Source organism: Mustela lutreola, chromosome 10 (assembly GCF_030435805.1).
Source record: "Mustela lutreola isolate mMusLut2 chromosome 10, mMusLut2.pri, whole genome shotgun sequence".
NCBI classification, from domain to species: Eukaryota; Metazoa; Chordata; class Mammalia; order Carnivora; family Mustelidae; genus Mustela; species Mustela lutreola.
This window is the reverse complement of record NC_081299.1, coordinates 79,338,231-79,444,051: the sequence shown is the minus strand read 5'-3', so window position 1 is coordinate 79,444,051 and position 105,821 is coordinate 79,338,231. Positions and strand designations below refer to the sequence as shown.

Genomic DNA, 105,821 nt, shown 5'->3' with positions numbered 1-105,821 from the left:
AGTATAACAGCAGCTTATTATTTTATGTCAGATGCTACTACCCCCAAGTCTTATTTTTGCATCATTAAGGGATACAAAATTCTGTCAAAGCAATTATCTTACACCTTTTTGCTATTTGACCTATTTTGGTAATCTATTATCACAGAGTTTCTGTTTCTGTTACAGTTTTTATAAGGTAATCAACACTAAGAAGGAATGGAGGAAATAATACTATTTTAGCTTTCTCCACATAGTTTTGGTTTTTTTTAAGATTTTATTTATTTATTTGACAGACAGAGATCACAAGTAGGCAGAGAGGCAGGCAGAGAGAGAGGAGGAAGCAGGCTCCCTGCTGAACAGAGCCAGGGCTCAATCCCAGGACCCTGGGATCATGACCTTAGCCGAAGGCAGAGGCTTTAACCCACTGAGCCGCCCAAGCGCCCCTCTCCACATAGTTTTACAATGCAGCCACTCTACTGAGTAAATTTGAAAGAGCTCAAATTACACAGACTCATTAGCAATTTTAAAAATAATTACACTGTATTATTACTTTTTATTAATTATGGAAAATAATTTTTATTGAAATTTCTCTTCAGGCATATATTTGAACTCTGCTCTATGATAAGCCATTGAAGTGTTACATTTTCTTTTGCGTATTTTTATCTTGTATTAATTCAAATGTAATTTCCCTTTATAGTTTCTTGATTATAAACATTTAGCTGATGCTCTTTCTAGTTTCAAATTTTCCCTGCATGAATTCCCTTATTAAGTCAGATTGTAAAAGACAATTCTTCACTGCTGCATTCTGGAATATAGAATAATTTACTAGCCCAAATACATCAACCTTCAATCATAAACCAGTCTCTTGTCTTAAACCTAAATTTTTGCAAAAGTTTTTTCCATATATAAAGTTAGTAATGTGAAGTGTTTTCAAAGAAAAAGGTAAAACTCTATATCAACACCTTGAATATGGAAAGCTATTCTCAACATACATGTATCAATGTCCCACTAATATATGGCTACCAATCATATAGAATTTCTGCTGTTGAAAGGAAATCTCTAGTATAAACAATAGCAACTCCTTTCTTTCCATTTAAGTGTCTTAAGATTATGTCTTAAAATTATAGAAAGTGTCCACAAATAGAATCATTATCAACATAGGTAGGCCAGAACAATCAAGCTAAAACTATTTTAGGAAGAATATCAAGACGATGTACTTGGTAGCTCCATTTTAATGCTTTGAATGGAGAACCACAGTAGAAGCAAGATCATGCCAGAATGCAGATCCAGGCCAGCCAAATGAAGAATGGCACTGACCAAGTTAATAGTCAGCACTGCCTTCTGTATTGCCAATTTTCCTAACCAAAATTTTGGCAGAAATTCAAAACTTCGAGAGGATAGTTCAAAAGTGGCTCACTGAAGAAAAAGAAAGAAAACCACCTACTGTTTTGTCTTTGGAGATTCTGCTGTCCATTACTGAATCTAGTTGAAGCATTTTATCTACTTGCTCTTATGAAACCTGGCAAAAAGAAAAAAGTAAAAAAACAAAAAATGGAAAATTGTATGTAAATCAAATGGAATAGATTTGTTTAAAGAGGTAACTCATTTCCAATTTTCTATGATGATTGATTCTTTCCCACCAGTTATTATAGAACATGTGACTTGAAAAGCATTTAGGTGTTTATTTAGAGCAAATTCTCTTTAGAGTCAGGAGACCTTGTAGAACAAAAGTTACATACAGGTTTCTTCAGGTGATTGGTGCACCTTCCCAAATCCATTCAAAATTTCCATTAATTAAACTCTTAAAGAATTCATTTGTTTTGTTTTTATTTTTTTGTGGGGGTTTTTGCCTGTGTTGACAAATTTAAAAACACTTCAATTAACAAAAAGAACACCTCGTTCTCTATTTTCTTTTTATGAAATTCAATCAAATATATCATATATACTTGTAGAAATAAAAACAGCTTTTACAGGCTCACAAGAGCCAACTGTTAAGTTTTCAGGAGTTTTGCAAACACATTGTTAAAAACGTTGGGGGTGCCTGGGTGGCTCAGTGGGTTAAGCCGCTGCCTTCAGGTCAGGTCATGATCCTGGGGTCATGGGATCGAGTCCTGCATCGTGCTGCTTGCTCGGCAGGGAACCTCCTTCTCTCCCTGCCTCTCTGCCTGCTTGTGTGCACTCGATTGCTCTCGCTCTCTCTCTCTGGAAAATAAATAAAATCTTAAAAAAAAAAAAAAAGTTAACTCAATATCAATCATAGTGAAAGTACTTCCACCATGGAATTGGCAAATGCTAAAAATCAGGGCTGTCTTTTCCCTTGAAGAAGGGATTGTTAAACATCAGCACACCACTGTTGAAAGTCTATACAGGTTAACATTAAGGGAAATGAAAATTTACCTTTAGCTACTAAGGAGAACAATTCTGGAATGGAATGATGAATTTTAATTTTATTGACTCCATTCAGATGTATCTGGGATACTAGGTTCTAACATAACTTTTCCTTCATTTCCTGTGTAACAGAATCATACCCATCATGGTAATCATTGTTTCTGCTGTTTTCCTATTTGGATTCCAATGTTTGTAAATCTTCGTCATTTGATATTTACTATAGCATGTTATTTATTTACTAAAAAGTCATAAGTAACAAATTGTTTCCTCTATACCAGGATATTATGCTACCTATGACTCAATGCTTAATATTATTTTTGTTGGTAATAAAGATGATTAAATAATCAGTAATGAAAACTTACCTCTAGACTGATTCTCTTCATCCTTGTCAAACCCAATTGGCTAAAATTTTAGTGCTGATTTTAAGGACCAAAATACCCCAGATTTTAGATACCTTAAGTTCTTTAAAAGTTACATAATCTACTATATGTAAACTAATGTAAGTTTTTATTTTAATGACCATTGCATTGTAACAATACAGTTTTTACCCCTTAAATAAAACAGCCAAGTTAAAGCCACTTATTTTGAAATAAGCCAACAGATAACCAATTTCTTGTTAAACTATTAGAATTTGACTTTATCCTGAAGGGCCTGGTCATATAGCTATAATCTAGGTCATCTCTAATACAGCGCATTCTAGAGAGAATTAGTTGGAGTAGCTTCCTATAAATCAAAATTTCCCGTAGAATTGCTAGATTTAGCAAATAAAAATACAGGACTCCCAGTTACATGTGAATTTCAGTTAAATGTGAATTTCTAAATATTAAATAGGACATACTTATACTAAAAAATTATTTATTTGTTGCTATCCGAAACTTGAAATTTGAGTTCAACTGAAACTCCTGTATTTTATCTGGCAACACTAAGTATTCAGGATAATCTTAGATTAAACACCAGAAATAAGGAACTCTTAAACTTGAATTTTGGCCATGAGACTGAGGGAGCTGGTGAACACTTAAAATTGGATATAAAAGATTTTTAGGATCGCCTGGATGGCTCAGTAGGTTAAGCATCTGCCTTTGGCTGGAGTCAGGATCCCAGGGTCTTGGGATCCGGTCCAGCATTGGGCTCCTTGCTCAATGGGAGCCTGCTTCTGCCTTCTGCTCCTCCTGCTTATGTTCTCTCTCTCACAAATAAAAAAATATTAAAAAAAATATTTTTAATAGATATATCTGGAGCATTTCTTGAGAACAGAAACATAGCTTTTATCTGTAGCTTTTTAAAAAAAAGATTTATTTATTTATTTATTTATTTATTTATTTGACAGAGATCACAAGTAGACAGAGAGGCAGGCAGGGTTTTGGGGGGCAGGGAGCAGGCTCCCCACCAAGCGGAGAGCCTGATGTGGGGCTCGATCCCAGGAACTTGGGAATCATGACCTGAGCCAAAGGAGGCTTTAACCCACTGAGCCATCCAGATGCCCCTATCTGTGGCTTTTCATGAAGAATTTGTGCCTGAGAAAGTTCAGAACAATGGGTAGAAGATGCTATCACTTTTGTTTAATAGAGATAGGAACTTTCTGCTGTGTGTTTATATGCACAGAATAACTCTGAAAGGACACACAAGAAGTTAGAAGGAAGGGTTACCTCTGCAGGGGAGAAAAAGGGAGACTGGAGTGAGAAGTCTCACTTTTCACTGCTCTTCTTTTATACCATTTCCACTTAATTTTATTATATTGCCAATGTATTACCTATTTAAAAGGAGTTAGAATTAAAAATAACAGTGGCTAGGCCTTACTCAAAGCCTGAAGTCAGAATTTCTAAGTTTCCAGTGGTTGGGCCATGATATTTGTATGTAGTTGTGTCTCATATTTTTAATATGAGATATATTTTGATTATTTTTTTAAAAGATTTTATTCATTTATTTGAAATAGAGAGAGCCCAAGCTGGGGAGAGGCAGAGGGAGACGGAGGAGCAGGCTCCCCATCAAACAGGAAGCCCAATGCAGCGCTTGATGCCAGGACCCTGGGTCCATGACCTGAGTCAAAGGCCCACTCCTAACCAACTGTGCCACCCAGGCACCCTTGATTATTCATCAAAATCACACACATACTGTTCTATGGCATTTGCCAAAAAAACAACGAACACAAACATACACACTCCACACTGACACAAATACCATCCTTTATATCTCGGAGGAAAGACCCAGAAAATGAATGACTCACTTCAAGCTACACTGGAGAGATTCTGTTTAGAACTGATAGGGAGTGAGTCAAACCAGTCCACACTCAGGGATAGGGAGACAGGAAACTGCTCAGTGTTTAAGTTGAAGGCTCAGGAATATGGACTCCTAATTAATGTTTTTGGCCCCTAGAGTATGCAATGGGGGTAACTGAGCAGTTGCTTGTACCTCTATTAAGTAACCTGCCTTTTCTGCACTTCTAGTGGGTGAGGCCAGGAGTAGCAAGGACCTGCCACTCTCGGAAATTCTTGCTGGCATGGTAGGAGTTTGCCCACGTGCAAAGAGACAGCCCCACCTGTTCACAGTTTACCTCATCCTACCCACTACCCAGCAAACATCTTTCAGTATTCATGGACAGACTACAGTTCTTCAGGATTTAATCCATTGCCCCTAGCTAAGTGTGCAGCGCACTGCCTGAGTTGTTTGCCTCAGGTCAATCTCAAGAAACCGTGTCTCTTCTCCTCTCACGCTTCTCTCCATTTCTGCAAACGTGGCAGCGAAGAATTTTTTCATAGGTAAATATATAATTTGGCGGGGGGAGTTTACTTCCCGTTTTTAGTGTTCTATTTCTGGTCCATTGTGTGCAGAGGAAAGGAATGCCACAAATGACTAGACTGCATCACAATTTATGCAAAGCATTTGATTTCATTCACAAAAACAGCTCTAGCCATTATTATGAACCCATATGGTAGAAAAGGGTGCCTGGTGTTCTTTCATTGAGAGTAGTCCTGGAGCTTCTTGGAAATTCATCTTCAGCCTCCAAACTGGGTAATTTCTGAGATCATTATGACTATTTCACTTATTCTTTGGAAGAGGGAGATTCAATTTTTTCCTCAGTAATACTAAGTATTTTGTTTGTTACAAGGATCCAGATGGGGGCGCCTGGGTGGCTCAGTGGGTTAAGCTGCTGCCTTTGGCTCAGGTCATGATCTCAGGGTCCTGGGATGGAGCCCTGCATCAAGCCCTGCATCGAGCCCTGCATCGGGCTCTCTGCTTGGCAGGGAGCCTGCTTCTCCCCCTCTCTCTCTGCCTGCCTCTCCGTCTACTTGTGATTTCTGTCAAATAAATAAATAAAATCTTTAAAAAAAAAAAAAAAAAACAAGAAACCAGATGATTATCCTAAAATCCTTTTTTAATAAAAAGACATTTTTAATAAAATGAAATATTAAGGATCTGTGAATTTTTTCAACCTTCATGATATGGCCTCAAACTGTCTCGCCCTGTCTCCTACCATTCTGCCATTACTCCCAAACTCCATCATATCCAAATGCACTTAGTTCCATTACTGCCTAGGTACCCCATCATGCCTTGGTACATGTGTTCCTCTCTGTCTGGTTAACTCACATTCTTGAAGACTGACTTCACATGTGATGAGTCCGAGAAGCCTTTTGTGAATCTTCCTTTCCTTCTTCTTTCCTCTCCTGAGATTGTACTTGGTGTTCCTTGATATGTTCTTATTGTTCTCAGTACCTACATCTAAACAGATAATTCAAGTAAGTCTTTTTACTTGTCTGTTTCCTCTGAGCTCAGGACTATTCCTGGCTCAGAATAGGTATCCAATTAATATTTAATAAATGAAAATGAAAGGTTCTCAAATAATAAAACAAAATTCACCTTCTACAGAGCTTTAGGGTTGACAATAGATGTAAGGAAATCATATTTCTAGGACTGATTTTCAGATTCTTTTATATCAAATGCTTATATCCTGTTCTTATTTGCTTCCAAATTGCCAATAAACTAGAATTAAAATGTGATTTAAAAGAAATCTTAAAATGAAAACTATTTATAAAATGATGTTCTTAATTGTACTGTTTTGTACAGAAAAAGAATTGGTAGGAGCTAATTATTTTAGATTTGTAAAGTGCACAGAAACTTTTGTACATTTTTAAAAATGAATAAATTCTCCCAAACTTGAAAGCTATTTTAAAATTGCATGTAAAAATGGTATCAGTTAGTTACCATTTTAAAACTTGTTCAGAAATACAGGTCAAAGAAACTCTTTAAAAATTAGTAAAAAGATTTCAGAAAAACCAAAGCAACCATGACAGCCACTTTCCTGGCAAAAGATCAGCAGAGGTGAGTTAAGTGTTTTGTTTTTTAAGATTTTATTTATTTATTTATCAGAGAGCACACGCGCGTGCACAAGCAGAAGAGCGGCAGAGGAAGAGGGAGAAGCAGGCTTCCTGATGAGCAGGAAACCAGAAGCAGGGCTCCAACCCAGGGCCCTGGGATCACAACCTGAACCAAAGGTAGACACTTACCCAACTGAGCCACCCAGGCACCCCTAAGTGTTTATTAAAGAGTGAATAATCCACAAAAAGGAAGTGAGCTTAAGGCTTTTTTTGACCTATGGAGAAAGTCAATTAAATTATGACTCCCAAACTTCTAATCTAAACATTTTATCTTTAGCTATTTGTTGTTTTCCTGAAGAACTATACTTGCAGATATATAACATAATTAATCAATACAACATATTTTAATATATTTAAGTACAAGAGATAATTTGGCAAAACTTAAATAGAAACATAGCCAGATAAGGCCATCTGTGAAAATACATAATCACAAACTCAAGAAGTAGTAAACAAGTTAATCTACATTCAAGTATAAAAGTTATAAAGTACAGAAATAATTTTAGAATATAACACCTCTTGTTTAAAACCACACGATTAGATTTTTTAAATTACAAATCTTTTGAATGTCTGGGAACAGTATTCATGGTTGGTTTGAGGTGTTTTTCATCTTTAAAATATATATATATATATATATTATTGATTTATTTAACAGAGAGACAGAGAGATCACTAGTAGACAGAGAGGCAGGCAGAGATGGGGGGAAGCAGGCTTCCTGTGGAGCAGACAGCGCGATGTGGGGCTCAATCCCAGGACCCTGAGATCATGACCTGAGCTGAAGGCAGAGGTTTAACCCACTGAATCACCCAGGTGCCCCAAGGTGTTTTTCATCTTTTTCCAAGGCTACTATGAAGAGGTAAAAGACAAAATACTTGATTTTATATTGTTGCGTTTGTTTTCAAACCATTGAATGTGTTCATGTTTTTCCAACTTGATGGTAACACCTTCTCAGGTTTGGATCAGATCAGTCACAAGGCAGATTAATACTGGCTTTGAGATTGATTGGCTTTAAAGTGTCACCAGGATCATCTCTAAGCTATATAATCTGCTTAGCTTCAAGCAAATTGTTTATCTTTTAGTTTAAATTCCCTTAAGAAAGGAGAGTTTTAAACTCTCAGAAAATGCAATACCTTTGGAATAATGATGAAATTATCCCCCGTTATAATCAAATGTGTTTAGGTTTTGTCAAAACCATGCAACTGTTTATATATTAAAGGATTTTACTTTTATTTTTAAAAGATTTTATTTAATTATTTGACAGACAGAGATCACAAGTAGGCAGAGAAGCAGGCAGAGAGAGGAGGAAGCAGAGCAGAGCTGAGCAGAGAGCTCAATGCCGGGCTTGATCCCAGGACCGTGGGATCATGACCTGAGCTGAAGGCAGAGGCTTTAACCCATTGAGCCACCCAGGCACCCCTATTAAAGGATTTTAATGGGATTTTTAAAATGACACTTTTTCCAGAAAAACTCTACCAAAGGATGAACTTTGCTAAATATGGTTATGTTCTACTTTAAACAAACCTGATAGAACTTTTAAAAATCTGAACATAAAACACCCATGTTGGGGGCGCCTGGGTGGCTCAGTGGGTTGGGCCGCTGCCTTCGGCTCAGGTCATGATCTCACGTCCTGGGATCGAGTCCCACATGGGGCTCTCTGCTCAGCAGGGAGCCTGCTTCCTCCTCTCTCTCTCTGCCTGCCTCTCCAACTACTTGTGATTTCTCTCTGTCAAATAGGTAAATAAAATCTTAAAAAAAAAAAAAAAAAAAACACCCATGTTGGCACTGAAGAGTAGGAAAGCTATAGCCTCTATCAAATGGTGCTCAATCAACTGGATACCCATATGGAAAAAATAAATCTTGACCTCTACCTCTTATAATTCATAAAATTCAATCCCAGGTAGATTTTAGTTCTAACTATGAAAATTAATATAGTGAAGCTTCTAGAACATATCATGAGAGATTATCTTCATGATGTGATGTAGGCAGAAATGAGTTAAATGGGATACAAAAAAGCACTAACCATAAAGGAAAAAATTGGCAAATCAGTGTTCATTAGTATTTCTCAAAAAGTGCTTTTGAGAGAATGAAAGGAAAAGCCCAGAACAGGAGAATATATTAGAAATACATATATCCAACATAGGACTCACATTGAGAATATGAAAACTACAAAACAATAAGATAAACCACATGACAGAAAATTGGCAAAATACATGGATCAGCACTTCACATAAGAAAATATTCAGGGGCTCCTGACTGGCTCAGTTGGTAGAACATCTGACTCTTGACCTTGGGGTCATGAGTTTGAACACCATGTTGGATGTACAGATTACTGAAGAAAAAAAAAATTCAAATAGTCAGAAGTCAGGATAATGTTTATCTCTGGGGAGAAGGAAAAGGGTGATGATTAGGAGGACGCACGAGAGGGTCTTTTGAGATGCTGGTAATGTTCTCTCATTTTAGATGGAGGATGTTTAAACAGGTGTTTTCACGTTGTGATGATCTTCAAACTGGAGATACTTAGATTTATGCATTTTGTATATATGTTACTCATCAATTTTTAGAAAGTTAATTTTTAAAAGAATTTTTAATAGAAAAAAGCTAATCTCTTGAAGGGGATACTTATGTACCTTGAAAAATAATTCTGCTTTCCAGAAGGAATGCTGGATCATTTACAATGTCTGACAATTTTCACTGAACTTTTCAGAAACTTAGCCATTGAATAACGTTAACTCAAACACATGCAAAATCCTTATTAAACATAAGGTAGGGGAGTTTAATCATTGCATTGGTTTTGACTGCCATCTAATGGCGAGAATGCTGCCTTGTATAGAAGCAAAAAGAACTGTCCCACCAGTGAGCAAAAGAACACTGACTTTGGCTACAGTTTGCAGGACTGTTTTTCTGAACAATTTATTACTTGCAGATATTAGGCAAATCTTTGGACATGATGCAAATATTTAGGTGTACTATTAGGACGTGCCAATATTAGAACATGATGTAAATATCATTACATTCATTTAAGATGGTTAAATCTGAAATAACACCAAATTTTCCATTTCTTTGCGTAAGAACTTCATGACTTTATTACAGTTTTTACTCTGTCTCTTGACCAGACTGTATAGTCTTTATAGATCATAGCCCACTTAGTACAGCAAGTATCAGGCAACAACACAACATGTATTTCTGTTACCATGAAAATATAAAAGGAGAAATAGACTAAATATGAGTAATTCAATTCTTTGAATATAAGCAGTGCTCAGTACAAAACATTGGATTCATGTACCACTTTAAGAATCCTCCTTGTGCGCTAGCTTTTCAGTTGGATTTTCAAAGCAGAGGCCTACGTGGCCTGTTGCTATTCATCTGACATGCACTATGTTAAAATCTATGACTAAAAGAAAAAGGTAGAAAATGCTTAGGTGAGAATTCTAGGTGAGAATAAGCCCTTTCGAACCTCAAGTGTTAACTAGTTATTTTTGAAAGCAAAGAATTTCCCTAGGCAGAGTCTTCTGAAAGAAGCTTTAATATGACTATCACCCTTTTAACAACTTCCATGGAAAACTGAAAAATAGAGAGAAATTGAAAAAGAGGAAGTTTTGGTTATATTTCTCTGGCACCCTGTTCCTGATCAAATCTCGTTTGATTACGAAGAAACCAAGATGAACACAGTTTCACCTCTAGCAAAATGCCCCAACCCCTTGTACTATGTTTAATCCAAGCAGAAGTAAAAAAGTGGTTTTTTGTTTGCTTATATTAAGAGATTTATTGAGGTATAATGGAATATTATAAACTGCACATTTAAAAATATTTATTAATCAAATACATTATATATTATTATGATAATATCATAATATGTGTATAATTAATATATTAATTAAATATATAATTAAATCTGTATCTATCACAGCAATTAAGTTAATAAATATATCATCACCTCCAAAAGTTCCCTCATGACCCTCTGTAACCCAAACCCTCCTCCCTCTATTCTGCTCTGTTCTTAGGCATCCATTCATTTGCTTCTCATCATTATAAATAAATGTGTGCTATCTAGAGTTTTCCATAAATGGAATCATGATGTATGTACTCTTTACTGTTGTACTCCTTTCATATTGCAATTATTTTGAATTCATCTCTTTGATGCTATATAAATTGCTAGTTCCTTTTTATTATTGAATAGTGTTCCATTGTATGGGTATACTACAATTTACTTATCCATTCATGTTGATTGACAGGTGTTTTGGTTTACAAATAAACTACTTGTAAATATTACTAATAAAGCTACTATGAACATTTGTGTAAAAGTTTGTGTGCTTTCATTTTTTTCTTTGCAGTGATTACTTAGAAGGGTTCGGCAGGCTGAGTAATGACTATAGCCAAAGAGGTATGTCCTAATCCCCAGAACCTGTAAATATCTTACCTTATACAGGAAAAGTTACTTTGAAGGTGTGATTATGTTAAGGAATTTAAAATGAGGAGATCATCCTGATTATCCAAGTAAGCCCAATGTGATCTCAAACATCTTTACCAAAGGGAGGCAGTAGAGTTAGTCAGACAGAAGATGAAGTGATGGTGGAACAGAGGACAGAGAGAGAAATTGGAAAAAGAATTTATGCTGTTGGCTTTGAGGATGGAGGATGGGATCATGAGCCAAGGAAGAACCTAGAAGGCAAAGAAATGAATTCTCTGGAGCCTCCAGAAGGAACCAGACCAGCCAACACCTTGAGAATTACTTTGGACTTCTGACCTCAAAGAGTGTAAGATAATAAATGTATATAATTTTAAGTCACTGAGTTTGCGATAAACTGTTACAGCAGCAATCGAAATAATGTAGTAGAATGTATTTGCTAGGTCATATAGTAGGTCTGTGATTAACTTTCTTTTTTTTTTTTTTTTAAAGATTTTATTTATTTATTTGACAGAGAGAAATCACAAGTAGATGGAGAGGCAGGCAGAGAGAGAGAGAGGGAAGCAGGCTCCCTGCCGAGCAGAGAGCCCGATGCGGGACTCGATCCCAGGACCCTGAGATCATGACCTGAGCCGAAGGCAGTGGCTTAACCCACTGAGCCACCCAGGCGCCCCGACTTTCTTTTTTTTTTTTAATGGATTTTTTAAAATTTATTTTATTTTTTTAAAATTTATTTATTTGTCAGAGAGAGAGGGAGAGAGAGCGAGCACAGGCAGACAGAATGGCAGGCAGAGGCAGAGGGAGAAGCAGGTTCCCCGCCAAGCAAGGAGCCCGATGTGGGACTCCATCCGAGGACGCTGGGACCATGACCTGAGCCGAAGGCAGCTGCTTAACCAGCTGAGCCACCCAGGCGTCCCTGTGATAAACTTTTAAGAAATTCCCAACTGTCTTCAAGAGATTGTACCATTTTCAGTTCCCAGTGGCAGTGTATGACAGTTCCAGGTGCTTCACATATTCACTGATACTTAATATTATCAGTCTTCTTAATTTTAACATTCTAGTGGGTATATGGTGGTATCTCATTGGATTTTAAGTTTGCATTTCCCTGATGAACAATGATGTTGAGCATTATGTCATGTACTTATTTGCCAACCATATAGTTTCTTTGGTGAGGCAACTATTTACATTTCCCTTGCCTATTTAAAAAAAATTGATTTATCTTCTCATTGATTTGTATGGGTTCTTTATATATCTTAGATAACAATTTTTTATTGGATATATGTTTCGCAATTTTTTTCCCCAGTCCATAAGAGTGGCTTTTGAAGAGCAAAATTTCTTAATTTTTATAAAATCCAATTTGTTCTTCGTGGTAGTCAGTTTCTGAAATGGCTTCTAATGATCTCCACTTTCTGGCATTTTTGCCCTTGTGTCCTCACCTTTTGAGTGTGAGCTGGACCTAATGATTTATTTCTAATGAAAAGCTTGAGGGGAAAGTGATGGAACTTCATTTTTAAGATTTTGTTATGAAAGTCCATGACCACCTTCTTGTGTGTAGCTTCTTTCTGGCTTCCTCTCATTCTTTGATGAAACAGGCTGCTCTGTTGTGGGCTTTCCTATTGAGAAGCCCACGTGGCCTGATGTTGGCCTCTAGCCAATAATCAGCAAGAAACTTAGACTTTTTCAACAACCCTCGAGAAACTGAATCCTGCCAACAACCATGTCAGTGAGCTTGAAAGTGACTTGTTACCCAGATGAGTGTTCAGATGAAACCACAGCCACATGGACAGCTTTGATTGCAGTCTTATGAGAGACTCTGAAGCAGAAGACTCAGCTAAGTCATGCCTGGCTTCCTGACCCACAAAAGTCATACTGTATATTGTTTTAAAATCACTAAGACTGGAGGTAACTCTTACATAATAGCAAATAATTAATACGGTAGGGTTTTTTCTTTTATGCTTTTGGTGCTCTTTTAAAGAAATCTTTGCTAAACCCAAAGTTATGAAGATGTTCTCCCATGTTTGCCTTTAGAAATTTTAAAGTGATAACTATTTATTTATTTATTTATGAGAGAGAGAGAGAGAAAAAGAGATAGCAAGCAGGGGTGGGGGAGAAGGACAAAGGGAGGGGGAGAGAAGGTCCCAAGCAGATTCCAAGCTGAGCAGAGCCTGACGTGGGGCTTGATCTAATGACCTTGATCATGACCCGAGCTGAAACCAAGAGTCAGTGCTTAACTGACTGCGCCATCCAGGCACTCCTAAAGTATTAGCTCTTATGCTTAAGTCTACAATTCATTTTGAATTAATTTTGTATATAATGTGTGTACAGTGTAAAGTAACAGTGTAAGGCATGTGTGTAGTGTGAGGCTCATTACATCACATATGGCTATCCAATTGTTTTGGCATCATTTATTTGAAAGCTTACCCTTTCCCCAGTGAATTGCATTAATCCTTTGTGAAAGTCAATTGACTATATTATGTTTGGCTCTAATTACAAACTCTCTATCCTCTTCTATTGTCTATTTTTATACCAATACCATAGCAACTTGATTACTCTAGCTTTATAAGGCTGGAAATTAAATAGTGTAAATCCTCCCCAACTTTATTCTTTTTCAAAGTTGTTTTGACTGTTTTAGATTTTTATTTTCATATACATTTCAGCTTGTCAGTTTCTACAAAAATTCTGTTGGCCTTTTTTATTGGTATTGTATTGAATCTATAAGAGGGAATTGGCATCTTAACAATATTGAGTTATTGATCCATGAGTAGGCTATATTTCCCCATTTATCTTCCTTAAATTTTTTTAGCCGTTTTTATCCTTATCAGCTTTCAACATCTTTCATCATTTTATTTCTAAAAACTTCATATTTTTAATGCCATTAAGACTGGTAGAGATTTTTAAATTCTGAATCCTTACTATGGCTAGTATTTTTATATTTTTTCTATATTGACCTTGTATACTTTAATGACAATAACTCACTTCCTAGGTATAGTAGCTTTTTAAAAATAGTTCCTTAGGGCACCTGAGTGGCTCAGTCAGTTAAATGTCTGCCTTTGGGTCAGGTCATGATCCCAGGGTCCTGGGATCAAGTATCACATCTGGCTCCCTGTTAAATGGAGAGCCTGTGTTCTCCTTCTGCCTGCTGCTCCCCCTGCTTGTGTTTTCTCTCTTTCCCTGTCTCTGTTAAATAAATAAATAAATAAATAAATAAATAAATAAATAAAATCTTTTAAATAGTTCCTTAGGATTTTCTTTTCTTTTAAAATTTTATTATTATTTTTTAAAAGTGAGGCTTGAACTTACAATCCCAAGATCAAGAGTCACATGCTCCAGGATCTGAGGCATCCAGGAACTCCATCTCCTTAGGATTTTTTCAAAGATGACAATGTTGTATACAAATATAGTTTATGTTCTTCTTCTACAATTTACATGGTTTTTGTTTCTTTTTATGGCCTTAATATAAATGCTGAATTTAAAAAATGAGCATGGACATTTTTTGCCATGTTTGGAACCTTAGAGGGAAGGTATTCAGTCTTTTATGATTTTCCATGAGGCTAACTGTCATTTTCTTTGTTTTTAATGGACTTTGTCAGGTTGATAATTTCCTACTTTTTTTTGGAATGAATATAAGATCTGTCAAATGATTTCTATCTATTGTGATGAATGTGTGGGTGTGGGTGTGATTTTCAAATGTTATACCAGTCTTACTTTCCCAGGATAAACCACTTTAGTCATAATATATTATCCTTTATATCCATCACTGGATTTAATTTGCCAAATTTGTCTAAAGGCACTTTGTATTTATGTTTATGAGAAATATTAGAAGGTACTTTTTTTCCCCTATTGTTTTTGTCTGGTACCAGGTTAGTGCTGGTCTCATACAATTAATTAAGAAGTATTCCCTCCTCTTCAATTATCTGAAGAAATTTTTCTACAATTTTAATTATTTCACTTTTTTTTAATTTTTAAATTTTTTATAAGCATATAATGTACTTTTATCCCCAGGGGTACAGGTCTGTGAATCGCCAGGTTTACATATTTCACAGCACTCATCATAGCACACACCCTCCCCAATGTCCATATCCCCACCACCCTCTTATGTTCCCCCTCCCCCCAGCAACCCTCAGTCTGTTTTTAGAGATTGAGTCTTTTATAGTTTGTCTCCCTCCCGTTCCCATCTTCTTCCATTTTTTCTTTTCCTACCCCCCAAACCCCCCACCTTGCATCTCCACTTCCTCCTATCAGGGAGATTGACTTATTTTGCTAAGCATAATACCCTCTAGTTCCATCCACATCATTGCAAATTGCAAGATTTCATTTCTTTTGATGGCTGCAATATATATATATATATATATATATATATATATATATATATATATATTGCACCCGAATGTTTATAGCAGCAATGTCCACAATAGCCAAACTATGGAAAGGACCTAGATGTCCATCAACAAATGATTAGATAAAGAAGAACTTCTTCTTTATCTAATCATTTGTTGATGGACATCTAGGTCCTTTCCATAGTTTGGCTATTGTGGACATTGCTGCTATAAACATTCGGGTGCACGTGCCCCTTCGGAGCACCATGTTTGTATCTTTAGAATATATACCCAGTAGTGCAATTTGCAATTGCTGGGTCATATGGTAGCTCTGTTTTTAGTTTTTTGAGGAGCCTCCACACTGTTTTCCAGAGTGGCTGCACCAGCTTGCATTCCCACCAACAGTGTGGGAGGGTTCCCCTCTCTCTGCATCCTCGCCAGCATCTGTCATTTCTTGACTTGTTAATTTTAGCCATTCTGACTGGTGTGAGGTGGTATCTCATTCTGGTTTTGATTTGTATTTCCCTGATACCAAGTGATGTGGAGCATTTTTTCATGTATCTGTTGGCCATCTTTGCAGAAATGTCTGTTCATGTCCTCTGCCCATTTCTTGATTGTATTATTTGTTCTTTGGGTGTTGAGTTTGCTAAGTTCTTTATAGATTTTGGACACTAGGCCCTTTATCTGATATGTCACTTGCAAATATATTCTCCCATTCTGTCAGTTGTCTTTTGGTTTTGTTAACTGTTTCCTTTGCTGTGCAAAAGCTTTTGATCTTGATGAAATCCCAATAGTTCATTTTTGCCCTTGCTTCCCTTGCCTTTGGCGATGTTCCTAGGAAGACGTTGCTGCGGCTGAGGTCGAAGAGGTTGCTGCCTGTGTTCTCCTCAAGGATTTTGATGGATTCCTTTCTCACATTGAGGTCCTTTATCCATTTTGAGTCTATTTTCGTGTGTGGTGTAAGGAAATAGCCCAATTTCATTTTTCTGCATGTGGCTGTCCAATTTTCCCAGCACCATTTGTTGAAGAGGCTGTCTTTTTTCCACTGGACATTCTTCCTGCTTTGTCGAAGGTTAGTTGACCATAGAGTTGAGGGTCTATTTCTCGGCTCTCTATTCTGTTTCATTGATCTATGTGTCTGTTTTTGTGCCAGTACCATGCTGTCTTGATGATGATAGCTTTGTAATAGAGCTTGAAGTCTGGAATTGTAATGCCACCAACTTTGGCTTTCTTTTTCAATATTCCTTTGGCTATTCAAGGTCTTTTCTGGTTCCATATAAATTTTAGGATTATTTGTTCTATTTCTTTGAAGAAAATGGATGGGATTTTGATAGGGATTGCATTAAATGTGTAGATTGCTTTAGGTAGAATAGACATTTTCACAATATTTGTTCTTCCAATCCATGAACATGGAACATTTTTCCATTTCTTTGTGTCGTCCTCAATTTCTTTCATGAATACTTTATAGTTTTCTGAGTATAGATTCTTTGCCTTTTTGGGTAGGTTTATTCCTAGGTATCTTATGGTTTGGGGTGAATTGTAAATGGGATTGACTCCTTAATTTCTCTTTCTTCTGTCTTGTTGTTAGTGTAAAGAAATGCAACTGATTTCAGTGCATTGACTTTATATCCTGACACTTTACTGAATTCCTGTACAAGTTCTAGCAGTTTTGGAGTGGAGTCTTTTGGGTTTTCCACATATAGTATCATATCATCTGCGAAGAGTGAGAGTTTGACTTCTTCTTTGCTGATTTGGATGCCTTTAATTTCTTTTTGTTGTCTGATTGCTGAGGCTAGGACTTCTAGTACTACGTTGAATAGCAGTGGTGATAATGGACATCCCTGCTGTGTTCCTGACCTTAGTGCAAAAGCTTTCAGTTTTTCTCCATTGAAAATGGTATTTGTGGTGGGTTTTTCATAGATGGCTTTGATAATATTGAGGTATGTGCCCTCTATCCTTACACTTTGAAGAGTTTTAATCAGGAGGGGATGCTGCACTTTGTCAAATGCGTTTTTAGCATCTATTGAGAGTATCATATGGTTCTTGTTCTTTCTTTTATTAATGTATTGTATCACATTGATTGATTTGTGGATATTGAACCAACCTTGCAGCCCTGGAATAAATCCCACTTGGTCGTGGTGAATAATCCTTTTAATGTACTATTGGATCCTATTGGCCAATATTTTGGTGAGAATTTTTGCATCTGTGTTCATCAAGGATATTGGTCTGTATTTCTCTTTTTTGGTGGGATTGTCTGGTTTTGGGATCAAGGTGATGCTGGCCTCATAAAATGAGTTTAGAAGTTTTCCTTCCATTTCTATTTTTTGGAACAGTTTCAGGAGAATAGAAATTAATTCTTCTTTAAATGTTTGGTAGAATTCCCCTGGGAGGCCGTCTGGCCCTGGACTTTTGTTTGTTTGGAGATTGTTGATGACTGTTTCAATCTTCTTACTGGCTATGGGTCTGTTCAGGTTTTCTATTTCTTCCTGGTTCAGTTGTGGTAGTTTATATGTCTAGGAATGTATCCATTTCTTCCCGATTGTTGAATTTGTTGGCATAGAGTTGCTCATAGTATGTTCTTATAATTGTTTGTATTTCTTTGGTGTTAGTTGTTATCTCTCCTCTTTCTTTCATGATTTTATTTATTTGGGTCCTTTCTCTTTTCTTTGTGATAAGTCTGGCCAGGGGGTTGTCAATCTTATTAATTCTTTCAAAGAACCAGCTCCTAGTTTCGTTGATTTGTTCTATTGTTTTTTTGGTTTCTATTTCATTGATTTCTGCTCTGATCTTTATGATTTCTCTTCTCCTGTTGGGTTTAGGCTTTCTTTCTTGTTCTTTCTCCAGCTCCTTTAGGTGTAGGGTTAGGTTGTGTACTTGAGACCTTTCTTATTTCTTGAGAAAGGCTTGTACCGCTATATATTTTCCTCTCAGGACTGCCTTTGTTGTGTCCCGCAGATTTTGAACTGTTGTGTTTTCATTATCATTTGTTTCCATGAATTTTTTCAATTTTTCTTTAATTTCCTGGTTGACCCATTCATTCTTTAGAAGGATGCTGTTTAGTCTCCATGTATTTGGGTTCTTTCCAACTTTCCTCTTGTGATTGAGTTCTAGCTTCAGAGCATTGTGGTCTGAACATATGTGAGGAATGATCCCAATCTTTTGATACCAGTTGAGACCTGATTTATGACCCAGGATGTGATCTATTCTGGAGAATGTTCCATGTGCACTAGAGAAGAATGTGTATTCTGTTATTTGGGGATGGAATGTTCTGAATATATCTGTGATGTCCATCTGGTCCAGTGTGTCATTTAAGGCCTTTATTTCCTTGTTGACTTTTTGCTTAGATGATCTGTCCTTTTCAGTGAGGGGAGTGTTAAAGTCCCCTACTATTATTGTATTATTATAGATGTATTTCTTTGATTTTGTTATTAATTGGTTTATATAGTTGGCTGATCCCATGTTAGGGGCATAGATATTTAAAATTGTTAGGTCTTCTTGTTGGACAGACCCTTTGAGTATAATATAGTGTCCTTCCTCATCTCTTATTATAGTCTTTTGCTTAAAATCTAATTGATCTGATATAAGGATTGCCACCCCAGCTTTCTTCTGATGTCCATTAGCATGGTACATTGTTTTCCACCCCCTCACTTTAAATCTGGAGGTGTCTTCGGATCTAAAATGAGTTTCTTGTAGACAGCGTATTGATGGGTTTTGTTTTTTTATCCATTCTGATACCCTGTGTATTTTGATTGGGGGCATTTAGCCCATTTACATTCAAGGTAGCTATTGGGAGATATGAATTTAGTGCCATTGTATTGCCTGTAAGGTGACTGTTACTGTATATTGTCTCTGCTCCTTTCTGATCTACTACTTTTAGGGTCGCTTTTTGCTTAGAGGACCCCTTTCAATATTTCCTGTAGAGCTGGTTTGGTGTTTGCAAATTCTTTCAGTTTTTGTTTGTCCTGGAAGCTTTTAATCTCTCCTTCTATTTTCAATGATAGCCTAGCTGGATATAGTATTCTTGGCTACATGTTTTTCTCATTTAGTGCTCTGAATATATCATGCCAGCTCTTTCTGGCCTGCCAGTTCTCTGTGGATAAGTCTGCTGCCAATCTAATATTTTTATCATTGTATGTTACAAACTTCTTTTCCCGGGCTGCTTTCAGGATTTTCCCTTTGTCGCTAAGACTTGTAAATTTTACTATCAGTTGACGGGTGTGGACCTATTTTTATTTATTTTGAGGGACGTTCTTTGCATCTCCTGGATTTTGATGTTTGTTCCCTTTGCCATATTAGGGAAATTCTCTACAATAATTCTGTCCAATATACCTTCTGCTAGCCTCTCTCTTTCTTCTTCTTCTGGAATCCCAATTATTCCAATGTTGTGTCGTCTTATGGTGTCACTTATCTCTCGAATTCTCTCCTCATGGTCCAGTTTTTGTCCCTTTTTTGCTCAGCTTCTTTATTCTCTGTCATTTGATCTTCTATGTCACAAATTCTTTCTTCTGTCTCATTTATCCTAGCAGTAAGAGCTTCCATTTTTTATTGCACTTCACTAATAGCTTTTTTTATTTCAACTTGGTTAGATTTTAGTTCTTTTATTTCTCCAGAAAGGGCTTTTATCTCTCCTGAGAGGGTTTCTCTAATATCTTCTATGCCTTTTTCAAGCCCGGCTAGAACCTTGAGAATCGTCATTCTGAACTCTAGATCTGTCACATTACAAATGTCCGTATTGATTAGGTCCCCAGCCTTTGGTACTGCCTCTTGTTATTTTTTTTTGTGGTGAGTTTTTCTGCCTTGTCATTTTGTCCAGATAAGATTTGCTTTCTCCTCCTCTGGAATTCTGCTGTTCTCCTTGGTGATTAAAGTTGGTCTTGGCTGGGTTTCTTGTTGATCTTCTGGGGAAGGGGCCTGTTGTAGTGATTCTCAAGTGTCTTTGCCGGAGGCGGAATTGCACTGCCCTTACCAGGGGCCAGGCTAAGTAATCCACTCGGGTTTGCTTTCGGGAGCTTTTGTTCCCTGAGTGCTTTCTGTAGAGTTCCGGAGGACAGAAATGAAAATGGCGGCCTCCTAATCTCCCCCGGAGGAGCTGAGAGCTCTGGGTCATGCTCCTCAGTGCACCCTCAGAGAAAAGCACCCAACCGTCCCCGTCTCCCTGGCCTCTGACTGCCCTTGGAGAAAAGCGCTCAATCACTCGCGCTTGGAGAAAAGCGCTCGGTTGTTTCCATCTCCCTGGCCTCCAGCCGCGCTTGGAGAAAAGTGCTCAGTCACTCCATCTCCCTGGCCTCTGGCCATGCTCCGAGCTCACCCAGCCTGTGTCTGGTTCAAGGTTGAGAACTCACTCCTCAGCTTTGTCTCTGTAGCCGGCTTCCCTGCTCTAATACCTGCGAGCTCTGCGACACTCAGACACCTCCGGCCCTTCTGTGACCCCGCGGGACCTGGGGTTACACTGACCCTGCGTGGGTTTCCCCCCTGGTTTAGCCCCTGGAGCAATGTCCCTCAGTGGAGCAGACTTTTAAAAGTCCAGATTTTGTGCTTCGTTGCTCCGCAGCTTGCGGGATCTGGTCCCTCCCCCCGCAGTCTATCTTCCTGTCACTTTGGATTCACATCTCTGCATGTCCTACCTTTCAGAAAGTGATCAATTTCTTGTTTCTAGAATTGTTGCTCTTCTTCTCTTCGATTTCCCATTGGATTTGTAGGTGTTTGCAATGGTTAAATAAGCTATCTAGCTGATCTCCTGCTACCTGATGTTGTCTCAGCCTGCTACTTCTCCGCCATCTTGACTGCTCCCCACTTTTATGTTTTGATAAGACTTCAACCATTAAGAGACCTGGGCATAGAATTTTCTCTATGGGAAAGTTTTTTAAAAAAGATTTTATTTATTTATTTGACAGGCAGAGACAGAGTGAGCACAAGAAGGGGGAACTGAGGGGAGAGGTTGAGGGAGAAGCAGGCTCCCGATGCAGGGCTTACTCCCAGGACCCTGAGATCATGACCTGAACCAAAGGCAGATGCTTAACTGACTGAACCACCCAGGTGCCCCTCTGGGAAAGTTTTTAACTAAAAATTTGATTTATTAGCTATGAAATTTTAGTATTATCTTTTTGAGTAAGCTTTGGTAGACTGTAAACTGCTAAGTTGTTAAATTATTTTTATAAGGTTATTCCTAATACTTCTTTATTATATTTTCAACATTTATAGACTCTATAATGACTCTCCTTTTTTTTTCCTCTCCTTTTTTAAAAATAAAGACTTCACTTATTTGAGGGGGAGCAAGAACAAGAGAGAGAGCACAAGCACAGGGGAAGGGCAGAGGGAAAAGTAGAGGGAGACAAAGACTGCCCACTGAGTAGGGAGCCCAATGTGGAACTCAATCCCAGGACCCTGGGATTATGACCTGAGCTGAAGGCAAATGCTTAACTGACCTACTCACCCAGGCACCCTGTTCCTCTTCTTTTTTTTTTTTTTAAGATTTTATTTATTTATTTGACAGAGATCACAAGTAGTCAGAGAGGCAGGCAGAGAGAGGGGGAAGCAGGCTCCTCACTGAGCAAGGAGCTTGATGTGGGGCTCGACCCAGGACCCCAAGACCATGACCCAAGACCTGGGCCGAAGGCAGAGACCCGACCCACTGAGCCACCCAGGTGCCCCTGTTCCTCTCCCTCTTAATATTGATGGCTGTGTCTTCTTTATTTACCTTTACCATGTACTATTAAAATACACATATGATGAACAGACTGAACTGTAATGTATAAAGCAAATATGTAGTCAAGACATTCTTATTCCTAAATCTTTGAAGTAGCTATTTCTGTGGGATTTCTAGGGATTTCTAGGGTATTACTCTAAAGAAAACAAACAAGGAGAATAAGTAAAACATTTATATTGGTTCTTGAGTTGAGGATTGTCTTCTGGACCCACACTTTAAGCAATCTTCTCTCATCCTATATAGAACAGGTCACAGTCAATATGTGAAAATATTCCCTTGGCTTGGAGTTACTTTATGGAAGATATTTTTTAAAGGTACAGCTTTTTATTTTCTTTTTAAAAAGATTTTATTTATTTGTCTCTCAGAGAGAGAGCACAAAAGAGCACAACAGGGAGAGCAGAAGACTCCCCACTGAGCAAGGAGCCCAGTGTGAGACTCAATCCCAGGACCCTGGGATTATGACCTGAGCAGAAGGCAGGTGTTTAACTGAGTGAGTCACCCAGGCATCCCTGGAAGATTTTTTTTCTCCTCAATTTGTTTTTATTGTGGTAAAATACACATAACACAAAATTTACCATCTTAACCATTTTTATGTGTACATTTCAGTGGTATTAAATACATTTACTAATGTTGTGCAACCATTACCATTATCCATTTCTAGAACTCTTCATTCTGTGAAAGAGACACTGTACCTGTCACCGGGGACTCACTAACAAGCTCCAAGCACTCCACAATAACCCAGTTTTGTAGCCCTGTTTACAGGTGCTGCTTACCACCCAAATGTCAGGGGCTGCAAGCTACCAACAAGTCCCCATGATCCAGTTTCCAACTGATTTGACCCAGGTTAGATATTGTGCTAAAACTCCAGATAACCTTGGGATCATTACTCTCTAATTTAATAATAAGAAAACACACCTATAGCCTCATAATAGATCTGACTCATGTGTTTAAGGAAAGAAAAGAGGTGGCACTATGATTCAGAGAAGTCTGTTCACCAAAAAAATCCCAATGTTGGGGCACCTGCGTGGCTCAGTCATTAAGTGTTTGCCTTCAGCTCATGTCATGATCCCAGAGTCCTGGAATCGAGCCCTGCATTGGGCTTCCTGTGCAGTGGGACGCCTGCTTCTTCCTCTCCCACTCTCCCTGCTTGTGTTTCCTCTCTCTCTGACAAATAAGTAAGATCTAAAAAAAAAAAAAAAAAGAATCCCAAGGTCAATTTGCTTGCCCACCCCTTAGTTATCCTAACCCCTTAAAACACTGACCATGAGATGTAATCGGGGAGAAGGCACCTTTAGAACATGAGTTCCTACAGTTTGGTTATTTGGTGAACTATATTGAATAGGAAAAAACCCTGCCACTTTGGTAATATACCCATTAAACAACTCCTCTCGGGCTCCCCTGGGAACCACGTTCTGCTTTTTGTCTTTATGATTTTGATTACTCCAAGTACCTCATGTAAGTGGAATCTTATAGTGTTTGTCTTTTTGTGACTGGCTTATTTCACTTAGCATAATGTCCTTAAGGTTCACCCATGTTATAGCATATGTCAGAATTTCCTTCCTTTTTAAGGCTGAATAGTATTCCATTTTGTGTATATAACATATTTTACTTTTCCATTTATCTGTAGATGTGCACCTAGGTTGTGTCCACATCTTTTTAAAAAGATTTTATTTATTTATTTGTCAGAGAGAGGGAGAGAGAGTGAGCACAGGCAGACAGAATGGCAGGCAGAGGCAGAGGGAGAAGCAGGCTCCCTGCCGAGCAAGGAGCCCGATGTGGGACTCGATCCCAGGACGCTGGGATCATGACCTGAGCTGAAGGCAGCCGCTTAACCAACTGAGCCAGCCAGGTATCCCGATTGTGTCCACATTTTAACTATTGTGAATAATGCTGCTATGAATGTGGGTATACAAATAGCTGATCAAGTCTCTGCTTTCAATTCTTTTGAGTATATAGACAGAAGTGAAATCGCTGCATCATGTGGTAATTCCATGCAGTATAGTGATAGGAGAATCACTATACTGCTTTCCATAGCAGTCATACCATTCCTATCAACAGTGCACAAGGGTTTCAATTTCTCTTCATTCTCTCCAACACTTGTTATTTTCTGATTTTTTTGGTGACAGACATCCTAATGGGTGTAAATTTGTTTCCTATTATACTTACTTGATTAGCATTTTCTTAATGATTAGTGTTGTTTGAACATCTTTTCATGTGCTTATTGGCCTTTTATCTTTGGAGAAATGTCTATTCAAGTTTTTTGCCCATTTTCTAATAAATGTTTGGTTTTTTATTGTTGAGTTTCAGGAGTTCTCTGTATATTCTGGATGTTAATCCTTATTGTATATTTATTTTGCAAATACTTTCTCCTATTCTGTGGGTTGCTTTTTCATTCTGTTTATAGTGTCTTTTGATTTGCAAAATGTCTTAATTTTCATGAAATGTAATCTGTCTGTTTTTTCTTTTGTTGCCTCTGACTTTGGTATCATAACCAAGAAATCAGTGCCAAATCCAGTGTTGTGAAGTTTTTACCCTATATTTTCTCCTAAGAGTTTTACAGTTTCAGGTCTTATATTTAAGTCTTTCCTCCATTTTTTCAAAAGGATTTATCTATTTATCTGAGAGAGAGAGTGCAAGACGTGGGAGGGGCAGAGTGAGAGGGAGAGATAGAATCCCAGGCAGACTCCATGCTGAGCGCAGAGCCTGGATCTCTCAATCCTGAGATCATAACCTGAGCTGAAACCAGGAGTCAGACATTTAAAAGACTGACCCACCCAGATACCTCTGTCTTTCCTCCATTTTGACTTAATTTTTGTATATGATGTTAGGTAAGAGCCCCCTTTCATTCTTTTGTGTATGCATATCCAGTATTCTCAGCACCACTTTTGAAAAGACCGTTCTTCCACCATTGAACAGTCTTGGCACCCTTGTCAAAAATCATTTGCCCATATGTACTGGGGCTTATTTCTTGACTCTCTATTCTATTCCATTAGTCTAGATGTCATTTTTATACCATCACCACACTGTTTTGATTACTGTAGCTTTGTAGTAAGTTTTTTTAAAAAGATTTTATTTATTTATTTGACACAGAGAGAGAGAGATCACAAGTAGGCAGAGCAGCAGGCAGAGAGAGAGGGAGAAGCAGGCTTCCCCCTGAGCAGAGAGCCCGACATGGGGCTCAATCCCAGGACCCTGAGATCATGACCTGAGCTGAAGACAGAGGCTTAACCCACTGAGCCCCCCAGGTGCCCCCGTAGTAAGTTTTGAAACTAGGAAGTGTAAGTCATCCAGCATTATTCTTTTTCAGGATTGCTTTTGCTATTTAGAATCTATTGAGATTCCATATGGATTTAAGATAGGTTTTTCTATTTCCTTTTTTTCTTAACTTTTTTTTTTTTTTTTTTTTTTTTTAAGATTTAAGAGAGAGAGAATGAATAGGGGAGGGACAGAGGGAGATGGAGAAGCAGAGTCCTTGCTCAATGGAGAGCTCTACAGGGGGCTGGATCCCAGGACCCCAGGATCATGACCTGAGCTGAAATCACCCGCTTAACTGACTGAGCCACTCAGGTGCCCCAGGTTTTTCTAATTCTACAAAAAAAAAAAAAAAAAAAAGTTATTGAAATTTTGGTAGGGATTGCACTAAATCTGTAAATCACTTTGGGTAGTATTGATGACTTAACAATATTAAGTCTTCCAATCCATCAACACAGGTATCTTTGGCTTATTTATGTTTTCTTAAAATTCTTTCAGCAATGATTTGCAATTTTCATTATACAAATCTTTCACCTCCTTGGTTAAGTGAATTCCTAAGTATTTTTTATGTCATTGTAGATGGAATTGCTTTCTTAATCTCCATTTCAGATTGTTGTTACCATATAGAAATGCAACAGATTTTTATGTGTTGACTCTGTATCCTGCTACTTTGCTGAATTTGTTTATTATTTCTCATAGTTTTTTGGGGGAATCTTTAGGGGTTTCCACATATAAAATCATATCATCTTTATACAGAGATAAATTTATTTCTTCCCTTTTAATTTGGATGCCTGCTATTTCTTTTTCTTGGATAAAACCTCCGGTACTATTTTGAGTGGAAGTGTTGGATGGGGCATCCTTATCTTGTTCCTAATCTTAGAAGAAAACTTTCAGTCCTTCACTATTGAGTATATTTGCTGTGAGTTTTTCATATTTGGCCTTCATTATGTTGAGATAATTTTCTCCTATGCCTAGTTTTATTGTGAAACGGTGCTGATGGATGTTTTTTCTACATCAGTAGCATATTACATTGATCATTTTTCATTTTTTTGAAGGATCCTTACATTCCGGGAATATATCCCTCTTGATAATGTCATGTACTCCTATTAATATGCTGCTGAATGAGAAGGTACTTACATTTAAAATTTTTATTTAACAAACACAAGTCATATTTTATGTAATCACTCTTCTAGATATTTTACAAATATTAAGTATTTTAGTCTGCATAACAACAATATTTTACAAATATTAAGTATTTTAATCTGCATAACAAGAAGTAGTTCTTATTTTTATCACCATTTTATAGATGAGGAAAGTGAGTCACATGGAAGTCAAGCAAGTTTCAAAAAGTCACTTGGCCAAAAAAGGACAGGCTGAGATTTAGATACAGGTAGGCTTCGTTTCAGAATCCAAGTTCTTTACTATTGCTTTGTGCTGTCTCCTAGCAAGCCTTTCCATCAAATGCTATTTTGACCTAGATTTTCCTCCTGAATCAGAGGTTTTAGGTTTATAATAGTTATTTCCACTTAAGTGTCCATTTGCGGGCTGCCATTCTGTTAAATAATAGATAAACCCATAATCGCTTTCCTACACATCCTGGAGTGAGAGCCAGGCTGTTATTTCTATCATATATGACACATTCCCCCCTTTTTCTCTAGTTGACTACAGATCTTTATCCTATTCTGGAGAAAATTTGATCAGATAATTTTCACTTATAAATTCATAAATTACATGTAGTACCAAGACATTTATTATCAGTGTCTGAGTTGTCAGATAGATTCTGAGACCATATGTGTGAAAGCAATTTGTAAGCTGGGAAGTACTATGTGTCAGTTAATAATAAGGTATTATTATATTGCTCCAGCTTTTTCATTAAGTTCAGCTTTCGTTTTAGGATAAAAAATTTCAATTTCCTAATATCTTATAAAAATGAAAACTTTCTCAAGTTTTGAGGAAGCTTATTTTCACATGCCTGGAGATTTAAAGACACCATAGAGATCATCTTATCAAATCTCTCCTTTTATAATAAGGAAAGTGGGATCTAGGAAAGATAAGTGATTTTCTCTAGGTCTTATTGCTAAATAGGGACAGGTGCAGGATTAGAAAATCCTGCACTCCTTACCCCAAACCTAGGTTTCTTTCCATTTTAGTACCAGCTCAACAAACATAGACTGGGCATTTACTGTATTCCAGACATGTAATGTTTAGCTTATTTTTAATGTAAAAATGTAAAAAAAGTAAAAACATATTTTTATTCATAATTTTCACAAAAAATAAACATGCCTCTAATGCATAACTTTGTCATGTCCAATTTGACAGTCTAATACATGAGAAAATGGAAAGGAATCTCATTTGTTCAATAACATAGTAGAATTATAAATTTCTATAATTTTTCTAGGTAACAACTTATTCATTTTAAGTGCAAAATAAGCTTCATATTGCCATTTTAAGTATTATTTAAATTTTTCTCATATATTTCAATAATTATTTTGTTATATTTTCTTTTTTCTCTTTTTTCCATTTTTTAAAAAGATTTGAGTGTAGTTGACATTCAATGTTATATTATTTCCAGCTGTACAGCATAGTGATTCAACAAGTTTATACATTATGATGTTTACCACAAGTGTAGCTACCCTCTGTCCTAATATGTCACTATATACTATTAGTATATTCCTTACATTATGATTTTTATTCCTGTGACTTATTCATTCCATAAGGGGAAGCCTATATCGCTCTCTCCCTTTTTCCATTTTCCCTACTTCCTTTTTCTCCCCCACTCTGGGAACCATCAGCTTGTTCTCTGTATTTATAATATCTAGCTATTTCAGTAAGTATAGTTGAACTATCTACCATTGAAATGGCATACAGTGGCAATAAATGCCACCTGCATAAACTGTGGTTTGTTTTACCCTGCAGAAATCTATTACATAGGTCTATACTGCCTCCAATCTGAAAGTTAAAACCATAGGTATTTATCATTTTTATTAAAACCTTATTAGGAAAAACTCCCCATATACAGAAAAATGAAAACAACAATAACAACAACAATTCAACACCATATACCTTCCATTAACATCTACCTAGAATAGACTTAACATTTGCCAACATTTTGTCATACTTTCTTTGCTTGGGCATAGCTTACTTTTTTCTGAACCATTTAAAATTAGGTTGCAGGGGCACCTGGGTGGCTCAGTGGGTTAAGTGTCTGCCTTTGACTCTGGTCATGATCTCAGGGTCCTGGGATCCATCTCCCAGTCTGTCTCCCTGCTCAGCAGAGAGCCTGCTTCCCCTTCTCCCTCTGCTGTTCCCCTCTCTTATGCCCTCTCTCTCAGTCCATCAAATAAATAAATAAATAAAATCTTTAAAAATGAATAAATAAATGGAAATAGGTTGCAAGAATCATGATACTTTACTCCTAAATTGTTCAGCAAGCATGTTCTAAGAGTAAGGATGTTCTCTTTGTTGTTGTTTAAGTTGATTTGTTTATCTGTTTTTACATAATCTCTACACCCAATATGGGGCTTGAACTCATAACCCCGAGATTAAGAGTCTCATGCTCCAGCAACTGAGCAGGCCAGGTGCCCCTTTGATTGCTTGTCTTACCACACTTCTTTGCAACAAAAATAAGCACGTAAATTTTCATTACCAAAAGCATTTCTTTCCTCTGATTATAAGGCTCTAAATTTTGAAAAAAATTCTTTTGTATTTATTTATCATTCCAGTGATCGTAAGTATAAAACTTATGAAGACAATGAAAATATATTGCATATTTTTATAAGTAATTATTAAACATATAAATCCAATTTTATTGGAAATGCATTTCTTAATAAGTTGAACGGGCCATTTTAATTTTTTATATGGATGAATATAACATTACTATAATGAGAGAGGATTTGGCATCAGTTTTTTGTTTATTTGTTTGTTTAAGATTTTTATTTTACTTACTTATTTGAGAGAGAGAGCACAAGTAGGGGGAGCAGCAGGCAGAGGGAGAAGGAGAAGCAGCCTCCCCCCTGAGCAGAGAGCCCAATGTGGGACTCCATCCCAGGACCCTGGGGTCATGACCTGAGCCAAAGACAGATGCTTAACTGAGTGAGCCATGTAGGAGCCCCTCAGCATCAGTTTTATTCCTAGTTTTCTGTTTTAATACATGTAAGCACTGAGAAACCAGTTTACATAAATAAGTAGCTGGGAATGGAAGGAGTTTTTTCAGAGTAATGCCACTCAATTCTTTGAACTTGAATTACAGGCAAAAAAAAAAATCATATAATAATATATCATCAAAAATAATTTTTAGAGGTGCTTGGGTGGCTTAGTCAGTTAAGATTCCAACTCTTGATTTCACCTCAGGTCATAATCTCAGGGTCGCTATGTTCATGCCCATGCTGGGCATGGAACCTACATGGGATTCTCTCTCTTTTTTCACTCCTCTCCAGCCCCACCCCCACTAAAAGAGAAAAATATTCTAAAAAAGAATAATTTTTACATGGGGTGCCTGGCTGATGCCAGGTTAAGTATCTGAGTTTTGATTTCAGCTCAGATTACAATCTCAGGGTTATGAGATCCAACCCCTGTTCAGCTTCATGCTGGGTGCAGGGTCTTCTTGAGATTCCCTCTCTCCCTCTGCTTCTGCCTCTCATCTCCCCTCACACACACACACACTCTCCCTCAAAATAAATAAATAAAATCTTTACTACTACTATTACTACTAATTTTTGCTGGCTTTTCCACTGACAACTCAATTAAGTTCTCCTTTAAATTTCTGGAAAGAAAAAAAAAATTGAAACAACCTGGGGTGCCTGGGTGGCTCAGTCGATTGAAGCCTCTGCCTTTGGCTCGGGTCATGATCCCAGGGTGCTGGGATCAAGCCCTGCGTCGGGCTCTCTGCTCTGCGGGGAGTCTGCTTCCCCCTCTCTCTCTGCCTGTCTCTCTGCCTACTTGTGATCTCTTTCTGTCAAATAAATAAATAAAATCTTTAAAAAAAAATTGAAACAACCTGACTTTTGAAGGATTTGCTTCCCCGTCATTCACTTTCTTCATATCAACAACCATATTCAAGTTTTCACTTTCTATGGCCTGTAAGTTTTTTGTTTGTTTTTAAGATTTATTTATTTATTTTAGAGCAAGAACTTGAAGAGAAAGGACAGAAGGGGAGGGAGAAACAGTCTTAAGCATACTCTGGGCTGAGCGGGGAGCCTGAAGAAGGGTTTTATCTCACAACCTTGAGATTACAACCCTGAGATCACAACCTGACCTGAAATCAGGAGTAAGATGCTTAACCTACTATGCCACTCAGGCGCCCCTATGGTATGGAAGTTTTTAATACCTTGGGAAGTACATCTAGAAGAATTTGAGATGTGAGGAAGATTTATTGTTATGAAATAAGAAAAAAAATTGTAAAAGAAGAATCTACACTTCCATCACAAGCTCATATTCAAGCCAATTTTTTCTTTTATTTTTTCTTAACATATAATGTATTATTAGCCCCAAGGGTACAGGTCTGTGAATCATCAGACTTACACACTTCAAGGCACTCACCATAGCACATTCCTTCCCCAATGTTCATAACCGCCACCACTCTCTCCCTACCCTCTCTTCCCCCAGGAACCCTCAGTTTGTTTCATGAGATTAAGAGTCTCTTACGGTTTGTCTCCCTCCCGATCTCATCTTGTTTCATCTTTTTCCTTGCCTACCCCCAAACCCTCCACTCTGCCTCTCAACTTCTTCATATCAGGGAGATCATATGATAATTGTCTTTTTCTGATTGGCTTATTTCGCTCAGCATAATACCCTCTAGTTCCATCCACATCATTGCAAATGGCAAGGTTTCATTTCTTTTGATGGCTGCATAGTATTCCATTGTATATATATACCACATCTTCTTTATCCATTCATCTGTTGATGGACATCTAGGTTCTTTCCATAGTTTGGCTTTTGTGGACATTGCTGCTATAAACATTTGCCTGCACGTGCCCCTTCAGATCACTACATTTGTATCTTTAGGGTAAATGCCCAGTAGCACAATTGCTGGATTGTAGGGTAGCTCTATTTTCAAGTTTTTGAGGAACCTCCATGCTGTCTTCCAGAGTGGCTGCACCAGCTTGCATTCCCACCAACAGTGTAGGAGGGTTCTCCTTTCTCCACATCCTTGCCAGCATCTGTCATTTTCTGACTTGTTAATTTTAGCCATTCTGACTGGTATGAGGTGTTATCTCATTGTGGTTTTGATTTGTATTTCCTTGATCAGGCAGATCAGTCTTTAAAAAGAGTCTATATATTAGTTGAGGATGTAGAAATTGACTCCTTAAAATTTATCCTCCTGTGAACCTTGGGAAAGTCTTAGGTATCTCGCAGGCTAAGCATCATATCTTTGGGAACACTGAGAGGTAGGCTACATGTCTATTTGAGCAGCTCTGCTCCATCCTGTAACAACAGGTAACATGAGTGATAAATAAATCTTTATAACAGCAAAATCTAGATCACAGATAGAAGCGACAAATTTCAAGTGAGGTGCTATCACAAGAACCTAAAATATTTGAGAGACAGATGACAGGTAGCAAGAAAACAATTTTCAGAGGATGGAAAGATAGCAATCCATGGTATGAGGTGATAAAGCATTTCATAAAACTGTTTCCTACAGTTCATTTGACAGAGCATATAATAAATTTGTAGCTTAAGGAGCAGATTGGGAAAAAAAGGAATTTTTAAAAAGATTTTATTTATTTATTTGACAGAGAGAGATCACCAGTAGGCAGAAAGGCAGGCAGAGGGGGCAGGGGAAGCAGACTCCTCACTGAGCAGAGAGCCTGATGCAGGGCTCAATTCCAGGACCCTGAGATCATGACCTGAGCCGAAGGCAAAGGCTTAACCCGCTGAACCACTGAGGAACCCCCCCAACAGGAATGTTTTATGTTCATTCTTGTTGGCTTGCATTTGACAAGATATTACAAAAAAGAAATGAGGTGAAAAAAGAATTGACTGGTTTGCAAGCAAGAATGAAGAGAATAAAGAATCACCAATTTGAGGACTCATGAGGTTGAAATAGACAACTACATCTCAACCTCAAATAGTTAAAGATAAAACTGAGTTATGCTTGCAGTGACAAAGAATAACTAGAACTCAGCCTGAAGGCAATGCATCAAATTAAGAGAATGGCTGTTTCATCAACTTCTTAAAACTCTGAATGGTTTAATAGGTCCCAGATCAAAAGCCCAACCAACCAAGGTTATACAGATACAATGGCTCAGAGAAAAGAGGCTAAGAGGGGAAGTGACTCTCACATCAAGTCTGATAAAGTTATGTAGTCACTATGAGAGACAAAGGGAGAGGAATGGAGGGAGGGAGGGAGAGGGAGAAAGAGAGAGAGAGAAAGAGAGAATATGAATATGGATAGGGATTAGAAAAACAAAGAATTTTACCAAATGAGAGTTATACCTTGGAAGAAAGTATGGAGGTGACTATTAACTTGAGAAGCTGATGAAAATGACTAGTTTTGGTTTCTTTCCCTTTTCATTAAGTTCCAAGAGAGTTGCAGTTTCAAAATAATTACTACACTGGACTAAATAAAAGAGATCATAACCATTCACCCTTAGGGCTCCAATATCTCTGGGAAGAAAGGAGGAGGGCATATCCCTCCAACACCCCCTCCAGATGTGGCCAAGGATAATGATGGAAAAAGTCATCCACAGAAAGAATCAGGAGCAACAGAGAGCAGTGAACTATGGGGTCACTGCCAGGAGGCAGAGTCAGGGCTTCAAGAAGAAATATTCCTCATTCCCCAGAGTGATATAAGATCCTCAAAAGAGCTGCCAAACAGAATTTCAGAACTGACACAGATCGGTGCCTGCCTCAGCTACACGTGTCCTTCTTGAAAGGAATCTTTATAGTGGTTATCTTTTCCATGGGACAGATAACTTGACTTTTCAGGCATAGGTTTTTATGTCAAAAGGAACCACATCTGTACCTATTGTAGAGGGGACTGCACATCACTCAGAGATTCTGGGTTTTGATCTGGATGCCCTGAGTAGATAGAGCTTCAAGGATGTCTGCCTTGGGAAGAGGGGGAGTGTATTTTGCATGCACGAGGGAGTATTAAATGAATATTTGTTGATCACAAGAAAATATTGCTACTCCCCAACATTTCTGATTTTTTTCTTTTAGGCACATGGTAGGACTACACTTCCTTGCCCCTTTGAAGCTACAAGTGGCCACGTGATTTCTTTTGGCCAATAAAACTGAATAGAAGTTAAGAGCATCAGTTCCAAGAGGAAGACTTGAAGAGATGTTACACCATTTGCCCTCCTCCCTCCCCTTGCCATGGTTCCCAGTGATGTTTCAGAGAGTGAAGCCTCTGTGATTTTGCATCTTTTAGTGAGAACAACATGGAGCAGAGCCCCTGCCAATCTAAGATGACACTGAGCATGAGTAAGAAATATACTCTTGCCATTTTAAGTCGCTGAAATTTTGAGGATGTTACTGAAGCAAAATCTTGCCTAACACAGAAACAAACACAAAAAGATAAACAGAAAACAGCTTGCCTTAACTAAAAAAAAAAAAGAAGGAAAAGCATATTATCTTAAAATAATAAAATCTAAAAATAGTCTTTAAAATAAATTTCTTTTCAAAATTTGGCTGCAAACACCATCAGTGTCTAGCATAAAATAAGGAAACCTTCTGTTCATTTTAGCCCTTAGAATTTGCAATGAATGTTTAAAAGAAACTTCATAATCATAATACAGCCTGGCTAAAATTGTACTGTACTACAAAACACATTAAAAGTAATTATGATCCGGGGGCACCTGGGTGGCTCAGTTGGTTAAGTGTCTGCCTTTGCCTCAGGTCATGATCCTAGGATCCTGGAATCGAGTCCTGCTTTGGGCTCCTTGTTTAGTGGGGAGGCTGCTTCTCCCTCTCCTTCTGCCACTCCCCCTGCTTGTGCTCTCTCTCTCTCCCTCTCAAATACGTAAATAGTCTTTTTTAAAAAACCGGGACACCTGGGTGGCTCAGTCAGTTAAGTGGCTAACTTTGGCTCAGGTCATGGTCCCAGTGTACTGGGATCCAGTCCCACATTGGGCTCCCTGCATGGCGGGGAGCCTGCTTCTTCCTTTGCTTCTGTCTGCTATTCTGCCGGCCTGTGTGCTCTCTGACAAATAAATAAAAATAAAATCTTAAAAAAAAAATCTGTAATCCCCAGTTTGCAAAGAGCCAAGGTGGAGCGGGATTGTTGCCAACAGATGAATGACTCTTTAAAATGGTAGCTGAGGTGATAATAACATTGAGGTTTCCACATCCTCTATGTGTTCACTACAGAATCTAACAGTGCTTGACATGTAAGAGGCACATGGTAAGTATTTGAAGTATTGGCTACAGCTAAACCCAGTTGCTCACTTAAAAATCTAGTCTCAATTGGTTAAATGCCCAACTCTTGATTTTGGATCAGATCATGACCTCTGGATTATGAGATTGAGCCCCATGTCAGGCTCTATGCTCAGCATGGAGTCTGCTTGAGATTCATTCTCTCCCTCTCCCCCTAACCCTCTCCTGTTCTCTCTCTAAAAAAAAAAAATAAATATTTTTAAAGAAAAAATAAATATTTTTTAAAAATAAATATTTTTAAAAATTTAATTGAGAAAAGCAGGGGGCATCTGGGTGGCTCTGTTGGTTAAGTGGCCAACTCTTGAGTTCAGCTCAGGTTAGGATCTTGGGGTTGTGGGGTTGGGCTCGGCATTCAGAGCCCTCTCCTTCTGCCCCTCCCCTTGTTTGCACTCTTTCTCTTTTCTCGCTAAAATAAATAATAAATATTAAAATAGGCACACTTGGTGGCTCCATCAGTTAAGTGTCTGCCTTCAGCTCAGATCATAGTCCCTGGGTCCTGCAGTTGAGTCCCACATCGAGCTCCTTGCTTAACGGAGAGCCTGCTTCTCCCTCTGCCTTCCACTCCCCCTGCTTGCTCTCTCTCTCTCTCTCTCTCTCTCTGACAAATAAATAAAACCTTTATAAATACATAAATAAACAAATAAATCTTCAAAAAGAAAGAAAATTTACTCCCCAAAATCAGTCTGTGGAGCTGGGCTATCCCTGATGAGTGTTGCCAGTGAGGGTAGTGTAGAGGTACTGGGGGAAGTAATTCTGGTATCATGGTAAAAGGCAAGCTAGGTTGTTAATCCCCAGATCTTTGTTCCAAGAATAACAAATAAAAAATCCTGGTCCCCTCTATTCATATTGCTAATGATTCCTCTGCCATTTAGTTTCATGAGTCAATAGATTCTTCTTTTTGTCTAAGGTAGTCATGTCAGAGTTTTGTCACCTACAAAAAAATGCCATCTACTATAATCCCTTCTCAAGGGATTGACGTAACAGATATGAACAAATAATTAAAAACAGTACCAAGTGGTATTGTGGAGCATGTAAAAAGTCTAACAAAGTCGTTCGGCATAGTGGGTAGACAGATGTAGGCAAGCAAACTTTGAGGCTCAGTGACTTGTTGACCCAGGGAAGCATGTTTGAATATTCTTTCATCAGATCTATGAACATTAGTGAAAGAAGTCCAGAAGGACAAGAAGAGTCTAAATCCAAGAGTGTCGAGGAAGGCGAGGAGAGCTAAAGGCTTCCGCTTTGGGGCTGGTATTGGGTTTCCTTTTTTGTGTCAGCAAGCAGTTTTGTGTTTGCAGCTGAGAAAACGGAGCGACTCACAGATGCTAGATAACCCAGTTACGGAAGGTGGGGGACTCCTGACACACCAGCCATAGTGAGGCCACAGCAGCCCTAGGCTGCTTGGACCACCTGTAAAATGTGTTTGGCCTGATTCACTGACTAATTGGTTCAATCCCAAAAGAGCAATTAAAAGGTAGCTCCCAGATCCCAGCCAGCTTGTACTATTGTGGAAACATTTTAGGGGTGCCTGGGTGGCTCAGTTGGTTAAGTGTCTGCCCTTGGGTTGTGATCCCAAGGTCCTGGGATCGATGTGGGCATCGGGCTCCCTGCTCAGAGGGGAGTCGGCTTCTCCCTCTGCCTGCCACTCTCCCTGCTTGTGCTCTCATTCCCTCGCTCTGGGAAAAAAAGTATTTTTTAGAGCATACCTATGACTAGAAAGAATAGCTTAAGGTAAACAATTTAAAACTAAAAACATTATTGGGGCGCCTGGGTGGCTCAGTCAGTTAAGCAGCTACCTTCAGCTTAGGTCATGATCCTGGAGCCCTAGGACTGAGCCCGGCTTTAGGCTTCCTCCTCAGAGGAGAATCTGCTTCTCCCTCTCCCTCTGCACCCCCCATTCCCTGCTTGTGCTCCCTTTCTCATTCTCAAATAAATAAAATCTTTAAAACTAAAAACATTATTTTTGACAGATGTTCTCTAAATGAAATGATTTATATCCAGTTCCTGCAGGCAGCCCAACAGACATATTTTCATCACTTAAATGTACATTAAAAATACTTTTATTGCAAAATATTCTCATATACGGTAGAGAGTAGAAAGTAGAGAGGTTAGCATAATTAACTTCCACATACCCATGACTGATTCAATGATCACATTTTGCCATATTTGTTTTATCTCTCTTTTATGTTTTTAAATTAGTTTTATTTTTAAAAGACTTTATTTTTAAAGAATCTCTACACCCAGCATGGGGCTCGAACTCACAATCCAGAGATCAAGAGTCGCATGCTCCCTGATTGAGCCAGTCAGGTGCTCCTCATCTGTCCCTTTTATTTTCTTCTTATTAAAGTATTTTAAGGGGGCACCTGGGTGGCACAGTCAGGTAAGTATCTGACTTCAGCTCAGGTTATGATCTCTTTGCATCCTGGCATGGAGTCCCGCTGAGCAAGGAGTAGCCTAGACCCTCTCCTTCTGGCCCTCCCCACTCGTGCACGCTCTCTGAAATAAATAAATGAAATCTTAAAAAAGAAGATTTGAAGTAGTTTAAGGCAAATTCAGACATCACTTCACCCTCACATATTTCAGTACTCATTTTTAATGAAATGGCATGTTTTTACACTACCACCATGCTATTATCACACTGTAGCAAGTGGTGTTGGTGCTTTTTCCCACACCATGTTGGCCCTTACCATTTCAGTGGATGTTCTTGGCTTGCGGGCTTTCTCTGGCCACTGAAGAGTCCACTCTGCCTCGCTCCCAAGGGCGCAGCTGAACCAATGCCTGATGGGAGCTGGTATAAAAGTAACCCGGGTCTCTTGACCTGGAGGTGGGGATTGGCTCCGAAGTAGTCCACACTACTTCCCCAAGTACATCAGTGAGATCAAGTTCCACCTGCCCACAGTGGTTAAGTTGCTTAAGAGTGCAGCTTTTATTGGCTTCTAGTCCTTCCTCATCTCACTTCCTCTTCCTCTTCCCAGTGTTTTCTGGGATCTTTCCTCAAATATACTACTTGTATTTGAATCTTTATCTCTAGGTCTGAGAGAACCCAAACTATGAAACTCACCTAACCAGACTTACAATAATTCTTTAGTATCATCTAATAACCAGATCTTATTTGAGATTTTCCTAATTATATCAAAATTACCTTTTTATAATTGGTTTCTTAAAATCAGATTTTTAAACTAATTGCATTTGGTTGTTTCTTAAGCCTCTTTAATCTAGAGCAGTCTCTTATTCCTAACCTCTTTTTGATGACATTGACTTGATTGCAGGGACCAGATCAGTTGTCCTATTCAATTTACCATGTTTTGGATTTGTTTATTTGCTTCCTTGTTGTTCCTTTATCTTCTCTATTTCCTATAATGAAAGTTAGCTTTTAGAAACTTGCAGATTCAGGGGGACCTGAGTGGCTCATTCAGTTGAGTGTCTGACTCTTGGTTTCGCCTGTCATGACCTCAGGGTCCACGCTGAGTGGGGAGTCTGCTTGAGATCCTCTCTCTATCTCTCTGCCCCTTCCCCCATGCTCTCTTTCTCTCAAATGAATAAATAAATCTTAAAAAAGAAAGAAAGAAAGAAAGAAACTTGCAGGTTTAACTTTTTTAGGGAGCAAGAATACTTCACAGGTAGTGTTAGCATGATATCAATCCTTTTAGGAGATTGGGTGCCTGGGTGGCTCAGTGGCTTAAGCCACTGCTTTTGGCTCAGATCATGATCTCAGGGTCCTGGGATCGAGCCCCACATCGAGCTCTCTGCTCAGCGGGGAGCCTGCTTCCCTCTCTCTCTCTCTGCCTGCCTCTCTGTCTACTTGTGATCTCTCTCTGTAAAATAAATAAATAAAATCTTAAAAAAAAATCCTTTTAGGAGACACAAACAGCCTGGTTGTCCCGCTTGAAGTAACACTAAAATTGATAAGTTGGTTCAATTCGTTTATCTCAGAGGGTTTAACAGGAAGCTGTGCTGCTTAAAAACCCTGTTCCATGTGACATTACTAACACTGTTCTATGACTTCAGAGGACAGCTGCTAAGTTCACAGTGAACTTTTTGTAGGGTAAAATAATTTTAAACAGGCTTTAAACTATTAACTGCTTCATGTCTTGGAACATACTGCAAGCTATTTTCTAAGGAAAATTCTAGTCTCACTTACAGCTTGAATCATAACTCAATACATCGTTAAAATGGAAACTAGACCCACCCCGCGTGAAGTCTCATTAACACACTGACTCAACAAGTACTGAATATTGCAATGTGCCAGACAATGGAATAGGAAAGAAGGATACATAAGTAAACTAATCAGTCTTTGTGCTCAAAGAACTTACAGTCTTGTAGGGATCTTACTAGCAATACACAGTGGTAAGCACATAGTAGTACTACTTAATCTGGAGGGAGGATGTCATTAGGGAACTCTTCTTGGGGGAAGCGATATCTAAATTGAAACCTACATGGCTATTTCTTTTTTTTTTTTTTTTTTTTAATTTTTGTTTATTTGACAGAGATCACAAGTAGACAGAGAGGCAGGCAGAGAGAGAGGGGGGAAGCAGGCCCTCCGCTGAGCAGAGAGCCCGATGCGGGACTCGATCCCAGGACCCTGAGATCATGACCCCAGCTGAAGGCAGCGGCTTAACCCACTGAGCCACCCAGGCGCCCCACCTACATGGCTATTTCTTAAAGAATAAACACCAGGAAAAGCAAAAAGCTTTCCATTACTTGAAACTAATATATTTTTTTCTTAAGGAAAACATGAATTGTATAATTGTTAACTCTTTTTGCTTTGAACCCTAATAATTTCAATTTTGCAACTTAACTCTAATTATGTAGGACCTGATAGATTGCATATCTCTCCTGGTTTTGCTTTTCTTTCTGTCCTTTTCCTGATTTTTAAAGATTATTTTTCTGTTCCAAATTATACATGTTTCTGAAGCTAACTCAGATACCAGTCTCTTTTGCTTATATTTGAAAACAGGAACAAAAAAAGAGTCCCATATTGAGCTGGATCAGGGATGGCTCTAACTTCATTAAAAATGGTCTTAAGGAGCTTTTCCACTTTACACATGGAGGGGTCCATATGGCATTGGTCTGTATTCCCATCACAGCTTAAAGGGAAACTTTCACAATGTCCAGAGCCCTTGATGTCCTGCAAATGAAGGAGTAGAATGTCCTCAAATTCCCTGCAGCAGGGACTCACTTGGGTGGCACCAACCTTGACTTCCAAATGGAACGGTACAGCTACAAAAGGGAAAGTGATGGCATCTACATCATACGTCTGAAGAGAACCTGGGAGAAGCTTCTGCCGGCAGCTTGTGGCCATTGAAGACCCAGCTGATGTCAGTGTCCTGTCCTCCAGGAATACTGGCCAGCGAGCTGTGCTGAATTTTGCTGCTGCTACAGGAACCGCTCCCATTGCTGGAGCCTTCACTCCTGGAAGCTTCACTAACCGGATCCAGGCAGTCTTTGGAGAGCCGAGACTGCTGGTGGCTACTGATCCCAGGGCTGACCACCAGCCCCATACAGAGGCCTTATGTTAACCTGCCTATCGTCACTCTGTGTAACACAGACTCTCCACTTCACTACGTGGACATCGCCATCTCTTGCTACACAAGGGAGCTCACTCAGTGAGTCTAATGTGTATGCTGGCCTGGGAAGTTCGGTGCATGTGTAGCACCATTTCTCATGAGCACCCCTGGGAGGTCATGTCTGATCTCTACTTCTAAGAGATCCTGAAGAGATTGAAAAAGAAGGGCAGGTTGCTGCTGAGAACTCTGTGACCAAGGAGGGATTTCAGGGTGGATGGACTGTTCTAGCCCCTGAGCTCACTGCTACTCAACCCGAGGTTGCAGACTGGTTTGAAGGTACCCTTGGTGCCTAGTCAGCAGTTCCCTGCTGAAGACAGGAGCGCCCACCCTGCCTCGGAAGACTGGTCTGCAGCTCCCACTGCTCAGGCCACGGAATGGGTAGGAACGACCACTGAGTGGTCTTCCTCTCCCACAAAGGCAAACAAAATGGAAAGAAGGTTGATGGAAAATAAAGTTTCTAAAAAAAAAAAAAAAAAGGTCTTAAGAGGGTCTAACTTTCATCTCTGCTACCACCCATTAGTCCCTGAGGGAGAGTGATGTAGGGGAAGGTGAAGTGGTGTCAGAGATATGCTTAAATCCCAGATCTGACAACATTGGTATCAATCTTAGTTTGAAATCCTATGGAAAGAATTTCCAGGGACTCCAGGATCTTTTCCTGAATTATAACCAATACCTTTTTTTCATATGTTTAGCTTGAACATAAAAATAATCATTATATTAATTAAGATATATTTGGCTGCACACCAACAGAGATTTGACTCACAGTTTGTATTATTTCCCAAGGCTGCCGTAATAAAGTGCCACAAACTAGATGTCTTAAAACAAGAGAAATTAATTTTCTCACAGTTCTGGAGGTCAAAAACCCAAAATCAAAGTGTCAGCATGGTCATTCTTCCTCCAGAAAGCTACTTCCAGAAGCTTTTGAAGAGAACCCTTCCTTACCTCTTCCAGCTTCCAGTGGCTCCAGGCATTCCTCGGATTGTCACTGCATAATTCCAATCTCTGCCTCCAGGTTCACATTGCCTTCTCCAGTGCTTCTATTTTTCTCCTCTGTGCATCTCTCCTCTGTGTGTGCGTGTTTTTTTTTTTTTTAAAGCTTTATTTATTTACTGGGGTCCCTGGGTGGCTCAGTTGGTCAAGTGTCTGATTTTGGCTCAGGTCATAATTTGGGAGTACTGTGATAGAGCCTCACATCATTGGGATCCATGCTCAGCGGGGAGTCTGCTTATTCCTTTGCATTTTCCTGTGCCCCTCCCCCAACTCATGCATGTGCACACATGCTCTCTTTCTCTCAAATGAATAAAATCTTTAAAAAAAATTATTTACTTTAGAAAAAGAGTGAACATGTGAGCAGGGGGAGGGGCAGAGGGAGAGGGAGAGAAGCAGACACCCCTAAGCATGGAGCTTGATCCCACAAACCTGAGATCATGACCTGAGATCATGACCTAAGCGGAAACCAAAAGTCAGACGCTTAACCCACTGAGTCACCCAGACACCCCACTTTGGTGTGTCCTTTATGAGGACACTTGTCACTGGATTAAGGGCTCACCTGGATAATCCAGGTTAATCTTATCCTAAGATCCTTAATTTGATTCTATCTGCAAAGATCTTTCTCCAGATAAGGTCACATTCATAGGTTCTGGGGGTTAAGATATAGGCATATCTTTTTGGGGTCACTATTCAACCACACAGTAGATTAAACAATGAAGATATTTCAACTCTCTTTCATAAGAGGAAGTCTGTATGTGACAGGTAATTTAGAATTGGTAAGTCTCAATGATCTCATCAAAGACGCAGACTCTCTGTCTTTCCCCCTCCATAATTCTCAGCATGTTATTTTTTGTTCTCAGACCTTTGGCTTTATGATTACAGGGGACAGCTGCCCCAATTCCTGGCTTCACATCCCTTACAGATGTAAGTAAATATAGCTGGAAGCAAGAAAAGACGAGAAAGTAGGAAGACCTCTCCCCGAAGCCTCTGCAGCTTCCCTCTATGCCCCCTCACGCTCAACTGAAATGTATTATTGTCAAAGGGGAATGGGGATGCCATGACTGCCTTAGACCTATCAAGATACATGCCTTGGGGTACACTGCCGCATTGAAACTTGAGTTTTGATAATGAAAAAGGGGAGGCATTTGTTGCATAAGCAACTAACATTTGCTACAATTTCTAAATGTTTCCTGAATATTACTAATAAAAAAAGTCACCAATCCTTTTATCTACCAATTTACGTAAATTCTTTCAACCTTATAACATCTACTATATGTTGGGTACTGTGATAGAAGCAGGAGTCTCGAGATCATCAAGGAGCCCTTGGTTGAGCTGAACAAGAGATATGAACACCAATCATTCCAGGACAGCATGACAAATTCTATGTTCGAGATATGTGCATGATACAGTGGGGGAACAGAATAGGTTGTAGCATCAGGAAAGACAACCCTTGAGTTTTTGAGAAGCAGTTAAACCGATAAAAGATGGAGGTGAGTAATGATACTCTAGAGAGAGAAAAGAGCATGTCTGAAAGACAAAGATGATTGGAGAACCCTGCTATACCTTTGTGGAACTACAAAAGTTTTACTATGGCTGGAGTGGAGAACTGTGTAGGTAGCAGGAAGGCAGGTCAAGCCAGTAAGATGGGTGGGAGCTAGATGAAGAGGATGCTAAAATAAGATGACACTTGATACCAAAATCGATGGGGAGTTACTGAAGGGTTTCAATCAAAGGAATAATCAAATTAGACTGTTTTAGGACTACCCTGACAGTAGATGGATGTATCTGACTGCATTACCGGATAGATGGTGATGCCCTTCCTAAAAATGGCAAGTACAAATGGAGGAATAAGAATTGGGAAAAAGATCCTGAGTTGAGGTGTGTGTTTTGAAGTTTGAAATACCTGGCCCAAAGGATCCTTCTCTCTTTCACTCTCTCTCTCTCACTCTCTTTCTCTTGCCTTCTAATTTACATGCAATCTATCATGTCTTGTGGACTTATAGGCCTCATTTTTTGGTCTTATTTTCCTTGTTTTAAAAAATATGCCCTTGGATTAGAAAGGAATACACCAAAATATTACCAGTGGCTGTCCCTGTGGTGAGATTACATGACTTCAAGAAAATACTTTTTGGTGTTTCCCCAAGTGAGCACTTTACACACATTTAAAGACCAAGAAACCTTCGATTTTAATTGCCTGAGACGTATTCATTCCAGAGCCAGTATTTTTTCCCTGAGACATGGCATCTTCTTGAGTAACTTTAAGTAAATGTTAATGCTGAGTTTCTTATTGTCAATTAAATTTTAAAATTTCACCATTTGCTTATTTTTGGTAAACTTCCAAAATCTTAGCAACACACCACAATTTTGCAATCATTTGCTTATCATCAGTCTTTCCCCATGGATTAGGAATACCTCCTAGGGAAAAAAAAAATCTGGCCTTGTTCATCTTGGTAGACCCAAGACCTAAATATTCAGTGAATAGATATTTAATAAATATTTGCTGAATTGGAATGTATAATATGCATCTTTGTGTTCCTAGTGCCAAGCACAGTGCCAATGTCCAATAGACATTAATGAAACTATATTTCAACTTTTGGGCAATATTCCACCAAAGTCATACTGTCACAGGTTGGCAAAAATAAAATTCCCTTTTCTCAAACAGTATCTTTTTGTCTTTGTATCTTATATGTATATCAATACATTTACATACACATATTTATATGTACACATACATAATTTTCTCATCTAATAAGCTTAAAGATCCTTTGACCTCTGTACCTTTGAAAGACTGCCAAGTCAGGAAATTTTTCCAGTTTGTCATTAAGAAAACAGGCTGAAAGTTACGTAAGATCACTAGTACTCTAGTTTTAGACATTGGTTCAAAAAAAAGCTCTTATATATTGTATCAACTATGTAAAAGCTTAAGATAGAAACTTCTCCATCCTAAAATTCTAGTCTGGGCACAACTATAGCAAGAGCTGTAATTACTATATTCCTTTTGGAAGCTAGGGTTATAAGGCCATGTTCCAGATCCTGTTATGTGACAGCATCATCCACACAATTTTATTGTATTGCATGTTAGAAATTTCCTTGGACTCCCTAGCCGGCAGGAATCCTAGTCAGGATTCAGTCAATAGCAGGCATATGCAAAGAGATTGGAAAACTAAAGGAAGATAGAAACAATCTTCTAGCTCGGGCAGTAGTGATATCAGTCAAATTGCACCCTGTTGTCACTAACAGTCAGCTCCTCTAGCATCTGGATAGCAGCTAAACATGGGTTCCTAGTAGTTTGCATCAGCAGCATGGAGCAGAGGAGCACAATTCCTTTAAGTCATGGGGTCTTGCACATAGATCAATGGAACAGAATAGAGAGCCCAGAAACAGACCCTCAACTCTATGGTCAACTAATCTTCAACAAAGCAGGAAAGAATGTCCAAAGGAAAAAAGACAGTCTCTTCAACAAATGGTGTTGGGAAAATTGGACAGCCACATGCAGAAGAACGAAACTGGACCATTTCCTAACACCACACACAAAAATAGACTCAAAATGGATGAAAGACCTCAATATGACACAGGAATCCATCAAAATCCTTAAGAACACAGGCAGCAACCTCTTCAACCTTAGTGACAGCAACTTCTTCCCAGAAACATCGCCAAAGGCAAGGGAAGCAAGGGCAAAAATGAACTATTGGGACTTTAACAAGATCAAAAGATTTTGCACAGCAAAGGAAACAGTCAAAACGAAAAGACAACTGACAAAATGGGGGAAGATATTTGCAAATGACTATCAGATAAAAGGGCTAATATCCAAAATCTATAAAGAACTTATCAAACTCAACACCCAAAGAACAAATAATACAATCAAGAAATGGGCAGAGAACATGAACAGACATTTCTGCAAAGAAGATATCCAGATGGCCAACAGACACATGAAAAAGTGCTCCACGTCACTCGGCATCAGGGAAATACAAATAAAAACCACAATGAGATACCACCTGACACCAGTCAGAATGGCTAAAATTAAGCCAGGAAATGACAGATGCTGATGAGGATGCAAAGAAAAGGGAACCCTCCTACACTGTTGGTGGGAATGCAAGCTGGTGCAGCCACTCTGGAAAATGGCATGGAGGGTCCTCAAAAACTTGAAAATAGAGCCATCTTACGACCCAGCAATTGCACTACTGGGTATTTACCCTAAAGATACAAATGTAATGATCTGAAAGGGCACGTGCACCTGAATGTTTATAGCAGCAATGTCCACAATAGCCAAACTATGGAAAGAACATAGATGTCCATCAACAGATGAATGGATAAAGAAGAGGTGATATATATACACACACACAATGGAATACTATGCAGCCATGAAAAGAAATGAGATCTTGCCATTTACAATGACGTGGTTGGAACTAGAGGGTATTATGCTGAGCGAAATAAGCCAATCAGAGAAAGACAATTATCATATGATCTCCCTGATATGAGGAAGTTGAGAGGCAGGGTGGAGGGTTTGGGGGGTAGGGAAGGAAAAAATGAAACAAGATGGGATTGGGAGGGAGACAAACCATAAGAGACTCTTAATCTCATGAAACAAATTGAGGGTTCCTGGGGGAAGAGAGGGTAGGGAGAGGGTGGTTGGCTTATGGACATTTGGGGTGTGTGTGATATAGTGTGTGCTATGAAGTGTGTAAACCTGACGATTTGCAGACCTGTACCCCTTGGGCAAGTGGTGCATTATATGTTAATAAAAGTAACTAATAACTTTTCGTGGATGAGTTGAATTCTGCCAACAACTGTGGACTTCAGGGAAAGAAGCAGCTTCTTATAGTTCTTCATCACTGGGCAACATGGACCTCCTTTGGCTCCTCCAGCCTTTCCAACAACTTCATTACCTAATTTCCATATTAAATCTCTCCTGCCTAAAATACCTCAAGTAGCTCCCACTTCTTAAAATTTTTATTTAAATTCAATTTAGTTAACATATAGTGTGTTATTAGTTTCAAAGGTAGAAATAAGTGATTCATCAGTTGCATACAACACCCAGTGCTCACTACATCAAATGCTCTCCTTAATGCCCATCAACCAATTACCCCATACCCCCAGCACCTCTCCTTCAGCAACCCTCAGTTTCTTTCCTATAGTTAAGAGTTTTTCATGGTTTCCTCTCCTCTGTTATTTTATTTTATTTTAAATTATTTTTATTAACATATAATGTATTATTTGCCCCAGGGATACCTGTATGCAAATCATCAAGCTTACACGTTTCACAGCACTCACCACAGCCCATACCCTCCCCAATGTCCATAACCCAACCACCCTATCCCTAAACCCCCACCTCCCAGCAACCCTCAGTTTGTTTCATGAGATTAAGAGTCTCTTATGGTTTGTCTCCCTCATGATCCCATCTTGCTCCCTCTCTGTTTTTATCTTATTTTCTTTCCCTTCCCCTTGTTCACCTGTTTTGTCTCAATTTCCACATATGAGTGAAATAAAATGGTATTTCTCTTTCTCTGACTTAATGTCGCTTAGCATAATACAATCTAGTTTCATCCATGTCGTTGCAAATGGCAAGATTTCATTCTTTTTGATGGCTGAATAATATTCCAGTGTATATAAATACCACATCTTCTTTTCTGGACTCTTTCCATATTTTGGCTATTGTGGACATTGCTACTATAAACATTGGGGTGCATGTGCCCCTTTGAATCACTATGTTCGTATCTTTTGGATAAATAGATAGCAGTATACTTGCTAGATTATGGGATAATCCTATTTTTAACTTTCTGAGGAAACTCCATACTGTTTTCCAGAGTGGCTGCACAGTTTGCATTGCTGTAACAGTGTAAGATGATTCCCCTTTCTACACATCCTTGTCAACATTTGTTGTTTCCTGAGTTAGTCATTTAAGCCATTCTGACCACTGTGAGGTGGTATCTCATTGTGGTTTTGATTTGCATTTCGCAGATGCAGGGTGATGTTGAGCATTTTTTCATGTGTCTGTTGGCCATTTGAATGTCTTCTTTGGAGAAATGTCTGTTCATGTCTTCTGCCCATTTCTTGACTGAATTTTTTGTTTCTTGGTTGCTAAGTCTGATAAGTTCTTTATAGATTTTGGCTACTAGCCCTTTATCTGATACAACATTTGTGAATATCTTCTCCCATTCTGTAGGTTGCCTTTTAGTTTTATTGATTGTTTCCCTTACTGTACAAAAGCTTATCTTGATGAAGTCCCAGTGGTTCATTTTTGCTTTTGTTTCCTTTGCCTCTGGAGACATGTCTAGCAAGAAGTTGCTATGGCCAAAGTCAAAGAGATTGTTGCTTGTGTTCTCTTCTAGGATTTTTTTTTTTTAAGATTTCATTTATTTATTTGACAGACAGAGATCACAAGTAGGCAGAGCAGCAGGCAGAGAGAGAGGGGGGGAAGCAGGCTCCCTGCTAAGCAGAGAGCCTGATGCGGGGCTTGATCCCTGAGATCATGACCCCAGCTGAAGGCAGAGGCTTTACCCACTGAACCACCCAGGCACCCCTCTTCTGGGATTTTGATGGATTAGTTTCCATTTTCTGATTATGTACTATACCATTAAATTTAGTGTTTCTAGAACCAGAGAATGTGCTATGCTAGGAAAATTATTTGTCCAGGAAAGTTTAAAGCTTTCAGGACTAAAACACCGATTTTCTTGAAAATCTTTATTATTAAATGATTCATACATGGTCCTTTCTTCCTAAACAGAATATTTAAAAGGCATTTTTTGTCCTTTTCCATTATTATTACCATTGAATATTCACTGAGTATCTATCTCTCTTTAGGCCCCACACTGAAGCATCAAGAACAGATGGTGTAGGACACCAGATTAAATTAGTACTGACCACAAGCAGATATGTATAAGTTCAATTGCAAAAACCTTCACTGTGACAGTTACTAGAGATATGGAGATGAAGATGACATGATGACATGAATGTCCCCTAGACATTTGCACAGAAAAACATGTAAGCAAACAAATTATAACAAGGAATGACAGACACAAAAATAGAAGTATGTACCACAGGCACAGACCATATGGAAAAAGTGGCTACTGACTGTTCATTGAAGGTATCAGGGAAGGCTCTAGATGTGGGCTGAAATATAAGCTGGGTCTTGTAGTTGAAGGGGAGGAAAAGAAAAAAAAAAAGGCATTTCAGAGCAAAGAAGAAGCATGTGCAAAGACAAGTATGGCAGCTGGTCTCCAAAGACAGCTCCCACCAATTCATCCTTTTCTCATATGCTTATACAGGGCTCCTCTGCTATCTGAGAATAGAGTGTTCCCATGAAAACTTTTGTAAACTGAAATGCATGAGGCAAAGGAGCAATTACTATTAATTTAGGAGAAAAAAATTTTGAGCATTCCCAGACTGAAAAAATAATCTCTCTTAGGCTTTTCTAACACCTTGGGACACATCTTGCCAACAGATGCACAAAATAAATCACAGTAAAGCAGAGATGCTCACAGACTCAGTTCAAAGCTATGGCTGCTTGATGCTGAGAAGCTAAGTGTAGTTTCCTGGGAAGGAGTTAGTGATGCTACTCTCTGCTCAGCGTGCCCACTGCCCGTATAAGGACTCTGCCAAACAAACCTGAATGCTATTTTCCCTTTTCACCTCTTTTTGTAAAAGCAAAAAGCCCCTTCAGATTTCTTTTGGTTATGGAAAACAAGCACTAATATAGGTCTTTTTAAAATTTTATTTATTTGAGAGAGAGAACGAGAGTGATCAGAGAGAGAGAGGGAGAAGCAGTATCGCCGCTGAGCAGAGAGCCCAGTGTGCGGCTCAGTCCCAGGACCCTGAGATCATGACCTGAGCTGAAGGCAGGTGCTTAACTAACTGAGCCACCCAAATGCCTCAGTGTAGGTCTTTCTCTAAAGTGATTGGTGTAACTTGGAACTTTGAAAAGTGAGCGATACCTGTATCTTCTCTCTTTGAATCTGAATTGGCCCTGAAATTGCTCTGACCAATATAATGTGGTAGAAGAAATGTTCTGGGAGTTCTGAGCCCAGGGCTTGAGAGGACTGGCAGTTTCTATTTTCTTCTCTTGGGAACACTCGTGAGACACTCCTTCTTAGAATCCCACCATGCTCTAAGAACTTCAAGCCATATGGAGAATCAAGGAGCTGCAAATGACCCCTCCAGCTGAGATCCCACCCGACAGGGCCAACTACCAGCCATTTAAGTGAGTTAGTTATCTTGGACATTTCATTCCAGTTGAGCCCTCAGATGATTGCAGCCTCAATCAGCATGTGAAGCAGAACCACTCAGCTGAGTCCAGCCAATTCACAGAACTGTGATAAATAATGATTGTTGTTTTAAGCTGCTGAGTTTTAAGTGATTTCTTACACAGTAATAGGGCTCCTGCTTGAGTGAAATTTGGTAGATGAGCAGAGGTTCTGGTGAGTTCTCATAGTTCCTCATCAATGGGCAATATGGTCTGCCTTTCTTTGCTGCTCTTCTAGTCTCCAATAATTTATTACCTAATATCTTGTGTTATATCACTCTTTGCTTAAAATACCTTGAATGTCTTCTGTTTTTCTGGTTAATTTCGTGGTATAACATTTTGTTATCTTGTATTCCTAGGACCAGAGAATGTGCTATACCTGGGGCAGGTATGGGGGGGGGGGTTCCTGATAATTTCAGCACTTTTGGTACTGAAATACCATATTCCTGACAGTTTTTCTTTCTTCTTCTTCTCCTACTTTTTAAAAAAGATTTATTTATTTAGGGGTGCCTGGGTGGTACAGTTGATAAGCATCTGCCTTTGGCTCAGGTCATGATCCCAGGGTCCTGAGATCAAGCCCTGTGTTGGGCTCCCTGCTCAGTGGGAAGTCTGCATCTCCCTCTCCCTCGGCTGCTACCCCTCCTTGTGCTCTCCCTCTTTCTGTCAAATAAAGAAACAAAATCTTAAACAAAACAAAACAAAACAACATATAAAGATTTATTGAGAGAGCACACAAGCAGAGAGGGAGGGGCCAAGGGAGCAGGAGAGAATCTCAAGCCCAACTCAAGTGTCCAACTCACAACCCCAAGATTGTGACCTGAGCTGAAATCAGGAGCCTGACGCTTAACTGACTGAACCACCCAGGCATCCCTTTCAGAGTTTTTCTTAAATAAAAGGACCTTTCTTGTTTTCCATTATTATCACCATCAAATATTTACTGAGTGACCTGTATATTGTATTATAGCTCTAGGAGCAAATGGTTTAGAGCATCAGGAGAAAGGAGGGCTGACCACAAGCAGATATTTATAAGTTCAATTGCAAAAAACTTTACTATATCAGTTTCTAGGGATACTGAAATAATGATGATACGGTCCCTGTTCTCTAGCACCTCCCACTGTAACAAATAATTTGTAGACAAATAAATATAGTATGGTATCATGGGTTTGAAAATAGAAATATGTATCACAGGCACAGATAGGCAGAGAAAGAGTATCTAGGCACTGAGGCGTTAGGGAAGACTTTACATAGGATCCAAACTTTACATATGGATTCCATAACATCCATAAGCTGGATCTTATGGAATGGTTAGACATTTGTCAGGTGAAGAAAAGGTCAATCTAGAGTAGGGAAGAAGCACATGAAAAGGTGGTAAAGCATAAAAGAGATGACATTATTTAGCCCATATTCCAGGGCAACTGAGAAAGTATAGAAAAGGTTGAATCATGTTATGAAACATACCTTATGCAATGCTTAGGAGGTTGAACTTAATACTACAATCACTGAGGAGCAGAGGAGTCTCATACTCATATTTGTATTTTCAGAAATAACACTGTTAGCAATGTGACAGAGAGATCAGAACAAGGAGGGACTGGCAGCGAGGCCAGTTAGGAGGCTACAGCAAGATTCAGCGGAGAACATCAAGAGGATGTGAAGTAGGATTGATAGCGGCTCAATCTCTAAAACAGCGTGACTGGAATACTATGAAATAATTCCTACACTAAAGGTAGAGGCAACACCTTCTCTAAGGCTTATCTGCATACATTAATAGCTGTTGATTAATCAGCAACATTAAGAACACAATCCTTAATTTCAAAATTCTAAATATTGGGCCACTATTACCAGATCTTATCTCCTATTTGTATAATAGTAAGTTTTTTATTGGGCTATAAACAAATAGGGGCCTTGCAATTAAATTTTTTAATTTGGCCTTGATTGAGAGCTTACTCCAAAGAATTCCAAAGTTCTACTACATTTGGATAAGATGAAATTCTAGAAACTTGATTCCAGGCCACATTTTCCTATAATCTTTGAAGTATTTTGATCAGAAGAGAAGTCTTATATAAAACCTATACAATAGCAGAGACTGGCTGGCTCTGTTGGATAACATCCAACCTTGATCTGACCTCAGATCTTAATCTCAAGGTTGTGAGTTGACCCTGCACTGGGCCCCACGCTGGGTGTGCAGCCTACTTAAAAAAAAAAAAAGCATGGGCGCCTGGGTGGCTCAGTTGGTTAAGCAACTGTCTTTGGCTCAGGTCATGATCCCAGGGTCCTGGGATTAAGTCCCACATCAGGCTCCCAGCTCCAAGGAGAGTCTGCTTCTCCCTCTGACCTTCCCTATCATGCTCTCTCTCTCAAATAAATAAATAAAATCTTTAAAATTTAAAAAAAAAAAAGGCAGCAAAAAAGCAAGCATCTGGGTGGCTCAGTAGGTTAAACTTCTGACTCTTGATTTTAGCGCAGGTCAAGATCTCAGGGTCATGAACCTGAGCCCCATGCCCAGAGAGTTAAAATTCTCTCCCTTTCCCTTTGCCCCTCCCGCAGCTCATGCACACACACTCTCTCTTTCTCTCCTAAAAAAAAAAAAAAAAAACCCACAAAAAACAAACAAACAAAAAACCCAAAAACCTATATAGTACATCAACATTCTGAAATACTTTCTCTAACAATATTTTGTATTCTGCATAACATTGAATCATTTGGGCAACAGTACACAGGGAAAGGGAGACAAAAACATTACCAGACATTACCACTGCTTCCATACTATGTGCTCTGTAATTATACTGCAATGGCACACAATTTGCGATCTTCAGGAAGCATTATAATTTTTTTAATGACTTCAAATAAAGATATAAAGATTCATATCCCCAGTATCCCAGAGTACTTCTGGAGGGAAAGCAGAATGATCTAGTAGAAGAAACATAGTCCTTAGAACTCCTTAGATCGGTGTTCAAATTCTGATGCCTCCACTTGGTACATATTATTGTATTACTTAATTTCTTTTAAACTTAGTTCCCTTATTTATGAAATGTTTATACTGAAGACAGACCAAAATTTGGCTACTATTACATGTATGATTCAACTGTATATGCAAACCTTAGGCTTATAAAACAGACCACATTCAGTGTAACACACCAAATAAATGTTTCTGAAATAAGTAACACTGTTGTCTCTTAAGTATACTACTACACCCTACTACATAGATCTTGGAAGTTTATTAATGACGTAAATATGATGTTAATGTGTATAGGCACAATAAAGGAAAAAGCTTACGAAAAGCATCTTGCATCACCAAGCAACTCTGAGCCTGCCACATTTTCCTTCAGTAGTCAGAGGATCTTAAGCTGCCTTAACAGCAAGCACAGCTGCTTCTTCCATCACCAGATACATTCTTCCTAATACTATCACTTCCCCGCCACTCCCAAAATCTCCTTCTAGCTCCACTACTGTATTTCATGTTAGTGACAAATAAATACTATTCATAAGAAGTATACAAAAGTAGGAAACTACTAGATCACATGAAATTGAAAGGAAATAGCCATGGACTATAATATTGTTCTTGACATCTATTATATTATGCTCAAGATATAAAGTTTTGTAAGTAAAGTAAAATTCTATATGTCTCTATAAATATCTGTATGTATCTTTTGATGGTACACCTGTGTTACTAGTCTGCCACCCGGGACTATCAAGACCTAACTCTCAGAGGTGATGAGAAAATGAAATAACATAGGTAAAGATCTAGTACAAAAATGTCCCCTTCATTCATGTCGTACTTATCATATATTATAAACTATCTTTATATGTGCATTTGTACTATACTTCTTGTTTCAATTCTCAAAATACAGATCTATATGCTCAAAAAAATAGGGACCAGATATTTGTACACCTATGTCCCCAGCAGCATTATTCACAACAATAGTCAAAAAGTGGAAGTGCTCCATTCATCAACAGATGAATAAACAGAATGTGGCATATACACACCATGGAATATTATTTAGCTGTAAGAAGGAATGAAGTTCTGATACATGTTATGAACCTTCAAAGCATGAGGCTAAGTGAAATAAGTCAGACACAAAAGGGCAAATATTGTTTGATCCCACTTATATGAGATCCCTAGAATCATTGAATTCATTAGAAATAGAAAGCAAAACAATGGTTACCAATGGCTGCAGGGAGAGAAGAACGGAGAATTATTGTTTAAGTACAGTATTTTAGTGTGCAATAATGAAAATGTACTGGAAATACTGATGGCTGTACAACAATATCCATGTACTTAATGTCACTGAACTGGCCACTTAAAATGATTAAAATGGTACATTTTATATGTATATTTAAGCACAATAAAAGCAATTAAAAATACCTGTTAAAAGATATATACTGTAATGAGACAGTATACTTGGTCTATCTTAAACTGGGTTTGGCTAGGATCTCTGGGTGAAAAGCAAAGAGCAGGTAGATTTTTAAGAACTGGACCGGCTTTCTAGGGGCTAAAGGGATCTGCAGATGTGAAGTCAAGAGCCACCTTTAAGATTTTACTTTCCTCAGAATATATTTTAACCCTGGGCCTATTCTCTCCAAATCACGTTGCTTCTTTTTGTCTTTTTCAAAGTATACCACGTGTTGGTTCCAAACAGAGGTTCAATTTCCCTCTTTCCTCAGTACCCTATCCTAAAAGTAAAACCCTAGATGTTGTAAGGCGGTGGTTCTCAACAAGGGGTGATTTTGCACCACCTTTCAAGACATCTGGAGGCATTTTTGGGTTGTCACAAGCGGTGCTACTAGACCCTAGTACACAGAAGCCAGGGATACTACTAAACTCCTCATAACACACAGGAAAGCCTCTCACAACAAAGAATAACTGACCTCAAATGCCAATAACATGGGGTTGAGAAATCCTAAGGTGTTCTAAGAAATTCTAAGGTTTTACTAAGTTGCTTGATTTCTGGTAGAAATTGATTATAAGTTAAAAGTTGCTTTCTTTGCTTCCCTACTTTCTCTTTTCACTTATATCTTGTATAGGGAAAAACCAAATTTAAGTATATATGTAAGAGTACATCTTTTCTTTTGAGGAAATAGGAGAAGGATCAGTAGTAATGCTGGGGTGGGGGAGTAGGAGAAGGGAAGCTATTTATGCAGCCATTCTCTTCATCCTGGCCAGTCCTACCCATGATATTCTATGCCAGGGGGCAAAGCAAAAAGTAGAAGGGGCCAAGGTGTTGGGAACAGAGGAGAAGAAAAGAAACAAACACAACCCAAGTGAAGCCAGTGGAAGGCAGTATCTATGCTATCTGGATTAGATAGTTCTTGGTGGCCATTTGTGTATGGGGAGATATCTGTATTTCCAAAAAAGATTCTAATAAAAACATTTTAATTCAATTAAAAATGTAAGTCATACATTTCTATAACTAAACATTCAATTTATAAACTCCACATACTATTTATGATTACCTAAAATTTGCATTTCTTCTGAGGAGCAATAATCTGAGTACACAATACTACTGTGTCTGTAATAAGAACAAATGCTTTTGCTTTTATTTTCATCTTGTGTGATATTAAATAACAACAGACCTGCTGTACCAAACATAACTCATTTGGTAACATTTAGGTATTTTGAGAAATTCACTAACAATGTCAGGCCTCTAGACCTTTAGAGTAATTCATTATAATGTTACATATTAAAATAGTGCCCTTTTATAAGCCTTTGGAAAATTGACATACATATTAAAACCAAATATATGTATAACCCATGACCTAGCAATTCCATTCCCAGCTATATATTCAACAGAAGTGCATATATACAGTCACCAAAAGACATGTAAAAGAATGTTCTCTACAGCATTATTCATGATAGCCAGGAACTAGAAATTCATCAAATATCAAATTCATCAATGGTAGAATGGAAAACATTTGGATATAATAAAAAATGGTTGAATTAATGAAATACTATTCAGTAATGAGAATAAAGGACTACAAACAGATACACTCTTGAGTAATTCTCACTCTAGCAAATTGAATAATGGCCTCCAAAGATATCTAGGATCTAACTAAGGGAACCTGTGAATGTTACCTTATACGGCAAAAGAGGCTTTGCTGGTGTGATTAAATTAAGGGTCTTGAAACGAGATTATCCTGGATCATCCAGGTGGGCCCTAAAGAGAGAGGCAGAGGAGGTTTAGACTACAGAAGAAGAGAAGGTGACGAGCAGAGGATTTAACACCAAGTAAGGGCCACAAAAACTACAGGCCACCACTGGAAGCTGAAAAAAGGCAAGGAAACAGATGTTCCCCTCACAACCTTCAGATTCAGATTCAGGAACAAACTCTGCTGATAGCTTGACTTTGGTCTAATAAAAATAGTTTGGGACTTCTGCTCTCCGAGACTATAAGAGAATGAATTTGTGTTAAGTCACTAAGTTTGTGGTAATCTGTTACAGTGGCATCAGAAAACCAGTACACTCACAAATATAACAATGATCAAATAGAAGAGTACACTGCGGGAGGCGGGGGGGTGCCTGGGTGGCTCAATCAGTTAAGCGTCTGCCTTGGGCTCAGGTCATGATCCCAGGGTCGTGGGATCGAGCCCCACATCAGACTCCCTGCTCAGCGGGGTGCCTAGTTCTCCCTCTCCCACTCCCCCTGCTTTTGTTCTCTAATAAATAAAATCTTAAAAAAAAAAAAAAAAAGGACACTGGGGTGCTGAGTGAGGTGGCATGGATTGACGCAGGGCTGCAGTCTGTGATGCTGGGCGGGCAGCTCCAGGGCCCAGGAGCATGAGGCAGAGGGTGAAAGAGCAGGGTCTGCCTGTGGCACCCATCATGGACTTCCTGGCCCAGGGCTGGGACTTCATGTATGACAGAGAGGCACCCAGAATGCTGGCAGCCCTTTCCTTTCCCCCATCTACCTTAATTCCTGAGGAGACTGGGCAGCAGCAAGGTTCATCCTCTGAGTGAATTGGGCTAGATCTGGGTTCAGTGCTGAGATGGGAAAGGGGCAGCAGGAGGGCTGTCTGGAATCTGATGTTCCAGCAGAACTCCAGGTGTTAAAATGACCCTATAACAGGGACGCCTGGGTGGCTCAGTTGGTTAAGCAGCTGCCTTCAGCTCAGGTCATGATCCCAGCGTCCTGGGATCGAGTCCCACATCGGGCTCCTTGCTCCGCAGGGAGCCTGCTTCTCCCTCTGACTCTGCCTTCCACTCTGTCTGCCTATGCTCGCTCTCGCTCGCTCGCTCTCTGACAAATAAATAAAATCTTAAAAAAAAAAATGACCCTATGACAGTTGACTTTGCCTTTTGCAGTTGCAAACCAATTACTGCTTGTTGCTTTGCTGAAACACTTGAGCCATGTGCATGAATCTACTTTGTTCAAGATAGGTGTTTAAATTGCTTTTTCAGACCTTTATCAAAATGGAGCTGCTGGCAATATCCACAATAGCCAAACTACGGAAAGAACCTAGATGTCCAACAACATCCATGAACGGATAAAGAAGATGTGGTATATATACAATGGAATACTATGCAGCCATAAGAAGAAATGAAATCTTGCTATTTGTGACATGGATGGAACTAGAGGGTATTATGCTGAGCGAAGTAAGTCAATCAAAGAAAGAAAATTATCATATGATCTTCCTGATATGAAGAATTTGGGAGGCAACATGGGGGGTTTGGGGGGTAGGGAAGGAAAAAATGAAACAAGATGGGATCGGGAGGGAGACAAACCATAAGAACTCTTAATCTCACAAAACAAACTGAGGGTTGCTGGGGGTAGGGGTTGGGGAGAGGGTTGGTTGGGTTATGGACATTGGGGAGGGTATGTGCTATGGTGAGTGCTGTGAAGTTCGTAAACCTGGTGATTCACAGACCTGTACCGCTGGGGCTAATAATACATTATATGTTAATAAAAAATAAATTTTTTTTTTTTTTTAAATGGAGCTGCTGGGGCGCCTGGGTAGCTCAGTCCATTAAGTGGCTGTCTTCGGCTCAGGTCACGATCCCACGGTTCTGGGATTGAGTCCTGCACTGGGCTCCCTGCTGGGCGGAGACCCTAGTTTTCCCTCTCCCTCTGTCTGCCTCTCTACTTATGCTATTTCTCTGTCAAATAAATAAAATCTAAAAAAAAAAAAATCAAGCTGCTGTTTTCTTTCACTTGTAGTGATGAGTTTAGCTCACAAAAGAACTATTCTTTTTTTTTAAGATTTTAGTTTTTGAGCACCTGCATAGCTCAGTTGAGTATCACTCTTGATTTCCCCACAGGTAGTGTTCTCTGCTCATCAGATGGCGCCCCATGGTGTTGAGGTCTATGCTCAGCAGGGACTCTGCTTCTCTCCCCCTCTCTCTCCCCCTACTCCCACTTGTGTGCTCTCTCTCGTTTTCTAAAATAAATAAATAAATCTTAAAAAAAAATATTTCAAAGTAATCTCTACACCCAACATGAGGCCTAAACTCACAACTCTAAGATCAAGAGTAACATGCTCTACTGACTCAGCCAGCCAGGTGCCCTAAGCTATTGCTCACTTGTGAGGATCCTTGTGAGGATAATTCGCACATCTAGAACATCAGATCAAGGGAAGTAGCTTTGAAGAACAAACTTCACGATACTTAAATGAATCACAACAGCTTGCCACCTTAGAAAAAGGAGGCTATAAAAGAGTATACAAGATCAGGAATAAATTAGATGATATTTTGAAATTTTAAAAATCCTGATTAAGGGTGCAACTAAACAGATTGCATGAAGGTACTACAGTGAGTGAAGGTGTTGGCAGGTCTTTGATATCCTAATATCGTAGGGCTATCATAATGCTTGAATAGAACATGCACGTGTGGCGTGAATGCAAGAATTTCTGTTCAGCTGCCATCTCTGGAATTGAGCTCCAACCAGGATGACAAAAATCAATATACTGTTAAAAATGATTAAAGTAACAGCTCATCCATTATCCTCACCAAATTTACCTTAGAAAAAGAAAAATCCTTAGGAAAACCTGGCATCGAAAATCAGACTGACAGATTGATGAACTATATCAACAATTTAGTCACAAAGATGTCAGTGAATTTGAACCATTCATTTTATTCCAAGAAAATGGCTTGGGTGATTTGTCTTCCAGATTGTTGAACATCGGCTGCCACTTAGGCATGACTGCGACTTAGAAGAGAATTTCACATCCATCGAGGAATCTTCTCAAGAAAACTTAAAACTTAGTTGGGGCAGACATCACCTGATGGTGTGTTGCCTGATGTTGCGCATCCAGATCCAGTTGTGGGACACTCTGTGGGACTGGATAGCTGAGAGAAACTAGCAGGGCCAGGAGTGTGGGGACCAATCTGCATGTCCTTACGTTATGACCAGTGTTGCAATAAAAATCTTTCAAGAATTGGAGGAAGGTATATTTTATATTCATAACATGAGAATAGTACGCAGTTATCCAAAGCCCAGAAATATTTTTCTCATGGCCCTGATCAGCAAATAAAAATAGACTGATTTGGCCTGCAGAGACATCACACAGAACACCAGACTGGATCAACAGACATGGCAAGAGAAAACCCATGCATACTTCCAGAGCAGGTACTAGTCTGTACCCCTTAACCTGAAGTTAGAAGGAACTGAGTGTGACACCATTTCAGATATGTATAGCTTTGGTGTGATCCTATTAGAGCTATTTAAGCCGCTTGGAACAAAAACAGACCAAGTACAAGTTTTAACAGGTTTAAGAACTGGTCAGATACTTGAATCCCTCAGTAAAACAAAAGTCAAGTGTATCCAGCACTTAACCAGAAAGAATGCAACTCAGACTGCTCTGTTCAGCTGATGTAAATTCAGAATTTTGTAAATTCTGGAAATGTTAATCTCACCCTACAAAGATACTAGAACAAGAAAAAGAAATTGAAGAACTGAAGAAACAGCTAAGACTCCTTTCTCAGGACAAAAGGGTTAAAGATGACATGGAAGATGGGAATGAGCCTGTCTAGCCTTAATTAGGCTCTATAAATGTGAAAGTGGTCTTAAACTCTTTAAGCTAGTCAACTGGAATGTAAATTTTCAATTTTTATTAGGGTATACAGAGTATAACACTTTTTTAAAAAAGATTTTATTTATTTATGACAGAGAGAGATAGCAAGAGAGGGAACACAAGCATGGGGAGCTGAAGAGGGAGAAGCCGCTCCCTGCTGAGCAAAGAGCTATGGGGCTTGATCTTAGGATGCCAGGATCATGACCTGAGCCAAAGGCAAAGGCTTAACGACTGAGCCACTCAGGCAACTCAACACTTTTCTTTAGCTAGCCCATACAAGACTTAAAGTGAAGATGTAAAAGTTTTTTTAAAAAAGTATATTATTTATGATTGCATTTACACAAAATAAAAGACAAAACCAATCAATGGTTTTAGAAAACAGAACAGGAGTTACTTCTGGGGAAAAAGAAGGCAGTGTTAAAACAGGAGCAAGAGGGGCTTCTGGGGTGTTCATACCCCAGATCTGATCTGAGGGCCAGTGATAGGATTATGTTTAATTTGTCAAAACACTCACTTATATACTCTTCTGTATGTATGGTATATGCAGTTTTAAGAAAAATTGGTAACTTTTCAACATTTATCAGTCTGACAGTTTACTGAAAAAGACAGATATGTATTCAAGGAAATGGGGAAAATATTTACTAAACAATAACTTTATTTCTCAAGAACCCTAAAGATTTTTCTCTCCACAAGATTTTAAAAATCTCAACGGACAGTATAATGACTTTTAAAATGTTAAAAAATAAGCTAAAAATAAAACGCTGCTTAATTAGCTTTGTTATGCCTAGATCCTAGAACTGTAAATTACAGAAGTACAAGTAAAACCACATTTTCTGAAATAACAATAAACAAAGGAGAAAGTCAGGTACTATATATCAAATGATCAAAATATTTTCTGGGCCTAAGATTCTTGAAACTAGTAAAAATGTTAATAATAGACATCTGCTGCTAATCTGTGTAGACTATTAAATGTAAAAACAATTTATAAAACACATCAGAATTTTATTGCTTGAAGAATACAGCATATGAAATCACAAGAATGTCAAAATGAAAAGTCACTAGGCTTCAAACATATAATACATTATCAGATGCAGTAAAATATTAATTAACCTGAACTCTGCATCAGGGAAAAAAAAGTGTGGAAAAATATCTAAGTTGTTTACTTAAGAAAAGGATAATCTTAAAATACAAAGTATAAGGATGTTACAGTACAAATTAGAAAAGCCAACACTTATTAACTTATTATTTCTTAGACTAGACTACCTTTGGTACTTAAACTTTTAAAAAAACAACCCCTTCTATCTTGTCCAAAGCACTTCATGAATATAGTAGCAACTTCAACTTAAAACATCCAGCAAAATCAACCTTTTCATGGCATGGAGGAAGTGTATTTAATAAATGTATGCTAATATTTCATTTTTTCCAAAATGGCTTTTCCATTCTGTTTCCAAAATACAAATAATATGCCATTTCTTCAACTCACTGGATTCCTATAAAAATCACTACCATACTTTATTTATTGGAACCAAAGTAAAGCTTCTTCCTTTTAATGAGTAGGTTGAAATTACTTGTGTTTCATATAGGGCTGATCAGTTATGACATGCTTTCTTAAACAAAATAAAGCCAATCATTTTTAAAGCTATCACTCAATTATGATGGAGACAATGATGCCATTTCAAAAGGAAGCATTGGACACTCTAGGCCATCTAGTCAAGAAAATGTAAAAGTAACGCTACAAACAATAAGTAAACTATAACTACAAGTTAAATTACAAAAAAAATCCCTCTTTTACAGTAAGCATGCTTATTAACTTTCATTTCTTCCTGCAGCAAAGGTTGGAATATTCATGAATCTCCATTAAGCAATTGTTTTACAAGGTCCAATAAACATGGATGGACTAAGCAAGTAATACTATTAACAATTATTGGAGTGAAATAGTAAGAATCATGAGAATCCTCAAAATTGGGCAGTCTCTGAAATGTAAATAGCATAGCTCAAGATGAATTATGCCATAATAAAACTGTAGTTTTTACCTCTACATAAAACAAAAACAAAATCAAAAACATAACCCACTGAATTTATACAACTATTGAACATACTCCTTCCTAGTTTTTGAATGTTTTGAGATTTTTTTAAACAAGTATATTTATCTGAGCATATATATTTACTGCCTATATATATATATACTCATTTTAAAAGACAAAAAATTCAGATACTACAAAACTGAACTCTTTGTTTTTTCACCAACCTGATCTAACATCTACTGCATCACACAACTCCCTCCCCCCAATAATTTAAAATTCCCAATTTTTAGTTTAGTTAAAAGGGCAGAGGAAATGCAAATGCAGATTTAGAGTTTCTGTATGTATAAATTTCACTGCATTTTATAAACCTGACGTTTTCTGTAACACTGTTTATTGATCAAATGAAGGACTCACTGCTATCTAAAATTTCATAAACACCATTAAAAATTCAAAATTGATATTATACTGAACCTTAAATTTTCAATAGTTCAAAGAGACAGTTTTTACATGAATAGCACACAATAGATGAAACTTAACAACAGACATCCCTAGAATACCAATGGCAAGTCCACCAAAATGCATACAAAATTACAGAGAAGCATTTCTTTCACTGTTTTCTTGTGCAGGGAGAAACATTTATAGAGGAAATAGAAACTCAGCTGGTAAATTTCAGATATCATCATCATCTTCTTCATCCTGAGAAGATCCTGCCTGGTTAGACGCACTGGCTGTGGCAGCAAGCTGTGCTTGTTGAGCAGCTTGCTGCATCTGAAGCCATTCCTGCTGGGCCAATTCTGCTTGCTGCTGTCTAGCCTAAACACCAAAAACATAAAAACAAGTAATATATATTTTTTAAAACTCACAACATACACACTGTGGTTAAATATAAAGTAAGCCAATTACAAACATAATCATCAAATTTGGATTATTTTCCAAACACTCTGTAATTGTTATACATCTGGAAAACATGAACTACATAAGAAAATATAGATGACTGCCTCTCTGTCAAACAAGGACATTTTGCAATACTTGGTTCTTTCATAGACAGTCCCCTTTATGCCACATAATTTTATGACCTTTGGCTCAACTGAAGTGGAAAATGCTGGTAGAAAAACCACAATGTCCTCTCTTTGGTTCCTTTCTCTGCTTCTCATTCATTTTGTTTCACTTGATTCTTCTATCCTCTCAACTTACAAATAACATGTAAACAACTTTTCAATCTAAAAATTATTTCTGTGGCTTAAAAGTGTCTAGTATAGTATCTCTAACTCTTAAGGAGTACTATACATGAATGCAATAGCTAACTTGATGTTTAAGGGGTTTGTTTTCTTTTGTTTTTTTAAGTATTTATTTATTTGAGGCACTCAAGCTGGGGGAAGAGCAGAGGGAGAGGGATAAGTAGACTCTGTCCAGAGCACAGAGCTGACCAGGGTCTCTAACAACCCTGAGATCATGACCTGAGCCAAAATCAAGAGCTGGATACTTAACCGATTGAGCCACTCAGGCAAGCCGATGTTTGAGTTTCTCTCACAGTTCCCTACTCAATACATTATCTTCTGTCCCCATCTCCATAAATATACACACACGTATACCCTTCTCACACACACTAGAGAAAAGGCACTTATCCAGGACTGAATTTATGTGAGAAAGTTAAAATCCATTCATCTGATATATATCCCCCCAACAACCATCACAGAATTTTTAGAAACCAGGGCACCTGGCTGGCTCAATCAGTACAGCATGCAACTCTTTATCTTGGGATCGGGAGTTCAAGCCCCACACTGGGCATGGAGACTACTTTGAATAAATAAATAGATAGATTGAGAGAGAGATAAAAAATAAATAAATAAAGCTTTATATTCTAAAGCTTTATTCTTAGTAATTTTATTTTTAAAGATTTTATTTATTTATTTGAGAGAGAGACACACAGTGAGAGAGGGAACACAAGCAGGGGGAGTGGGAGAGGGAGCAGCAGGCTTCCTGCTGAGCAGGGAACCCGATGTGGGGCTCAATCCTAGAACCCTGGGATCATGACCTGAGCCGAAGGCAGACACTTAACTGACTGAGCCACCCAGGTGCCCCTATTCTTAATAATCTTAGAAACTAAGATACAAACATACACATTACACACACTGTTGGCAACAGCTAAAGCTCTTTCCCAACTTAATTTCATCCACTCACAGAAAAATCCCACAAGAGGAAAAAAATGAATGTGTTCTTGAAAGGATTATATAATTTCCCATTGGTTTCTACCAAAACAATGCTGTTTCTCCTTCTCTGCCTTTTCTCAAAATTGTTCCTTAAGCCTGGCTCATATCTTCCACCTTCCTTTATGCATGGCCAATTCCTAGTTATCATTTCAAATAGAAATTGGTCTTTCTTGATCCATCTAGGTAATATTGTATATTCTATTTCATATGCTATAATTCTCTATGCATTCCTATACCTATCTACTCTATTCTTTAATTATCTGAGCACATTATCCTTTTTCTACACTAGACTTGAGAGTAGACACTATTTTCATACTCTTTGTTGCATTACCAACATATAGGTCTCCACTATTTTTTGAATGAATATTTGGTGGGGAAATGCTAATACTCAGGATAACTCTAACATTAAGATTTTACCGTGTACATTCCTAACTTTTCTTAATAATCTGTCATGAATTTATAATCTAAACATTTCTAAAGGAGAATTCTAATCAGGCCATTATTATACTTTAAAAAAAATCATTTGTTATACCAATTAAGTCCAATTTCTCAACCTAGAGTTCAAGGTCCTCAAAATTACTGCCTGCCCCAACCTATCTTCAAAATCAACTTTTGTAATATATACTTGGTACTCCAAGAAAACTTAGAACATAAAATATTTCCCAGATATACCATACCCTCCCATTTTCACTACCTTAACTCATGCTGATATTCATTCTATTTGAAATTTCATAATTTTCACCTACCAAAATTTCACTCTTCCTTCAACTCAAACTGAAATACTATTTTACCCATTCAGTATTTTCCTGATTCCTAACTGTATCATTCAGAATCTAATCAAGATAGAAGTCACACTAGTTAGGGGAATAGAGAGAAGGAAATATAAAGGACTGTTAAATAAGTATAAAGCTGTTAACTACATCATTGAAAAGGCAAGAAAGGAACACTAAGACATCATGCGACTGGTAACTACCAAAACCAGCCACCATCCCTAACACTGGGGCAACAAAGGAAGAGGCTGGAATTTTTAAAACTCAGAAGCTTAAAGGAACAATCCATGGAACTGAAACTTAGACCTTTGACGAAGGGGAATAGATTGACTGCTAAAAGCATCTCTGAGCTTCGCAGAGTGCCTCAAGGTTTGAGACCCACATCCCTGAAGAAGAGAATGAATGTTTAGGCTGGCTCTGTAACAATTAAAGAACTGGATCCAGTTCCTGCTACAGGGGAAAAAAAAAACCCAAAAAATGATGCAGCCAGAATGAAGAAGCACTAATAAGTTATTCAGTTTGAAGCCAACAGGAAGTAAAAGAAAGGAGTTTAAGTGCTGCCTTCTCCTTCAGCCTGGCAATCTCCCTCCAGAACCCCCTACTGGCAGCAGAGTACGTAATGAAGTCTGCAAGAAAAGCAGAAATTCGGTTTGCAAAGTACTAGGCCTGGTCACAAATCAAATCATAGAAAGGTGGGTTTCAGCCCAAGAAAACTGTTTAGCAACTGGCACATGATGTTTTTTCTTTTTAAAACTTTAAACATAATTATGTTTATAAAAATACACTCATATTGGGTAACAGAATGCAATAAATATAACTTACTCTAATTAATTTGGACCAAAACCTTAGGGTTTTTTTTTTTTTAAGATTTTATTTGAAATCTTAAAAATCTTATTTATCAAATCTTATTTATTTGAGAGAGAGAGAGCACGAGAGAGCATGGGCAGGGGAGAGGGGCAGAGGGGAAGCCGACTCTCCACTAGGCAGGGAGCCTGATGCAAGACTCAATCCCAGGAACCCTGGGATCATGACCAGAGCTGAAGACAAATGCTTATTTGACTGAGGCACCCAGGCACCCCAAAACCTTAGTATTATAGTTTGGGATTCAAGGATTAATAAAAGGATTTGCAATTTGGTTTATTTCTCACCTACTACAAGTGTATATAAAAGATTCTACATCAAATGCTACAACAAAACACTGTAATGTTTCAATGCCAGTTTACGAAGTTCAATCACTAATGGATATTGAAAAGGGTGGGGAGAGCCTATGTACACATGTGAAGATGTAAAAGCTATCCAAATTTTTTAAGATTTTATTTACTTATTTTTCAGAGAGAGAGACTATAAGCAGAGGGAGTGACAGGCAGTGGGAGAAGCAGGCTTTCTGCTGAGCAGGGAGCCCGATGTGGGTTGATCCCAGGACAACCTAAGACAAAGGCAGACACTTAACCAACTGAGCCACCCTGGAGTCCCAAAAGCTATCTAATTTAGTTAATATTGCATGTGGATCACGAATCTACATAAATCAAGATTCAGATAATTTCTTAAATGTGAATTAACACTATTAGCTCAGTTCATCTGCTGAGGTCAACAAGAAAACCACACTAGCTGTTTTTCCGAGTTATGCAAAAAAGAAAATTTTCTTCCCCAGCTTTTCAGTCCAGAACTGTTATTATACTACAGGCAAGGTATTCCTTCCATTGTCAACATTCATAAGGTGACTTGTGATGAAGTCGGCTTGGGTTTAAATTTGTATTAGCATTCACATACAAAATAACTGGCACACTCTTACACCGCCAAAATCTAATGTGAGGTCTCTGTACTTGGGATTTTTTTATACCTTCTTCATGAAACAGTCAGCCTCATATTATAGTTGTTAGTGTACCTATATACCTGTCCTACAAGACAAAAACTTTCTTTGTTTAGAAAATCAGATATTCTCATTACCACTTTCATCCGTTTTTATTTAGTAAGTATGGAAAATAGTTATTCTAACACCCAGGCATATTTATTTTTACAGCAGGAGTACCTGGAGGGTAAAACAGACTAAGAGTGCTTCATGAAAAACATTTTAAGAGTTCATAATGGGGCACCTTGATGGCTTGGCCAGCCAGTTAAGCATTTGCCTTTTTGGCTCAGGTCATGATCCCAGGGTCCTGGGATGGAGTTCCACATTAGGCTCCGTGCTCAGCAGGAAGTCTGCTTCTCCCTCTCCCTCTGCCCCTTCCCCCACTTGCATTCTTTCTTTCTCATGCACACTCTCTCTCAAATAAATCAACAAATAAATAAAACCTTAAAAAAAAAGAGTTCATAAGAAAATTATAGGGTAAACCAAATATTTGAATTTAATAAACTTAGGAATACCTACTCTGTGCCTCAATCAACTATAAATAGGTATAATTTCATAGCACAGGAAAAAAAAAACACAAATAATCTCAGGTCTCTACACAGGTTTAATTGCAAAAGGTGCTGATCTCATAGTTTATTCAGTGATCTGCAAAGACATGTACTGGTTACAATTAAAATTTAACTGACTTTTAAGTACCAAGGCCCCATATTAGCAACCGTAGTTTGCTGTCTGTAAATTAAAACATTTCCATGCCTTTAAAATCTTTGTTGACTGATAAATTTTATTTATATTCATTTTCACAAATTAAAATTTTCAGTGGTACTTTTTCTAATTTTTTTTCCCTCTTGCCTCTTATTCAATGTACCCCAAGTATTTTTTTTTTTTTCTAAAACAGGAGTGTGAAAGAGAGTAGATGTCTACTTCCTAATTCACTTCTTCCTTCGGAGAGTTTCACTATGTTTAAAGAATCTCACTCCCAAATACTAAAATGATTCATTTATACTTTACAGTTAACCTTAATTTCAGTATACTAATGGTTCCCCCTTTCCAAATACTTGTTGCCAGCAGGTGGAAGACAGCTTCAAATGAGGTTGCTATTGTTTTAGTATTTAAAATAAAGTCTAAAAAATGAAATGAAATGAAACTGATGAAAAAGGTACTATATTTACTTAACAGTTCCTTCCATATTTTGGACTGAATTGTTTTGTGCTTTGGGGAAGAAGTACTAGACAGGCGCTATAATTTTCTCTCTCTGATAATCTTCTCACAAGAGCAAAGAAATACTAAGGGATCATGACTCCATAGATGAGGGCAAGAAAGAAGGGAAATAAGGAAGAGGAAAAAACAGAAGTCAAGGATAGAAAAGTAAAGACAGATTTGGCAGATTTCTTTTATTCTTCTTTTTGACCTGGAAAGAATAAGCATATTTCACTGAAAAGTTCCAAAATAAAATTAAGCAGACAAAATGGTGGCTACAACATTAGCATGTTAATGAAGAAAGAGCGAGTTTTGGAGTCAGAAGACATGAGTTTTGAATTTAGACTCCAACACTTCCTAACTATATGAACTTACTTGTTTTATTTATTTAACTCAATCCTTTCCAGTAAACTACGTTTCAGAATAGCAAGAACCATGTCCCTTTTGTATACTATTATAAGCCTAGCATTTAGCACGAGGTTTGGTAAGTAGTGAGGACTTCAGTAATTATATGTAGAACAAATGAATGTACAACTTCATGCAAGTTTCTCCATCTCTGAATCTGTTTCTTAATGTGTAAATGTGTAAATTTAAGCCTCTGGTATGTATGTTGATTTTAGGAAATGATTTCAGAAACCAGTAAGATTTCTGTTAGCAAATAGGGTAGGACTCAGGAGAAAATAATTTAAAATGCATTACTTACTTTTGCAAATAACTCTTGTTGCTGTCTTAATAATTCTTCTTCAGGAATGCCAAGGTTTTCCAAACGAGAACTGGCCTTTCTTCTTTTCAATGCTACAGTCTTGCATTCTTGTAAGACTTCCTTTACTTCACTGATATAAGAGCCAAAGCCCAAACTTTCTAGTGCTAGGGAAATGAAAATAGGAAAACATGAAAGAGTGATGAAATTTAGTCTTTTTCCCATCTACAGAACATTAATTTTTGTTAATGTTAATGTAACATTAACTTTTTGTGGGTTTTTTTTGGTGGGGGGGAGCGGGTAGCTTTCTCTTAATAATTTTACCTATTTTATAGTTGCACAGCAACTAGCTAAATGGCTAAATCTATTTTATCAACTTTAATATTAAACTGCAAATTAGACAAAATTTGAGGAACATTTATCAGCATAGGCCATTTACTTTTTCTTTTCTTTCTAATTTATTTATTTATTAAAAGATTTTTATTTATTTGACAGATCACAAGTAGGCAGAGAGGCAGGCAGAAAGAGAGAGGAGGAAGCAGGTTCCCCACTGAGCAGAGAGCCCGATGCGGGGCTCGATCCCAGGACCCTGGGATCATGACCTGAGCCGAAGGCAGAGGCTTTAACCCACTGAGCCACCCAGGTGCCCCTCTTTCTAATTTTTTAAAAACCAAAACACTTTCTAAGAGCACTAAAAACATGTGCTTTTAGTAAGAAAACCTTTTTACTATACCACTCACAGTAAATCAAACATTATTAACTCAGTCACTTTGTCAAAGAATACAAAAAAGGGAAATAATTGGAATCTATTTGTTAATAACATATTTTGTGCCATTTGGCTTAGAAAAAGTAGGCTGGTAACACATGTACTAAGTTTTAGTAGGATAGGATGAAAGAATAGATAAGTTCTTTTGTACAATATATCAACAGAAAACTATTTTTAGCAAAAACACTCAAACTGCCAAGTTTAAGAAATCCTGGTGGAAATAACTTATGAAATTCAGTATTTATATTCAGCCAACAAGTTTCCCTTGAAAATAAAACTTAACAGGAAGCACTATAAAAACATTTCAAGTGATGTGGTAGAAAATCAGGATAAAGGAAAACTATAAAGATAGAAGCATTAACAAAAAATTCTCATTTTTTCACATTTAGAAAGAAAATTTTACAATAATGCACTTTCTAAATGCCTTCTGTAATCACAACAAAGCATTAAGTTTCCTTTTGGTTTAGAGTAATTAAAGTTATATTTTATAGTTTTCTATCTGTTGATAAGTGGCCCAAAGGCACTTCCGTTCTCTGACCCAATGATGAAATATAGGTAGTGAAAAACATAGCACATGAACTTAAATTAGTTCATCAGTTCTTGTAGTTTTTCAACAATTATGATGTTGTAAACCAGAGTGACCTCAGTAAAGATACCCTGAATTCTAACATCAGGGATTTGCTTTTCAGGGAGGATACCAAATACAACTTTATGAACACACATTCCCTCCTGTGTAAGCTGTGGTTTTTAAGACATTTTGAAATGATAAATAACTTTAATTACTTCAGATATTAAGCTGTTTGTATCAATCTTCTTTAGAAATAATCTGATGCCAAATAGCATAGTACTATTATTTGAATTTTAATTATATTAACTTATTGAACCTCTTTGCCCCCCCCCCCAAAAAAAAACTTCAGTAATGCATTACTCTGAGTTCTGTATATCAAAGTCACCACCACATAATTCTTGACCTCAAAGAGCTTGGGGTATAGCAAAAAATTAAGTGAGGGATTAGGCAACTTGCATTTTTCACCTGAATTGACAGACGGATTATTGTCAGTGATAGAAGCCAAAGTTTTTTCTTTATTCTCTTTTTAAAAATTAATTAATTTATTTATTTGACAGAGAGAGATCACAAGTAGGCAGAGAGGCAGGCAGAGAGATTGAGAGGAAAGGAAGCAGGCTCCCTACTGAGCAGAGAGCCAGATGCGGGGCTTGTACCCAGGATCCTGGGATCATGACCTGAGCGGAAGGCAGAGGCCTTAACCCACTGAGCCACCCAGGCACCCTATTCTCTTTTTTAAAGGCATGAACGTAATAGTATATTTTCAGTAATACTGGCTGGAGACAATACCAAAAGAAACCAAAAATGGCTTATGATTTCCTCTCATATTCTGAAGAAAGGCTTATATCCTAAGTAGCCCCATCTTTATTTCTACCATTAAGTCCCTACATACTTATGCTAAATCTGACAGCTCAGTGTTTCCCAGCAGACCTCAGTTTCCCACTTTCATACTGATGGTAATGCATTCATGGCTCAAATCAAGTTTGCCTGATCCTCCTAAACAGAATTAATCTCGCTGTAAAATCAGACAGATATCTTAGAATTAGAAATTTGGTTGTCAATATATTCATATAACCTTGGATATGTATCTCTAAGTTTCAGTTTTCCTTCTTTGAGAGTAGCATCTATTTAATACCTTCCTAAAACATATGTATTACAGTGGTTATACATGCAGGCTCTAGGCCCTAAGGCTACCAGAGACTGATCCCAGCTCTGCCTCTTACCAGCTGTGTGACCCTAGATAAGTTCCTTCACCTGTGCCTCTAAAACAAGAACAGTACCCATATCTCATCAGATCAGGTTACTGTGAAGAATAAATGAATTAATATAAAAAAAGAGCCTAGAACAAAGGATGGCTCATATTATTATATTTTTATTATTTTTGGATTGTGAGATCAACAAGTAATCTAAGGCATTTAACAGTTTATAGCACATAAGATTCGCTTAACCACTTGGACTATATATTATTCATCTTTTTTTTTCTTACATTTAAAAGAGTACTCTACCAAAAAAAAAGTTAATTAAAAAAATAAGAGTGCTCTGATAAGTGTACAAGACACAATTATATTTAGAGATATGCATTATTACACTAAATTCAAGTTGAATGAATATATTCATAATATAAAATATTAAATTTATAAAATTAATAAATATATCCAAACTATGTTTAACCATGGATGGCTTGAGTTAAAAATTAAAAAGAAAACAAAGAACTCACCTTTAAAAACATCTAAGGTTGAGAGCACTGCCTTCAAAAAATTTTCGAGTGAATCCAAGGTTAATATTAATATTATTCAAAGAGCTTCCATATACAAATCTATACTCTCAACAAAATGGCTCAAAAGGAAGAGCCAGTTGTGGTTGAGTTCTAGCTTTAGAGCATTGTGGTCTGAAAATATGCAGGGAATGATCCCAATCTTTTGATACCGGTTGAGTCCTGATTTAGGACCGAGGATGTGATCTATTCTGGAGAATGTTCCATGTGCACTAGAGAAGAATGTGTATTCTGTTGCTTTGGGATGAAATATTCTGAATATATCTGTGATGTCCATCTGGTCCAGTGTGTCATTTAAGGCCTTTATTTCCTTGCTGATCTTTTGCTTGGATGACCTGTCCATTTCAGTGAGGGGAGTGTTAAAGTCCCCTACTATCATTGTATTATTGTTGATGTGTTTCTTTGATTTTGTTATTAATTGGTTTATATAGTTGGCTGCTCCCACATTGGGGGCATAGATATTTAAAATTGTTAAATCTTCTTGTTGGACAGACCCTTTGAGTATGATATAGTGTCCTTCCTCATCTCTTATTATAGTCTTTGGCTTAAAATCTAATTGATCTGATATAAGGATTGCCACTCCTGCTTTCTTCTGATGTCCATTAGCATGGTAAATTCTTTTCCACCCCCTCACTTTAAATCTGGAGGTGTCTTCGGGCTTAAAATGTGTTTCTTGGAGGCAACATATAGATGGGTTTTGTTTTTTTATCCATTCTGATACCCTGTGTCTGGAAAGAACCCAAATACATGGAGACTAAACAGTATCCTTCTAAAGAATGAATGGGTCAACCGGGAAATTAAAGAAGAATTGAAAAAAATCATGGAAACAAATGATAATGAAAATACAACGGTTCAAAATCTGTGGGACACAACAAAGGCAGTCCTGAGAGGAAAATATATAGCAGTACAAGCCTTTCTCAAGAAACAAGAAAGGTCTCAGGTACACAACCTAACCCTACACCTAAAGGAGCTGGAGAAAGAACAAGAAAGAAACCCTAAGCCCAGCAGGAGAAGAGAAATCATAAAGATCAGAGCAGAAATCAATGAAATAGAAACCAAAAAAACAATAGAACAAATCAACGAAACTAGGAGCTGGTTCTTTGAAAGAATTAATAAAATTGATAAACCCCTGGCCCGACTTATCAAAAAGAAAAGAGAAAGGACCCAAATAAATAAAATCATGAATGAAAGAGGAGAGATCACAACTAACACCAAAGAAATACAAACTATTATAAGAACATACTATGAGCAACTCTACGGCAATAAATTTGACAATCTGGAAGAAATGGATGCATTCCTAGAAACATATAAACTACCACAACTGAACCAGGAAGAAATAGAAAGCCTGAACAGACCCATAACCAGTAAGGAGATTGAAACAGTCATTAAAAATCTCCAAACAAACAAAAGCCCAGGGCCAGACGGCTTCCCGGGGGAATTCTACCAAACATTTAAAGAAGAACTAATTCCTATTCTCCTGAAACTGTTCCAAAAAATAGAAATGGAAGGAAAACTTCCAAACTCATTTTATGAGGCCAGCATCACCTTGATCCCAAAACCAGACAAGGATCCCACCAAAAAAGAGAGCTATAGACCGATATCCTTGATGAACACAGATGCGAAAATACTCAACAAAATACTAGCCAATAGGATTCAACAGTACATTAAAAAGATTATTCACCACGACCAAGTGGGATTTATTCCAGGGCTGCAAGGTTGGTTCAACATCCGCAAATCAGTCAATGTGATACAACACATCAATAAAAGAAAGAACAAGAACCATATGATACTCTCAATAGATGCTGAAAAAGCATTTGACAAAGTACAACATCCCTTCCTGATCAAAACTCTTCAAAGTGTAGGGATAGAGGGCACATACCTCAATATCATCAAAGCCATCTATGAAAAACCCACCGCAAATATCATTCTCAATGGAGAAAAACTGAAAGCTTTTCCGCTAAGGTCAGGAACACGGCAGGGATGTCCATTATCACCACTGCTATTCAACATCGTACTAGAGGTCCTAGCCTCAGCAATCAGACAACAAAAGGAAATTAAAGGCATCCAAATCGGCAAAGAAGAAGTCAAATTATCACTCTTCGCAGATGATATGATACTATATGTGGAAAACCCAAAAGACTCCACTCCAATACTGCTAGAACTTATACAGGAATTCAGTAAAGTGTCAGGATATAAAATCAATGCACAGAAATCAGTTGCATTTCTCTACACCAACAGCAAGACAGAAGAAAGAGATATTAAGGAGTCAATCCCATTTACAATTGCATCCAAAACCATAAGATACCTAGGAATAAACCTAACCAAAGAGACACAGAATCTATACTCAGAAAACTATAAAGTACTCATGAAAGAAATTGAGGAAGACACAAAGAAATGGAACAATGTTCCATGCTCCTGGATTGGAAGAATAAATATTGTGAAAATGTCTATGCTACCTAAAGCAATCTACACATTTAATGCAATTCCTATCAAAGTACCATCCATCTTTTTCAAAGAAATGGAACAAATAATTCTAAAATTTATATGGAACCAGAAAAGACCTCGAATAGCCAAAGGGATATTGAAAAAGAAAGCCAACGTTGGTGGCATCACAATTCCGGACTTCAAGCTCTATTACAAAGCTGTCATCATCAAGACAGCATGGTACTGGCACAAAAACAGACACATAGATCAATGGAACAGAATAGAGAGCCCAGAAATAGACCCTCAAATCTATGGTCAACTAATCTTCGACAAAGCAGGAAAGAATGTCCAATGGAAAAAAGACAGCCTTTTCAATAAATGGTGCTGGGAAAATTGGACAGCCACATGCAGAAAAATGAAATTGGACCATTTCCTTACACCACACACAAAAATAGACTCAAAATGGATGAAGGACCTCAATGTACGAAAGGAATCCATCAAAATCCTTGAGGAGAACACGGGCAGCAACCTCTTCGACCTCTGCCGCAGCAACATCTTCCTAGGAACAACGCAAAAGGCAAGGGAAGCAAGGGAAAAAATGAACTACTGGGATTTCATCAAGATCAAAAGCTTTTGCACAGCAAAGGAAACAGTTAACAAAATCAAAAGACAACTGACAGAATGGGAGAAGATATTTGCAAACGACATATCAGATAAAGGACTAGTGTCCAGAATCTATAAAGAACTTAGCAAACTCAACACCCAAAGAACAAATAATCCAATCAAGAAATGGGCAGAAGACATGAACAGACATTTCTGCAAAGAAGACATCCAGATGGCGAACAGACACATGAAAAAGTGCTCCATATCACTCGGCATCAGGGAAATACAAATCAAAACCACAATGAGATATCACCTCACACCAGTCAGAATGGCTAAAATCAACAAGTCAGGAAATGACAGATGCTGGCGAGGATGCGGAGAAAGGGGAACCCTCCTACACTGTTGGTGGGAATGCAAGCTGGTGCAGCCACTCTGGAAAACAGCATGGAGGTTCCTCAAAATGTTGAAAATAGAACTGCCCTATGACCCAGCAATTGCACTATTGGGTATTTACCCTAAAGATACAAATGTAGTGATCCAAAGGGACACATGCACCCGAATGTTTATAGCAGCAATGTCCACAATAGCCAAACTATGGAAAAAACCTAGATGTCCATCAACAGATGAATGGATCAAGAAGATGTGGTATATATACACAATGGAATACTATGCAGCCATCAAAAGAAATGAAATCTTGCCATTTGCAACAACATGGATGGAACTAGAGCGTATCATGCTTAGCGAAATAAGTCAAGCAGAGAAAGACAACTATCATATGATCTCCCTGATATGAGGAAGTGGTGATGCAACATGGAGGCTTAAGTGGGTAGAAGAAGAATAAATGAAACAAGATGGGATTGGGAGGGAGACAAACCATAAGTGACTCTTAATCTCACAAAACAAACTGAGGGTTGCCGGGGGGAGGGGGTTTGGGAGAAGGGGGTGGGATTATGGACATTGGGGAGGGTATGTGCTTTGGTGAGTGCTGTGAAGTGTGTAAACCTGGTGATTCACAGACCTGTACCCCTGGGGATAAAAATATATGTTTATAAAAAAAAAAAAAAAAAAAAAGGAAGAGCCAGAACTTTAATTTCAAAAACTACACTGACTTTAATCCAAATTTTAAATACATTTTGGCTAACAGATAGCCATAAGTGGTTATAGTATCTTCTAAACAAGGAGATATTTTACATCATTTGTTACCACGTAGTAATAATCATTCCTATTTTAAACAAAAGAGAATCTTAAAGGATAAGGGAAATGACTCATAAGCAGGGCTATTATCTGCAGTGGTGCAGGTTATTCAGTGAACTATAGTACCATATCTAAGGAGGGCCATTCCTACTGTAAACATGGATTTGTATGTTTATTATGGCAGTTTTCTGGCAGATGGTAATAAAGGTTTTTAAGGAAAAAGTGCCTTTTTCTAGTTTGTATAAAGAGACTTAATGGACTGTTATGGCCCTAGCTCTAGGGATATCAGAGTAAAACCCAAAAAAGAAAAATTAAAAAAAAAAAGTGGTTAAAACACATACATCGCTTGCTCCTTAGAGGTCTGTCTGCTATCCTCTGCCATGTATTTTAAAACTACACCCAGAAAAGAGTATGGTATATTAGGGGAAAAAATACTTGGTATATTTCCAATCTGAAAGACAGATGTTAACAAGATAACCACGTTAAAAAAAAAAAAAAAGGCAAAACTTCCACCCAGCAACAGTAATTCTAACAGTCTTTTCTTATTTTATAAAAAAGTGATAAAATCTTATAAAATTTTATTATAAGACTTTGTGTGACTTACTTTGTACTTCACATGTATAATGCAAGTTTTTCATTAAAAAATTAAAATACACAAAATAGCATTCTCAAATTTCTCTATTTTCTTTTGTTTATATGTTAAAGGAAGGGGGGGTGATGTAGTTCATTCAAATATATTAAGAGGATAATATAGGCCAAAGTGACTTCTTGGCTCATTAGCCTGGCAAAGTTTTCTGAAGACCCTTAACTACGTCCTCTATGGATCACTATTCCTGGGAATCTGGGATAATAATGAGACTGATGGCAGAGCAGGAACCAAATATCATCCATCTTTTTTTTTTTTTTTTTAAGATTTTATTTATTTATTTGACAGAGAAAGAGATTACAAGTAGGCAGAGAGGCAGGCGGCGGTGGGGGCAGGGGAAGCAGCCTCCCCGCTAAGCAGGGAACCCGATGCGGGGCTCGATCCCAGGACCCTAAGATCATGACCTGAGCCGAAGACATAGGCTTAACCCACCGAGCTACCCAGGTGCCCCTCATCTTTCTATCCTTAGCAGTACCTGATACAGTGCCAAGTACTTAGTAGCATTCGGAAGTAATTGTTGGGGGGCACTTGGGTGGCTCAGTGGGTTAAAGCCTCCACTTTCAGCTCAGGTCATGATCCCAGGGTCCTGGGATCGAGCCCAGCATCGGGCTCTCCGCTCAGCAGGGAGCCTGTTTCCACCTCTCTATCTGTCTGCCTCCCTGCCTTCTTGTGATCTCTGCGTCAAATAAATAAATAAAACCTTAAAAAAAAAAAATTGTTGGGTGGCAGAAGGAAAATAAAAACAAAGATTTATCAGTTTTATGGAAAATAATAAAATCCTAACTTGAAAAGAACTTAATTATGTGATAAATGGTACAATGCCACATACAATGTGTCCCTTTGGAAAAAATATGAGTATGCATGATTATTTAGGTAATACTGTATTATTCTCATTCCCATTATTATTACAACTTCTCTGCAATCACTCAGATTCTCTGATTTAAAAACTACTTCACACCCACTTTCTAAAATAGATTGTGGTTTAGGCTTTAGAGCAAATCCACTCAAACTGTGGTCCACACACTTGTGCTAGAATTGCTTATAATGATCTGCAATGGGTTAAATATGAAAACCAAAGTAAGCATTTTGGAACATTCACAGCAAAACTAACTATGTGGGGTGATGAATGTGTTAGCCAACCTTAGTGTGGCATCATTTCACAATTTATACATATATCAAATCATTATATTGTGTACCTTAACCTTACACAATATTATGTCAATTATATCTCAATAAAGCTGGGGAAAAAAAAGAACCTTCATACTAAATTGACAGTAATTTTATGTCTATTGAATCTAACAACAAAAATTGAACTTTTACTTACGTCTTTTTTAAATTTTGTTTTCTAGTGATCCATTTTTATTGTGTTTTCGAAAGTACCAGTGTGAGAGGGATTGGAATTTTTAAAAATCCTTCAACATAGATAGCTTGGAGCAACTCAATTGCTGAAAACGCAGATCTTCAGAGACTTTTTCAAACTTCCACTACTTTCAATTACTATTGTTATAAATGGTGGTGGGGGGGGGTAGAATTTAGCAGGAGATTAAAAATGCAAAAAAATAGTATCACTTAAAATATCCTTACTTACCCTTTGGCTTAACAAATGGCATCATGCTGTAAGGTTAAATGTAACAGACTTCCAGCTTTATGTTTCAATCAGTACCACTATACATTTAAAAAATTATTTATGACAGCATATCATGTAAGATTCTCAACCTCAACTGATTCTCAATAACTGCAAGTAATACCTGAAACAATTAGGTATTATTCATAAATAAATGGGGAACCTTTTAACATATTTGCAGAAGCCCAAAGACTTCCCAGTGTAGAACTTGCCATTCTTAACTCTCAATGTCAGTTTTTTCCATAATACAACAAACTATGCTAAAATTCATTTAAAAATATGTTTTCACAGGGGTGCCTGAGTGGCTCAGTTGGTTAAGCATCTGACTCTCCATTTTGGCTCATGTCATGATATCAAGCCCCACAATGGGGCCTGTCTCCTCCCCTGCACTCTCTCTCTCTAAAATAAATACACTTAAAAAAAAAAAAAAAAAAGAATACGTGTTCACAGAAACCAGCAATGAAATAAAAGGAACACCTTTTGTAGCTTAGAACCCCTCTGTGTATCTGTGATCTTCAATACAGAGTCCACTTTCTTAAAATAAGCTGTTTAACATTCAGAAGTTTTTTTTTAAAATTTAAGTATTTCAAAGATTTTCTGGCAATAAAATTATTTCTACTTTAGTAACTTGTATTCTACAGAACTGCCTCAAATGCTTAATTTGCTCTGACAAGGTAAAGTAGCAAGTGAAAAAGTGACATGTCCTGAAGCAAAATCTAGTTCATTAAATTTATTACTAGAAAATCTGAACGTCAACATGTGAGATCATACAACTTTAAATATATATTATTATTCCACTTGGATCTACCCTACAAACTAAAATAATCAATGCTTACAGAAAAGCATAAAAATGTCATAGTTACCATGATTTCACAAACTTTCCAGAATTATTCTGTAAAAACACATTCTATTTTTTATTTTTATTTATTTTATTTTATTTATTTATTTGACAGAGAACACAAGTAGGCAGAGAGGCAGGCAGAGAGAGAGAGATGGGGAAGCAGACTCCCTGCTGAGCAGACAGCACAATGCAGGGATGCAGGGCTCCATCCCAGGACCCTGGGATCATGACCTGAGCCGAAGACAGAGGCTTTAACCCACTGAGCCACCCATGTACCCCTAAAAACACATTTTAAATACCTAAAAAAATACACTCCTTAAGGATTTTTTAAAAATGTAACCACTCAAGACAAAAATTCTTTAAAATGATTAAGCAATGTGAGATTAATGAAAGATTATAATGTATAAATTTTATTCCCCTAACTGGAGAGAATTGGGGCAACAGCAATGTTACCAAGAAAACTTTAATTTATAACAGTGTAACAGGTCAATGGATGATTTATTTTTCCCCCAATGAATGACTTTTTTAAAAATTATTCAATCATCCTCAGTACACAAAGGAAAATGCTTTCACTGGAACTTTCTGACTCACACCTTAAACTGAATTTAGCATATTCCAAAGTTGAGCTATTTAGCATACTACATGCTACAGCTGTTGCATTTTTTATTCCACCATGTCAATCAGAAATCTAAATATACCCCTAGAAAAGAACAAACTCCCCAAGAAGACAGAGTGTAATGTGTTATCAGATTTTTGGAATGATCCCCACTTCTATGTTGTAAACAAATGTTAGGCAAGTACTTAGGAAATCTTACGGAATTTTCATTAGAAAGGCAGTGTTGATAAAAGATTCTTTTTCTTTTTAATGAGTTGTAAAGGGAAATTGTAGCTATCTGTGTTGGATAATCTTATGAAAGCCTTATGACAATTGTACATACAAGGTAAAAATAGAACACTAGAGAAAAAAATAAAGAACTTGACTTTCATTGTACTTCCCAGAGTATACAGCATACCAAACAGGGAGAAAAAAATACTAGCTTTAAAATCAAATATGGCTTTTCCTAGAGACTTTTTTCCTTCTTCATATACTGAAATGGAAATAGCAGAGTGTATTTAAGTCTATCTTGCACACATCATTAAGGACCAAAAAATGAATCATTTCATTCTTGTCAATATTGACAGTGAACTACTGGACATGGCAAATACGAGCAGATGTGTTCTCACTTCAGAATAAAAGTTAAGTCACCTCTAAAAAGTTAAATTATAAAAAATAAAATAGTAGCCTGCCTACTAAAATAATTAAAATTAATCATGATTTTTTGGCTTCAAAAGCAATCAAGGAATTGTTAGAATTTTATAAAAGGCAAATTATCCCCTCAAATTGAATACAACTTTTTCATAAAGAGTATTTGCAAGTGGTTTCAAAACATTAGGACTAGTAAATATGTCTCCCTGTGCCTGAAACAAACCATAAGAATGTGGTCCCCCAAATCCCTACCAGTGGACTAATTCCTTTCAAGATCAGAAACAGTTGAAACTTTCAGAAATGCTGTTCAATAAAAGCTTAAGCATATACATCTAAATAGCAATGGCAGCAGGAAAGGACAGGGAAATGTTCCATGAAAAAACAATCTCTTACAACCTTCCAATCCAAGTGTTAAAAATTTATCTCCATAGAGCAAAGCAAAAGAAAAACAAAGAAAGAAAGAGAGGAAAAAAAGAAGGAAAGAAGGAAGAAGAAACAGTAAAGATAATTCTTCCTTTTCTTACAGAAGAGAACTGGAGAGTTTTATTAACTTGATGAATGGCAGAACCATTGATCATTTTTAAAGCAGAAAATAAACTATCTCTATTCAACATCATCAAACTTTCCAACGTTGAACACATTCATGTTCCAAATTGTTTTACTCATGTGTGAAAATTTCTCTCTTCCTCTACACTGGTAAAAAGGTCAGGTGGGGAAAGGGTGCTGCCTCCACTCATGCTTGAAGTTCCTGTCTGAATTTTCACTTTCCAAGGGAGAAGTCTGGGTTCCTCTTCCAGATGCCATGATCGAGGTTCCCTGGGCAGACAACTTCTCAGTTGTCATGCCTCGGTTCAACTTTAGGCAGGCAAAATTCTTGTTGCTTCAGCTTACCTGGCCGTAAACTGAGACGGCAGCTAATACTTTATCTTTGGAGGAAGTGAGCGGACCTAAGCGCTTGCCATCCTTACTGGTAGTCGCTGGATGGAAAGCACCACCACGATAATACGACACAGGAGTTTCTCAAGGGACCCGCTGCTTCCATGCCCGCGTGGCTTTTTCGTCTGCCAGTACTTATCCGGGGAGAGGAATGAAGGCTTTGACATGAACTGGTCACGCGACCAGCAGGCTGTCCCCAGTTCTCATTTAAACAAAACCCCACACCTACCACTTACCTTGTATGACGTGCTCGGGTGAAATGGTCTTCTTTTCTGATTTGTTGCAAATCTCATTGGCTTCAGAAGATATAAGGTGAATGAATTCAGTGCAGCAGTTCACCACCAGCTCCCGGGCATCGTTGGCCACCCGGACGTTGGGCAGAGTCTCTTTGATCATCTTATTGATAGCAGCTCTAGGTATAGTGAGATCATCATCGTTGCCAGAGGAGGAAGCCATCGTATCTCCCTCTCGCGCGCGCCCCGACTTTTAAAAAACTCCCCAGCTCTGGTCCACTGTTCCGCGAAGATTTTTCCAAGGCAGCCCTCAAAAGTGTGATCCCAGGAGCGCGAAAAGAGGGTGCAGAAAATGAAGGGGGTTGGGGGGTGGGGAGGAGCCGGTTCGCGAGGGTGGGAAACACCCGTGTGAGAGATTTAGGCGAAATTGGGAAGGAGGTCGGGGGGCTGGGGATTGCGGGGACAGCACTGCCCAGGTCGGAGAGGAGAAAGCAAAGGTGGTCCGGAAATTTGAGCACTGGGGAACCACCTTCGTGTCTCCTCAGAGGAGCGGGCGCTGTCGCCTAACCGGTCCCCAACCGCGCTGGAGCAGAGGCAAGGTCCAGGGGCACTGGCCTCACCGCGGTACCGGGCGGACACTCAGCGGGCTTGGCTCTAAAGAGCCGGAGCCCTCGCTGCCGCCGCCGCCAGCAGCCGCTGCCGCCGCCTCTGCCAAACCATCCTTCAGACACCCGCGCCGCCGCCTCACAACATGTCGGCCGCGGCCGCTGCTGGAACCGAGACGGCCTCCTGGGAACGAATACTGACAGAGCCGGGCACAACGGGAGCGACAGTAGCGGCCGCCGTGGCCGTTTGCCCGAACGCAGATCGTGGAAGTCGAAGCCGCGGCAACGGTGGTCCCTCCAGAGGCCAAGGAAGAAGGTTTGCTGGAAGCCTCTCCCGACACCCTTTGCGCTACCGGAAGCCTCACCCCCCCCTTATCCCCCTCCCCGCCCCTTGCAGACCGACTTCCGGGTGTGGCTGCAGCCCTTCCCCCACCAGCCCGGTCGGTCTTCGCTGCCAGCAGCTTCCGCTTGCTGCCGTCTCGGCACGCGCCTTAGAATCCCAACCTTTTTACTGGGACCGCAGCCCGGCGAGCGCGCGCCTCGTGGTACCGGAGATTCGCTTAGCACGCGCTTGCTCTCCGGCTGCGGCGCCAGACGGGATGGGGCGTGGGTGGGTCACCTCTACCATCTCTGCCAGCTGAGGCCTCAAAACCTCCTCCCAGCCTTGTTTGAGGACACGGGAGCACTGAATTTCGTCGGAGGAACTCTGTTTGCTATCTCTTAAGGAGGGATTGGGATTGAAAGAAAGAGGCCTGGGTTCAGGAATGAGATGGGGGAAAGCAGAACGTTGTGTGCTTAACCCCATCGTCCGGAAGAAAGGCTTTGGATATCTGATTGACGTTGTTCGGATCAAAGCTCTTTATGGTCCTTTACCCGTTTCCTTGTGTTATGTGAAATGAAACAGAGAAGTGACCTGCTAATAACTAAGGGAGAAACTAGAAGTAAGATCTAACGCAGTGGAAATGAGTGGCATGCAATGAGCCACGTTTAAGAGGTTCCAACCCAACCGTTTTTCATGATGTAGTGCACGTTGGCTTCTGGAAAGGCTGTTTCCGAAAAAGTAGTTTAGGGGCACCTGGGTGGCTCAGTGGGTTAAGCTGCTGCCTTCGGCTCAGGTCATGATCTCGGAGTCCTGGGATCGAGTCCCGCATCGGGCTCTCTGCTCAGCAGAGAGCCTGCTTCCCTCTCTCTCTCTCTGGCTGCCTCTCCGTCTACTTGTGATTTCTCTCTGTCAAATTAATAAAATAAAATCTTTAAAAAAAAAAAAAAAAAAGAAAAAGTAGTTTAAAGTATCAAGCAGCTCTGGGGCACCTGGGTGGCTCAGTGGTTTAAGCCTCTGCCTTCGGCTCAGGTCATGATCTCAGGGTCCTGGAATCGAGCCCCACATCGGGCTCTCTGCTCAGCGGGGAGCCTGCTTCTCCCTCTCTCTGCCTGCTTCTCTGCCTACTTGTGATCTCTCTCTATCAAATAAATAAATAAAAATCTTTAAAAAAAAAAAAAAGTATCAAGCAGCTCTTCTCTTTGCTTCTCTCCGGGGTGGCTTGTAGTATATGTCAAGGTCTTCGAAGAATTTGCCATACTGTCATTTGGAAGGAGAGGCTATGTTGTAAATAGTGGGGCGTTGCAATTTCTAAAAGTTAAAAGATCCCATTTAAGTCACTAGGGGCACTTTATTTATTTATTTATTTATGTATTTATTTATATTACTTTGGAACTTTTAGATACGTTCTTGATATATTAGACAGCAACTGGTTTGTTTGAAATGTTGCCTTAAAACGTTTTATTTCCTTCTAAGAGCTAGATGTGGCACCTGGAGATCTTAGTTAACTACACTTTTTTTATTTAGCGATTTTTCCAGTACACTTGTGGTTTCTGTAATTCGTAAAGTACTGATGCTTGTTTTTCGGTGATACTATGTTTAGGCAAAACAAAATTTCCTTGATAAAACCGTATTTTTAAATGTTTTCAAAATAGGAATGTGAAACTTTTGGCTCAGATGTTGGCACTTCATGAAGTGTTTTTGTTAAGTCAGTTTACTTTCCATTTAAACACTCATATTGTCTAAATTTATCTTGGCCTTACCAAGTGTATTAGTCTGAAAAACCTAGCTAGCAAAAAATTCCCCAGAGTTACCAACGTTGTTGCTGACCCAAATCTCATTTCTGAAAAAAAAATGTCATAATCACAATTTTGCTTTTTTTTTTTTTTTTTTGAAGATTTTATTTATTTATTTGACAGAGATCACAAGTAGGCAGAGAGGCAGGCAGAGAGTGAGAGAGAGGAGGAAGCAGGCTCCCTTTGGAGCAGAGAGCCGGATGTGGGGCTCGATCCCAGGGCCCTGGGATCATGACCTGAGCCGAAGGCAGAGGCTTTAACCCACTGAGCCACCCAGGTGCCCCCAATCTTGCTTTTTTATATAACACTCATGCTGCATAGACTTATAGGCTAATGATACATGGATCCATAGAGCACATGTGAAGTTCTTACTCCAGTAATAGTTTATTACCACAGAGTTCTGTGATGGCACAAGCATGAAATATGTAGTAAAGAGACCTAGGTTGCAGTCCCAGTTTTTTGTTACTTTAGACAGGTAACTTGTCTGAGTGTCAATTTCTTCAACTAGAAATGGAAATATTATGTAACTCGCAGGATTCAAAGTCAAATGAGACTGTATGTAAAAGCACTTTTAACATTATGATGAATTAAGATAGATGTTAGTGCTCATTATTATCTTTATCAGGTCTGGGCAGTCTTCAACCAATAGTAAACCATACATAATATGGCTAGAGAGAAAATTTAATTAAATTTAATAGTGCAAGATGTCAGGGTGCCTGGGTGGCTCAGTTGGTTGAATCTCTACCTTGATTTCAGTTTAGGTCATGATCTCGGGGCTGTGGGATCAAGCCCCTTCCTCAGGCTCTACACTCAGCATGGAATCTGCTTTTCCCTCTCCTTCTCCTCCTCCCTTTACCCCCTTTACTCTCCTTCCCTCCCTCTCTCTCAAATAAATAAATGAATAGAATCTTTTTAAAAATAGCGTGAGATGTCATAAAATATGTCAACCTAGATCCCATATTTAAATTGTTATTTATAGGGGTGCCTGGGTGGCTCAGTGGGTTAAAGCCTCTGCCTTCTGCTCAGGTCATAATCTCAGGGTCCTGGGATGGAGCCCCACATCTGGCTCTCTGCTCAGCAGGGAGCCTGCCTCCTCTTCTCTCTCTGCCTGCCTCTCTGCCTACTTGTGATCTCTGTCTGTCAAATAAATAAATAAAATCTTTAAATTGTTATTTATAGTACAATATATCCCTAGTGTAAAAAGGGTTTTGAAAACAAGGATAATTTTTCCATAATAAACTTGAGAGTTTTAGAGTGCATATATATGAAACATTATTATTTTTCATGGTACTCCAACATTTATTTTTTAAAAAATATATGTAAAAATATAAAAAATATGAAATATATAAATATATGATATATAAATAAGAGCTATTCTTATAATGAGGTAGGCTAACTCTATAGTAGTTATCTTAAAATGTGTTCATTCATAGCTGCCCAGGTTTTCAGCTAAAATTACTGACAATAATCTACAACATTTGGAATTTGAAGGTTAACATTTAAAAAAGCAGTTACACTCTTCATTATGTTTATTTGTCATTGCTAACAGACTAATTGCTAATTGGTGATAATGCAAATTTAAAAAAATAACTAACGTCTATTATATACTTCTTCCTCAGCACTGTGCTGAGGGCTTTTATCTGTATTTAACCTAAGTACTTTTTTTTTTTTTAAGATTTTATTTATTTATTTGACAGAGACAGAGACATAGTGAGAGAAGGAACACAAGCAGGGGGAGTGGGAGAAGGAGAAGGCTTCTGGCTGAGCAGGTAGCCTGTTGCTGGCAGGGTCCCAGGAACAACTGACCAGAGCTGAAGGCAGGTATCCCTTAAGTACTTTTATTTGTATTATCTCATTTAATCCTCAGATATACTTTATTTGCTAGATACTATTTTAATCTCCATTTTTCAGATAAGATTTTTTGATAAATCTCAAAAGATTTATTTCTTACTCATGTTGTGGGTTCATCATGAGTCAGCAAAAGGTTTTAACACATAGTAATCACTCAAGGATCCACTGGAGCTATTGAGAAGAAGTAATGAAGTAGTCTTGAAAGATAGAGAGAAAGGGAGGAAGTATGTGTGTTCAACAAAGTTGTAGAGACAAATTGTTTTGGAACAGTGAGGGGATCGCCTTAATTGGAGTAAAGCATTTGTGTTATATATTAGTAAGAGAGAAGTGAGAGAGCCAAACACATAAGAAAGAAGTAGTTAGGAAATAAGTGCAAGAGAAATAAGGAGAAAAGCTTTAGGGCCTCAAACACTCATGTCAGAGAGCCCAACAAAATAACTGGATTGCTAGAATGTTAGTGTAGTCTGCTTTCAAAATAGACAGTAGACCTTCATGAAACAGTTTCCTGTGGTTCTTTATTTTTCTGTATATATTTATAGTATTCTTCTAAAAAACCTTATTTTTTCTACTTAACTTTTGTTCTACTCAACTGAAAAATTCCCACTCATTTGAAGGCTTTGGCTTCAAATCTGGGTTTGGTGCCCACTCTGCCACTCAACTAACTGTAACTTACCAATGTATCTAAGCTGTATCTTGATTTTTCTGATCTATAAAATAAGGATAAGAATAGCTGCTTCACAGGGTGTTTTAAAGATCAAATGGCAGAATGTATACAAAGTCTTTATCCCAGAACTACAATGCTCATAAATAGTCACAGTTGTTAAAAACAATCATTACACTGAAGGAATGGCAAAACAGGATTGAAAAGAAAAGTGATTCCAAGAACTATTTCACAGAAAGAGCTGGGAGAACCTGATAGTTTGATTCCTAGATAGTCAAAAGAACAAATTAGTCAAATACAATTGTATGATTTTTAACCTCAGAAACAAATTAGGAATTAGGGTAGGATTTAAGAGTGGTCTCAACATTTTAACTAAACCTTGAAGAAATGAGCATGTCCTCATGATGGAGCAGAAACTATTCATTGATCCATTTATCATGCAGTACACTATCTAAATTGGGAAAATTCAAGTAGCCTCTGTTTAATAGGGTTTGTAAGGAGGCAGAGTGGAATATGCTGCAGGAAAAGGAGGTTGGGCCCAAAAGATAACAAATCAGTGCCTTTTATGAATTAATGCACTGCCAGAAGTTTTCGTATTCCCTGCTTCATGTAATTTTCAGATATCCATACAACAAGGTGTTTTGACAGATACAAAATAGTTTTAGAGAGATTTGCTAATTTGTTCTAAATCTCACAGATAATAAGTAATGGAGCTGGAATTTAAAAACAGGCTGTTATTTAACTCTGAAGCTTAGGCCATTTTCAGTATAGTAACTTACCAATTAAAAAGGAAAAAAAACCCCATATTCACTCTAACACTTAAAAAATATAAAGCACTTTCATATGTATTTGTTTTTCATCACCACTCATTAATCGCATCTTATAGATGGGAAAAATCAAGCTCAGCAAGTTTATTCAAGATCACAGAATGAGTAAAGGCAGATTGGGAATGCAACCCAAGTTTTCTGACTCCAAAGCCTAAGGTCTTTCCAACATCCTTTTAAGGAGCCTGGAGTTTCTTCTATAGACAGTGGGAAGAGCCAGTGAGCATTTTTGAGAAGGGGAGTAACATAAATGTTTAAAAAGATTAGTTTGGGATATCATGTCAGATGGACTAGAAATGGAGAGAGACAGGACACTAGTTACTACCCTATTTCAAAAACAAGCTAATAATCATGTAGACCTGAACAAGAGATTTAGCGGTAATAAGAGAGAGAAAATAGATCAGAGGGATTTGGAAACAGAATTTATAGGATTGCATCTGCAGTGAGGAAGGAGAATTAAATAGTACAGTCAGTGAGTGTCTGATTTGTTCATTTCTGCATCCCCAGGGCCAGCATAGTTCCCAGTACATGTTAGAGACTTAATAAATATTTGTTAACTCTAGAAGTAAATAAAGACTTTTAACAACGGTAGAGTAAAATAGAAGTCCAAAAATAAAAAGCAGAAAGAAGACAATATCTCAGGAAATTCTTGATTGAAATAAAAAAGCATAGTATAAAAGAAACTATGAAGGGAGCACCTGGATGGCTAAGTCAGTTAAGTGTCTGACTCTTGATTTCATCTCAAATCATTATCCCTAGATTGTGAGCCCAGCGTTGGGCTCGGCGCTGGATATGGAGCCTGCTTAAGATTCTGTTTCTCTTCCTCTCCCTCTGCCCCTCCCCTCACTCTCTTTCTCTCTCTCTCTAAAAAATAAATTAATAAATTTTAAAAAAATGTTTTTTAAAGAAACCATGGAAGAGTTCCAAGAGTGTGAAATGCCACAGAGAGGCGTTTTTGGAAGGAGATCTGTCACCGACAGAAATGGCCAATAGGAGAGAGCAGATGTCAACATGTAAACAATTAAAAGAGAGGACTGGGGAAGAACTGGAGCCAAGGAGCATAGAGCACACCTTCTAAATTCGTAAGTAAATTGAAAGAGGGCAATGGGATGATCCTTGAGGGAGAAGCAAGGTCAAGGAAGAATTGCAAAGGCTAGAAGACATGTGAGGTTAAAGGGAAAAAGAGCCAGTGAGGGGGGTATATGGAAAATATAAGCAAAATAAGGTCTTAGGAAATGGAGGTGGATGAACTTAAAAAAGCACAGATGAAGTGGTCAAGCTTAGATACACAGCTCGGGCACATTTCACAGAGAAGAGAGGTTGAAGACAAGGTTATAGGTGAGTGATTATAAACAGTGATTGCAAAAGGAGATTCGCAAAAGACTAAGGAAATCTTTGGAGAATGATCACAGGCAAGGCAAAGGAGTGGTCAGAAACATGGCAAGAAAGTTGTATAAATTCACAGTCACGTAAACCAATATACAACTGACTGAATTTGAGAAAAGTAAGAAGTCCCAAAAGTGTCTAGTGTTGCAGAGTAAGAAATGAGGACTTGGAATAGATGGTGTTCAACCATTGATATTCGTACAAGCATTTCATGAATGAAAACTTGGGAGTCCTTCTTTGCCTATTCAGTTAAAACTGATAAATTTCCATGGGTAAACTTTACAACTAACTCAAACTTTTTAGAGTGAATAAACAAATCCTTTTGTTTATAAGTGATACATTTAAAACATCATGCAAATAAATTTTTCTTTCAAAATGATGTGAATTTGGGGTCCAATTTAATATAAAATACAATTTAAAAAGCATTTGAAGCAATTGAAATTAGGAAGCCTATTTCTGTAAATCCCATTTGTTCATTCATAGATTGCTTTCATCCAACAAATGTTTATTAGGTGTCTACTGTATACTTTACTAAGTACTGGGAACCTGGGCAATAAACAAGAAAGACACCATCCTGGTCTTCACCTGAAAATAAAAATACCAAAGGAAAAAAAAAAGCTATATTTTATCATGTTGTTGATAACAACAACAAAATGACCTAATTAAGAAATGATTAATTACAACTATTTGAAGAGCTATTATGTAGCCATTAAAATAACTGTGTATTAATAGGGCACTTTCTTCTAATATTAACACAAAATACAACAGTGTTGTTATTGGAACTCTATGAAAATACATATGCATATGGGCAAATGCATAGAAATATGCAAAAATTAACATAAGTGTGTTGGAATAAAGAGATTATTGGTAATTTTACTTTTGATTTTCCTTTAAAGTGTTTTTAAAATGTCTTATAGCAAGTAATGAGAAATTTCATTTCTACTGATATATAAATATATCCAATCTTCACATTTATAGTGGGACTCGTAAAGGCTGTCCTTGGACTTTAAATCTCTTGTTTAGCTAGCAAAGCTCTCAAGCTGGTGATCCCCAGGTCACAGATATTGTACCAGTTATTTATCGCTGCAAAAATGCTGCCTAACAAGCCACCCTAAAGGTCAGTGGGTTAAATAATAATCATTTATTATTTCTTAGGAGTCAACATATTGTTAGTTGGGTAGCTCTTCTAGAATTAACTGGGTTTACTCATTTTTTGAGTTAGCTGTGGGCTTGGTAGGTGGATCTACTCATCTTGGCTGAACTCTCATTGTAAATCAGCTCTCTGTCCTTGGGTCTAGAAAGGCCTTGAATGTTTTCCATAATCTCTCACATTCTTCCAGTAAGTGAGCCTGAATATGTTCTCATGATGAAGCAAAAATTGTTTACTCATTTATCCATTTACTTACTGGGTCTCCTATGTTCCAGGCACTGAAACAAGGAACCAAAGAAATGGAGTCAAATGAGAACTTGCCCCTTTTATGAAGGAACTTGCCGTTGAATGGGAGAGACAGGCAAGTCAACCAGGGACCACAGTGCAGAGTGGTAAGTGCTATGACTGGCATAATAGGTGCCATGGGCACAGTGGAGGAACTTTCAAGTCATAACAGGCTTAAGTATGGAGAGATGATTGAAAGTATCACAGAGGGTTGAGGGCACCTGGGTGGCTCAGTTGGTTCAGCATCTGCCTTTGGCTCAGGTTGTGATCTCGGGGCCCTGCAATGGAGCCCCTCTTTGGCTCCCTAATCAGTGAGGAATCTGCGTCTCCCTCTCCCTCTGCCCTTCCCCTGGCTCCTGAGTTCATGCTCTTTCTCTCTCTCAAATAAATAAATAGAATCTTGAAAGAAAGAAAGTATCACAGAGGGGGTAATCCTTGAGCAGGTTTTCAGGAGAATAGGAAAAGCTGAATGAGCTAGAACATTGTGGCATTCTTGATGAACTTTGACATTGGGGGAGGACGTGTTGTAGGGAAAGGAACATATGAAGAAATAGCATGAGAGAAAGCTATTCAGGCAAGTATAGTAGCTAAGGTTCTTCTGATTGCAAATAACAGATCCAGCAAGTTGACTTTATCAGAATGCTATTGGGGTATCTTATAGACTCTGGGGATTGTATAGCCAGGGAAATTATGTAGTAGGAATCCTAAAACTCTTCCTGGTGGACTGTAAACAACTCCCTGTCTCTTTGCATCTCAGTTCAAAATTTCAGTTTTCCAGGGGAGCAAGTCTGTTTGGCCAGTTTGGATCAGATTTCTGCCCCCCATCCCTTAGTCATGACTAGACTCTAAGTCATGTATGTGGATGTTTGCTGCTGCTCCACCCCTATGCTGGGGAGGGAGGTGTGCTTGTGAGCTGTTGTGGCTGGCCTAAGGGGAATCTGTTGTGTTTTATTATTTACTTGCCTTTCCCCACATGTGCAGTGAAAAAATGCCTCCAGCTTCTTGACCTAGCCATTCTGGTACAAAAAGCCCCTGAACTTGCCCAAAGGCAGGTTCTTTCCAAGCCCAAATATACCTCCAACTAAAGGAAGGAATGTCCTAGGGTTATCGCTTTCCTGGTCCTGATCTCTGGATGTAAAATGCCCATTCCTTCAGTTCTGGCTGTTTCATCCAAGTGTGGTTCTCATGGTCTTGCAATATGAGGACTAAATGGTCAGTATAATTATACAAGTATACCCTATAAATAATTGCTGGAGACAGGGGTGGCGATGGTTGCCACAGAAAAAAAAAGAAGAAGAAAACAAGGATAGTTCTTCATTTAAAAGGGAAAAAAAGAGCAATTTTTTAGTCTCAGACATTCCAGCAATGTATGTGCAGACTACTCATTCCTGCTACTGTCAATGAGAGTATAACTGGCCCATTCCAAATTTCCTTGCTTGCAGCTAATGTCTCAGCTGCCTGAGGATTTTGCCTGGTAGGGTGATTTAGACCTTTATTTCTGGAGGTCTTAGCCCTTGGTGATCATTAGCATGGATTGTGTCAAACCAAACAAAGAATGCAGCAAACTGAAGATAATCTTGAGGTGGAAGGACAGGGAACCAATGCGTATTTGTTCCTTAAATAGTCTTCATTTTACAGATGATGAAACTGAAGCACAGAGAGTTCAGATTAACTCTTAAGTGATAGTCAGGATTTAAACTCATGCTGTCTGGCTCTAGAACAACCCTTCTCCATAGTTATGTTATAGTGACTGCACTGGGTGTGCGAATTGAGTCTGGGTGCTGAGCCTTTTATATCCAGGATTACGTCATATCTTGGCTCAAAAAAAATCATGTCTTGGCTCTTCAACTTTAGCTAGACTTGTGACCAAAAACAAGTTGCTTAATTTTGCTAAGTCTTTTCATCTATAAAAGGAAGATAGCCTTGTGCATGGTAGAATACCTGTCATTTGATAAGCAGATTTGTAAAATAGTGGCTGTTATTATTATTACTATTTTTTTTTTTAAGAGAGGAAGAGAACAGGGGAGGGGCAGAGAGAAAGAATCCTAAGCAGGCTCCATGCCCAGTGCTGAGCCCAATGTGGGGCTTTATCTAAGGACTCTGAGATCATGACCTGACCCCAAATCAAGAGTCAGATGCTTAAGGGGCTAAACCACCCAGGCACCCCCGTGGCCATTATCATTAATTCAATAAAAATGTGTTAAGCATACCATGATAGGCACTGGATGTATAGTGGTGCATAAGATGGACATAACTGTATAATTCCTATGTTCCTGGATCTTTCAATAAAAAGGATCTGAACTAAGCCATTAAATGAAAATAGCAATATGTGGTCCACAGATCTGTCTCCATCACTTTGGATTATGAACACCAGGAGTGATATACAAGAACATAACAAAGACTATGAACTGAAGAGGACAGGTCAGGAAAGGTTGTTCTAAGCCTGAAACAACCCAAAGGAAAGCATCATCACCTACTTAAGACTGGCAGGTAAATCTGGATTTTTTTTTCTTTTAAGATTTTATTTATTTTTCTGAGAGTGAGAGAGAGTAGGAAGGTGAGCACAAGTGGGGAGGGGGAGGGGAAGAGAAGGAAGGTGGGAGAAGCAGACTCCCCGCTCATCAGGGAGCCCCATGCAGGGTTCAGTGTGGGCCTGGATCCCAGCACCCTGAGATCATGACCTGAGCAGCTGCCTAACTGATTAAGCCACCCAGGCACCTCAGAAGTCTGGATTTTATAAGAAAAGTGGAGGCAATTGATCAAGCAATTCTTGTCATGGAACAGAAAGTTAGACTAGGCAAAATAGAAACAATCTGTGAGAGTTCTATGGAGATTGAGTGGTAGATATTCTCAATAATCCATAGAAAGCATGATTAAAGGGAAGGAAATTAGAAACATACATTAAAAAAAAGAATCCTCAAGTCCTGATTTGGAAAACAGCCACAATTTGTAATTTGAGCCAACAGATAAAATCAAATTTGTCTCTCAGGGGAGGCAAAATAAGCCTTTTTCAGGCTAAATTCCCCAGGGACCTGGCTTGTTTTCTTTACTGTAAATGAGCACTGGGAAAAGAACAGGCTTTAGACATTCTGCCCAAACTATTCACAGGCCATTTCTTGGTAATCACTGTGTAGCTCTTTTTTCAGTCAGGCTCCCACACAGGATTTATTCTTGGTGTTTGATAGCAAGTATTATTTTTAACATTTATCAAATATACCAAAATATCTCTAAAAGTACCTTAGAATATGTATAAGGGAAGAAAAGTGAGTGTGTGTGTGTGTGTGTGTGTGTATATTTATCCATCCTTGAAGTGACCTAATATAAATTCTGCAGATTTATCCTTATGACTGTGGTTATATAATACGACCTAAATCACTGTCATGGTTAAAGTCAAATTTACCACAATGAGATCCTACATGGGTTAAATGACCAATTACAGTATTTTCAGGAACATCTGATCATAACTGACTTAATTGTGGCTATATGACAGGAAAAGTGGTTGAAAAAGACATTGTTTCCAAGTAAATCCCAGTTTACAGTGTTCACCATCAAACCTGTCATCTTAACCAAAACTATACATAGGTTTATTGTTTTGAACAAATGTGATTCGTGTATGTTTGTGTGTGCATGTGTGATTTTTTTGTTTAGACCAAAGGAACATCTAAAGCACAAAAGTAGATCCAAATTTTACACAGATGCTTCTCTGTGTTTGCAGCTTCAATTTAAAGGATAGCAAAGTTGACTTCAGTTTCCAAGGTGAATTATATTGACTGTATTGGAAAGACATGAACCAATACATTTAACTTTAAGATCTATGAACACCTTATTGAAAGTTACCCATGTATAAAAAATTTGTTGAGCACTTGAAATTCATAAATAATATTTAGCTTCTGAATAGTGATAATAAATATATACATGTATGCACTTACCATGCATAATATATTAGGAGTGTCTTAATGGCTTACTGAGCAAAATATGATCATAAAATATATGTCATTACAGCCCAGATACATAGCAATAAAATATTTAAGATCGATAATTATTAGGTAAGACATTTTGATTAAAAAAAAAGACATTTACTTTAAAATATTCAGCAGCATGGGGCACCTTCGTGGCTCAGTGGGTTAAAGCCTCTGCCTTCAGCTCAGGTCATGATACCAGAGTCCTGGGATCGAGCCCTGCATTGGGCTCTCTGCTCCGCAGGGAGCCTGCTTCCCCCTCTCTCTCTGCCTATTTGTGATCTCTGCCTGTCAAATAAATAAATAAAATGTTTAAAAAAAATTCAACAGCATAAGTTGATTTTAAGCAATGATAGTGGTAAAATATTTTGAACATTTTCTGATTTAAAAAAAAGGAGCCAGAGATTCATTCAGTATCTTTCTGGCATTTGAATTGACATCTCTTTGTCTTCCACACAATTGCTGATTGGGAGGGAAAATGGTTAAATCTGTCAAGAAGCTCTATATTTTCACATTAAAATTCAAAGTTATTCAGATACAGGTAGATAAGTGGCATTTTTTTAAAAGATTTTATTTGTTTATTTGACAGATCACAAGTAGGCAGAGAGATAGGCAGAGAGGAGGAAGCAGGCTCCCTGCTGAGCAGAGAGCCTGATGTGGGACTCGATCCCAAGACCCTGAGATCATGACCTGAGCCAAAGACAGAGGCTTAACCCACTGAGCCACCCAGGTGCCCCGATAAGTGGCATTTTTAAAAAAGATTTTACTTATTTATTTATTTGAGAGAGAGAGAGCATGAGCTGTGAAAGGAACAGGGACAGATGGAGAGGGAGAAGCAGACTCCCCACTGAGCAAGGAGCCCCAACACAGGGCTCAATCCCAGGACTCTGAGATCAACCTGAACTGAAGTCAGCTGCCACCCAGGCACACCAATAAGTGACATTCCTAATCAGCAAGGAAAGTATAAATTAAGCAATAAATTAAGGAGCTGGTGCTAATTGTTTGAAGGAAAAAAAAATGTGCCAAAATAAATTCCTGGTGGAGTAAAGATTTTAATATAAAAAATCATAATATTATTAAAAGAAAATGTTAAAAATACTTATATAATCTTGGAAATGGGAAATATATTGCTTGAAATATAAAGCAAAAGATTGATTTTTGAAAATACATTTTAAAAATGCAGTGCTTGGCTGGGTTAGTTGGTAGAACATTCGACTCTTGATCTTGGGGTTGTAAGTTCAAGGCCCACATTGGGTGTAGAGATTACTTAAAAATAAAATCTTATAAAAAATAAATAAAATACATAAAAAATTAAAAACTGTTTCATAAATCACCAACAAATAAAAAGACAAGTCCCAAACTGGAAAGGAAAAAAAAAATTACCCTAAAATTAAAGGACAATGCCAAACTAGAAAGAGGAAAATGTGTGGTGCCTGCCTGGCTGGTTCAGTAAGTAGAGCATGCAATTCTTGATCTTAGAATTGTGAGTTTGAGCCCACAGTGTGGGTAGTGATTACATTAAAAAGGTGGAGGGGTAAGGACAAAAGGCTAAGAAGTCTTACAAATCAACAAGAAAAAGATAAATAGAAAACTGGGTAAAGGACTTCTGCAGGTAGGATAGAAAAGGATAAAAAGGATCACTAAAGGTGTGCCTGGGTGGCTCAGTGGATTAAGCCGATGCCTTTGGCTCAGGTCATGATCTCAGTGTCCTGGGATCGAGCCCTGCATCGGGCTCTTTGCTCAGCGGGAGCCTGCTTCTCTCTCTCTCTCTCTCTGCCTGACTCTCCGCCTACTTGTGATCTTTCTCTCTGTCAAATAAATAAATAAAATCTTTTAAAAAATAAAAAATTTTTTAAAAAAGGATCACTAAAGATGAATATTTTTCCTTAACATCAGTAATAAAAAAATGTATATTATCATGCCAACTTTGCCTATTTAATTGGTAAGGATTACTTTAAAAGATAATATCCAGGGTTAGAGAGGATAATCCCAATTGTTCTTTGACAAAATGTCTGAAAGGTGCATACCTATTAACCGGCAATTCCACTTCAAATAGTGCCAAGGAAATATACACCCGGGAAGTAATCAATGATATATGCCACGAGATGTTTATTGCAGTTTCCCTCCTTGCTTCTCCTCTTCCTCCTTCCTCCCCTGTCTGTCCCTTTTTATCTCCTTTTTCTTTTTGGCTTTATATCCAATATTGGTGAAAAACTGAAAAAATTAAAATGTCCAACAAAAGTGGTATTGGTTAAATAAAATATGGTAAAGTCATTCAACAAAACATGTATGTTAGTCGACCAATAAAAATGACAGTGTAGTAAATACAGTTAACCCTTGAACAATGAGAGAGTTAGGGGTGCCAACCCCATGCATTTAAAAATCCATGTATAACTTTTGACTTCCCTCAAACTTAACTGCTAATAACCTACTGTTGACTAAAAGCTGATAGCATAGTCAATTAATACATATTTTGTATGTTATATATGTTATATACTATATTCTTACAATAAAGTAAGCTAGAGAAAAGGAAATGTTATTAAAATCACAAGGAAGAGAAATTACATTTACATTACTGTACTTTATGGAAAAAATCCATGTATAAGTAGACTCTCACAGTTCAAATCTGTCTTATTCAAGATCAACTGTATATTTGAAAAATGTTCACAGTACGTTGGGGTGGTTTTTCTTTTTCTTTATTTTTATGATTTTTGAATTTTGTTTTATTTTAATTCCAGCATAGTTAACATACAGTGTTATATTAGTTGCAGGTGTACCATATAGTGATTTGACAATTCTATAACACAATATATTGTTAAATAAAAAACTTGAGATACAGAGCAAAATGTATTGGCTGGGGGTGGTGGAGGGTTACCTGAGTGAGAAGGCACCTTTCTATCTCTTTGTTGTCTCTCTGCCACCACCACACCCACAGACACACTTAATGGAAAGATATTGGAAAGACATAATGAGCTATGGGGAAGGCAGATTACTACATTATTGAATCTTCTTTTGGCCTGTCATTATTTTCCAATTTAACTATAAAGAACAGGAATTATTTTTAATAAGCAAACATATTTTCTGCTTTTAAAGATTTTATTTATTTATTCATTTATTTATTTTAGAGAGAGAACAGGAGGGAATGGAAAGGAGCAGAGGGAGAGAGACAAGCAGACTCCCTGCAGAGCACAGAGCTCAACACAGGGCTCGGCACAAGGCTCAACATGGGGCTTGATCCCAGGACCCTGAGTTCATGAGATCATGACCTGAGCTGAAATCAGGAGTCAGATGCCCTACTGACTGAGCCACCCAGCTGTTCCCAAACATATTTTCAAATTAAACCTATAATGCTACTTAGTGGTTGCCTTTACAAAATGTGTAAGAGTCTTGAATTAGCCAGTTAGCTGAGTATAGTTTAATTCCAATATCTTCATAATTGGGATGCAAAATTGAGAAAAAAAAATGTGTTGAATCTTAAAATGCTGTAGAATTGGCATATAATTTTTCCATTTTGTAAGGTATTATTTTATAAAAATACTATTTTTCTTGTAGCTATGGGGATGTTTTATATACAACAATACCAAGGTTAGGAATTTGTGTCCTGAAAAACATCAGAACATCAAATCTAAAGTAAATAATGATTTCCTCCTTTAAACTTAACAAAGATATGGGAAGAAGTAGTAGGCAAGAAGGCTCCCTGTTACTATGGGGATGATTATGCTCTTCGTGGTGCAAACCACCTTCACTGTAGCTTCTGGATCAATGACTTACTAGCTCACAGGAAAGTCAACAAATCAAGGTGTACCTGCTATCTGCAGAAAGGGATTTTCATTAGGCAGAGAACTGTGTAAAATATTATTCAGACAAATTAAGGAAAACCAATCAAAATGAGTGTTTTTAAAATTCTAATTGGGGAGTATTTAAGATGCATGAGAAGACAAATTCTTATCCCGGGTTACTCCAACACAGATTAAAAATTGATGTGAATACGAATTAAAATCATTAAAGCAAAATCACAAAACCCTTCTATTAGTACTTCAATTATTTTCTAAAAAGAACAGTTACTAAGGGCGCCTGGGTGGCTCAGTGGGTTAAGCCGCTGCCTTCGGCTCAGGTCATGATCTCAGAGTCCTGGGATCGAGTCCCACATCGGGCTCTCTGCTCAGCGGAGAGCCTGCTTCCCTCTCTCTCTCTCTGCCTGCCTCTCCATCTACTTGTGATTTCTCTCTGTCAAATAAATAAATAAAATCTTAAAAAAAAAAAAAAGAACATTTATTAAAACAATCCCCAGGGTAATCTTGTAATTTATTAATTTTAAGGATCTGTGTTAAACTCTGGGGCCAGTCAAGGGAGCCAGCAGTCTTGCTGGGTAGCCAAGATAGCCATTCATCAATTCATTCATTCATTCAGTAAAATTTACTGAGGATCTACTATGGGCCAAGCATGCAGGGCATTGAGCATTAAAGAATGCCTAAAACATGCCTCCTACCCTCAGTTTAGAAGGAGAGAGATCTGTAAATAAATCACTGCTATACGGCCAATCTCAGTGACTGCCATACTGACTCCTTCAAGCGGAACTATTTCCGTGTTTCCTGATGAATAAGTCCTGGGTGGCCATGTTCTGCAGAGTGACCAGTCCACCTCTCTTTCGGCAGCTTTCCCTGACACAGCTAGGAAAAAGGCCTTGGCCCCCAAAATTCCGCCAGAGTAGGGCAGGGTAGTGATCAGGTGATTTCTTCAAGAGTTCCAGTGTGAGATACAGAGGGCAAGTTAGTAGTTGGTAGGAGGAGCTGAGGGGGGAGTGGAAAAAATTCTTAGAGAAAGACCGTTATATTTGGCCTTGAGGGAACCAAAGTAATGAGAAGCAGAAGTTGTGCAGTACAGAAGAGATGAAAAGGGACTTAGAGTCAGCAGCAGATAAGGGAGGAGAAAAGAAAAATGGAGAGAATCGTGGTTACCTTCAAGGATCAGTGAACTGCCAGCCTTAATATACGTCAGTCTTCATCATATGGCATTAAAGTAAAAAAAAAAAACAATTTCATAGTGATGTCTGGTTCAGCCACAACAGAATAATGGATTTACCCTCTCATAGTAAATAACGATAAAACTGGATAAAATAAATGAAGGAACTGGTTTCAGACATGGGCAGTAGACAACACAGAGCTGCGATCCTTGAGAAAAGAGAGCAAAGAAGGTGTTAATCACAGAACGATTTGCTGTTTACTTAATGAGCAAGAAAACATTATACATCTGTTTAGGAATAGCTTGCATGAATCCCCATAATGTTCTCTTTATTTCTAAAATCATCCATAAATAATCTAGAAGCTCTCATACATAATCCAACATATGATGGATTATATGGATCTCATATGATGGATCTCATACGTAATCCAACAAACGCATGATGATAGAGCATCTGTGTAATATAAACACACTTCCACAAGCTTCCACAGGAGAGAATTAGTTAACTTCTGGCCATATAATAGCAAGGGAGTTACTTTTATAAAAATTAGACTATGGGGGGCACCTGGGTGGCTCAGTGGGTTAAAGCCTCTGCCTTTGGCTCAGGTCATGATCACAGCGTCCTGGGATTAAGCCCCGTTGGGCTCTCTGCTCAGCAGGGAGCCTGCTTCCACCTCTCTCTGCCTGCTTGTGGTCTCTGTCTATGAAATAAATGAATAAAATCTTTAAAAAAAATTAGACTATGGTCACTACAGTCCATAGTGGATTGTAGAACTCTGACCTATAATTCCACAAAATATGTATAATCAACTGTGAATTTATACTTGGAAATAAACAAGGAACTCTACAGTATATATTTTAATCTGCTTACATCAATTATATGCCTGAAATTCAGTAGCTCACTGTAAGGAAAGGCACACTATGCATTAATGCTCGTGAAAACGAAGGTTAGAGTGAGTGGCATGAAAACCTGGTGAACTTTAGTAATAAAGGAAATTTTTCCTAAAGCAGATATAAATAATCCTTATTTAAAAATGAAATCCTGAAACATGTTAAGGAGAAGATACATCATTTGGGCTGTTAAAGATAATATAGTCATACATAACCTGCTAATTGTATACCAGTGATTACTATTCCAACATGTCTATTACTAATAAAAATGTCTTAACCCCCACTATCCTATTAAGAAACAGGCTAAAGGGTGCCTAGGTGGCTTGAATGGTTGGGCATCTGCCTTTGGCTCAGGTTAGGATCTCCAGGTCCTGGGATTAACCCCACATCTGGCTCCGTGCTCAGCTGGAAGCCTGCTTCCCCCTCTCCCTCTACCTTACCCCTTTCTTGTACTCTGTCTCTGTCTCTCTCAAATGAATAAATCTTAAAAGAAGCAGCAGCAGCAGCAGCAGCAGCTAAGATTTCTGTAGCATAGAGACATGTAACAGGTTGGAGGTGAGCACTCCAGGCTACTAACGGAATGGGTTTCTGCTCCATGAAGTCATATAGTGTCCCAAGGTCCTTCAAGCTTTTTGCTCTGCCATCCCCTACAATGCTGTCCTCATTTACATGTCTAAGGTGGGCTTGAGTCTCAGCCTGGGAGATGGGAGCAAAAGAAGAACTGGAGAGCAAGGAGTTTGATATGGAAGTTGCAAATCTCTTGAACCAATGGTAAGAACTTCGTTTCAGGGTCACAGTTGGTGGCAAGGGTAGCCTGGAAATGCAGGCAGCCTGGGCTACCAGGTACTCTGCTCAACCTCAATTATGGAAGAAAGGGAGGGTGACTTTGGAGGATAGCTGGTTGTCTACCACACTGATACCTAGGCATACACTGCTGGTGGAGATGTAACTAAGTTCAGGTTTTGGGAAGGAATTTTGGCAATATGCATCAAGAACCAACATACCTGTGCTTTCACTTAAGAGGAATTTATCCTAAGAAAATAAAAATATATGTGCCTGAAGATTTAGTTGTGAGGATGCTCATCACAAGGTAATTGTTAATATCAGAAAAATTGAAAACCACCTAAGTATCTCATTGCTTACTGTGAAAGAGCCACTTACACATGCCCCTGGATACCAAGTTAGCATCACCATAGTTACTGGGCCAAGAGCCAGAATATTTATAGGTCACCATTCCATGATTCCATCTGTAGTCATCAGATACAGAGTGCCTACCATGTGCTTATCCTCTTCTAGAATTTTTATATAGATTATTTCATTTAATCAACCCTGCAAAGCAGATGTTAATATATTGATAAATGGAGGTTCAGACAGCTTAAGGAACTTAAAAGGTCCCACAGGGAAAAAGTGATATAGTTAGATCTGAATTCAGTTCTGTCTGGTTCTTCCCACTCCACTTCATGCATATTTTCTCATTTGACTTGCCCAGCAGGATTGATAAGGAGCTAAGGAAAGAGCATTGTGCTGTGACCAAGACAAGATACCTGGAGGAACAGTGTCTCAAAATGGGGGTTGTGGGACAGAACACCCAACCATCAGGATGCCTCAGGATGTTTTTTTGTTTGGGGGTTTATTTTTAAGATTTTATTTTTAAGTCATCTCTACACCTAATGTGGGGCTCAAATTTATAATCCTGAGATCAAGAGTCACAGGCTCCGCCGACTCAGCCAGCCAGTCACTGTATGACTGACTCCTTAGGATGTTTATGTTTACAAATAGTAGAAACGCAACTTGAACTACTCTAAACAGAAAAAAGAGAAACTATAAGAAAGGAAGGGTGTCACTGAGCTAAGGAATATAAGCAGCCAGGTGTTAGGACTGGAACTGCGACAGGAAGCTCAACCGAACTCCGAGAACTCCCTGTTTCTCACTTCATTGTTTCCCTCAGCATCTGGCTTTCTCAGTTATTTGAGCCATATGGCAGCTGGCAGATGGCAGCCACAGCTCCCAAATTTACTTTTACAGATCCAGCCATGTGGAAAGACTCATTCTCTCTCCCTCTCTCTCCCATCCCCACATCCAAATTCCCTGAAAAGGGGCTCTGCTCAACTTGCGTCAGTAGCCTAGTCCCAGTCCAGTGGCTGTGGCTGGATGTTGCCGTGGGTGAGGGACAAGTTAAAGGTTCACTGTGAGCCACCAGGATGTTCCAAAATGTGTCCATTACACAAGGGCCGTGCTATAGACCTTGTAGATCCTGGCAGGGCAGATCTCTCCTTAGGGAAAGCCAGTGAGCTAAAGGGCAGCCAGGGGTGTGATGGTCTGCAGTTCCACAGACAGGTCTTCTTGATGGATATCTTGACCTTGAAGGTCAGACTGAAAGAGAGTTGAGAGAGGGAGGTATTGGTAATTTTTTTTTCTCTGTGACAACATTCCCTAAAAAATATAAACAGTTACTTTTTCTATAGGTGACAATGATGGAGTTTATCCAAAAGAATTGATTTCACCACCTTCACATCTTGCCCAGCTGATTTGGCGGTTAACAAGTTCGAATGATTATAAATGGGCTGATTGAAATAATCTAGTCCCTGAGAAACATAGATGTATATTCTAGTATTTTTAGTATCACTTATTGAGAAGTGGTAAGGGTTGGTTTGCTTGTTGTTTTCCCCAGAAACAGCTGGCATTCTTACACTGCACAATAGTCAGAAATAGCCCTGAAGACAGACAGAGAACAACAGAAGAGACTCAGACAGGGAAAAACCTGGGATAGCATTTCTAGTATAAATTGTGTGTGTGTGTGTGTGTGTGTGTGTGTGTGTGTGTGTGTGTGTGACACACATACATATAATTCTAATTATTTATATTTGAGAGAGAGAGAGCAGGGGTGGGGAGGGGCAGAGGGAGAGGGAAAGAGAGGTGCCTACACACACACACACACACAAGCACACACACATACATACACACAGGCACCCCTGTGTGTGTTTTAAAGTCCTCTTTATTTAAATCCAAAGTGTGCCCTATTTGAAGACTATACATAAATAATTCATCTTAGGGACACCTGGGTGGCTCAGTCAGTTAGGCATGTGCCTTCAGCTCAGGTCATGATCCCAGGGGCCTGGAATCAACCCCCACATTGAGCTTCTTGCTCAGCAGAGAGCCTGCTTCTCCCTCTCCCTCTGTCTGCAGCTCCCCCTGCTTGTGCTCTCCCTCTCATTATCTCTCTATATGTCAATAAAATCTTTAAAAAAAAAATCCATCTTAAAAATTATACCACCAATAAATAGGGTGTGTTTCCTAAATGGGGGTGGGCATAAGTGATAAAACCTTAAAACCTTGAGCCACTGTAACCCAGAAGAGTACTTAATAGTATAGCACAGGAAGTTATGTGGCAGCCATTTTCTGTCAAAGGAGGACAACGAATTTTCAACTTAGACTCCAATTTGAAAGTTGTTCTTTTTACATAAAAGAGAAGAGTTTAAAAGACCTTCTCTCCTCAAACTATGGGAAAATACTTTGGAGAGAGAAACAATGGCCACACCCCAAGAATGGGCAAGGCACTTTGCAGAGAGAACTAGATCCTACTTTGCAATGATCACTGATAAGGACTTGGTACATAAAATACAATTTAGGTTTCAGTTTAAATGTCCCTTCCTGAGGGACGCCTGGGTGGCTCAGTTGGTTGGATGACTGCCTTCGGCTCAGGTCATGATCCCGGAGTCCCGGCATCGTGTCCCGCATCAGGCTCCCAGCTCCGTGGGGAGTCTGCTTCGCTCTCTGACCTTCTCCTCGCTCATGCTCTCTTTCACGGTCTCTCTCTCAAATAAATAAATAAAATCTTTTAAAAAAATAAATAAATAAAAAAAATAAATGTCCCTTCCTGGGGCACCTGGGTGGCTCAGTGGGTTAAGCCTTTGCCTTCGGCTCAGGTCATGATCCCAGAGTCCTGGGATCAAGCCCTGCCTCAGGCTCTCTGCTCAGTGGGGAGCCTGCTTCCCCCCTGCTATACCTGCCTGCTTGTGATCTCTCTCTCTCTGTATGTGTCAAATAAATAAATAAATAAATGTCCCTTCCTTTTTTTTTTTTTTTTTTAAGATTTTATGTATTTATTTGATAGAGATACAGCGAGAGAGGGAGCACAAGCAGGAGGAGTAGGAGAGGGAGAAACAAGCTTCCTACTGATCAGGGAACCCGATGCAGGGCTCAGTCCCAGGACCCTGAGATCATGACCTCTGCCAAAGGCAGATGCTTAACAACAGAGCCACCCAAGGGCCACTTAAAAGTCCCTTTCTCCAGGAAGCTATTCTCATCTCCTTAGACTAGGTTAAAAACTTCTGTCCTGAATTTCTATAGGGGTGCAGATTACATGGGATATACTTATACTAATACATTATTATCTATCTGAAATTAAAATTTAACTGAACATCTATATTTCGTCTGACAACTCTATATTTCGTCTTGTCTTTTCTAAGCACCTAGCACAACCCACTGTGACTGCTTATTTAAGAAAGAAAGTTCTGGGAGGGCAGAGACAATTTTACTGGTTTACTTTGCATCTTCAGGGCCAGATATGGTCTGGTCATACAACATAGGGTTGATAAAGATTTGTTGAATGAAAGAAATCATTGTAAATAAATAATGAAGTAGAGAGTGAACATTTTTTTTAGATGTTTATAAAGACTCAGATACAACAAGGTACACATCTTAAGGGGGGATGTCTTAAGATAAAAACAGGGGATTACACAGAAGAAGATTAGTTGAGTCTGGATTTGATTAATGCAAGAAAAGAAGGTATCATATTAGATTAGACCTAAATCCCTAGCTTTACTGGCTTCTCACTGTGGAAAAATATAAATCCCCCACTGAAATTAATTATGGTTTGTTGACATATTCTGGAATTTTGCTGAAATTAACTATCTAATGAATTGTGTATAGTTCTCACTTCATAGTGGGGTCTCAGTCTTTTTCAACTCTTTCTGGTCATGTGGTAATATGAGCCCCTCCTGACATTGTGAAAGATGAAAACAGGGCTCAATCAGATACCTGAATGATCCTTGTAGCGGAGATTCAGAGCTAAGTCAGAAGACCGGGGGAGACCTCCAGTTAGCCTCTTTAATTCAGTGTGGGGTGATACCCATTTCACTTGCAGGAAGAGAGCGCCAGGTTGTTTCTCAGCTTTCTGGGAGGACATTGGAGCTAGCATGAATTGCTACTGATTCTTAGAAACTTTTTTTTTTTTTTAAGTATATTTATACCATGTAATTCCAGGCACTCAGACTTTGTTTATGCTATTCAATCTCCCTAAACAAAGCCTATCTTCCATTTGTGGTTAAATTCAGTTCTCTGACTGCCTCATGCCCGCATCCCCCAGCTGAACATGTACTGTCCTCACTAGACCCACTTTATTTTATTTTTAAAGATTTATTTATTTATTTGAGAAAGAGAGAGAGCAGGTTTGGGGGTTTGGGGCGGGGAGCAGGAGAGAGAGAGAATCCAAGTAGATGAACTGCTGGTGTGGAGCCTGACACAGGGATGGATCTCACGACCCTGAGGACATGATGTGAGCCAAAACCAAGAGTCAGATGCCTAACTGACTGAGCCACCCAGGTGCCCCTAGACCCACTTTAAAGACACATCCCTTAGTCCTGCCCATAATCATTTCCTTAATGCATTCACATTCCCATGGCTTCCTGCCTTCTCCTCTTCTCTAACCTCCATCCTCATTCCCAGTGAGTGATCTTGCTTCCTGCTTCTCTGTAAAAGGAGAAGCCATCAGAAGAAATTGGCACAAAAAAGGAGAACTCATAATGTTCTTTTGGGGCCTAACTCTTGAACCTCTTCATTCATTTCCCTTCCAACCCAACCCTTACCAGATTCCTGGCCATTTTGGTCATAATCTGCTAAGCCAAAGTCATGCTGGTACAGGAATACAGAGAAAAGTACTGAA

At 38.5% G+C, this 105,821-nt stretch overlaps 1 protein-coding gene and 2 pseudogenes across 1 annotated transcript; 2 read left to right on the top strand and 1 right to left on the bottom strand.

Moving 5' to 3' along the window:
* The first annotated feature begins 39,909 nt into the window (after nt 1-39,909).
* Nucleotides 39,910-40,811, top strand: LOC131809642 (small ribosomal subunit protein uS2-like; annotated as a pseudogene).
* A 2,018-nt stretch (nt 40,812-42,829) lies between these two features.
* On the top strand, nt 42,830-59,545 carry LOC131810534 (eukaryotic translation initiation factor 2-alpha kinase 1-like; annotated as a pseudogene).
* Nucleotides 59,546-60,223: 678 nt separating this feature from the next.
* DR1 (down-regulator of transcription 1) lies at nt 60,224-81,427 on the bottom strand. The gene is made up of 3 exons (XM_059136341.1): nt 81,192-81,427; nt 68,340-68,503; nt 60,224-62,423 (listed from the first exon to the last, which is right to left on the bottom strand). The coding sequence occupies exons 1-3, from the start codon at nt 81,409-81,411 to the stop codon at nt 62,280-62,282; spliced, it is 528 nt and encodes a 175-aa protein (XP_058992324.1). The 5' UTR covers nt 81,412-81,427; the 3' UTR covers nt 60,224-62,279.
* Between the last annotated feature and the right edge of the window lie 24,394 nt (nt 81,428-105,821).

What these genes read in the sequence shown, in the direction of transcription:
- DR1 (XM_059136341.1), bottom strand. Translation starts at nt 81,411, where the DNA reads ATGGCTTCCTCCTCTGGCAACGATGATGATCTCACTATACCTAGAGCT. An exon ending in ACCCGAGCACGTCATACAAG is followed by an intron (nt 68,504 to 81,191) that starts GTAAGTGGTAGG and finishes TCATTTCCCTAG; the next exon opens with CACTAGAAAGTTTGGGCTTT. An exon ending in AACAAGAGTTATTTGCAAAA is followed by an intron (nt 62,424 to 68,339) that starts GTAAGTAATGCA and finishes TTTGGTGTTTAG; the next exon opens with GCTAGACAGCAGCAAGCAGA.